The 144,179-nt window shown below is 36.7% G+C and overlaps 6 protein-coding genes across 6 annotated transcripts in view; 5 read left to right on the forward strand and 1 right to left on the reverse strand.

Annotated features, from left to right (window-relative positions):
- Positions 1-5,613, reverse strand: part of LOC140226764 (RWD domain-containing protein 4-like) — a 12,918-nt gene extending 7,305 nt beyond the window's left edge. Inside the window, exons 1-4 of the mRNA XM_072307193.1 lie at positions 5,501-5,613; positions 3,449-3,529; positions 1,596-1,705; positions 870-915 (exon numbers count right to left, since the gene is read on the reverse strand). Of these exons, the coding sequence (XP_072163294.1) occupies positions 870-915; positions 1,596-1,705; positions 3,449-3,529; positions 5,501-5,524 (261 nt within the window). The 5' untranslated portion in view covers positions 5,525-5,613. The remainder of the gene's footprint in view (positions 1-869; positions 916-1,595; positions 1,706-3,448; positions 3,530-5,500) is intronic.
- Positions 5,614-21,184: 15,571 nt separating this feature from the next.
- LOC140227303 (uncharacterized) lies at positions 21,185-30,510 on the forward strand. The gene is made up of 5 exons (XM_072307725.1): positions 21,185-21,275; positions 22,646-22,861; positions 24,985-25,127; positions 25,567-26,249; positions 30,438-30,510. The coding sequence occupies exons 1-5, from the start codon at positions 21,185-21,187 to the stop codon at positions 30,508-30,510; spliced, it is 1,206 nt and encodes a 401-aa protein (XP_072163826.1).
- Positions 30,511-38,122: 7,612 nt separating this feature from the next.
- LOC140227304 (E-selectin-like) lies at positions 38,123-89,889 on the forward strand. The gene is made up of 7 exons (XM_072307726.1): positions 38,123-38,189; positions 38,783-39,067; positions 59,832-60,041; positions 61,101-61,310; positions 87,478-87,693; positions 88,136-88,342; positions 89,882-89,889. The coding sequence occupies exons 1-7, from the start codon at positions 38,123-38,125 to the stop codon at positions 89,887-89,889; spliced, it is 1,203 nt and encodes a 400-aa protein (XP_072163827.1).
- Positions 89,890-90,486: 597 nt separating this feature from the next.
- Positions 90,487-95,356, forward strand: LOC140226765 (uncharacterized). The gene is made up of 2 exons (XM_072307194.1): positions 90,487-90,536; positions 94,183-95,356. Exons 1-2 carry the CDS (start codon positions 90,487-90,489, stop codon positions 95,354-95,356), a joined length of 1,224 nt encoding a protein of 407 aa, XP_072163295.1.
- A 22,453-nt stretch (positions 95,357-117,809) lies between these two features.
- On the forward strand, positions 117,810-122,299 carry LOC140227312 (zona pellucida sperm-binding protein 3 receptor-like). The gene is made up of 5 exons (XM_072307730.1): positions 117,810-117,813; positions 118,124-118,408; positions 120,197-120,406; positions 121,384-121,610; positions 122,066-122,299. The coding sequence occupies exons 1-5, from the start codon at positions 117,810-117,812 to the stop codon at positions 122,297-122,299; spliced, it is 960 nt and encodes a 319-aa protein (XP_072163831.1).
- A 3,708-nt stretch (positions 122,300-126,007) lies between these two features.
- LOC140228031 (uncharacterized) lies at positions 126,008-130,536 on the forward strand. The gene is made up of 3 exons (XM_072308431.1): positions 126,008-126,057; positions 129,307-130,256; positions 130,313-130,536. The coding sequence occupies exons 1-3, from the start codon at positions 126,008-126,010 to the stop codon at positions 130,534-130,536; spliced, it is 1,224 nt and encodes a 407-aa protein (XP_072164532.1).
- Positions 130,537-144,179: the final 13,643 nt, after the last annotated feature.

Here is a 144,179-nt window from a genome sequence, read left to right on the forward strand (position 1 = left end):
GATAATTGGGCGGGGACCTCTGATAAACGGGACAATTTTTCTTCAAGCGATCTTTGATTTTGTTGATATTTTACACAAAAAATCTACCAAAATACCACAACAATATTTTAAAGATTCCCTATCAGTTGTCGTTTACATCGAACTTACAAAGCAAGCTTCGGACTGGTGTGTTTTGACCTCCGTCCATGCAGTACACATACATGCATAGCCACGAAAGCGCCGTGTATAAGTATCCATGCCATTGCGAAACACATGCTTTCGCGAACATTCTTCTCCCCTACATAAGAAAAGACATGTGCTCGCTTGCAATTCCTACTCAGAGAGTTGACAGAAGAAGAACCCGGTTGTGATTACTCTACAGTACCATTGCGAGAATGCAGGGAGAGCTACAGGGTCGCGCTGAGGGGTAGCGTGGTTGTGTATTCATGTACATGTACAGTACGTCAGTATGCATGTGTGTGTGTGTGTGTGTGTGTGCACTACATGTACATGTACATGTCATATGCCGTTAGTGTATGGTGAGTGCTCATCGCGAAATCGGGCACCCCGCTTAAAGGGGCTGTGTTTGCTACTCCCAACCTGTCCCGATTATGTGATGAATACTGTATTTACCTAAATATCTGGAAGGACCATAAAATCACTGTTGGCAACTGATGATTTACCAGGTTACCTGTGCTTTGTTTTGTTGTTTTTTTGTGTGTAATGTGTTGCATACCAGACTGAATAAACATGCAGAGCCTAAATCAATATAGGACATAGACATGCAGACTCTGTCTGTTCAGAATGCAACATTAACGTGCAATCCATCAAAGATACACCTTCATCAGAACAGACTACAGAAGAAACAGAAAAGTGAGAATAATACCTACCTCCTTTCCTATCCTTGATACTATGTTGTCTTTAATGTGCTGTGATCTGCAAAACAATGGAAACGTAAGAAAATAGTGACATCCACAAAATGTACCTTCTCGTGGAAATGTCCACCTACTTTCAAATGATATTTAGCATCTTGAGCTTTCATTTCTCGTGGCACAAACACATAAGAGAGTCAACGGGTAGTGTGACGAGTCATGCCATGCCGATGTCTTCAGCTTTCAAAGTCGTGGATTAAAATAAGCAAAACATTGACTCACTTTGATGCATTGTAAATAACAATGCTTGCAAGATCATAGAGAATGTCCATACAGTCAACCCATTCCATGTAGCCACTATCAATGAGTTGTGCCGAATGACGCTAGGGCATTGCTTATTCATCAGTGAGTGTGGCAAATTTCATCTCTTTTGGTGTTGAATAGTAAGACTCAGAAGGGAAAGTCAAAGAAATTAGTAGATTCATTGTTGTTGCTAAGGAGTGTGTCTGTGTTGGGTGCACTTTCAATTCACCAATAGAATAGACAGTAAATACCATGACCTCTACTCATCTTCGAGCTATATTAACTGCTAAAGAGATAGGATGTGCTGCTAACAATGCAGATGGAACATTTTACACTCAATCCCAAGTAGCTACTGTACAAGCAAGTGACTTAAATGTAGAGGAGTCTCATCCTACTACATGATCCACATGGTAATCAGGGGTTTCAAGCTGCAAGACTTACATGTGGTTGTTGAAGAAGGCATCCAAGCTGATCTTGGGACAAGAGGAAGGGTAGTCTTCACCCCAGGAGATCTCCAGGAGGAAGGACTTATTGTCACCAGCATCTCCTATCTGCAAAATACAGACATAATGCAAGTACATGACATGGATGCTTGCATACTAACTTGCCCATCTCTTCTCTTCACATGCTGCTTTGAATGTAGAAGTAGGAAAAACGTTTAATTCAATTCACTGATTTGATCTTTTTTAACCCATTGATGACAAGTACCAAGTTGGTATACTTGGGTAAGGGTCTATGGGAAATATGTGTTGTAGCAAAATCAGCCCGTCCTCAACAATGTGAGTCCCTTGACATTCTCATGAACATTTAAAAATGGTGCCTCCTATTTTGATTTGTCGGCTACAATGTATGGCATCTGTCACTCATATGTATCACAATTACATGAAACCTTTAGAGCAAGAAAAAAATGGAAATAATAAAACTATTTCAATATAGAGTGAGCTATACACTATGACACTGCATTGTCCATATGGTGGAGAAAAAAAAGTACAGAAAGCTTCTCATAGTCAACAGGCCAAACAATGAAAACACATGTCTCTTGCTTTTGAAGTGAAAATAAAAAGGGAAAAATAGTTATAAACCTTGGAAAGACTTGCTTTTGCAACAGTGGTTACAAGTTTGTCATCAAATAAGAACATACAATCATTGTAGTTAAGTTTCAACAAGATGGCTAAGCCCTACCCAAAAAACTAACCCCTAAACCGAAAAACAATAACCCTAGTCCTACATGTAGGACTTGAGAAGTCATTTACCACTGAGCTTGAGGCACTTCGATGTCACTTAAAAAAGTAAGTCAACATTACTCCATACACACAAGAAACCTCAGCTCTTCTGATTTGTAAGCATTTATGTACTAACAGTTCTGTACCAGTTCCATCCACATGGTCATATATATGGAGATTGCAGAACTACCAAGTCTCGCGCATTCTGCGTGAGACTCAAGCATTTAGGGGCCATCTCACGATGTCATGCATGGCACCCATTTTCCTCAAGCATCGGGCGGAGTCTGCAACTTGGGCCTATAATAATGAGCAGAGCTCAGAGGATTAAAGTGATAGTAGCAAGTGAAGGTATATTTCCCTTTTGTCTTTCAAAATAAATAAAAAATAGTCACTTACAATTGTAAGTATGCACCTGATCGCACCATTAAGAGCTAAAAATTGAAAACTCCCTACCGTTGGAGGGGAAACCCCTCCCACACCCTCACCTGCGTGCACATTTGCGCGCCAAGATGCCGAGTCGGGAAAATGTCACTCATAAAATTTTTTTTGGAACTCCTGAGATTGTTCTTTTGCCGTTGAAGTGCCTATTTTGTGGAAGAGGTTGCCACAGACTTAGGGCTGAGACAGACACTAAGCAATTTGTAAAATCCTTGCAAACCTTATCTTTTTTTTTTTTTTATGTGGATACATGTATTCATGGGAAGTTCTGTAAAGTAAATAGAGAGTCGTCTACGTTATTCTGCACTCTTGTAAAAGTGGAAAGTTTTGTGCTTGTTTCTGGTTGCATGAAATGTTTTGCACAATAGAAATTGAATATTAATTGTTTGTGCTTGTCATAATTATTTAAATGTACTGTCACTATGTAATGTCTTAATTTTGCAGAATTAAAAACATGTGAAATTCATCTTACAGGAAAATATAATCCATTTTTATAGTGCATCAATGCAAATCATTATCATTACGATAAAACTCAGTTAATGTCACTTTATTAAGAGGACTATTTTAGTCACAAATATGATCTTTGTGTGTGTGTGAGAGATGGGGGGGGGGGGGGGATTGCCCCAAACTTACTTTGTATTGATAGGTTCTCTCATCAAGTGCCTTGAAACAATCATCACCATCATAGATTGACAGAAGCACTTCTCTCTCTTCCTGTAAATGAAAAAATGCAAGAAAAAGAAACAAATAAGAAAATAGGCATGTAAGTTACTGCATCGGATAGAAAAGTGACAGATGGCTTTTAGCATCAGCATAATGGGGCAGCAAGTCTCAAGAGAGGGTACATTCACCTAAAACTTCTGGGATAAGTTAGGGGGTCTAAAGAAGTGGGCAACATGACCTTTTGTCTACAGACACTACTCTTTGTTTATATACACGACTAAGAACTCCCCTAAAAGCATCAAAACAAACCTTGGTCTTAAAGTGAAAAGATGCTGGTAATTCTACCATTTAATAGGACTCTTTCTTCTACTTTATGTGCTAGATACAGTATCTATACCTAGAGCACAAAGAGTACAGGTACTAGGGTAATGTTAAATGTGGCAAAATTAGTAGCTACTTACACTGTATGTAAAAGATCTTGGAGTAAATTATGACAAGAAGTTAGATTTTACTCATCATGTGGAGACAATCTGTACTGCAGCAAATTAAGATTGGAATCATCAACCGTACTTTTAATGAGAAAGGGTTTATTCAACTGTACAAGTCTATTGTAAGACCGACTGTAGAATATTATTCTTCAGTGTGGCATCCACATTGGAAGAAGAATGTTGTAAAAGAAGAGAATGTACAGCGTCGAGCTAATAAACTGATACGTCCACTCAGTTAGACCTCTGAGTTATGAAGCAAGACTTAAACACTAGAAATTGCCTTCACTGGCATACAGACGGCATACATGTAGAGCCGATATGATACAGATTTTTAAGATAGTTAATGGGATCGATGATATGAAGTCTTCAGAGTTTTTTGAGATCTCATCTGGAGGAAGGACGCGTGGTCATAAATTCAAGATACTGAAGAAACATGTAAAGTCTAAAGTGAGACAGTGCTCTTTCTCTCAACTATAGTCAAAGAGTTATTAGTGAGGGGAATAAGTTGCCACCCACCATTTGCAGTTGACAGCCCATCTGTAAACAGCTTCAAGTCTAATTTAGACTAGAGAGGTTCTGGAGTCATGTCAAGAACAAATACAGCCCCGATGGGATTTTTCTTTGTCCATGTAATATAATTTCTGCACAGCGCCCAACAAAAAGTTATTAATGTCATCTAATGACGACACCGAGGGGCAAATGAGTTGTGTTTAACTTTATGCCCACATCCAAGGTATGTTATCCAAGGTACAGACAGGTATGTTATTCATGGTTATTAGCACGGGGGGGGGGGGGGGGGGGGGGAGGGGAGCTACAATTACCTACAAAGCACTCTGCGAGGTACCATGGTTTTAGTATTAGGGCCTACACGTATTAACTTTAATTAGATCTAACGTTAAGGGTCTATACTGGTCGGTGTAACATTTTTTGTTAGATAAAATTTACATGGTTTTCCTATCTCATACAATCGTCTGTGTAGATTATACACGATATCCTATTATATTTGTAAGCTCTGGAATGTACACTGTACTACAAAATTTGAACGAAGTTCAAGCTGCCACAAAACACTGCACTGGGGACATTTGCTGCCCATGGGCCATACATGTGCGTACAGTTTACTTGTAAAACCAAGGACACAAACGCCATTCACGCAACGCTGTGGTAACGGTAAACACAATATGTGGGACTAAGCGCAAAAAAAAAAAAAACGACACGGAAAACATTTCATTCGCATTAATTTGTCAACAGGTACTAAAATATATATCTATATACCTATATCTATATATCTATATATATATATATATATATATATATGTTGATAAGGTAGTCCACGTGTTGGCAAGATAAAAAGATAAGTAACAAAGCTGCAACAAAGTTCATGCTGTATTCACCAACGGTTTATTTATTAATAAATAAACCGTTGGTGAATACAGCATGAACTTTGTTGCAGCTTTGTTACTTATCTATATATATATATATATATATATATATATATATATATATATATATATATATATATATACATGTTTCATACCTCTTGCTCCTCTGTTGTAGTCATTTTGTATCTCGTAGACTGGGGCCCAAAAAGCTCTTCTGAATATCAAGTTATAGACCGAAAGGTCTTCCTCATGAGTTGATTTGGACCGCTTGAGTGCACAACAGCTGAGTTACCCCAAAAGATCGTACATACACGTCCACGGAATAAGAGATGAGATGATCATGAGAATGATCAACTCTCCCGATTTTACACGGCCGCTGGAGAAACGCAAGTGACTGCCGCCCTCTAGCGCTCAGCGGGGATAATCGAACCTGGGTCACAAGCACAGTTGTGAATGAAATCGATCTACAGTGTACTACTTACAGTCGTGGTCAGAAGACGTCGCTGGCAGGGTTGTGTCAACTTGGGAATTTTTAAAATTGTTATAGGCCTTTTCAGCGCTCTTACTTTCAAATCATTGCTTTTTTATGTAAATGAAAGTATACATTTAAGGAGTGAAAACTAGTAAAAAAAAATCCACTGCTGTATTTTCTCTAAAAATATGAGGGTATTTTTCTCCTTTTAATAGAAAATGGCAAGAATTTTTGTCAACTTCACATGTTCGCAGAAATGTTAGATTTAGTAGAACATTCTATAACCTTGCTTGAAAATCATGTTACAATTCTTGTAAGGCTTATCATATTTTGAATAAAAGGTTTAGAACATATTTTTACGGTTACCTTTTGTAGGTTAAAACTTCAAGTTTAATTTCATAAGTTGACACAATACACGTTCACATATATTTTTTTTTGTGCCATTTTCGTTAAAAACATTTATGTTAAGGAACAAAATAAACAGACCTTTAGCAGCTAATAACATCACAGCTTATCATCATGACTATAACTTACGTTTCTATGACATTTCTCAAGATATAGTTTCTACAATATACTCAGTGATTTATTCAGTTCCATCAAAAGTTCTCTAGAGAGCTTTCACAACTTTCCCGGAACATTCAGTCTACACATGCACAACAGGGACTATCATTCAACACTGCATTTACAGAACAGAGATGGCTCAGATATAGACTGGACTTCTGTCATGGATTTTCATAATATATTGAAGCAACCATAATAAAATTGACAATTAATAATATTAATTCAGAGTTATACATTACGTTCTTTATTCAACTTATTATACCCGACAATTAGAGTGAATTATTAAGTTGACTACTAAGAATCGGGGGGAGGGGGGGGGGGGACGATTGGAGCAGTCGCCGATGGGGGCAGTCGCCCTCCTCCCCCCCCCCCCCCCCCCCCACTAAGATTTGGACCGGGGATTTGGAAGGCCGGGGGGGGGGGGTGGGAGGGGAAATAAAAAATGACGTGTATACCTTTTATTAAGATCATTTTTTTTTCAATATTTCATTCAAAGTGTGCATCAGATCGTTAGATTCAATTCTAAAATAGCAAAAATCTTCCCCGCGTGGGAGGGGAGTATCTCCTTCCCACACCCTCCCCCGCCACACTTCGGTCCTTTCCCTGGCACATTCAGATTGACAGACTCAATAATTCAAGATTCAAGATTCAACTTTATTTTCACTTCCATCAAATAAACAAAGAAATTATATACATGGCATATGTACAGGATATTTGTAATACTTGCAGAACATAATTTGACAAGGTACATAAATATGAAAATGAGAAGTAGTTGCGATTACATCTTTGTTAATATATACATAAAGCGTATAATACAAGTCAACTAAGGATGAGGATGGAAGTGGAGGATCCCACTAAGAAGCAGAGCTTGTACGATATGGGACCCTCAGAAAATACACAAAACAGCAATATAAAACAAAATAAACGAACCGATGTCATCTGTCATCAAGATGATTGGGAATGGAAAAAGAAAGAGAAGGAAAAAAAAAGGGAGAAAAAAGAGAAAAAAAGGGAGAAAAAGGGGAAAAAATTACAGCACGTGCCATCGTGGACGCAATCAATCTAGATTCCATAATGTAAAATAAGTGATGAAATACAAGCTGGATTGAATGTAATGCAAACCATTTTTTATACGTAATTATGTTGGTAAGAATGCAGGAGAAAGAGAGAATAAACACATCGTTATAATTATTTAGAACACAGACAGGGACTTAATTAGAAGGAGGACTTATGTAAAAAAAGAATGATGACTTGACTGAGATGATAAAAGGAAACTAACTCGGTTGGATATTATAAAATTTCAATAAAAATGATTTTAATTTATTCTTGAAGGAATTCAGAGATTGAGCTGTTGTAATATTGTTAGGAAGTGAATTCCAATACTTTGGCCCATCGTAGATGAATGTGTTTTGAGCCAACAAAGTTCTCAGAAATGGCAAATGGAAATCATTTGATCGCCGTGTTGGATAATTATGAACGGATTGATTTCTTTGAAACATTGTTTCAAATATATTTGGGAGATTATTTTTATTATAATTATACATAGATTGTCCTAGATTAAACAAATACAAATCATTAATTTTCAATATTTCATGCTCATAAAATAATGGGTCAGTATGGGACAAAAATGCAGTGTGACATATAACACGGAGTGATTTCTTTTGCAATAAAAGTAATTTATCTAAAAATGTTTTATATGTATTTCCCCACGCGAGAATACCGTAATTTAAATATGGCAATATTAAGGATGAATATAATACAAGCAGGGACGACAAAGGAAAACAAAACTTAAGCTTATTAATTATAGCAATATTACGTGAAATAATTCTACATATACTGTCAATATGAAATTTCCAGGAAAGCTTATTGTTAACTGTAATTCCAAGAAATTTTATATGGGAAACATTTTCGAGTGTAGTACCATCTAAAACAATATCAACAGGTAATGCCTCAGTAGAATTACTAAAGAGCATATATTTTGTTTTTTTTGGAGATTAAGAGATAGCTTATTTGCTTTTATCCACTGGGCAACATTTTCGAATTCTGAATTTATTGTATTAACAAGGGTAAGAAGATTATTGTGTGAAAAAAAAATAGATTTGAGTCATCTGCAAAGAGAATAAAAGAAAGAACATCTGATGATCTACAAAAATCATTTATGTAAACATTAAACAACAGTCAACCTAATAAACTTCCCTGTGGCACCCCACATTTAATATTTAGTATTTGTGAATTACAACCATTTAAAGAGACATATTGTATCCTGTTCATGAGGTAGCTCCTGAACCACTCCAAGGCCTTCCAGCGCACTCCATAATGATGTAATTTGTTAAGTAAACTGTCATGATTGATGGTGTCGAAGGCCTTGGAGAAGTCCAGGAACAAACCTATCAGGTGAGAAGATTTATCGATAGTATGTGCCACTTTTTGTATAAAACTCAATAATGCACGTGTAGTGCTATGTTTCTCTCTACATCCAAACTGAAAATTCGAAAATATATTATTGAATTTAAAAAAATTAATAGTTCTTTTATAAATAATTTTTTCAAGAATTTTTGACAATGCACTTAACAAAGAAATTGGTCGGTAATTATTTACGTCTAATTTGTCACCTTTTTTAAACAAAGGGATGACTTTTGCTGTTTTCATACTTCGGCGAAGGTGCCATTAAAAAGGGAGGTATTATGACCTAAAGGATCCGCATTTGACGATATTACCCCCTTTAAAAGAAAATTGCTGATGTCATCGTGTCCAGCACTTTTTTTTGGAACTAAAATCAGAGACAATATTAATTATCTCCTGAGTGTATGTTGGATTAAAAAAATATTGAACTAGAATTTGGTGGACCCAAAAATTCGGAAAAAATGTTTTGCGGAGGGAGGAATATTACTTGTCAGGCTTTCCCCAATGGAAGAAAAATGGTTGTTCAAAATATCACAAATTTGTTGAGAATCTTCAAAAATTTCGCTATCAAATCTAATTTTTGTAATATTTGACTTAACATTTGATATATTCATGGCTTGCTTTAAAACTTTCCATGTATTTTGCATATCATGCCTGTAAAATTGTAACTGATTAGTGTAATATTTTTTCTTTTCTATACGTATAATTTTCGTCAAAGTATTTTTGTAACTAGTGTATTTCAACTTTGATTGCTCAGTACGTTTCATTTTAAATCTGTAATATAAATTATTCTTTCTAATTATTGAACGCAGGAGCGATTTTGAAATCCATGGGAGTTTGGGTATTTTTTCTTATAGTAAGCTGATTTTTCTCTACGTTTTGGAATACAAGTGTCATATTGGTAAACTCATCACGAACTACATAATCATAATTTTGTGAAACATATATGGCAACACCTCCACCTACCCTATTTTGTCTGTTATTAATCACTAAATCGTACCCGTCGAGAGCGAATGGAAGACTGGAGTCATGAGAGAGCCAGGTTTCGGTTAAACCTACCGCCGATATATTATGCATAATGGGACTATTTAAAAATAATCTCAATTCTTCAAAGTGCTTATTAATACTCCTGATATTAAAATGTAAAAGAGAAAAAATAGTACTATCATATTCCTTGACAACATTGTTAAATTGGGTTTGAGTAAGATATTCAGAAGACGGACTTTGCAATTGGTTCTCTGTGTCAAAATCATAATCTAATTCTTGCGGCGATGAATTAAAACTGTCGGAAACATAATTATCAAAAAAAGTGTCATTTAGATTGATATTGGATTCGTTTTGTTCAAAAGAAGGTCCTGCCAGATCAAAAAAGTCATCATCATTAATTGAATTGAATGCCGTGTCTAGGTGAGCGTGTTGTCCGTTGCTTGAGTCCACGAGGGCACCTGTAGAGGGCAGTAGAGAACAATTTGACTGTGGAGATTGTTGCAATATTTCAGTTACACGTTATATCGTTGTCTCTTGACATAACGATATCTACAAAAGAAAATAGGGTCGTCCTATACATAACATTAATACGATCTTAGTTGGCACAAACATAAAGAGAACAGTTTGTCATAAGCATGTATACAAATATATACCATGTATACAAAATAAGTTATAATAAAACTCCGGTAATTATTCTTTATCCATTCGATAGAAGGAACATATATGATACAGTATGACAGAAGAGAAGACATCTCAAGTCTCATATGGACCGCCAACCGCCAGTATATAGGGCAAATACTAGGTTTCATTCAATGTTTCATTCAAGTTTGCATCAGATCCATGACTTCAAATCTATAAGAATGTACAAGTTCCCTAATCCTCTCGGTCGCTGTCGGTTCTATCCATTGATTTAGGCTCTGTGAGCACTTTGGGAATTGCCAATTATTGACCAAATGATTCCACAAAAATGCACACATTCTATGTCAATCGTAAACTGCAAACGTTCCGTTAGGGAGGGGGATACCCCTTAATTCCCACACCGTCCCCCTTCCCCTCACAACTTCCACGTATCATTAATTTTCGTAGGCCTACACGGTGATGTCGCATACTCGGAACGAGAAACCACAATTTAGTCATTCAATTATCTCAGATAGAAAAAAAAATCCAACATTTCAACAAAAGTGTACACCAGATCGCTAAATTTCAGGTCTAAAAATGCAAAATCTTCCTTGCGTGGGAGGCTCCCCTCCTACATCCTCGCACAGATACTAGTATTTCAACTCCAAGTTCCCCTCCTCCAATTGTGAAATTGGATAGACGCCCCTGCCCCTTCCATTCCCTTCGCCCTCTCGGTCACTCCGCTCTCTCACAGATTTTTAATGTTTTGGTGCACCCCATCGATTAAACTAAACGATGCCCCTGGGGATGATTGCTTTAATTGACTTAAATAAAAAAAAAAGAAACACTGTATAGGTATAAGGAAATATCTGCTACATTATTACATGTACAAAGAAATGAATATCCATTATTATCATTTTATTGGTTTCATTTTTTGCATTATGCAGGGCGAGGCTATGTTTTTAAAAGTGAGGGTGTCAAAATCGTCTTTCAAAACGAAAACAAAAGAAAAGCAAACAGCAACAAAAAGGTCTTTATATATTTCATGCAAAAAATGTCGGGGATGCAAGCATTCAATCCCTCTGCATGTCTTCTGCAAAAAAAAAAAAAAAAAAAAGGGGGGGGGGGCAGCCCCCCAACTGTTGCCCCACCAAGCTCCCCCGGGCCACCCCCCAACTGTTACGTAAGTCAGTTTATGAGCTTGTAATCGTGATTATTTATGTGATGGTGACTATCATCAATCATCCCCCACTCCTCGGTACGGATTTACGCCGGTGCATACAGTAGACAGTTATGGCAACATTTTGAACATAGAGATTTTTCCAAATATGCAATTAATCTCCCTCGTGTATAGGAGGGGCGATAGTGCTTATCCCCTCACTTCTCTGATTGACAATTTTAGATATTCCAGCAAAAGTGTGCACCGATCGTTGAATTTCAGTTCTAGAAATGAAAAAGTTTCCTCGAATATGGAAGACGTATCTTGCCACCTTCCCATTGCTTGATCCATGGCAATTTCCGAACTTTTCACAAAAAGTGTGCCCCAGATCGCTTTATTTCAATTCTAAAAACGCAAAAAACTCCGTCGGATGTCAGAGGGAGCACCCCTTCCGACACCTTCCCCCATAGACCTTGTACATACACAGTGGTGATGCACACGCGGAATAAGAGCCAAATTTCGTGATTTAGCTTTTGACACTTCCCTGAAAAATAAAATCCTTATTTACTTGCATCACTTATTTATTTTTTTTTTTTCGGGAAAAAAACGTTTTAAGTTGACCCATAATCCACCAAAGGTTTTGCACCAGATCGCTGAATTTCAGGTCTGAAAATGCAAAATCAACCTCCTGTTGGAGGAGATAGACCCCTCTCCTACACCCTCGTTTTCATGCTTTTTGTGTTTGCTTAAGTTCATGATATTCATTGTATTACAAGATATGTATTTAAATGATTTTTTTTTTTCAAATACTGATTTTTTTTTTTTTTTTGGGGGGGGGGGGGCAAATTGTTCAACAACAATCTACTAAGTATATATCACTATATCAAAATACTGCTTTCTTACTTAGACCAGTGGGACCGTTTTAAGTTGATAAAACACGCAAAAATGCATCAATTCCACCGTTTACAATATCAAATTACAAAAGTTCTCACTGTGGGGAGTTGGGGGGGGGGATACCCTCCTCCTCTCTCCAAGATCAAACGTTAATCCTGGCTACGGCGGTGCTACTAGGCTACTATGGTTACTGTATAATAAGAATATAGGAACCTACATACAACCCAACTTGGAAATCGAAATACTGATAAACTTTTTAATGGTTTGGTGTAGCTATTGGTGCAGATTAATGCACTGCACCAATTCTTAGATTTACTCATGATTCTCTAGATCTACAGAAAATTCCTTCTTTCTTATCTTTATAGCCTGTCTTCGTCTCACACAAACATATCGCAAAAGTGCATGCTCAGGCACACATGGCATGGAAACTTCACCCGCTGAGTTTTATCCCCGCTGAACGCTAGTTGGCGCACTCCTGCCAGCGTTTCACTTTTCGACCGAGAGTTGGCCATCTTATGGAGTGTAGGGCCTACGATCTTTGGTTGCCCCAAGAATCGGGGTCGGATCACACTGTACTTCTCGTACGTCGTGCTTTATTGAGTCGTCATCAGAGGCGAGGCCGTAGGCCGCGAAGTTTTTTTAAGCAGTAGCAGAGAGCGCCTCGTGTATGAGGCGCTCTCATCTTTGCTCTTTCTTTGCGAATGAGTCAAATGTGCAAAAATTTCACACATACACCTGTGGATAGGTAATAAATATGGCGTGCTGAGAATTAAAGGGCTCCGTTTGGTAGCAGTGTGACCATGCGATGAAAACTGGGATTGTGCTGGATGGAGGCGGCATAAAATAATTGCCATAAAATTATGTTACATCGTAGGCCCTAGGCCCTATCGAATGATTGTGGTGCCTCATCGTGCCCAATCGTGGGCGTTCGACACAATCTTCAAGATATTCAGTGGCATAAAACAAGAAATAACATAGCAAGTAAAGACTGACGGGATACCGGTACACTAATTGAATGCATTATGACACAGGTCCATTCCGATATATCACGAGACAAGATTTTCTGTAATGAATATTAGGTCCAGAATACTTCAGCCACATTTTTTTTTTTTTTTTTTTAGATGTTGCTTTTCCGATGGATTCACATTGCCATCTGCAAACGACAGCAACAACAACAACGATCACAACAACAATGTCATAAAAAACCAACAAAAACAAAACAACAACAAAGAAATAGTGCTGAGTCTGACAATCCCTTGAGATGCGACAGACCTAATTGAGTGTGCATGCACTTTTGTTTCTTTGTTTATTTGCTTGTTCGTTCAGTTCATTTTCTTTTTTCGTTTGATGACATTTCGCAGAGCAAATAGGCCTAGACATGTAGATCTACAAACACCAAGAAACTTGCACCCAGGGGCGGATCCAGGAATTCCATAAAAGGGAGGCGTTAAGTTTACAAAATCAAAGGTGGGGCGCTTTTTATTCCTTTTGTTTTAACAAAAATAAAGAGGGGGCACACGCCTTCTCTTGATCCGGCACTGCACCCTACATTTGACCTCCGCACTTTGGCCTATCCTGTAGAGATCTATACGAGTAAATAAAAGTACAAAAGTACGGTAGGGCCTAATTCAGACAAAACGGCTCAGTTTCCAGAGGGGTAATCACATCTTCGTGGCGGAGGCATTATTCTCTTTTAAGTTCATTATTTCTTTCCGCTTGAAAATTATAGCGGTGTTATCACGGTATTATCACGGACCTTCCGGTGCAAACACGGAGGATGCCGTTCTTTACACGATGAACGGCTATGTGAACACGGTCCATTTCAAACCGCCAAGACCGCCACGAAAAATTAAACATGTTTAATTTTTCTGGCGGTTCCCCGCGGTTCTCGGGGTTCATGGCGGATGAGTGACGGATGACCAGGATTTGTGTACGGTGTAAACACGGTCTTTGGCGGAGCACGGCGAATTGCTGAACCGCCATGAACCGTCATTTAAACCGGCGATGTGTGATCGCACCTTATGCGGGTTTCATCTCCCCGGAGTAAACCACTCGTACCACTCGTTTGATATATAACTCTGGTTTCAGTTACGTGCTCTTAAGTGAGATTGTTTGACATCTGCATGGAGGCTTGAACGTTGATAGTGAAACCATTTTGACAGCTAGATTCTCTTTAATGAGCCCATTGAATACCTTTTATAACAAGATCTTTGTTTTTTTATTTGTTCATTTTTTTTTTTCCATCTGAGAGATGGCTGGATAGCCCATATTCAGCTACGTTAAGCTGGTCTTCCATGGGGTCCAGTTGGATGTGAGGTGGGACCACTTCACCGGGTTAAACACCCTGCTCTTTGCGATGAATAAATGAAGCGGGATCTTTTACGTGCATGAGTTGTTACTCTCTCATACACGGGACCTCCATTTTATGTCCTATCCGAGGGACAGAGTGTTTTGCCTTTTGCTAGAGGGGACGGTATGCTTACACACAATTAAACATTGCTCAGTCCAGACTCGGGTTCGAACCCGGGCCGCGTGATCGTGAGGCAGACGCGCTACCGACTGAGCCAACTCACCGCCCTAATTTTCTCCGAAACATTGTTAATCCTTGAAAAACCAAAAATTGACATGGTGAACGATTGTTATCGTCTCTGTTGTCATAAGTGAAACCCCAAATCCATTGGTGTCAAACAGAACCCCCGAAAATTTTCATGAAATTAATAATCTCAATATTTTCTCATGCAATGTTGTACTTTGATCACGGAACTGAGATATCGGTCACATCACACATGCACCCCCTGAAGAGGCGGAGATGTCATCGAACATAAAATATCATAGAAACAGTGACACGACATTTGCTCCTGCGACAATTATTATGCTCCTGTCCTATTTTCTCCGAGGACTGTAGGCCTACACAGGGTTAGGGTTAAGGTTGTGATAGGGTTTGAGGTAAAGTTTGGTGTGAGAATTAACGTTAGGGATGGGGTTACTCGAATGAGTAGACTCTATGTTTGGCTCAGTGTACATTTACTTTCATATGCCATGGAACCCATAGAAACACGCTTTTCTTTTTAGCATAATAGGGCTACCTTCTTTTACATTAAATTAAGCTACAGTAGATAGTGTTGCTAGACCCGTTTGGCACATTGTGATCCCTGTGATCCCATGTTCAGCTTTATTCAGTACACATATTTATAAGCAAATCTTTACAAAATGCATGACTTCCTATTCAGCGCTCAATAAAAATGGAGCTTTCACTGTTTCTGTTGTACATTTATTTTTGTCAAAGCCAACGGAAACATGACTGCCAAAGTTTGTTTGTTTGCTTTTATTTCTGCATTCAATCAGATGCAATTTGAATGCAAACTTCAAAAAGTACAAAGACAAAGAATAACAAGTGCAGTGGAATAAATCGATAACAGTACATAAATAGATTCACATAGGTGATTGCATTGAGCAATGTAGATACACAGAAACATGAAATAAAATATACAGTATTTTTCAGTAAACAACAGAGACAATTGAATGCAGGAGACCACCATCATAAGCGATTAAGCTTGAAATGGATGGAGGCCTCAAAGTGACGGCATTCCGTGCGCACTCATCACGCGCAGGGCAGGGAGCGGCCGAGGTCATGTGACGTGACTGCAGTCTGATCTGAGGGCGTGTAAGCTCTAATGAGTGATCTGTTGGACGAGTTGTGACGAGTTTCGCCATGATATCCTTTACTAATGACATCCTTTACTAATGACTTTTCATAGGGCTAAGAGTTTTTGCTGGAAGACATACGCTGTTTTTTCTCGTCTCTACTGGACACGGATATTATAGTCCGAGTGGTGGTAAGGACACTGCGTCATGGGCGTCTTTTTAGACAAATGGATATTTGTGATACTCGCGATGTCTTTCCCTCCGCCAAATTTATCAGGCTTGACCAGTAAGTATTCCAAAGTTCTGAACACCTTACAGACAAACTTATCAATTGGTTTCCTGTTAACTTCTAATCAATTATTCTACCTAACTCGTTGGCGTGTCAAGTGTAATCTGTCCATTCTAAAAAGGGTGTCATACAAGGGCTTTACCCTGATTTGAAAAAAAAAAAGACACCAAACTACCAGTATAATATGCTTAAGAAGATGTACACATGCCTATAGGTCTATATTACACCTTGTTAACTGATGTCTGACCTGGAGCTCCCTTCAAGGAGTGGAATTGTTTTATACACCTAACAAAATATGTAACAGTCTCCTATATAGCTAGTGCGTCAGTTAAAACTTGAAAGCGATTCGTTAGTGCATATTATTATTTTCATATGAAATGATAGATCATAACATATTGTTTATATGCTTTTTCGCCGCTAATATTCAGGTCACAATCTCAACTGTTCGGTGGATGCCATTACCATGGAGATGCAAGCAGACAACGACTTTCGTGTAGTAGCCGACAGGTGGGAAATACGAGCGCCAGATGACCAGAGAATTGTGGTATGGCTGCAGTCTGTGAACAATCCGTACGTGGAAGTCATCGTACATGATGATGTAGCAACCACGAAAAGCCAGGCTGTACTTTCAAATTACACAAGTTACCCACCGATCTTCTCACTTGGCAATATGCTGAGACTTCGACTATATACATCCGATCCGGAAATATATATATCCAGTAAAAGTCAACATCACCGCGTCCTGCTTAAGAGGTAATTGAGCAAATCACAAAATAATAAATATCTCCATTACATTTTAACAGCAAGATTCATTACGGCCTATTACTGTCCGGTATGCATGGTATGATTCGAGCATAATTGGCCCTACCCAAATCAATAGGGAATAATTTGTTCAGACCGGTCTATGATTTAGTCAGAAACGTGCCAAAACAAACTTACACTTTTCCAGCATTTTCAGGTCAAGAATGTAAAGATTTCAAATAAAATGTACATTTTGAGATATGACTTTTCTTCAATTTTGTCTCCCTCTATAAATGAAATTTGTAAGATCGCAACTGCTGATCTTTAAATTAACAAACATGTAGGAAAAAAGAAACTACGAGACTCGAGTTAAGTATAAATTGTATAGCCTGGGGACATAATGATTAGGAAAACACAACAATATCCAGTTCAATATTCCCTTTTGTTTCTTCACGAGCAAAGGTCTCAACTCTTATTTCCTGTATTTAGTGTCTTTGATCGTTATTGAGGTGTCTTTTGTGGTGAAATGTAAACGGAAATACTTGTGAATATAATATTACTTCAGCAACCACAAGTGTCATTCATCACGTTCATAGAAGATATAACAAAGGTTACGAAACCAATGACCTCGCAAAAGTGTTGCAAAGGTTGATTCACGACCCGCTGTAGTAGATTTAGTATAAGTAGTGGTAGATTGTTGACTTCATTGAAAGATTAGATCGAAGATGAGATACGATTAAAACAATGCGTAATGTTAAAGCTAATGATAATCAATTGCAGGTTTAAAATAAAAAAAAAAAGTTGATGAGCTTTCATAAAAGCTGCTATCGAATATTAGACAGGTGAAAGAACCTAGGTAGATTTTAAGGTTTTCATTCTTGTGACTAAGTATTATGTATATCCTATAGTAAAGACTGACTGTATCGTTAATTCGAAATATTCATGCGGTGTGGTATACACAATCAAGATGAGCCGGTCGTTAAACTCATCGGAGAACGTTCCCCACTCGAAGGCATCGTGGCGTTGAGATCATCTACGAACAGCTTTGTTTGCAGTGATGGCTTTACTGATGAGGTTGCTGATTCGATCTGTGGAGAGCTTGGTTTCCCGACATTTCAAGCTATTTCTAGCATTAGTTTGCCGTTCCATTTCAAAGAAACAAATTGGATCAAGGCTGAAAGCTGTTCGGAAGGTAAGTAAATCCTTTTTCGTATTACTTGCTTGAGTTACTCTACGGTACGATCTGCCAAAGTTCCTGATCTAGATTCATGGAGATGTATCGGAGGATGTAATAGTGAACCATCTTATGTAATACGTAGTTTGATTTTAGTCTCATTTTCAAGTTGATATGGAAATGAATCGAGTGGACATCATGGTAAAAATACAGCCAAGACAACAGTATTAGGTATTTGCAATTCCAAAGAGACTTTATTTGGCGCTGTAAATTGTCTATTGCCTGCAACCATGACTGTTTTGAAGTGAAAATATCCAGCTTTAGTCATGTTGGTTCCAGTGTTTGTGATATCTGATAAATCGGTAACCTTACATTATAACTCTTTGGATAGCAGCTTGTTATTCATATCAAACACAACTTTGAAATACTGAACACAAACAATGAAGAATGCGTCTTCTGCATGTTGTCTAATAGGTGAACAGAGAAAAAATTGCAGATAATGATGGTCATTCACAGTAATTATTATGATTGATTTTATGCCATAAACGCTGCTCAGTGGACTGTTGTGTTTCCCTAATTCATGTAATTAACACATATCTACAATCCAGGGCATATATATTTTTTTTTCTTGAAAACCAAAGCTAGTTATCCCAAACGTTGCAGCATCGATAAATCCTTAATGGAAACTATAGCCTACTATTGATTATCAAACCTTATTATTAAAAATATATGCTCCGTAATATAAATGAATTTATGTGGCAACGCGCCGATGTCGACACAGATCTCGTTTTCCGCTCAAGCTTGCGTATTAAAGCTGATCAATTTTGTTGTTTTAATAAGAAGAAGCTCCAAAAACGAATCCAATGGCCATTCGCGATCTGCATATTATTAAAGTATTTGTTTGCTTTCAGTTAATCTTATGTCAGTTGGTGGCTTTCTTTTGTAAGGAATCAAGACAGAATCACTTCAAGTTTGACAAATTCCTTACCTTCCAATAGCAAACCCTCGACTGCGTGATGATGCAAAAGGGCGGAACTATCAAAGCCAATATACATATTTGTAAGAACATTATTATACAACAAACTACATTAAGTGTTTCAAATTCAGGAAATTACTCACATTCAGCTTTCAACACCATAAAACATCTACTGATCAATGGTTATTAAAAGACATTGACATCGTGCATTAAAAAAAATGTATGCTGAATGTCAGACACTAACTAAGACATAATAAATATAATTTGTTCTCATAGGACCACCCCATACTGGAAGAGGAGGCTTCTTGCCCCCCCCCCCCCCCCCAAAAAAAAATAAAATAAGAAAATGACACAATATGTATAATATCCCTTCCTTTAGTCATGATTATTCAATGACAGTAACACCATCACAGGCATTTGAAAACTCAGTTCAAAGTAGGAAGCATATCTTGCCTAATCTTGACTAATGTATAAAAATCATTCATTTCGAATTCGAAGATTCGGATAACAGCCTGCAAGCACGCTAACAATCGGTTGAAAATAAAGCAAAACCAGCGACCACAATTAAACATGAAATGAAATCACAAATAATACCACCAAAAAAAAAAAAAAACCCACAAAAGTACTCGGAGCGACCTACGATCTTTGCGATAAATTTCCTGAGAAAGTTGCACACACACATACACACACACACGCACACACATAAGTTTCATTCAGTAAAGACTACCACCACTATTATTGAATTATGTTATATACAATTCTCTTACACTGACTAGATTAAATTAATACGTACGTCTTGAAACTCTTTGGCGCCGGAAGATGAAGTCGACTCTTGTCGACTGGTATTGTCTTTAATTGTGTCTAAGTGACAATGTTTTGACAAAGAAACCATCTTACTTTCTGGTATACAGAGACATCAATCACCATCCCTGGAAGTGTTTCAAGATGTCTGATATAGTTTGGGGATCTCATAAATCTAAACCTCAAGTTTCTATTTCACAGTAGGCATACCAATCTTCTAGGTGCGATCATGTCACATTAACCATGTTAACACATACGTTGTCATGTTTCTTCTTGCCTTTAAGAAATATCGAGATACTGTGAATTTATCGGCAGATATGTATGTTTGTTAATATAAGATATTAATGAAAAGTGTTTTTTTTTTTCATTTCGTTGCACAGATTCGCAAAATATGATATACTGCTCATGGACTATTGCCGAATGTCTTTCTAGAAAAGCTGTGCAGCTAAGATGCCGAGGTATGTATCTCCAGTTTAAAGATTATCATTGATCTTGCATGTGGTAACCCATACGTTAGCAGAAAGATACATTATCCTCAGTAATGCATGCTTGTATACGAGATATTATGCATGAAATCTTTGTTGTGTAATAAAGCAATTAGCAGTATCTGTAATATATTACATAACAAATATTGTTTTTTCCTTGTTAAAAAACGGCAGACTTATACACGCCATTTATGGATCTCGCAGGTGCGGAATCGAGGGGTTCCAAATATGTACGGAACCAGCACTATTGTTTTCATTTTTTTCCTCTGTGTTTTGTTGCTTCAACTCTCCGTACACATTATCAGACTATTGAATTAACACAGTAACATGTAATAGTATACAAACTATTGATTTGGTGGTCATTGCCAGTGGCAAGGGGAAATGTAATTTCACTTTATCAAGATGTTTGCTTTTGATTCTGTATTATCTCCTCACAGAACCAGGGTATCTCGGATGCTACACGAGGCGGGCAAGCTCGTCGGATATTAATTCACTCATGCAGAGTTTCACCAGACATGACGTGCAGTCAAATTTACAGTGTGTCTCCATTTGTGAAGATGGCAAAGAAGACGCTGATGTGGCTGTCATACACCAAGGCGCATGCGTGTGCGTCCCATCAGAGACATTTGCTGCCATGTCATCTTCTGAAACTACCCTTCACGAGTGGCCATGTCCAAGCATGGCGGAACTGATGTTCCGAACTGGTGTATATTATGCATTTAATGGTGACTATATGTTTATTTATCTATATTTAAACGTGACAGTGACACACAGGTCGTTTTCAATAATATATTGACAATTGACCCGTAAGAGGTTACATGTAAATAAAATAAAATTAGTGTGATATCATTCCATTTGCTTACGGGCCAGGGGTCAAGGGCCAAAAATAGCCCCTTCTCCCCTCCCCCATTTCCAGACTTTAAACGATTGGAAAATCATGGGTTTTATTGCTGTGCTTTTTTTGAGTATATTGTTTTTTTTCTTTTTTTTTTAAAGGGGGGGGGGGGGGTGGCAGCCCCCAGAATCATTTAAACAGATGGTAGAAGTTTCATGAAAAAACTAGTTGAGTGATGTTGATACAACTAATATCTTTTCTGCCGTACCCCGAAACAGTACGAAGTACAGTTGTATTACGATCTTTCACAAAAGAATTATTTCATACAAAGTGTGCAAATTTTTCATTTTGATTTCATGTCAAAATATGAAATCCCCTTTTCAATGAAAGTCATTGTGTAAGACTATTATAACACAACCATCATGCGTGCAGAGGATACAATTTAGATTTCAAGTAATATTTTGCTTGTAAGTCAAATGGAAACTTGTTGATCAATCACTATTCTTATTTCTCTATAATGATGCCACTGTAAATATCACCGCTCCGTGAAAACTTTAAGTCCCATCACTTTCTTATTGTAGGTCCATTCTGGTGAAATTTCTGTCACTCTGTTAGAGTTGGTTTAATTTATTCATTTAGCATGCTGATTTTGTGACGACCGTCTGATCAATGTCACTTTGCGCTGAAATTATAGATGTACAATTACTATATTTGAGCTTTATTTCAGAATGACATAGCAGACTTACCTGTATCAAAGTAAAATATGGACATCAAATCTATCAAGAACAATTACGCTACTTGTATTCATCAAACCACCGATTACTTTCATTCTTTTGTTTTCGTAAACAATGAAGGGAATTGATATCGAGCTAAAATGTCTTGCTTGGATAATATAGTATGAAACATACATATCGGCTTCTTCTACATGTATCTTGTATTGGTGAAAATTATCTTTATGACATTTACTAAGCCTAAACTGCGTGCTATTTTTTTAAGGTAAGGGCGATATTGATAGATTCTCTGATAAATAATTTCTCAACTTAATAATATACTGTAAATATATTCGCAAATAAATGGGGTGCTATTGCATGATATCAACAGACCACAAACCTTTCTGCAATATATCATGGGCAAAATGATAGAGATCTATGTGACTTAGATGTGGTTTGAGCCTGGGAAAATTAAACTGATTTTGTGCGTTAGTTACTGCAGCTTAACAATCATAAAAATGACGCTTTTATTCTATGTTGATATTTCTAGTTACCTATGGCTTCTGCGACCACCTCGATGTCCCAAACGGAAAATGGGATGCCGACACCACGTGGTTTGGATCCGTGGTAACTCTCACTTGTGAGCAAGGATACGTCGTCAACGGCAGTGCAACTCTCCAGTGTGTGGGACTACCAGGGCGGTCGACGTACTTCCCGGCTTGGAACGCTTCAGTCCCGTCTTGCCTGGCAGTCAAAGCAACACATGGTTTGTTTTAACTATACATCTTACAGTATGTATTTGCATTACTGAAGCAATTAAGTATTTCTCCATTGAGTAAAGTGTGCAGAAATGTGAAGCGATTCTTCTAATCTCAGGAGATGTACTTAAATTTATTTTGATTTTATTTGTAATTCTTGACAACGCGCTAAGAAAAAGAGATGTTATATGAACAAAATACGACCTACATCCATGGTTTACGATAGTATGTGAATGAAAACAAGCATTGCAATTATTGTGGCAAGCTTGAAAAATATAAGAATTACAATGGTATATAATAAACAGTTGTCACGAAGGATATGGAATGGAGAGGAGTGGTTGTGGAGATGCAGTATAATACCAAGAAAAATGACCATACATTAGATTTAGATTAAGAACAATGAGTTATAGTACAATAAGCATGAAGTGATCGTGAGGGCGAATATTCTTTTTTTTTTTACGTAAAATTGGGCAACAGAAAAACTGAAAATATTATTGATTGCCTTGAATATGCGAGGTATAAAAGCGTCGTGTCTCTTGAGATATCCTGTACTACAATGCTTTCGAAAGGTTTTGAGCCACTCCAAAACCATTATGTTGCAGTTGAATATCTTTTGCTTTGTTTCGACATCTAATATATTCAGCTTTACTTCATTTAACTTCATGCGTCCCTCTAGGGTACGCAGCATTACTCTCTACATTGGCAACAGAGACGGAATAGATCAAGTGACAGATAGGACAGACATGCCTGGCAAAATGTTTTTTTTTTTTTTTTTTTTTTTTTTGAAATGGAACGTATTTCATATACAGGGAGGTTAAGTCTAGAACTCTGCTCATTAATAAAGTAAGAGGGACTTATAGAGATGTTGATCGATGGGATGTAGTATGATTAATCACTCATCCCCTGGATGTTTCAAAGTCAATTTAACTCCACCTTTGATGGGGTAGTACAATGTATGAGGGAAATGCATCCCTGATAAAGTTTAATTAATTGACGTTTGATGGGGGTAGTACAATGCATGAGGGAAATGAATCCCTGATAAAGTTTAATTAATTGACGTTGATAATTAAACGGTGCCCTTCGAACTTGATCAGCATGACATGCCAAGTTTCTGTTTCATTTGCAGGGAAGCTTATGTACATGATGAAATGATGGAGAAACACAATACAGATTGCTTATTACCTTTCACTGATATTCAGAATGACTTTCAAATGATTAGTTATGGTTGTTAATGAGCAATAGATAGGTACCATCTTATGTGATCAATTTCCTCAACAGGTCATTATACCGCCATCCGCCATATTGACTTTCAGGATAAATGATTGTGTGTGTCCTAGTGGGAATATCATGTTTCAGCTTCATTCAAACAAAAATTAGTTCTTTCAGTTTCTCCTGACATAAGGTTGCGTCGTCAGTAGGTAGAAACATGCTTTCCTTACCTGTAGCAGACAAAATATTCGACAACTGTTTGCACTGTGACTCCCGGAGTTTAAAGGCATAATTTACCATTTGCAGATGAAAAAAAAAAAAAAAACACACACACACACCCAACAGTAGTACTTCAAAATAGTTTTAAAATGTGATTTAGAGAAAGAAACAACTAATGTAAAAATTTGAATCAGTATAATCAATATTAGATATTGTTAAATATACAAAATGTGAACAATTCTTACAATAAAAATGTTTCCAGACTAAACCGTCTACAGTTTGAGAAAAGCAGTGATATTTCCTTATGTTTTAGACTTTATTGCAAAATCTTTATATAAAAGGATGTTTTGTAATGCAACGGCCCACACATATGCATAAAATGTGATATCTTGAAATTTTTAAAAAATCACTGCTCCCAAACGTAAACAGGACCTTTAAACTAGCAATTTTTTAAAGGTTAATGATAATTATGGGATTGTGTTGTGTGGGAGCACTGTGGCATGGGGATAAGATTCTTGACTTTCAGTCAGCGGATCTGAGTTTGAATCCCACTTTGTGTCTGTACTTCCTAGGACAAGTTTTTTATTATTATTATTATTATTTTTAAAGGAGTCTGCTTGTTGGACGATATGGACTGAAATACTCATACTCGTGACGATTGTCAACAGTGAATCGCTAATTCATTTCTCTATTTATATTGCAGAAGACAAAGAATCCACGACAAAAGCGTTAGGAATCCGAGAAACGGCCATTATTGTCTCACTGGTTACGGGGTTCCTTCTTCTCACGATGTTGAGTATTGGATTTCTTCGAATGTACATGAACAAACGTTCCAACGATACAAGAGTAATTACAGTCTCTCCATTTGTCTACTACCTCGTATTTTCTTGTTGAATCTGAATCGACATCTTTCAGGTCTCATTAACATGAACTCGTGAATATAGTAAAAGAATCGCCGAATACAGCTTGCAAATTCAGAACTATGCGGACAACACTTGTTCCTTTCGTAGAAATGAAATGAATACTTCAACCAACCTATGACATGATTTATAAGTATTTCTAGCTAAACGTTAAAAAATCGGAAATAAGTCCTAATTTGTAAAGCTGGTTGACAAATGCTATAAGTTGGATTAATGTGGTCACTATTAACAAACATACAGGAGATGTTCCTTAATTTAAATGTTTCTTACTTTCACGTGTGTTCGGAGACGCAGTCGACATTTTAGGAACCAAGATGAAGTGTCTAAGTTATTTTTGTTTTTATGTTCCTTATCCATGCTTACAGGACCACACCCCTGACGCGGAACTGAGTACCGGTAACAAGGGAATTACTCAAAGTTCAGCAGGCAATAGTTCGCCACGTCTCAAGGACATGAAAATACATGATAGTGAAAACGAAGCCACTCTGACGAAAAAGCTCTACATTGACATGTCAGGTCCCAATCAGGAGAAGAAGGAGGATACCACCGCTGCTAACTCCACAGATACCAGTGGCGAGGGCAGCTACCAGAGTCCCGATGTCGGAGGGCGCAGAGTTACGGCAAGTCAACTTCTGGGATCTCATAATAAGACCAAGGCCGGTGACAGTGTGAAAACGCCATCCTGTCATAACACGACCAGCGCAGGTCTCTCCAGTCATTCCAAAGCTGAACAGTACTCTCCTAGATCTAAACATCTGCAGTCATCAAATCAACAAGAAATTGTTTCCACTTCTGACCAATTCATGCCTGTTCCATCGGAACCGCAGCGTCTCTCCAAGTGCAAGAATATCAGTAACGTCCAAAAACGTGTCCCTCTTCCAAAGTCTCCGAACGATCCATCTTATTCTTCATCCATCTACTCCAGCAAACCACGAGAATCGCCCGAGGTGAATGAACAGGGCTATCTGGTTCTTGCTACAAATGCAGGCGAAATTACTCCCAATCAATCAGCGACCATCCAGGAAGCGCAGCCTAGCCCCGAATACACGTACATTGATGGAAATGAAAAGCGTTCCGCTCCTGCGACGAGCCACAATGAACCATCATATTCTACATCAATTTACCCTAGCAATTCAAAAGAAAAACAAACAGTGAATTACTGTATGATTCTCGAAGCAAAAACTGCTAAAAATCCTCGATGACCAGTTTGTCAACTTGCCCGTCACCGAAATTTTACCTGAAACAGACCTTAAAACTGATCTCAAGTCAACGCCGTACGAGACTATTCCTCGTATTTAAACAGAGAACTCGATGCTTGTAGTCTTGAAGAAGTCTTCACATTTGATACGAGGTTACAAAATGAGTGATCAACCGTTGCAGAGTTTGTGGTCATTTTACCCTTTTATGTATCTTTTCCACTTTACACTGCTCATAACTTGGCCTACAGTCAGCAACTGTTATCACAGTTAACCATAACAGATATATATATATATATATATATGTATAGATATATAAAGTTGGAAAGTACAGGTATAATAGGACATACTATGTTTTCAAAAAAAAGTTTAATGACCAGATAACTGCGTTCCTAACGATAATAAGCTCTTGAGCAATTGAGAATATAATTCAATGACATCAACCATTTCTGCCTAGTGGTTTAAACCATGAATGGGCGACCCTTCGGGATAATGAAGAAGAACTAAGAAATCTCGTGAGAATGAAAACATGAAACACAGGTTAACCCTTGGGAAACAGTACAATACTACCATGAATACAGGTATTATAATTTCATGTACTATAAAATACAGTAATCCTGATAGGTCCCTACTTTATGCCCCTTTCTTGAATGTTTTCACTATATATTGCACTTATTCCATTATGACTTAGTCGTTCTACACGTATAGATTTAGGGGAGATTCACAAAATGCGTTAAAAAAGGCATTTGACCTGTTTGAACGCAAGTGATGTTGTTTTCTTTTGCAATTTTCACTGCAGTTATTTCCGTCAATGAAATGAAAAACATAATCCAAGGTTATAAATCTATCAATTTAACTGTAAACAATTTGAAAGGACAAATCATTGAGTATAATACAAATTATATGTTCGAATGATAATGTATAGCAAATAAAGAACAACGTACTCTTTGCAATCGTAACAAAAACATAGTCATATGGCGATGGAAAAGAGGGATCCAATGAAAAGCAAAACTTGTAGGACGTGGATCACTCTAGAAAAACCACAAACAACGCCAATTTACTAATAATTTTCTTATAACGTTTTTGTGCTTGATCATTGTGATGATAATGATATAAACGCATTTCGTTACAAACAGTGCTTGTTTTTAAAGTGAAAACAAAACAAAACAAAACAAAATCAAAATAATTATAACAATGCTGCAGCACGCACACTCTTTATTGGGCTGTATGTACAATTAAAGTTTGGTAACCAAAACAATATCTACAAAGACACACAGGTAGTCAGAAAAACAACAAAAACAAAATGCATGAACGAACAAAATATGCAATATGCAATGATTGCACAACGAAGAACGAAGAGGAAGGAAAAGCAGAGAAGGAAGGAGGAGAGGTCTGTAGACACGTCACTCCATCAATAAGGAAAGGTAAAAATATGGAGGATATTAACATAAACTATGTAACCCTCTGATATGATTATGTGTAAAACATTTTTTTTTTCATTCCATTTTTAGCTTAAAACTGTCTATTCTCAAAATTTACGAATGTATATTTCCATTGTTTACGAATAAACAAATTGAATTGACGCATAAAAAAAAAAAACGCAATTCAGCTGGAGTTCATTCATAATTAAGAATACATGTACATGTACTATAATGAATCAGTGTGAATCTTAAGTTCCATTTTAACAGAGCCTTTCAGACCAGAGTTACCGCGATAACCTCCGGGCAATATTTTTTCCCTGCCTTTTTAAACGATTCCCGCAAGATATTGCTCTGGGGTTGTAACTTTTGCCAAATTCTTCCCAAGCTAGCTACTATAGTAACATTAAACGGACATTACCCGGACATGACCCCGACCATTCTGTTAAAACGCTCTCGCGGTAACATTCATTTGACACAGTGTACACTCAACACGCATGTGCAATTGACCAAAGAGAATGACGCGAGGAATTTTGTTCTCCGGACGTTGTCCTGACGTTGTCGGGGGGGGGGGGGGGCGGGTAAAGTCTATCAAAGGGATACTACAGTTTGGGTTGAGATGGGGCTATAGGTTTCTAATGTTTTCCTTGATGATTTTCTGAGGTAATGAGAAACTTCTTATGAAATTTGAAAGAGCATATAATTCTAAGAGGAATTCTAAGTTTATTTGATGAAAATTGTTTTTGAATTGGCTTAGATATTCAAAACAAAACAATTCTAATAAAAGGTGGGAGATCGTTTTGTTCTAGGCCCCCACTATGTTTTAGGATATCTCAGCCTTTTCAAAACCGATTTTCTTCTAATGAACTTTGAATTTTGCTTAGATTTATGCTCTTTATCATTTCATAAAGTTATTTTTATCTAAGTGTCTTTCACAAAAGTGTAAGGCTGAATCCTCACCTCAACCAATACTATACATCACTATAAAACAGGGCCTTAGACGGAACAGGAGGAAAATAAAGACTCGTGAAATATAGCGCTCGTTAGAGGGCGTATTCAATATTGCGGTCAAAATCTGAATAAGTTTCCTCCTTTTTGAGCACTGAACTCCGTCCGTTGAATTTGATTTTCTTCGGATGCACTTTGTGTCAACCTTCATATAGCACGCGTTCTTGATAACCGCAAGTAAACGAAGTAAACGAGATCATATTGATCGACTAGAGATGAAAAGGAAAGAAAAACACAATTATTCAAAATCACGTGAAGAGCTGCCAACAACCGCGCACATCATGAGTTATACAGTATACATATTTATATTATTATATATTCTATATGATATGATATATATATATATATATATATATATATATATGGTGTGTGTGTGTGTGTGTGTGTGTGTGTGAATGTACTTCTGTCATAGCAAATTGAGACTAATAACAGTAGGGAATATGAGATCATTAATAGAGTATTAAAATCAATGTTCTTTCATACAACACTCCCATTTAGAAGTGAGCGAAAGGGACCAGGGACCTTGACCTTTTTTTTTTTCCATGGTCATGATTTCCACAATATTAGCACAGAAGCTACATATTTAAAAAGATATTTGCTTTGTTCCTGGGATCTCTTTAAACAATGTGCTAGAATGAGATGAAAATAAGACTTCAATTTCGATTCAATTTCAATTTCAATTTCATTTTATTTCATAGTTCTCGTATATCAATATTACATAAAAAAATACAGCACAATATTATATATTTCTATTAAAGTGTACATTACAATTATTTGCATATATAACATAGTTAATCTCAATAATGAAATTAGATCATTCAAACGTAATATTAACTAAGTTACTTTCCATAGAAATTTCATTCTTTAGATATCAACCCCTACGTCATGTAGTTCCCGGTGCTTTAAATGTTCAAACCGACGGTGCGTCTTATCAAATGAAATAAAAATTATTGTTGTGACGATATAAAACAAGGCAAACGTCAAGCAGTGTCTCTCCTGTAATAATTTGTGATTAAAGTATTTTCAATGTAAGCTCATCGACTTTTTGACCTTTGACCTTATCCGACTTAACCAATATTCACACTTGACTGACATCTTTAGGCAATTGACCTGTGGTGTGAGTTTTGTGGTCATAGCTCAAAGCTGTGGAAAGTTACTGAAAGCACACAATTTTATTACGTTGCTTAAATCAAGGAAAAGTCATTTACATTTTAACATTTGACCTCGTCATAATTCACCAATATTCAAACCCGACCAGCATTTTGTATGAGGTGATGTAGGCCTACCTGTGGTGTGAATATAATGATCATAGGTCATAGCTCTAGAAATTAATTTTATCAAGAATATAATACAATGCTATGTGTACAGTGCTTGTCTATGACAATGAAAACAGTAACTTACACCAAATTTGAAGGCTTACATTTGGATACATACCCAATCTCCGTTACAAGTTACATACATACATACATACGTACATAATTAATAATGAAATTACATACATAACGTGGGAGGTTCCAACCAACGCAACCTGCCTAAATAAAATTACCTACATTAAAATAAGTTTATTAGGTCAACTAGAAACGGTATTGGATTTTTTTCCATTGCATCTGCTAGCTTGTTCTACACCTTATACCAGCAGCGAATGGGATGGATCTACTCAAGGAACCAGCAGGAGGATTTTGTCTAGGTGTTGGCATCCATTTTCGACAGTATACATGGTATGGGTAGTTCATTGAACAAGAACGCAGGCTGGGTGATGGCGCTGCCACATGGTATTAAGGCCGTGTCACACCTTTCCGGGCAAGCCTTGCGTGCGACTTATGAAGAATGAGCCGCACATGACAGTACCTAGCACGTATCTCACCCGTACTCACCCGGCGGTGCGCACGCAAATCTTAATTCCCGAAACCATGTTTAGGCCCTGTCACACCTTTCCGGGCAAGCTATGCAGGCTTGTTGCGTGTACGGATTTTCCAGCATACCGGAAATTTCTGAGGGCGAACAAGGATTTGGGCGAGTCAGTGCATGTGTCTTACTTGCTTGACGCGTTCTACTTAAATTCTACTTGCCGGTATACTGTGTGACCTTTGTACCAGTCGCGTGAGGGCTGACAACCCAGTGAAGGAATTCCTCTGAAGGAATGGCAGAAGTCCCACGGAATGTCATTATCCTGGCTGCATACGGGGACTGCGAAGTACCTGCGTGGGAGTTGCCTGCGAAGTGCTGCCGCTAAGGGCCTCCTAATGGCATTCTGCGTGGACCTCTCCGGGCATCGCCGCGACTCAACCGGAAAAAGTTTTGGTCATGCTCAAAACTTGGCTGCGGTTAAATCGGACTTGCGTGAGCACCTCCGGGCAACTACAGGCGAGGTACGCGCTAGGTACTGTCAGGTGCGGACCAACTGCGGAGAGCTCCCTGTAGCAAATTTGTTTTCCCGCAAGTCAAGCCGCAAAACTTCCCCAGATACGGTATGACAAGGCCTTGAGCATGCTCAAAACTTGTTCCGAGTGAGTTGTGGGGGTTCGCTCGCAGAGGTACACGCAGAACACCAGTAGGAGACCCTTTTCGGCAGCACCTCGCAGGCATCTCCAACGTAGGTACTTCTCAGTACCCATAAGTCGCTAGTAACAGAAAACGGATAGGTTTCAAAGCTCTCACGCAGGTCACACGGAATGCACGCAAGTAGAAACTAAAGTAGCACGCGTCTAGTAGGTAAGAAACAAGTGCGAAAATTGCAAACATTCTTGTTCGCCCACGGAAAATCTACGTGCTGGAAACTACCTCCTCGCCACAAGCCCGCGTAGCTTGCCCGGAAAGGTGTGACACGGCCTTTACCTCTCATCTCTCGACCTTTGGGCACTTTGTAGTTTCAAAATGTACCTGGATCTAACAAATTCTGGTGTTATGGATACTTAGTTGAGATTGGCAAGTCTGTAATTTGAGAGTATATGAGACAATACTGAAGATTGTAGATGTCGCACGACTTTCGACGTCAGGTCTTCGTCATCTTTTTTTGTCTGTTTATACGAAATGGAATAGAGGTTTTGAGGCTTTGGGGTAAAAATATTAGCATTATCCCACTATATATATATATATATATATATATATATATATATATATATATATTACATATGTATAATATTCACAAGTGTCGCATACACACACGTGCACAAAATATATGTCATGGGTATCTACGTGTCAGTCAATGTGAGATTCGTTAAGCAACGTAAGACTAATAATTGGGATAACAAAGCCATAAATTATCATGTCATGTGACACGTGCTCCCAGTGTCTTCTTTTCCAATGAGCAATCTTCCCGTGCGCGGCAGGGACTGTCTATTTTTACAAGGTGTATACGCTTTACGTGATGACGTTGAATTGTTATATTCAATGTGACAACTATTCTGCCATTTCATCCTTTAACTAATAAAAAGCTCCCAAGAACGGATTTAGGAAAATTACTCTTTTTCTCTCAGGAGTATGTCAAAATGAAGTCACGGGCAAATCCGAGGATGTACAGATGTCATCGAGCTGTGTTTAATTATTGTAGTTGTAGGCGATATGCGAGATGATGTGGAACCTTAGACCTTATAGAACTTCCTCATTATTGTTCAATGTGAATAGTACTTGACAAGTCCTTACATTTCTCGTTTATACTAAACAATGAGTTAAGTTTCTCTTTCATTTCGTCTGTCATGTCTGTGGCAGGAAGAAGGAAGAGCAGCGCTGATTGGCCACGTGACGACTTTCCGTGTGCGTCACGCGCAGGCCAAGGAGTGGCCCACATCATGTGACGGTATGAATTTTAACGAGGAAGTCATTGGCGTTTCACCTGATTATATTGTATACTGTATATTTTGATAAGTTGTTTTATCAATAAGAACATGCTTAGGAATCGTTGTTGAGGAGATAATTTAGCTTATTCTTCGCAAGTTGATGGCCTGAACAAAGTCTGACTCAGGATATGAAGAACACAAAGAATGAAGTCATGGCTGTCCGTCTTTACAAGTGCACATTTGTGATAATCTTCATCTCTCTTCCTCTGTCAATTTTGTCGCGTTTGATAAGTAAGTACTCTCGCAGCCTTTCCAGGTCGACTGTAGCAATTGATTTCTTCTTGCACCTAAAGGATTTTTAACATTTGTTTAAAAAGTGATTAACTATGATAAATTTCTTCGCCAAATTTGAAATCATGATGGCAGTTAGCTGTGTACAGGATAATTTACTTGCTTGTCAAACGCTATCAAATACCAACATCTTTCTTAAAGCTCGGTACGGATGAACACCTTAAAATGATAAGATGATTAAAATGATATGGTATTTCATTTCTTGATGGATCTTTTTCTCATTTCTGTTAACAATTTTCACCTCTGATTTCAGATCAAACTCTCAACTGCAAGATTGATGGTCTCATAATGGAAATCCAGGCAAACGACGACTTTCGTGTAGTCGCCGACAGGTGGGAAATACGAGCACCGATTGGCGAGAGGATGGTCTTATGGCTGCAGTCTACCAACAATCATTACGTGGAAGTAACCATAGAGGATGATATATCAACCACCAACAAAGAAATTGTACTTTCGAATTACACCAGATCTCCACCTGTCTTCTCACTCAGTCATCAGTTGACAATTCGACTATATACATCCAGTCCAGAAATATATATACCCAGTAAGAGTCAACATCATCGCCTCATGTTTAAAAGGTAAAAGTTATTTTCATAGGATATCTATGAAAAAAAGTGAACCTGCGTGCTTTCTTTAGGGTGTGAAATTACTAATGATAATAGAGACACTCTTATAAAGAGCTCGTTCTACCTATACAGATATTCATGGTGCTGTGGAACAGATTATTACAACAGAGTATCATAGAGGATATAAGAACAATAAGCAAATAAACAATAAACGTAAATATATACATGTAGACAATTGTCAGTCAAAATTAGAAAGATAGGTCTGAGGGTTCTTATGAAAATTCGACTTTAATGAAATTAATTGAAAATAATAATCTATGATGTTCTAGCAATATTTCGTAATATTAAGAAAATTCGAATGAACTGGCAAAAATCGTACTCCCATATGACAGAAAGTAAATGGGGATAGTCTCAATGAACTTATTTGTGTACTATACTCTTTTGATTTCAAACTGCTTATAATCATCAAGATATAAGGATGCATATAAGAGAAAGCAAGGGAGGGAGGGCGAGAGATTCATTGCAAAATCCCCCATTAATCATTTTTATGAACTTATTGGAGATATTTGAGATTCATTGATGATGACTGCATAAAAAGCAACAACCTTGAAATGTCGTTTTTCTTCCCTTGCATTCAAACTCTCCCTGTACGTAAGCAATATACCTATAAGATATACATGTATATAACATATACACAATTGTCATGTAAGTCCAATGTTATATATCTATTTCTAATTCTAATGTCATATACATGAAAATCTAATGTTAATTACGTCTATTCTATGTACAAATGTATTGCCCCCATAGTAATTTTGATAGAATAATTTCCTTCACATTAAAATTTGCCCTGAGCCAAAATTGCCCTTAAGAAATTGAAAATTAAAGTATAGCGCAATATCAAAAGTGTCAGGTATAAAATCTAACAATGTTTATGTAAATTTAATCGTGAAAAATGGTTCACCTGAATAAACATACTTTTGGTGCACCTACAATGAAGAATAACGATGTGAGGTCATGTCTGATCTATGTATAGTATTGATTTTGAGAAAAGTGAAGCCTTATACTTCTCTTCTGGGCAGTACATTATAGAAGAGAAATTATAGGTTTTTCTGTCCATTTTCGCACTTTTAAGATTCAATTTCAAAGATTTTTCATTCAAGTGTGTCCCGAGAAACTCACAGAATGCAAATCCTTAACTTCAATTTAGTCAATCGTTATTGTAATTCGTTTTTCGTCAACCATTTTCAAAGACATCGCATTCAAAATCGTCGATTGTCATTGAAATTCGTCCTCGCCGCTTATCGACTGGAGAATGTAAGAATCAAATTCGTCTTCGTTCGAACAATTTCATGAATTTTTCAAACAAATTCGTCGGATATCATTGGTCTTTTAGTGTGAGGGTGTACTAATTCAATGCCTGCATTACCTCACTTTCTCCCGGTACATGTACTGGGATCGGTAGACATTGTTCCCAAAAAAGTTTGCTTGACAGTATACACACACACATACACAGGAGATTGAAGGATAAACGGCCATCAGAGAACATTAAAAACAGTAAAAACAATCTTTAATCATGACGTTACAACTTTTGGACTTGAGCTCATTTTCTTCCTGATTTGATGTTATTGCATGAAGCATGCAGCATGCAATAATTATCAAAAATGATATACATTAAAATTGGCTTAAACTCTGCACACATGTAAGATTGTCTGGAAATCGTGGATCACTGTTTTCGTTTGTTTGACAGTACATATGTTTGTCTCCGTGTGTTCTGCGAGAAGGGTGTGTTTGTGTGTGTGTGTGTGTGCGGGGAAACGGTATCGTATGTTATTCCTAAATGTGGAAAAAGTGAACGGTTGCAGAAAAAATTAAACAACCAAGAAATCACAACAGAAAAGACATGCGACGAATTTGAATGAAAATTTGACGAACATGATTGCTAAAAGACGAAATTACTTTTGCTGTTACGTGTGCAGCGAGTGTGACGGATGATTTTGAATTGTCTATGACGAAAATGTGTGACAAAATTAATGACTAAACTGAATAGACTTTGTTCGAAAATGATCGACAAAAGACGAATTGAAATTAGGATTGGCATATTCCAGATCTCTCGGGAAGAAATAGAACCACAAACCTACTTAATTGAATTCAAAAAGTTTGAAAATGAACGTGAAAACCTATATCATATTGATGCATTTGTCTCTTGCATTCAATTTTGGGGGTCCGGTCAGTATGCACATCAATTATTGTAAATATTTAATACAAGAGATATGAAGAAGAGAACTTCATGATTTTAAATCTTTACAGTGGTTGCATCTGTCCCTAACTCACATTTTAGAACTATTTTAAAGCCCTAATGATGGGTTTTTGTTTCGTATGCAAATTGTATATTATGCCTTTAATGCTGTGAATCACAATCATCATCATCATCATCATCATCATCATCATCATCATCATCATCATCAGTAGGTTTTGATGGGTGCACTGGGCCTACAGTAGTGCCACAGCCACACCTGTATTTCCTTTTTACATTGTAGGAAATTGTTACTCGTGGGCTCAGAATTTAGCAGTTACTATAGATGCAGTGCGATACCGAGAATAAAAGTCAGCAAAATGCATATCTAAGTAAAACTAATTTGTCGTTATTTCAATAAAGATGAATCGACCGTGAAACTCATTGGGCAAACTTCTCCTCTGGAGGGCTTTGTAGCTGTACAATCAGCTACAGAAAGCTTTGTTTGCAGTGATGGATTCACTGAGGAGGTAGCTGATTCCATCTGTGAGGAGCTTGGCTTTCCAACATTCCAGATGATCTCTAGCCTGACGTTGCCTCATTACTTTAAAGCAACAGAATGGGTGAAGGCCAAAAGTTGTCCTAAACGTAAGTATTTAAGGAAATATGCAATATATTCCAAGAAAAGTAATATTACTCTTGTAAAATCCAGTCCTCTCAGAACGATCCCTTTTTCGATGTGAATAAAGCAACAGCGATTTAGATGACTGCACATTTGTTTATCATTACTACCATAATATATTTAAATACATGTAGTTCGACTATATCACAGTGCTTACAAAAGATAATGTACAAAAAACAAAAACATATCAATCAATCATAACTGGCAAAAATGTATTTGCAATATTATATGAAAAGTTGGTACTGAACTTGTACATTTCATGAAAAAAAAAAACTTTAAGTACGATCAGTGCATTACAATAAATTAGTTCACTCGGGCGGTGATGAAGGATGTATGATATAAAACTAATTTGTGTGCTCTACATAAAAAAAAATAATTTGCAGGAAGAAGAACAACAATTTTTACAGTAGACGTCAACATGATCAATATTGATCAGTTCGTGACACAAAATATCCTTATTTTTTTCTTGTTTTTAAGTTTAAATTGTGAATTCCCTTCAAATATAATATCAATATAACTATACACATTTGCAATTGTCAGGTCACACCATGTTTTTGGTTCTTCTTTCATTTTAAATCGGAAAGAATCATAAAGCATCATTCAAGTAGGCATACATGAGTGTACACAATTCTTCACCTGCTAGCAAAAATGAACACAGGGAACATGTATCAACTATTGATGGAATGCCAGACCCTTCCGTGTATTCGCTGTGTTATACGAGATTCACTAATTAAGACGCATGGCTTATTCATTTATTTATTCATCTTTGTTCGTGAAAGAAAGATTCCGTATTTGGACTCTTCATGCTGGTATATCGAAATCAAGGATCAGTGTATGCTTACTTCGGTATACTTATTACAACGTCATTACGATGTTTGTTTATTTGCTTGTTTTTTTTTTTTTCAAATAGGTTTTTACATTTAGCATAGTCATGATTCTTCTTCCTATTTTTGTTGAAAAGAAACCATCTGATATCCTGTGAATGTATAATCTTCTTCACCTAAAGGGGACATCAAGTCCAAATATAAATTAGTCTGATAAGAAAAAGTAAAATATCACTTGTTCAACGGTATAAATTTGATCGAAATGAAAAATAAGAAAGTTATGATATTTTGAAGTTTCGCTATCATTTTTTTTTTTGGGGGGGGGGAGAGCAGTTCTTGAACAGTCAATATGAATATACAAATAACAAAGTGAGCATGTCATTCCCTCACAACTTTTGAAATTTTGAACATTTTGAAATTTAGAGTTTTTCAATCAAACGCAATTATGCCCGAGGCTCAAATCCTCGTATATCTAACTGATCACTATTCTGAAGTTATTCAACCAGGAATAATGTCATGTTTCAGACCTCAATGACAGAAATATTGAATCTTTGTCATTTTCTTTTTTTTTGTACGCGATCGATGAAAAATTGTGAGGGAATGACATGGTTAGCTCACTCATTTGCACATTCATATCAACTGTACAAGAAATGTTATGCAGAAATTAGCAAAACTTCAAAATGTCATAATTTCCTTATTTTTCATCCGATTTCAGTCAAATATTTACTGTTGAACTCGTAAGATTTTACTCTTTTTTATCAAACTAACTTATATTTGGACTGGATTTCCTCTTTAACAAAACTAAAAACAACGCAAACTTTGGTGGGAGATTATTTTTTATTTTGATTTACAGATTCGCTGCAAATCATGAAGAACTGCTCGTGGACAAGCGCTGAATGTCCTTTTGAGACAGCCGTCAAGGTGAAATGCAGAGGTTAGAAATACCATTTAAAGGATTAACGATCTTCCTTTTATTATTTTGAAGATGGCTTAAAAGTCATTTCAATTTAGAATAAGTGAGGTCTGAATTTGACCCCCCCTAAAAAACAAAACAAAACACGCACATGCAAACTTTGAACAATGTTAACGTGTTCCAATAGTTGCCATGAATTAATGTGTATCTTTTAAGTAGGCCTACACCCATCACACTCACGCATGCACACAAACATACACTCATGATGTGATAATTTGCAATATGACAAGCATACTGATAGTCAACATCACTGTGCTTGCTAAGAATTCATGGATACCATTAATATTGAAAATCCTGCAAGACGAATAAATGACCAATGATTTTAAATTGTAGGGCCCAATGAATGTCCAAACTGGTTTATGAAAATGCCAATCTTAAAGGGACATTCTCGACGATAGTGATGTAACTCCACGGATAGATATAGCCGTTTGTAAAGATCCATGGAATGTAGTGTAGGCCTAATCTTTGAACAGATAAATGAATACTTCGAATAAAAGTCTTATCATAATCATTATCAGCAGTTTCTCGTGTTTTTTTTTTATTGCTTTCCGCAGAACCGGGATATCTAGGATGCTATACGAGCGAGTTGAGCTCGTCGGATAGTCCACTATTTCAGAATTTCACCAGACATGGTGTCGAGTCCAATGCAGAGTGCGCCTCCACGTGTCAAGAACAAAGACAAGTCGCTGATGTAGCTGTTATACACCAAGGCGCATGCGTGTGTGTCCCATCAGACACGTTTGCTGCCATGTCCTCTTCCGACACCTATCTTCACGGGTGGTCATGTCCAAGTATAGCAGAGCTGAAATTCAGACCTACTGTTTATTATGCATTCAGTGGTAAGTTTTCTACCTCAGAAGATTTTGAAAGGTTTTTAAGAGAAGCTTATGAGATGAAAGACAACGTCGATACAGAGATAGCACTAAAAACAAAAAAACTAAAAAAAAAAAATGGTAGACATTGGCTGTCTTACAGGTTCTATCGTTGCACATAACATAAAGATTATGGTTTCAATAGCACTTTCATTGTCGTTTTTTTTTTCTCCTTGTCTGTCTTTATCGGTTGTTGTTTGTATACAAGAAAAGGGACATCCTTGAATGTGATCATTCTTATGCAATCGCATGCAATTAGCCTACGTATCAACTGATTATAAAGATTAGATTTTCGACAGATTTTCAATATAAATAATATCAATTATATTTTCTTGTAATCAAAACACCTGAACTGATGTATCTAGTGATAAACTTTATTTTACATGTACCTTTTCTGCAACTTTATAACGCCTGCTTTTTATTCATATTTCAAATATAAGTTGATGCATTTTCTATGTCTGTCTGACGGTCCCTCACCTTTACCTGCTACTGTATAACAACCATGTCGGCTTCAAACAATAGATGCATAAAACTAAGGCAGGAAAAATTTGTGTCAACTTTTGATTTGGGAATGTCAAAAGGTTTCTCGGAGGACGATCGCAATAATAAACTGAAGCGGTGTCAAATCAAATACGTTTCATCCGACACTTTTATTTGAGCATATCGTCAGTGCAATGTGGGATGTTTTGCTCCCTGCTCGTAGTACAATCTCGCCTAAAGTGTTCTTTCTGCAAAAAAAAAAAAAAAAGAAGAAAACTAATCGCTTCAGAATATCCTATAATCTACCGATTAAATCCTTAAGCACTTGTATTTTTACCATTCAGATTCCCCAAATGAATAAAATCCCTACATTCTAGATGATGCAATAATTCTTCCATGTGGGTAACAGCTGGATAGCCGGATCTCGCCGGTTGGCTGATGCCTTATCCTGGCAATCTTTTGCGGCGCCGTTTACAGGTGTGGCAGCACAGCAAGGCCGGATACACAAGGTCGGGAGTCGTGGGTAGCTGTCCGGTTCGCGAGTGTCCGCCTGTCACAACAGCTGGGCGGGTGATAACCACAGTTCGAGTGGTGATAACTGGTTGACTGGACAGTATCCGTCAATGGATACGTCTCGGATACTGAGTGCATGGATAACGGAGCTACTCGGTCTTTTTTCCCCCTTTTAGAATGTCACGGGGATGGCACCAAGCGACGGAGCAGAATTATTTCAAAGGTTGTCAGGCTGTGGTCTTCGCGTTTTCACCCGTCCTTGGCAACATCTCTCCAGCACGACTCAAATGCAACTGCTCACTCTCTCCTATCTCAATGCTCAACCACACCCTAACCGCACATTCCTACATAACATTCAAATGAAATTCAAATCATTTTCTCCAAAATATTTGTCTATTATAAACTCCCTTTATTTACAATCAAACGAAACCCATACACTCACACCAATGTCAGATTCATTTTGACAGGGAGCAATAGAAAATTACTGCCATGATATCGCTTGTGATTCACGAAACAACTTGGCAATACTTTCTTGAATTAGTGTGATAAAATAAATCGCTTTTTTATATTTCAATTACACGACAAGATTCTATGGTGAAACCGTATGCATGCATGAAGCAGTCTCTTTGTGACAACGAAGTTCCTTTAAATGATTACTTTTACTTGTAGTTTCCTATGGCTTTTGCAACAAACTTTCTACTGTCCCTAACGGGAAATGGGATTCCAACATCACGTGGTTTGGTTCGACGGTATCTCTGACCTGTAAGGAAGGTTATGTCGTCCATGGCAGCGCTACACTGCAGTGTGTTGGGCAACCTGGACGGTCGAATTACCTTCCGACATGGAGTTCGTCGATACCATCTTGTCAAGCGGTGAACAGTAAGATCTCTGTTTGTAATCATCCATTCTTCAAACTGTTCACATATTATGTGAACAGAGACGACACTCGGAAACAGTTTAGTGGGGGGGGGGGGGACACAATGTCATCTATAGGAGAAGTCTGCGTCATGATGAGGCAATAGGGCGGATACAATTCCACTCGTTTTGGCTCTTAATAACATTTACTGGCTAATTTTGATTTCTGATCTTTCCTTTTCTCTCTTTCTGTCATTGCATAAATAAATGAATGAATAAATAAATAAATAAAACAATACATAAATACATGAATAGATAAATAAATAAATACATACATTATACATATATAAACGATAATAAATAAATCGCTTCTACTTTCCTCTTCGGCATTCACCTGGTCTATTTTTCCATATTCTTATAGCTTAAACGAGATTGTTTTTTCAAAAGTTTATTTCATATTTTTCTCCGATTGCTTAGTGGTCCTATTATTGAATTACTCTATGTAGATATTTCACTTAATAACATTTACTGGCTAATTTTGATTTCTGATCTTTCCTTTTCTCTCTTTCTGTCATTGCATAAATAAATAAATAAACAAATAAAAAATAAATAAATAAATGAATAAGAATACATAAATACATGAATAAATAAACAAATAAATAAAAAAATTAATAATAGATAAATAAATAAATACATACATTATACATATTATACATATATAAACGATAATAAATAAATCGTTTCTACTTTCCTCTTCGGCATTCACCTGGGTCCTGTTGCATAAAACTTTTTTAGCAACCTTAGAAAATTCAGGTTGGGATTTGCCCAACCTGAATTTTTTAAGGTTGCTAATCTAAGAATGTAAAATCCGTTGCATAAAAACTCTGGTTGGGAGCTTCCAACCGGAATTTTGTGATTTCAACCGGAAAAAAAATCCGGTTGGAGCTTTATGCAACGGGCCCCTGGTCTATTTTTACATATTCTTAGCTTGAACGAGATTGTTTTTTCAAAAGTTTATTTCATATTTTTCTCCGATTGCTTAGTGGTCCTATTGTTGAATTACTCTATGTAGATATTTCACTGCTACTAAATTTATGAACATACGATTTAATCTGGCGCCTATATATGCCTATAGCATCTAAGTTATATATTATGAATTTGTGTTATCATTGAAATGAAGAAATTCGAATATCAGTAACTACTTTTCTTAATTTCTCACCTAACAAATAATATAATTTCGCTCCAGCAGTTTCATACACCTCACAGATTTTTCTTTTTCTTTCTTTCTCTTTCTTTCGTGCACCCGCTCTCTCTCCATATATGTATGTATATAAACATAATTATATAAAGATAAATTATATTTGAAGAGAGAGAGAGAGAGAGAGACTGAGAGAGAAAGAAAAACAAGAGAAAGAGAGGTATATATTATGACAAAAACAGAGAAATTGAATATCTTGGCCTTTTGGTGTATTTTGTGAAAATGTGTTCATTGTTTTTAAAATAACTGACATACTCTCTCTCAACTCTCTTGTGCTTCACTTCCTGTACGTGGTCAGCAGGAGAGATATTATGTGATCATCCTGGTATCGTACCTAACGGAGAATGGAACTCGACCATGACGTCACTGGGATCTTCTTTAACTCTCACCTGCGATGATAGTTACGTCATCAATGGCAGTGCCACATTGCAATGTGTGACATCTAGTGACAGGAATCGACCTATCTGGAATACATCAGTCCCAACTTGCCAAACAGTCAAGACCAACACCCAGGGTACATACAGTGTACCTTGTCTTTTATTATTAGTAACGTGATGGCACTGGATGGTGTAGACCTACAATCCACAATATTGATCTTGTGAAGAATATGCTATTGGCATCTCGAAATCTAATTAGCATATTTGGTATCAATATTTCCATGTAAAATATAATGAATTTCTTATGTATTTTTTTCTTAATGTTTCTATATCAAATATCTATCAAAGTCGCATTGCACTTTTGGGTAATGGTTTTTAAGTCTACATCTGCATTTGTAATTTCTGTTCAAGTCTTCATTATTTTCAAAAAAGATATCATATTTCTAATCTTCCGCTCTAATCAAGTTTGTACTACTTGCTTAGAACACTAACTACAGCGATAGATAATTTATTATTTCAATTTCAGTAAAATGCTGCATTCAAAGAATATGATAGTATTTGACTTTGTTAAGGTAGCACACCAGACCAGGGAATTAATCTATTAAAACAAGTGTTGAAAAATGGGATGAAAATCATGTCATACATTGTTTATATATGTATATGAAATACCTTTATTAACAATATGTCCACTTTCAACAAACAGGCGAAAGAAAGCTGACTCCATTGCCAAAATCAACTTCTTTGTCCTTTGCAGGTGAGAAACATGTTAAGTGATAAAGTAATTCACTGGGCTTCTTACCCGCTTAGAGTGGATACGCCTAAATGTGTATGTGTGTGTAAGTGCAATAATTGCTATCTGCTCGTTATATTAAAACAGTTGTACTGCATTCAAATTCAAGGAAGGAATAGACAAAAGAAAATCTAAGCGATGCTACAAGGTTGAGAAAAGAATGTCTCAAGCGTAACATGCTTCACATCTTGTGTATGCTTCTGCAGTGTGCCTAGAATGTGCCGACGCCATATAATCATAGTATGTAGTCGCTTGAATAGATCATGCCGATGACTTTCCTCCGCCATCCATTTTACAAACATCAAACTTCCTTGTTTCCGTTGTGCAGAGACACGCAAGTAAAGTCCTGTTTAGAACCAATTTCAACGTCAGGTGCACGTACTTGCTTGAACTTAAAGATTATATTCTAGTTTCACTTCCTTGACTACCACAGACTGGTATTATTCTGCTCTAGAACTTCTTTGTAAAGGATGACGTATGGATCACGTATGATATGAAAATGTTTATCAATGATACAGAAGAGGGCGGATCCATGACGAAAGAAGTGTCAATGAAAATAACAGCTATTGTGGGCTCGATAGTGGTTGGATCTCTTTTTCTGGCGATGCTAGTTACTGGTGTTCGTCGAAAGCTTATTAACAAACGAAGTAACAATATCAGGGTAAGAAATCTCTTCATCCATTTTGTCTTTGACATTTTGAAAATTGAAATCGGTACCCCATGACCGTAATAAAAATATCCATATTCCTTAACAGAAAGTAGGTCTTCCGAATGTAGTACTCTGAAATTGCTGTTCTTACTTTACATTGTTATATGTGTCGTAGAAGTCAAAAACCTGGTTTTTATACAAATAATTCTATGGGAAATGCCATTTTAGTCATGCTAACCAACCAATAATTTCCTCTTTGATTGACTCAAGCACGTACTTGTAAAATTGCCACCAAAGTTAGTTCGTTGTTTTTTCCCCCAGAAGATGACGGTGCTACTGTCCTAATCATGAGACATAAGAAAGGCATATGAATATGCCTTGTCTGCAACTCATGTATATTGTTATTATGAGTATCTATATTTATCTGTAAAGACACTGTCAAGTATAAGTGACAAACAAACAAACAAATAAACAAATAAATAAACAAACAAACATAGAAGAAAAGGAAGAAATAAAAGTGTGCCGAACTTCTTTATTCATCTGTACAGGGCCAAACCCCTGAAGTGGAAATGAGCGGGATGCGAGATGCTGCAAGTTCAGCAGACTGTAATTTGTTGCCTCTCCAAGATATCAACAAGCAAGACAGCCAAAACGTTGCCGATGCCAAGAACGAGCCGTACATGGACATGTCAGGTAGTCAGAGGAAGAACGATGAGGAGGACAGTTTGTGTGGTCAGTTTACAGATATCGATGCTGATGAAAAATACATTGATAGAGAGGGTTACCTGCTTCCAAATATCAACCTACCTGGAATAACCAGTTGCCAACTTCAGGCAAACCGTGATACGACAATGGCTAGCGACGTTGGCAATGTCTCGGCCTGTGGAGAAATAGCCAGCACAAAGCAGTCTATTTCCAGAGCTGAAGATGTCTCCGCTTTCAGAAAGTTCCATTCGTCAATTTATGAAGAAATTCCCTCAAACTCAGACCAATTCATGACCATCCATGTAACAAAGTCTGGATCGGAGCATACATATATCGATGGTAATAATGACCAGTTCTCCAGTACGATTGGCCTCAACGACCGATCTTATTATTCTTCATCAATCTACTCTAGTAAATCAAGAGGGAAGCCCGAGGAGGATGCACATGGCTACCTCGTTCTCGAAGCAGGTGCCAGTGAAGTCAGTAAGCGGTGTGTTAGTAAAGACATGTTGCCACACACCCAAACATCTCCTTCTCCAGGAGCAGAATTCCATACTACACAGAGTTCCCAAGAGTTATTGAATTCTACAATATACGAGAGCATCCCTGAAGCACTGAATTTGATTATTGAATGATTCTGTTCTTCCACGATTCACTAACTCGATTCCTTTTTAAAATTCTTGGAAAATTTGTATTAGGTATGAGTCACTTTCATTGATATTGTTCGTTCTACAGGTGAATTGCATTGTTAATATCATCACCGTAATAGTTACAGTGATAAATGAAAAGAAAAAGGTAGAAAAACTAGAAAACAAACAAATAACGGGATAAAACCTAGGCAACCGGTGCACAATTATTGTTTTATTAAATTCTCACGACCGGGTATACATCACTTCCTTTTAGCTGGAGAAATAACAAACAGCTCGTCTGCACAGTATACATGTAGATCGATACATACATGTGCGCAGCTGGAGTGGGAATCGGTGTGACTGCTGTGCACGCACAAGCATATAACGTGACAGTCCTCCCATAAACCTGCATCGAAGCTATGGAATATTCGTGAGGGACGTAGAAATGAAAGGAAAAAACAAATAAACAAACCACTTGCAAACAGACAGTTGACAACCCCCCCAACAACAACAACAACAACAACAAATAAGCCAAAATCGGCCTACCACTAGAATGTAAATAAATGAATAAGTAAACATACCGTTTTGACAACTAAATCAGACCAACTTTATTCAGTTCAATTCAATTCTAACATCATTGTCCCCTTTTTTTCAAGAGTAACATAAAAACAAATTATTAAAATGTTGCTTGCATTTGAATAATACGCAGGAATTAGAAATATGCTAATGTTGATGATCAATCAAGCATGTTTACTTTATTGTAGAAAGTACCTCTATAATCCAGGGTTGAGGAAAAGGAATAGAGACATGTCATCTTGAATCTTCATTTTCCAGGACCACAAAGGACGAGGGGAATGTCTATAGACAATGCTGTTATTAACAAGAAATGGTATTGACAACAGTGAAGTAACAGTGAAGATTTTTATCGTGTTAAAGATAATTTGAAAGGAATTGCTAATGGTGACTTATTTGAATAGTGAGGTCATTCTGGACTTAAGGTCTTAATGTCTAATTGTCTTCAGGGCAAAGTCTGATGTTGTTAGTGATAAATGAAAAGAATGACATTGTCCAAGAATAGAAATTTGTCGTTTCTTCTAAACTTCATCGGGGAGATCATCTGGAGACAATATTTATAAAAAAATATATATGCCCACGTTACACAAAATAAACCAGGTATTTTCAATACGTGTTTGTAAATGAGCCACGGAAACCTTCTAGTGAACTATTCTTAAAGGGATCATATAGTTTCGGTTAAGACTTATTTTCAGGTTTCTAACATTTTTCTTTGTGTGTGTGAGATATTGAAAAACCCATTTGAAATAAGAAAAAGCATGTAATTCCAAGAGGGATTCAATGTTTATTTGATGCAAATTAGTTTTGAAATTGCTTAGATATCCAAAAAAAGAGAGCAATCCTAATAAAAGGTGGGTCCCACCTTTTATTAGGATCGCTTTGTTTTACTTTGTTTTTGGATGTCTCAGCAATTCCAAAACCGATTTTCATGAAATCAACTTTGAATTCGTCCTAAAATGGTGTGCTCTGTACAACATAAATGGTTTCTTGGTATCTCGCAGAAAGTTAAAAGCCCAATCCTCATCTCCACCAATACTATACTATCCCTTTAAAGCATGACGTGTCTGGACATGTTGGATAGGAAGACTCTTATTGTGAAAAGTTTATTTACGCGCTATCACTCATACAAAGCGATGACGCGTCTATATATATCTCCCATACCAGTGGTTATATTGCGTCTGAACGAAGAAATCTGAAAATTTTGATTATTAGCAACTCTCTTTTCCCTCTCAAAGTCAACGCCATTGACACAGAGATTAGGTTCTCGAGAATAATCTTATCTGTTGTTATCTTGTGAATATTTCTGGATGAGAATAATATTATCAAGGACCATTTATTCAAGGTCTTCAATCATACGGGACAATTAATTGTGTGTTTACACATTATCCCTCCAATTTGTATCAAAACGACTGATCGACGAAATCAATAAATTTTGTTTATTAACACCCAAATTCGCTCTATCATCGTTCTTAAGTCAGACATTGAATTCTCGAGAACAATCATGAGAGGGAAATGATTCATCCTTTTCAAATTGATTGTGTATTATACAATGCACTCCCTTCAAATGTTCAGAATTGCAAATTACTTCATACTTTCAAAATATTTGATTTGATTTGATTTAATAAGATTTATTGGTTCCTGTATTATCATTGCACATGAACATCTAGATACATACATTATTCGCGCCATACATAAGTATTATTATATATCAACATAAGTTGTCAACAATTTTTTTTCATTACCTTTACATAATGTACAGCAAAATGTATCAGCAATACAACAATGAATAATACAGTGGGGCTACAGCAAAAGTGTGGCTTGATTTGCGTGCAGCCCCCATACATAATATGCATTGGAAAGAAAATAGGAGGGAGGGATGACTTAACTAGAGATAGGATAGTAGAAAGGTGGAAGGGAAAGGAGAGGTCTGTCTGCTTTCACTAAAGGTTTACACAAATTAAGTTCACCTGGATCACTGATCAGCAAGGCAGGACAAAATATTTTCTCACTGAGGTACAGGTGAACAGTTAATACAGTTCACGGTCGGTTACATGATTACGTAAAAGCTTAAATGGGGCTATATTTCTACGAAAGAATTTCGTGTATAATACACTAACAATGACAATGAAATTACTGCTATCCAGAGAGCACCATTGTTTTTACAGCTTTCTTAAAGAGTACATAGACTTTAAACTTCGAATTTCAGAAGGAAAACAGTTCCAAACATCGGGCCCGGTGTGTCTGATAGATGTCAGAGCCATCACCGTTTTAGGATTATATAAGTGAAATTTATCAGATTGTCTTGGGGGATAATAATGTATGTAAAAATATATTGCAAAGCTTTAGAATGAATTCTGAGTTGACTGACTCTGACTGTCTGTGTGCATTTAATGAATGCAAGTTTGTTTCTTATCTTTCTTTCTTTCTTTTTTTTTTTGCATTATTTCACCTTTGTTGAGTGTATTCCGATGTCGGGGTTTCTTCCCGCATTGATTATGATATCAATATTCTGACTGTGTATCTGCATGATGCTTTATTCACTCTCTACTTGTATTTGACTTGATTTGTGTTTCATATTATGATTATAATATAATATAATGTATGATATGATATATATATATATATATATATATATATATATATATACATATATAACAATATATATATATATATATACATATATATCATAATATATATGTATATATATATATTATGATATATATTAAAATAATATATAATATATATATATTATGATATATATATATATATATATATATATATATATATACATATATAATAAACAAACACACACACACACACACATACAGGTACATTCACACGCTCGACATAGCCCTTAATGTTGATGAAAATTTGCTTGCCGTATAATATAATAAAGAAGTCATAGCTGCACATCATAACACTAGTATTATCATATGGCTTATATTAAAAGAAAACCGTTTAGGCCATTGTTCCAAGAACAATTTTTCCCCCGATTTCACCAGATGTGATCCTTACGCTTTTCTCTCTTTAAAGCAATCTCTTTGTCAACATATTTCTTTAACGTCTTCATCAGGTAAACATTCATACGATAAGGTTCTATTTTAGACCTCTATTTCCTACCAAAGTAAAAATAGGACATTATTCTTGTTAGGCTCGACAATACATTTTATGTACGGATACGGGGTCCAGCGGCACGGTGTAAAATCAGACAACAAAGAGTTCAGCGGAAGAAATGATGTTAGCTTGTAATGAAAACTTTTGATACAATATGTCGGAATATGAAGTTATAGCTAAACACAGGTGTTAAATACAATATCGCCAGAGGATAGCAATCGAACTGAGAACAAGTTGTGGACAAGTCCCCCTGTGCTACATTCACAGGACTTTATACATGTTGATTTTCTTCTGACGTTCTTTGTTTCATCGTCAAACTTCATAATTATTATTTCTGTTTCAGTCAATATGGAGTGCTCATACTGAGGGTTTATCTTTATGATGATAAATTACCAAAGGTAAATAATTTATATTTATTCCATCTTGGACAATTTGTGCTTAAATACAACAATAAAAACCCGCACAATTATTTGATTTTGTTTTTTGTTGCAGTTTTAGTTTTATTCTGCCACTCGACTTTCCAGATAATATCCTTTTCCACTATCAATAAAAATTCTGTGTTGCTCAAAATACATTTGTTTTCACTGGCCCCATATTCTTGAATAGTCTTGACAACACTCTCAAAGATACTCTCACTCTTCCTTCACAATTAATATCCGACAAAAAAGAAATCACTATTGTCTTCCTAAAAAAGAGAACACTTATATTATCTAAAAATGTCGACAGTCCGAGTTTTATAAATTGGCAAATCTTCATTAAGCCTCAAACTTTTATCCATGCGTCGGTGATCTGAAAAAAAAAAACACACACAAAAAAAAACTAATTGTATAGACCACTTGTTTTTTGTTTCCTTTAGTTTTGTTGTGCCTAATTTTGGTTTGTTTTTCCAAAATGTTGCGTCCTTGTTATAGTCTTTTTTTTCTGTCCGTTTTGTCTGACGTCACCATGTCAAAATTTTCATACACACGTCATGGAGTTCATCAAAATTTACTAGCTAAGCTTATCTAGTGGATTTCTCTTTTTTTTTTGAGCATACAGTTATAGAATATTTTTTAGTTCCTTACTTCTCATGCATCTATCGAAATATTATGAAATATAAATACAAAAACGACTATGACTGTATCAGGTATTGAAATTTGTTTGATTCGAATTATTATCATGTTAAGCGTTATGTATACTACTTCTATTAATTAATATGAAAAATTATTTGATTTGAATTGAATCGAAATTAATTTTAACAGTTACATGATACAAGCTGGAACACAGGCAATGCAAAATCGTGTGCAGAATAGTCAACGACCTTACATCAATTAAGTGATCGGAATGAAGCTCAATATTTCCACAAACATAGAAATACACATTTGTGTAGGATATATATGTATATATACACGTATATATACACACACACATATATATATACATATATATACATATACATATATATGAATATATATAAATATATATATATATATATATATATATATATATATATATATATATAATATATATAGTGCGAGAGATTTGTCCTCAAAAACATACTCGGTGCATCATTGTGGGTAGCAGATAGTGAAAGAAATTAGACTTTAGGCGAACGTTGCTCTCGATCTTGTTCTCTTGTTCTCCCTTTTAATGAATCGAGCTTTCGGCCTGTCATCAGGCCTTCATCAGGATCTACCAGTAGAACAATAATAGATTTATCTAAGTGGCTTAACGTGCCATGATGTATAATGCAATGTCATATAATGCCGATCTACTGAAGTATTACCTTTATATCATTGTTCTGTTGGTAGATCCTGATGAAGGCCTGATGACAGGCCGAAAGCTCGACTAGTAAAAAGGGAGAAGTATTTCGAGAGCACGTTCGCCTCAAATGTTTAATTTCTTTCACTATATATTAATCAGATCAATGTTCTTTCTGCAATTTCCTTTTCCATCTGACCCAAGAGAGACCTATCCTTAAAACATTGTTTTCTGGCAGCCTCCTAACCACCCCCCTTTTACATCACTAAACATACAAAGCATAACTTGTGAATCACGAAGTATATCCAGTGGCCTCCATCTTTCGTTCCTTTCCTTTCTGTTTCCTCAATAGCGAGCTTCTCTATGAGGAAATTTGATTCCAAGGAGTCATTTGTGCTTATTGTTACACAATTTTTGCTTTCTTTGAACAGTTTCACATCAGACAAAAGAACTAAAGAAATGAGACAATCAGCTTCTCTGTGAGATAATGGGATTCTAATCAGTGTAAAAGTAAGATTTTCATATAAAACACATACAATATCTTTTTTTTATCACAATCATCTCAAATTCAGACAAAAAATAAATAGAATGGCATCTCCATACGTATACGTTGTCAGTAACTGGAGCTAATGCTGTAACATTAGCTACTTTGTCTGAGGGACTGATGCTATTTCTTACAACTTTCCAAGTAGTTTGTACAAAATAGTGATTGATAACGTACACTCAAACTCTACCGAACTCTTTAGAGGATTTTAATTGCTAAGTCAAATGGTTTCATTTACATGAGTCGTCTCAACATAATCATATTGGGAGATTAGAGCAACCCTTATTGGCCAAAACATCAAGTTACAGTATGTGACACTTATGGCGCGGTGGCTTTGTTTCAATCTCTGTTACACTTCCCTGGTGAAGATCTAGTTAATGTATATTAGCCATTGAGCGATAGAGGCGAGTAGTTATCAAAAGCTTTTATTTCTAGAGCTTCCTATCATTGTTTTATTTGAATGGTCCTTGAAGACAGACCATCTATTTATGGTCAATTAGAATATTGGCATTGAGTTTCTCTTTCATTTCTTACGTGACAGGCAAAAGAAAGAGCAGCGCTGATTGGCAAAGTGGCGATGTTCCTTGAGCACAGCGCGCAGGACAGGGAGTGGCACACATCACGTGACATTCCGACTTGAAGAAGACATTTATTTTGAGAAGTTATGCCATTTGTCTAGTACTGGGAATAGACTTAGAAATCCTTCTTGAAAGAGAAATGTGCGTAGCTTATTCTTCGCGAGTTGATGGCCTGGACAAAGTCTGATTCGGGATACGAAGAACACAAACAACGAAGTCATGGCTGTCCGTCTTTACAAGTGGATATTTGTGATAATCTTTATCTCTCTTCCTCTGCCAAATATATCTCTCTTGATAAGTAAGTATTCAGATATAGTTTCGTATTCCTTTTTAGACTTCTGCTGCAGATATCCTCTTTTACCTGGGGGAACATTGTTAAATCAGAGATTGAAATTAATTAATTCCTCACTTGACTTGAATTCCATATAATAGAAAGCTCTGTAGAAAGCTGTGGACTTGCTTGTCGAAGCAGGGATATAATGTACATCTTTAAGCACTACGGGTGACGTTGCGTTGTTTTTATGGCAGCTCAGCTGCCTGTGTCGTGGTGCTGAAGTTAACAGTGACTCCATGGTCTTTATTACATGATGGATCTTATTCTCTGGCTTTTCGCCTCTGATTTCAGGTCAAACCCTCGACTGCACGGGGGATTGGCTCACAATGGAAATCCAGGCAAACGACGACTTTCATGTAGTCGCCGATAGGTGGGAAATACGAGCACCGATTGGTGAGAGAATGGTCCTATGGCTGCAATCTACCAACAATCATTACGTGGAAGTAACCATACAGGATGATATATCAACCACCAAAAAAGAAATTGTACTTTCGAATTACACCAGATCTCCACCCGTCTTTTCACTCTGTCATCAGTTGACAATTCGACTATATACATCCAGTCCAGAAATATATATACCCAGTGAAGGTCAACATCAACGCTTCATGTTTAAAAGGTAACAGCTATTTTTGCTTGCTCGGGACACAAGCAATATGAATCTATCATTTGAATTAACCTGCCTTTTTTATTTAATAAACGGTCATATAAGCATTAAACTTTACATTATAAATAATACTCTGTATCATCTAAAGGACCTGTTGAAATATAACCGGTTATAGATGTAAATGCTACTATAGTAAAGAGGACAAAATTACTCAAACTACTTCCAAACCAATAAGAAAAACAATCAACTTACAACATAGGTACTTTGTATTAGACGTACAGGGACTATTACACAGAATGAGTTACATGTTCTTTTGTATCACTCTATCCTTTAACTTTAATCTGCTTGAATTTATCCTGAAATGGAAATAGGCCTATATCTAATCCTTATAAATATGTTATCATAATATTTCATACATATTCAAAGATATGTTAATGAATACAGCATATTGTCCTCATATTTTGATAAAGAATATCCTTCTCAAAAATATTTGCTATGACAAACAACTTTTTCTTGGCATACGAAAATGGAACTTTGCGCCAGAAAATAAGTGTCAGGTGTAAAAGCTAGCAATATTCATGTAAATTGTGGGAAAGTGTCCAAGTAGGCCTACATACTTCCCTAAAGCACAACTGCAATGACATTTTGAGTCTATGTCTGATATAATATACGTCATATCATAAGGAGATTATACCGTTTAGATTTTGAGAAAAAAAGGTTAATAGGTATACTTCCCTTTTTGATAGCACATTGTGAACCTAACGGGAAACTACTACGTTGACCGCTGAATTTTAGATTTGTTTGCAATATTCTATTTTCATAGCTTTTTTATTCATCCATCAACTGTAACTACAATAATATAAGCACATGGTCAAAGAGAACAGTGATCATCAATCGTTGGCAAATACATTGTAAAAGTAGACGAATGGAAAACACAAAGGTCTTAAGGCGCGACAAGATATGTCACTGGATCTTTTTTCTAAAGAAAGTTAAAAGGATTACTTATTTAGTCTAAGGATTGAATAGAGATTATTGGATATTGTGACAATCAGAAGGGGATATTTTCTATACAAAGTAATTTCGTACTCAAAGAAGTCAGGAGAACAATAAATATTGTCATACCGTTACAGTTTTGTTTCTGCACTTGTCATTGGATGATCTGGTTTGAATTTCATTGATGTAATGTGCTATAGATTTTGAAATAACGTCCTAGTAACACCTCAAGTTTTTCTTTTACATTATTGGGAATCGTTACTCGTGGGCTCAGATAAAATCCTCGTCAAACACTACACTCGACGGAATACAGAATATTATTCAGCACATGCATTTCTAAGTAGAACTAATTTGTTGTTATTTCAATAAAGATGAATCGACCTTGAAACTCATTGGACAACCTTCTCCTCTGGAGGGCTTTGTAGCTGTGCAATCAGCTACAGATAGCTTTGTTTGCAGTGATGGATTCACTGAGGAGGTAGCTGAGTCAATCTGTGAGGAGCTTGGCTTCCCAACATTCCAGATGATCTCTAGCCTGACGTTGCCTCATTACTTTAAAGCAACAAAATGGGTGAAGGCCAGAAATTGCCCTACACGTAAGTGTTTGTTCGTCTGTCTGTTTGTTTGCTTTTTTTTCTTACTCTGTGTTTGATTTTAATGATGTCATAATGTAGTATTTAGTAGGGAAGCAGTGCACAGTGTAGGTCACCCTGGCCAATGTATTGTATACGTGGGACTGAACATCACAGTATAGGCCCTATTTGCAATTTGTGAGACAGTTTTGTGTTTGCGTAATGTAGCTGTACTCGGGTGTTCGAGAAGAAAGTTCCCTCATTCCTGTATTTGTATAATTCGAATTCAAAGGGGAAACTTGGATGCACGTCATGGGTCCGACATGAGTCATAAAGTCCATGATTCATACAAGCCATGAGTCATACAACCCATGAGTTATACAACCCACGAGTCATACAGCCCATGAGTTCGGCACTGAGGCCCACAACACCGACACATTAAACAGTGTGCTGTGATGTCGAACTTGTGTGTTTTTTTTTACCTATAGTGACGAACTTACGGGCTATCTTTGCCTAGTGCCGAACTCATGGGCTGTCTGCCTCGTGGGCTGTATAACTCGTGGACCTGTTTTCATTGTCGAACTCGTGGGTTGTATGACTAGGATGTCGGTCTCGAGAGATGACCCATGAAACTGAACCACAGTCTTGATGAGCCTTCCCGATTGCTTAGATATAGATTGATATAATTAATTGATTGATTGATTGATTGAACAATTTTAATTCTGAATTTCTTTTTCATACGTAAATGTAGTGTTATTAAATAAATGTCATAAAAAGTCAATTGAACGAAATAATTGAGTATGATATTATTTGAATCTAACAGTTGAAACAGATATTATAATCACTTCAAATATACGATATTATTCTATGAAAATGCAAAATGAAAAGCAGCAGTCGTTATTTTATTCAAACATACAATCTCATGTACTTGTCGTTCAAAAGACAAATTAAACAACTCTAAATATAACAGAAATACAATATGCAGCATACTAATATACAAAAATTGGGAGGAGAAATTGAATTTGTTGAAACTCGTTCATTGAAAGACAGGAGAGAGAGAGAGAGAGAGAGAGAGGGGGTATTGTCTTTTAACAAGTAATCACTGATGGTAGGCCAGTTTGTGGGAGAAGGGGCTGTGACTTAAAGGCTTAATTTAGCATTTGCAGATGAAACAAAACACAACATTTAGGTGCTTCAAAATAGTTCTTAAATTTGAATTAGGGATAGAAACAACCAATGTAAAAATTTGAATGTGTATAATCGATGTTAAGTATTTTTAAATACACAAAATGCGAACAATAGTTACAATAAGAATGTTTCCAGACTAAACCGTCTACAGTTATGGTTTATTGAGAAAAATACTGATATCTCCTTATATTTTATTCTTTACTGCAAAAATTTAATATGGTAGGATGTTTCGTGATACAACTGACCTACACATAATATGCGTTAAATGTGATATCTTGAACATTTTTTAAATCACTGCTTCCGAAGGTAATCTGGACCTTTAAACACAGCTTTACCGGACCTCCAGCTCAGTATCGTTATGTACTAAGGATATCATGTGCTCTATCCAACTAGAGCATTATTTACTTAGAGCATTTTCCATGTCGGGACATATATCGATTTTTTTTTATATGTATAGTTCACACGCCCGTACACGCCGGTGCTGAAGATTCATTGAAAGAATCTCTTACGCTTGTTTGCCATGATTTTTTACATAGGTGTTTTGATATATATACAAAGAAAAAAATGTATTGAACATTTGTTCGGAAATCAAGAAACTCCGTATCTATCAGAACGATAAGTAAGATCACTTTCTTGATGAACACGGAAATGCTGGAAACAAAACGGCATCAACAGCAACGTACTTGAGCTCAGAAATGCCCGACTTGATAATGAATATGATAAATGCAGTTATGCATCTATTCCGTCCTCCGGCTGTGGTTAAGGACGTATCAAGTGAAACGCATTTGTGTGGTCTACATTCCGGATATGCCTTCATAATTTTTTTTTTTCTTCTGAAGATTTACTTCATAAATAAGACATAATCTGCAGAAGTGAGAAAGATTGCCATAATATAGTAAGATGAAGAGATCCAAATGAGATAGAAAAATCTATCTAGGTATTAATCCTTAAGTAAGGTGATGTCTGAGGTTACATCGCGAAATCTCTTCAAACAAAACACTGGTCTAAAGATATATCCCTTGTCAATTGTCAATCACACCAGGTTTTTGCTGGCTTGTTACATCGGAAATAAAATCATATAAATATAGATTACTGTTACAATGATGTACGTTAGTTTCTATGCATTGATATCGATTTTAGCAAGGACATGCTTCTTCTTTCTTTATGATTTTGAGAAAAGAAGCCTTTTAAAATACTTCTAACTTTAATTCTGCTTCACAAAACAAATACATAGGTTTCCGAAGCATGTTGAACTGGACAAGAGCCGAATGCCTTTCTGAGAAAGCTGTTAAACTGAAATGCAGAGGTGAGAAATACCGGTGTCAATGATTATGGGACTTTCTTTGGCTTTTTTTGCTTTGAAGAAAGATGTCTCACAATGTATGCAGCCTGAATGTGAAAAAAAAAAACACGCCTAACAAATGTACGTGTCTTTATCATGGTATGCTGGTATTGGCATACTAGTGATGATATTACAATGCTGGTTAAGAATTCATGGACAACATTTAATGTGGAAAACACCGCAAGACCAATGAAAGACAATAATGCTTTCATATTATGCAGCAACAAGTCGAGAGTAACAAAGAGATTGACGAAAATGTCACGCCTTGCAATCCTTGCACTCTTTCATCTCCATTCCACTGAAAAAACCCCATAAAATCATAAAAGAATATGTTGTACTAGGCTCTGCAATGATCATGGTGATTTGTAAGACCAAGTCTTGGGTTCGAATCCTTTCTCAGGCGTTCAACCTTGACCTACAGCGGTAGGTGTGAAAATAGGTACTTGACAGTGCTTGGGTAATATTCTGGCAGATCCTGAAGAATTATGTTATCGCGGAAGAGGTAAAGTTGGTGAACAAGGCAATATCATTCTGGTGATTATCATAAAATTGTAAAATTTATCAGGAGTTACTCGTTGGATATTTTATTGCTTCCTGCAGAACCTGGATATCTAGGATGCTATAGACCGAGAGAGCCGAGCTCGTCGTGGCCGATAGTTCATTATTTCAGAATTTCATCAGACATGACATTGAGTCCAATGTAGAGTGCGCCTCCACGTGTCGAGAACAAAGACAAGTGGCTGATGTAGCTGTTATACACCAAGGCGCATGCGTATGCGTTCCTTCAGACACGTTTGCTGCCATGTCCACTACTCATCACGAATGGCCATGTCCAAGCATGGCGGAACTGAAATTCAACCCTTCTTTATATTATGCATTCAATGGTAAGTAATTCATCTTGGAAGATTTTGAAATTCTATCCAAGCAAGGCTATGATACTCGAGACAAAATTACCATACTCGCCGGAATAGGATTTTAAACCATGAGGCTAGAACAATCTGTCTTTACACAACATCAAAAGATATTCACTTAAATTAATGGGTTAGTCTAAGTATTTAGCAGAGGCATGGACTTCCATTTGAATAAACCCGTGGTACCCATTAGGGATCTCAGAGATTTCAGCGTTGTATAGAACATAAAGAATTATTGTTTCAATTGTTGTATAGAGCATAAAGAATTATTATTTCAATTCATGTCATGCCATTGTCTTTATCAGCAGTTGTCCTTTGTCTACACGAAAATGAAGACCCCAGAACGAGATCGATTTATCCAATCGCTTGCAAGTAGTTTACTTCCTGGTGCAATATTTTCAAATGGTGCACGACAAAAATCTGAATTGCTTCAAACAATGCGAACAATATGAACCCATTCCATTAGGCCAATTGTTTTAATGTATTAAACAAAACGATTTTCGCAATTCAACCTTACGATGTATAATGTTGTTAAACCCTTTTTTATGTGTGACCAAACGAGAATTTATTTCACGTACCTGATCCAAAAGACAAAAGAGCATAATGTGACTCTGCATCACAAAACCAACTAAAAGTCGCCAGACATGGATTTTTAGTTAAGGGCAGATTATGAAAGAACAGACCCTAAGCTTTAAAATGATGTATAGTTCAATTGAAATGGACTCTCTAAACATATCTAAATATTGGAAAGAAAGCGCACACTCTGAAAAAAATGTGAACTGAGAAATTAGGCTCTGAACTACAGGGTCTATCCGTCTATTCAAGCGCTTAATCTTTACCAAATCGTGCTAGCTGTGCGATGAATGGGACAAAAGAAATAGGATGTAAACCACTGGAGCAACAGCAATGAAGGGATTATCAGATTACATTGAAATTGAGCGTGCTCTATCAGCACATTTTGTACATGATTAAAACCTACTTTCAAAGCAGTAGCATTATTCTTTCAAAAGTTATCAGACTTGAAAGTGGAGATTGTGCAAAGGGTTGGTTATCCAGAAATCAAGAAAGGGGCCTCTAAGACATACCTGATCTCACTGCTCCACAAAAAAGCATCTTAGAAAAAATTGCTGAAAATACTCTTTCCCATTCATTTTATGATCCTAAACTTAAGAATAATGTAGAAGGAGGGTAGCTCTTTCAGGAAATATGAAAAAGCTTAATAGTGACTTGGTTGACCCGTTTCACCGTTCTTGCGTCCTCACGTAAAATCAAGGGGTGCGACTTTTTGTCGTTTTGTGATGCACGGTCACATATTTTTCGGACTTCAAAGAAACTTTGTGGTTCTGTTTGATTCGTCAAGTTGACGGGTTGGTGCTCATGAGAGTATTTATGATTATGAATATGTAAATTTCTTTATTCGGAAAAAGAATAGCATATCAACTGATACGTAAAAGTTAAATCATTTTACTTAATTCATCCAAAGATAATTATAATCGATATAGGAATCCACGAAGAGTTCGTGTCGTTCGTCACATTTCTTCGAATGCAATTCCACTTACTATATATCAGGATTACTGGCAATTAATGCATTTTACGTTTATTTTGTCTTCTAATTTTATAACGTTGATGTTTCCAGTTTCAGTGATCTGGTATTACCTCATCATGGTGTTTACAATCACATTGGCTTCACATGATATTGAAATGAACTTGTGTCACCTTCTAACATGGAAGTAATCTGAACTAAATGATGATATAATCATATTGCTGTCATTCACAGATGATAGGTGTAATACAGTATACATTTGTATTTAGAATGTACAATGAGAGATAAATCACCACTGCTAATATTGAATATTTAGGTTTCATATGCTGTGCTCTTGGGATACTCGGCAGAAGCAAGTTAAAACCATTAATGCATGAAGCAGCTTATTTGTGACAACGAAGTTCCTTTAAACATTTTAAATGCTTATCATTATTTGTAGTGTCCCATGGCTTTTGCAAGGAGCTTGACATTGTTCCAAACGGAAAATGGGATTTTAACATCACGTGGTTTGGCGCCATGGTAACACTTACCTGTGACCAAGATTACACCATCAATGGTAGTGCAAATCTCCAATGTGTGGGACTACCTGGACGGTCGACTTACTTCCCGGTTTGGAACTCGTCGGTACCATCTTTCCGAGAAGTCAACAGTAAGATCTCTGATTGTTTTCTTCATAATAAATCACTTTCCTTATCCTGAACTCTTCTGCCCCTCTAATATGTAGTTACTATGCCGTTTCTGCATTCATGTAGTCATTGAGTAAACTGGATTTCCAAGCTGGTTTCAACCTTAAAGGATTAGTTCACTTGCTGGCTCAAAGTGCAGAGATGTCGTAGAGTTAACCCTTATTCAAATCAGTGCTGATGTAGTCGAAGACCAATTCTATTAAAGTAATGTATAGTATGCACAAAAAGCGGTCAATAGGTTGCGGACATACTAAATCTAACGACATCGTAGAGACATGTACGACGAATCAATACCTAGGAAAACTATTTATCTGTTTATTTATTCATTGAAAAAACCCACCTGGATAGTAATTCTTCAGCGTTTGTTGGTTGGAGTGTAGTCACGAGCATTTTTCATGGGCAATTCGCGGTATCGCGTGATAATCTCGTTTTCTTATCACTTTCGGGTCTGCTCCGAGATGCCGAAAAAGCAAAGGGGTGAAATATGACTATGGGATCTGGTCTGGCAGGTGGTCGCCATTGGTCATGCAAGGACTCTCAACTACACGTTTCCATCTAGAGGGGTGGGTCGAGGTGTAGTGTGGTCGCTATGAGCAGGTGGTCGTTGAAGACAGTTGGAGAACTTTTGACTGTTTATGATATGTTGCTGCTCGGAGCTTGTATATGAGTATAAAGAGACCAGGGTAAAGTGACAGATAAAAATTTCTGCCCCTTGGACTTTGTTTCTGTTCCTTTCCTTTCATTTTTTTTAATTTTCAGCAAAGAATATAAGTGAACATAACATATCAAAATTAATTTACGAATTAAAGTTGTTTATACCATTTGCTTTAGCGATGATAACGGACAAAAATTAGTAATGATGCACGGGAGCACAAACCTGGAAGGACGTAATGTAAACTTTACATTTTTAAGCACTAGGCTTTATGATTATGAAAAGGTTTGTTCATATACTTCTAAACTAACTCCACATCTTTCCTTTCCTCTCTTTCCTTCTGCTTTTGCTTCATACATAGAAGATCAAGTGGTATTATGTGATCATCCTGGTAACGTGTCTAACGGAGAATGGAACTCCGTCATTACGTCACTGAGATCTTCTTTAACTCTCACCTGCGATGATAGTTACGTCATCAATGGCAGTGCCACATTGCAATGTGTGACATCTAGAGACACCAATCTGCCTGTCTGGAATACATCAGTCCCAACTTGCCAAACAGTCAAGACCAACGCTCAGGGTACATGCCTTGTCTTTTATTATTAGTAACATGATGGTGTAGACCTACACTCCACAATATTGATCTTGTGAAGAATATGCCATTGGCATCTCGAAATCTAATTACCATATTTGATATCAATATTTCCATGTAAAATATGATGAATTTCTTAGTAAAGTATGATGAATTTCTTATGTATTTTTTCTTAATGTTTCTATAACAAATATCTATCAAAGTCGCATTGCACTTTTAGGAAGTGGTTTTTAAGTCTACTTCTAAATTTGTGATTTCTGTTGAAGGCTTCATTATTTTCAATAAAGATATCATATTTGTAATCTTCCGCTCTTATCAAGTTTGTACTACTTGCTTAGAACACAAAATACAGCGATAGATAATTCATTATTTCAATTTCAGTAACATGCTGCATTCAAAGAATATGATAGTATTTGACTTTGTTAAGGTAGCACACCAGACCAGGGAATTAATCTATTAGAACACGTGTGGAAAAGTGGGATGAAAATCATATCATACATTGTTTATATATGTATATGAAATACCTTTATCAACAATATGTCCGCTTTCAACAAACAGGCGAAAGAAAGCTGACTCCATTGCCAAAAACAACTTCTTTGTCCTTTGCAGGTGAGAAACATGTTAAGTAATAAAGTAATTCACTGGGCTTCTTACCCGCTTAGAGTGGATACGCCTAAATGTGTATGTGTGGAAGTGCAGTTATTGATATCTGCTCGTTATATTAAAACAGTTGTACTGCATTCAAATTCAAGGAAGGAATAGACAAAAGAAAAACTAAGCGATGCTACAAGGTTGAGAAAAGAATGTCTCAAGCGTAACATGCTTCACATCTTGTGTACGTTTCTGCAGTGTGCCTAGAATGTGCCGACGCTATATAATTATAGTATGTAGTCTCTTGAATAGATCATGCCGATGACTTTCCTCCGCCATTCATCTTAAAAACAGCAAACTTCCTTGTTTCCGTTGTACAGAGACACGCAAGTAAAGTCCTGTTCAGAACCAATTGAACGTCTGGTGCACGCACTTGCTTGTACTTAAAGTTTATATTCTAGTTTCACTTCCTTGACTACCACAGACTTGTGCTATTCTGCTCTAGAGCTCTAGAACAGAAGAGGGCGGGTCCATGACGAAAAAAGTGTCAATGAAAATAACAGCTATTGCAGGCTCGATGGTGGTTGGATCTCTATTTCTGGCGATGCTAGCTACTGGTGTTCGTCGAAAGCTTGTTAACAAACGAAGTAACAATATCAGGGTAGGGAATCTCTTCATCCATTCTTTCTTTGAAATTTTGAAAATTGAAATCGGTACCCCTTGACCGTAATAAAACTACCCATATTCCTCAACAGAAAGTTCGTCTTTTGGAACGCATCTTCCGAATGTAGTACTCTGAAATTGCTGTCCTTACTTATACATTGTTATATGTGTCGTGGAAGTAAAAAACTTGGTTTTTAAACAAATATTCCATGGGAGATTCCCTTTTAATCATTCTAACCATCCAATAATTTCCTCTTAAATTGACTCAAGTACGTACTTGTAAATTTGCCACCAAGGTGAGTTGTCCCCCCCCCCCCCGAAGATGAGGGGGCTATTAACTGTCATTGTCATGAGACTTAAGAAAGGCATATGAATATGGCTTGCCTACAACTCATGTGTATCTATGTTGATCTGTAAAGACACAGTCAAGTGTAAGTAACACACACACACACACACACAAACAAACAAGCAAAGAAGAAGAAGAAGAAACTAAAGTGTGCCGAACTTCTTTATTCATCTGTACAGGGCCAAACCCCTGAAGCGGAAATGAGCAGGATGAGAGATGCTGCAAGCTCAGCAGACTGTAGTTCGTTGCCTCTCCAAGATATCAATAAGCAAGACGGCCAAGACGTTGCCGGTGCCAAGAATGAGCCGTACATGGACATGTCAGGCAGTCAGAAGAAGAACAATGAGGAGGAAAGTCAGTGTGGTCAGTTTGCAGATATCGATGCTGATAAAAAATACATTGATAGAGAGGGTTACCTGCTTCCAAATGTAAACCTACATGGAATGACCAGATGCCAACTTCAGGCAAGCCGTGATACGACAATGGCTAGCGACGTTAGCAATGTCTCGGCCTGTGGAGAAATAGCCAGCCCGAAGCAGTCTATTTCCGGAGCTGAAGAAGAATCCGCTCTCAAAAATTTCCATTCATCAATTTATGAAGAAATTCCCCCAAACTCAGACCAACTCAAGACCATCCAAGTAACACAGTCTGGCTCAGAGTACACATATATCGAGGGAAATGAAGACCGCTTCTCTAGTATGACTGACCTGAATGATCGATCATATTATTCTTCATCAATTTACTCAAGCAAATCAAGAGGAAAGCCCGAGGAGGATGCACATGGCTACCTCGTTCTCGAAGCAGGTGCCGGAGAAGTCAGTGAGCAGTGTGTTAACAAAGACAAGTTGCCATACACCCAAACATCTCATTCTCCCGGAACAGATATCCATATTACACAGAGTTCCCAAGATCACCTGAGTTGTACAATATACGAGAGCATCAATGGAAGCACAGAGTTTGATTATTGAATCATTCTGTTTTTCCACGATTCACATACTCGATTTCTTTTTAACATTCTTGGAAAATTTGTATTAGGTATCAGTCACTTCCAGGTTTGTTTATTTCACCAAAGCAAAGAAGATATTAAAAACAAACACAACATCAACATTAGAATACAATCACAAACATATCAGTTAAACAGTATAAAAAGAAAAAGAAATGATATGGTAGGCTGCAGCCAGAAAGGAAATGTCCCTTATTTTCTGGTGACCTAAAAATATTCATTACATTTCTGTAACCAATGTGTTCGAAGAGAGTAAAACATAAGAACAGGAGAAGACAAAGACAAAACAATCAAAACATAAAATGGCAAATAACTTTTTTTTGATATTGTTCGTTCTACAGGTGAATTGCATTGTTAATATCATCTCGGTAATAGTTACAGTCATAAATGAAAACAAAAATAGAAAAACTAAACAACAAAGTAATAATGGGTTAACCCTAAAAAGGCCGGGGAGGGGTTGAATCAACCCCCCCTCAACATTTTTCGTGACAACTCCGCCACGCGAAATTTTCTGACCGCGCTGTTCCCTGACTTTCTACTTTCAAGTCTCGCGCATCTTTTGACACCATTTTTGCGAAAATCGTGCATACCGTTACGATGCTGCACGACCTTTTATACATGCCTGTCAGACCGAAAATGGCTCAAAAACGTGATTTTGTGTACAAAGTCTATGCAAATGGAGTTTTCTCTCCTTATTCATAAAGATATGATTATTTTCACTTTCATAGGCTGAAATTGATTAATTTTAGCACAATTATGCTTAAAATAGGTTCTGTCATAAATTTTGCCCCAAAAAATGATGAAACAAAAGGTTGAAAAAACAAAGAAATACATAAGAAATTCATAAAACAACAAAATATATAGGAAATTGATTTTGATACCAGATTTTTTTTTTCAAGTACATTGTTAGGAATGCTACAAAGAATGTTATCACTAAAAATTAGGATTCTAGGAGCTTTAATTTCTGACTTAGAGCAAAAAGTATAATTTTATGCATACATTATCATAATTAATCATTATGACGAAAATTTCTATTTCTTTCAGTATAGTTTGGTAGATTGCGCTACAAGTAATGTATGTGCTAATTTTCATGGCGATTGCGCGAGCGACGGCCGAGATCTCAAGGGGGGGGGGGGGGGGTTGAATCAACCCCTCCCCGGCCACAGAACACCCACAAAAGCCTTGCCTGGTTAGGGTTAAACCTTGGCAACCGGTGCACGTTTATTGTTCAATGAAATTCTCATGATCGGATGTACGTCACTTCCGGTATAGCTGGAGTTAAAACAAACAGCTCGTCTGCACAGTATACATGTAGAACGATACATACAGTCATGTGCGCAGTTGGAGTGAAAATAGGTGTGACTGCTGTGCATGCACAAGCATATAATGTGACAGTTCTCCCTGAGCATAAACCTGCACCAAAGCTATGAAATGTTCGTGAGGGACGTAGAAATAGAAGGAACAAACAAATAAACAAACCACTTGCAAACAGACAGCAGATGAAAATAAAAAAGAGCCCAAAATAAGCCAGAATAGGTCTACCACTACATTATTGTCGACAACATGAAAATTTTCGTTTTATATTATAGTCTTATGATAATATAACATACAACATGAAAATATTAAATTGGTGTGTGCGCTGTATACCCTTATTACAACCAATAACACAGGAATGTTCAGTTTGACGTGATTATATTCTTATGAAATGCACTCAATAATATGACATTAATTATGTATATTGTTATTGTATTCTGTTGTATAACTACGGATTCATTGATGATATAGTCATTATAGACTTACGTTAGTCAGATTTATATTGTTACGAGAACAGCCATACGAGTGAGTCATTTTGGTATCTTTTCACAGCCCTGATAAAGGTCTTAACAAGACCGAAAGCTCGGCAATAAACACATACGTTGATCACTAGCTACGTCCACGAATGCTCTTATCTTCTCACACTATTATATATATAAAAGGCCATAGTGAACATTACTGCAACGTCTGGGAGATATTCCTCCGTCACACATATACCTAAACATAATGCAGCACCCACAACGTACGAGGCCAAGCCCGCTTCACCTTATATATATATATATATATATATTGTAGATGCTCCACGTATTGGCAGTACTAGAAATAGCAATAATAATGTCACAACAGAGGAATGCATTAAATGCCAATCTTGATTGTAATGAAAAATCCGAATTTTCGGAGGTCCTCCCCCTTCGTCAGGGATGACAGTGCGAAGGAATTTTCACAGTGATATTAACACTGTGAAAATTCATTCGCACTGTCATCCCTGACGAAGGGGAGGACCCCCGAAAATTCGGATTTTCAATTAAATGAATCAAGATTGGCATTTAATGCATTCCTCTGTTGTGACATTATATATATATATATATATATACATTGTATATATATATATATATATATATATATATATATATATATATATACATACATATAGGCGTACCTGTGCTTTGGCGTCTTGTCCGCTACCAGCGGTTTGACGCTGTAGCGATCTTCAGGCAGACAGACTTTCAAGTTCAAAGTCAGCGTGAAACCGCCGGTAGCAGACAAGACAAGACGCCAAAGCACATGGTACGCATAACCACACCAGCGACCCCAACACGTACCGTGTTACTACAGCGCCTCGCGCCGGGGGTTAAGGTACGCCTAATATGATCTGCCTTACAGAATCGAGCACTTTTCATCAATCCTCAACAAACTATATATTCCCGACGGATTTAAACCCAACGGATATATATGTGTATATTTCTCTGTGTGTGTCTGTAATAATATTGAGCTTGATTCTGATCATTTCATTGGATAAAGTTGTTAACTATTCTGCACGTAATTTTTCATTGCCTGCGTTCCAGCTTATATCATGTCATTGACAAAATTACATTAAATTAAATTGATTTCAAATCATTTTTATTTTCCGTATAATACTGTAAAGTTATATACATAACGCTTTAAATGATGATAATTCAAATCACACAAATTTCAGTACATGATCAAATGATGGTACAGTCATAATAATTTTGACTTTATATTTCGATAGATGAACAAGTAAGCAACTAAAAATGTTCTTTAACTCTTTTTTTAACATGAAAAAGAGAAATCCACAAAGCAAAGCTTGTAAATTTGTGAATTTCCTTAAGATATTTCAAGGACTGCATGTATGATAATCTTGACATCGTGAAGTCAGACGAAACTGACAGAGAGAAAAGACTATAACAAGGAAGGAACAGGATGGAAAAAACGAAAACAAAATAGGCATAAAAAGTAAAGGAAACAAGAAACAAGTGGTCTATACAATTTTTTTTTTTTCGAAAGATCGTCACAGCATGGGTAAAAGTTTGAGGCTTGATGAAGATTTGCCAAATTTATAAAACCCGAAATTTTGACATTTTTTGGTGATAAAAGTGTTCTTTTTTAGGAATACAAAAATGATTTTTTTTCAGATTTTATTTCTTTGGAAGTCATAGTATCTTTGAGAGTCTTGTCAAGACTGTTCAAGAATATGGGGCCAGTGAAAACAAATGTATTTATTGATAGTAGTAAAGGATAGTCTCTGGAACGTCGAGTGGGAGAATGAAAACAAAACTGCAACAAAAAAAAAATCAAATATTTGTGGGGATTGTTTTGTATTTAAGCATAAATTGTCCCAGCTGGAATGAACATAAATCATTTACCTTTAAATAAATCCTTAATATGAGCACTCTATGTTGACTGAAACAGAAATGATAGAAAGTTTGATAATCAAACAAAGAATGTTAGAAGAAAATTTAAATGTATGAAGTCCTGTGAATGTGGCACAGGGAGAATTGTCCACAACTTGTCCTCAGTTCAATTGCTATCCTCTAGCGATATTGTATTTGACACTTGTGTTCAGCTATTACTTCATATTCCGAGTATTTGTATCAAAAACTTTCATTACAAACAGAGATCGTTTCTTCCGCGGCACTCTTTGTTGTCTGATTTTACATCGTGTCGCTGCTGCACCCCGTATCCATACACAATATGTATTATAGAGCCTAAGAAGTAATGTCCTATTTTTACCTTGATATTAAGTATGAAATGGAGGTCCAAAATCGAATTTCATCGTGTGAATGTTTACCGTGATGGTAGAAGCAGTTGCAATTTGAGTCTATAAAACATTACATGTGCATTTTACTTCTTGTGTGCGTGTGTTTGTGTGTATGGGCATGTGTGTTTGTACGAACGTGTGTTCATAAGAAGATAAAGGGATGTCGGTATAAAGCAAAGAGATTGCTTTAAAGAGAAAAGTGTAAGGATGACATTTGATGAAATCGCCCAAAAAAAAAAAAAAAAAAAAAAAAGAGACAAAAGATACGTTCTTCTTGTATGTGTATGGAACGATGGCCTAAACGTTTTTTTTTTTTAAATGTAACAAACTATACACGTATAATGATTGACATTATGATGTGCAGCTATGTTTTCTTTAATGATATTATATGGAAAATTGGTGAATTGAAGTGAAGGCGTTTCATCGAAATTAAGGGCTGTACTGAGCGTTTGAGTGTGTGTGTGTGTGTGTGTGTGTGTTTGCTTGTTTGTGCGTATCAGTGTGTTGGTGTTTTGTGGGTGATTTGTTCATCGGCTTGCAAAAAAATCTCTTCGTGTTGTTTTTCTGACATTTATTCATTTGTTTCTTCTCTTTATAAATATCCTGCAAGGTTCAATTCAATTCAATTCATTTCAATTCAAATTTTATTTCATTTTTCGAAAAGAACATAAACATTTCACTTTCTTTGGTAACAAACAATTAGGTTGCAAAAACAAAGTAAATTAAGAAAAATATAATTGTGGAACCTTGGAGTTTCAAATATGTTGTCATGAAAATTGACTGAAGTGATATAGACAGTTAAATATATTGCCAGCGAAACTTGCACAGAGACGTGGCTGTGATATTGCAGCACCCCTTTAATAAAGCTTCCGGGCTTATTGCCCTTTGTGGATTCTGAAGAAAGGCAATAAGCCCGAAAGCTTACTAAAGGGGTGCTACCCAACACGTCTCTGTGCAAGTTTATATATATATATATATGTATATATATATATATATATATATATATATATATATATATATATACCAAATCAGTATTCGCATCAACTATAGGTAAACTGCAAATCGCGTATTGTGTATTCTTCACGTTACTTTGCCGATTACTCAGGCACCAATAAATGAAGATATTTTACACGCTGTCAGTTTCTCCTAAACATGTTATATGTTGAGCAAAAATACAATGTACAAGTAAATAATTTCACCTCATATTGTGTTCGTAATATGGAAATGTAATATTTAGCTATTGCCGTACGATACTCAAATATCGCAGTAATCACTGATGTCAGAGGGGAGAGTTCCTGACGGGAATCTCTGTCTTGAAGCCCCAATGAGAGTTCATTATACGGACAGAATGCTTGGACATATAATACCTGTTGAAATCTAGCAATCTACCATTCATTCCTACCTCTCAATAGATATAATTAACCACTGGTATATATATATATATATATATATATATATATATATATATATATATATATATATATATATATGTATAATAAACTGAAAGAAATAAGACTGAGGCGGACGTTGCTCTCGATCTTGTTCTCCCTTTTAATCAGTCGAGCTTTCGGCCAGTCATCAGGCCTTACTCAGGATCTATATACCAACAAAACAGTTATTATCTAAATAACCTGATGTGTCATAATAAATGTAGTGCAATATCATATAATGCCAATCTAGCAATCTACCATTCATTCCTACCTCTCAATAGATATAATTAACCACTGGTATATATATATATATATATATATATATATATATATATATATATATATATATATGTATATACTGAAAGAAATAAGACTGAGGCGGACGTTGCTCTCGATCTTGTTCTCCCTTTTAATCAGTCGAGCTTTCGGCCAGTCATCAGGCCTTACTCAGGATCTATATACCAACAAAACAGTTATTATCTAAATAACCTGATGTGTCATAATAAATGTAGTGCAATATCATATAATGCCAATCTTCTGAAATATTACCTCTATATACACAAATCAATCATTCAATTCAATACAAAAATCCAATCTAACATCGTCTCATCATCAAAAATACATCATTAATGAAAAAAAATATATGAATGAATTCTTGCATCAATGTGCTGATATATATAACCATATTTTCTCATAATTCTAAGCATAATAATTACAAACAAAATAACATTTTAGATGTAAACATATACAATGTATATATTATGTTCATATTTGCATTGCACTCAATAAACATAATGATATCATGAAAGTTTGTTGATATCTATATTGCATGATGACACGATACATGATTACTGTTGAGCGTCATGAATTAATTTGATTGGATATGAATGATAATATATACAATAGTGTATGATGTATTTGGGAATATGACTTTGCGATGTTTTGATATGATTACGTTTGAGTGTATATGCAAAATAATAGGTGTTATGATTGAATGTTAATTATTGTATTTTTTGACAGAAAGTACGCACACGATGCTGTGATGCAGGACATCACGTTAAATTATACATGTACACGTTTTACATTGAATTGAATGATTGATTTGTGTATATAAAGGTAATATTTCAGAAGTTTGTCATTATATGATATTGCATTACATATTATGACACATCAGGTTATTTAGATAATACCTGTTTTGTTGGTAGATCCTAAGGAAGGCCTGGTGACTGGCCGAAAGCTCGACTGATTAAAAGGGAGAACAAGATCGAGCGCAACGTTCGCCTCAGTCTAATTTCTTTCACTATATGCTACCCATAATGAGGCACCGCGTAGGTTTGGGAAGGGAACTCTCTCTCGCACTATGTATGTATATAAATATATAGTGCGAGAGATGTCTCCTTCCCAAATGGTCTAATGTACCATGATATATAATGCGATGCCAATCTTCTGAAGTATTACCTTCATATTATTGTTCTGTTGGTAGATCCTGATGAAGGCCTGATGACAGGCCGAAAGCTCGATTGATTAAAAGGGGGAACATCGAGAGCAACGTCCGCTTCAAGTCTAATTCTTTCACTATAAGATTATATTAATCAGATCAATGTTCTTCTTGCACTTCCTTATCCATCTGACCCAAGAGAAACCTATCCTTAAAACATTGTTTTCTGGCAGCCTCTGTTACTTGCCCCTCCTAAGCCTCCGTTTTCTATGTCACTAAACACACAAAGCATAACAGGTGTATATCCAATGGCCTCAATCTTTTGTTCCTTTCCTTTCTGTTTCCTCAATAGCGAGCTTCTCTATGAGGAAATTTGATTCCAAGGGGTCATTTGTGCTTATTGTTACACAATTTTTGCTTTCTTTGAACAGTTTCGCATCAGACAAAAGAACTAAAGAAATGAGACAATCAGCTTCTCTGTGAGGTAATGGGATTCTAATCAGTGTAAAAGTAAGATTTTTATATAAAACACATACAATATTTTTTTTTTATAACAACCATCTCAAATTCAGACAAAAAATAAATAGAATAGCATCTCCATACGTATACGTTGTCAGTAACTGGAGCTAATGCTGTAACATTAGCTACTTTGTCTGAGGGACTGATGCTATTTCTTACAACTTTCCAAGTAGTTTGTACAAAATAGTGATTGATAACCTACACTCAAACTCTACCGAGCTCTTCAGAGGAGTTTAATTGCTAAGTCATTACAGCTCTAAAATGGTTTCTTTTACATGAGTCGTCTTAACATAATTATACTGGGAGATTAGAGCAACCATAATTGGCCAAAACACGAAGTTATGTGACACTTATTGACCGGTGGTTTTGTTTCAATCTCTCATACACTTCCCTGGTGAAGATCTAGTCAATGTATTATAGCCATTGAGCGATATAGGCGAGTAGTCATCAAAAGCTTTTATTTGTAGAACTTCCTTTATCATTGTTTGATTTGAATGGTCCTTGGAGACAGACCATCTATTTATGGTCAATTAGAACATTGGCATTGAGTTTCTCTTTCATTTCTTACGTGGCAGGCAAAAGAAAGAGCAGCGCTGATTGGCCGAGTGACGCTGTTCCTTGAGCACAGCGCGCAGGGCAGGGAGTGGCCCACGTCATGTGACATTCAAGACATTAATTTTATCCTTTACGTGGTTACGCAAAATTTATTTCTAGAAGTTATGCCATTTGTCTTGTGCTGGGAATAGACTTGGAAATCCTTCTTGAAGGGAAAATGTTCGTAGCTTATTCTTCGCTAGTTGATGGCTTTAACAAAGTCTGATTCGGGGTACGAAGAACACAAACAACGAAGTCATGGCTGTCCGTCTTTACAAGTGGATATTTGTGATAATCTTTATCTCTCTTCCTCTGCCAAATATATCTCTCTTAATAAGTAAGTATTGAGATATAGTTTCGTATTCCTTTTTAGACTTTTGCTGCAGATATCCTCTTGTACCTGGGGGAACATTGTTAAATCAGAGATTGAAATTAATTAATTCCTCACTTGACTTGAATTCTATATAATAGAAAGCTCTGTAGAAAGCTGTGGACTTGCTTGTCGAAGCAGGGATATAATGTACATCTTTAAGCACTACGGGTGACGTTGCGTTATTTTTATGGCAGCTCACCTGCCTGTGTCGTGGTGCTGAAGTTAACAGTGACTCCATGTTCTTCATTTCATGATGGATCTTATTCTCTGGCTTTTCGCCTCTGATTTCAGGTCAAACTCTCGACTGCGCGGTGGATTTGTTCACAATGGAAATCCAGGCAGACGACGACTTTCGTGTAGTCGCCGACAGGTGGGAAATACGAGCACCGATTGGCGAGAGAATGGTCCTATGGCTGCAGTCTACCAACAATCATTACGTGGAAGTAACCATACAGGATGATGTATCAACCACCAAAAAAGAAATTGTACTTTCGAATTACACCAGATCTCCACCCGTCTTTTCACTCAGTCATCAGTTGACACTTCGACTATATACATCCAGTCCAGAAATATATATACCCAGTGAAGGTCAACATCAACGCTTCATGTTTAAAAGGTAACAGCTATTTTTGTTTGCTCGGGACACAATCAATATGAATATGTAATTTGAATGACCCTGCCTCTTTTATGTAATAGAGGGTCATATAATCATTAAACTCAACATCATAAATGATCCTCTGTATCTTTTAAAGGACCTGTTGATATATAGCCTGTCATAGATTTAAATGCTACTAAAGTAACTATATGTAACTATTACAAAGAATGAGTTATGTGTTCTTTTAGATTACACTATTCTTTAATTTCAATCTGCTTGAATTCATCCAGAAATGGAAATAAGCCTATCTAATATTTATAAATATGTTATCATAATACTTCATTACATATTCAAAGATATGTTAATAAATGCAGTATATTGTCCTCATATTCTGAGAAAGAATATCCCTTTCAAAAATATTTGCTATGACAAGCAATTTTATTCGTGGCACAGATCATAAGGAAATTATACCGTATGGATTTTGAGAAAAAAAATAAGGCTAATAGGTACATGTGTATACCCTACTTCCCTTTTTGATAACACATTGTGAGCCTAATGGGAAACTACTACGTTGACTGCTGAATTATATATATATTTTTTTTCCAGGTTTGTTTGCCATGTTCTTTCTGTTGTTGAGTGTTTTTACTGACCAATCAACTGTAACTAGAATAAAATAAGCACATCGCCAAATAGAACAGTGATCATCAATCATTGGCAAATAAAAGTAGTACGATTGAAAAATATAAAGGTCTAAAGAAGCGACAAGATATGTCACTGGATCTATTTTCCAATCAAAGTTAAAAGGATTACTTATTTAGTCTAAGGATTAAATAGAGATAATTGGATATTGTGACAATCAGAAGGGGATAGTTCCTATCCAAATAATGTCGTACTCAAAGAAGTCAGGAGAACAATAAAACTTTTGTTTTGTTTCTGCACTGGTCAATGGATGATCTGGTTTGAATATTCTTATGGTTTACTGATGTAATGTGCTATAAATTTTGAAATAAAGCCCTAGTAACACCTCAAGTTTTTCTTTTACATTATTGGGAATCGTTACTCGTGGGCTCAGATAAAATCCCCGTCGAACACTTCACTCGACGCAATACCGAGAATATTATTCAGCACATTCATTTCCAAGAAGAACTAATTTGTCGTTATTTCAATAAAGATGAATCGACCTTGAAACTCATTGGACATCCTTCTCCTCTGGAGGGCTTTGTAGCTGTGCTATCAGCTACAGATAGCTTTGTTTGCAGTGATGGATTCACTGAGCAGGTAGCTGATTCCATCTGTGAGGAGCTTGGTTTCCCATCATTCCAGATTATCTCTAGTGTAATGTTGCCTTTTCACTTACACGCAACAAAATGGGTGAAGGCCAGAAATTGCCCTACACGTAAGTTTTTATTCGTCTGTCTGTTTGTTTGGTTTTTTTCTTACTCTGTGTTTGATTTTAATGATGTCATAATGTAGCATTTAGTAGGGAAGCAGTGCACAGTGTAGATCACCCATGCCAATGTATTGTATACGTGGGACTGAACATCACAGTATAGGCCCTATTTGCAATTCGTGAGACAGTTCGGTGTTTGCGTAATGTAGTTGTACTCGTGTGTTCGAGAAGAAAGTTCCCTCATTCCTGTATTTGTATAATTCCAATTCAAAGGGGAAACTTGGATGCACGTCATGGGTCCGACATGAGTCATAAAGTCCATGATTCATACAACCCACAAGTCGTACAGCCCATGAGTTCGACACTAAGACCCACAACACCGACACATTAAAGCGTGTGCTGTGGTGTCGAACTCGTGTGTTGTTTTTACCTATAGTGACGAACTTACAGGCTATCTTTGCCTAGTGTCGAACTCATGGGCTGTCTGCCTCGTGGGCTGTATAACTCATGGACATGTTTTCATTGTCGAACTCGTGGGTTGTATGACTAGGATGTCGGTCTCGAGAGATGAACCATGAAACTGAACCACAGTCTTGATGAGCCTTCCCGGTTGCTTAGTTGTAGATTGATATAATCAATTAATTGATTGATTGATTGATTAATTTTGATTCTGAATTTCTTTAAACAAGATAAATGTAGTGTTATCAAATGAATGTCATACAAAGTCAATTGAACGAACTAATTGAGTATGATATTATTTGAATCTAACAGTTGAAACAGATATTGTAATCACCTCAAATATACGATATTATTCTATGAAAATGCAAAATGAAAAGCAGCAGTCGTTATTTTATTCAAACATAGAATCCCATGTACAATATAAATACAATATGATACATACTAACATACAAGAATTGGGAGGAGAAATGGAATTTGTTGAAACTCGTTCATTGAAAGACAGGAGAGAGAGGGAGAGGTGTATTGTCTTTCAACAAGTAATCACTGATGGTAGGCCAGTTTGTGGGAGAAGGGGCTGTGACTTAAAGGGTTAATTTAGCATTTGGAGATGAAACAAAACACAGCATTTGGGTGCTTCAAAATAGTTCTTAAATTTGAATTAGGGATAGAAACAACCAATGTAAAATTTTGAATCTGTATAATCGATGTTAAGTATTGTTAGATACACAAAATGCGAACAATAGTTATAATAAGAATGTTTCCAGACTAAACCGTCTACAGTTATGGTTTATTGAGAAAAATACTGATATCTCTTTATATTTTATTCTTTACTGCGAAAATTTAATATGGTAGGATGTTTCGTGACACAACTGACCTACACATTATGCATTGAATGTGGTATCTTGGACATTTTTTAAATCACTGCTTCCGAAGGTAATCTGGACCTTTAAACACAGCTTTACCGAGCCTCCAGCACAGTATCGTTATGTATTAAGGATATCATGTGCTCTTTCCAACATATAAGATTTAATACTGAGAGCATTTTAAATGTCGGGACATATATCGATTTTTTTTTATATGTATGTATATGTACTTGTGAAAGTTTTGATTCCCTGCTCACACGCCCGTACACGCCGGTGCTGAAGATTCATTGAAAGAATCTCTTACGCTTGTTTGCCATGATTTTTTACATAGGTGTTTTGATATATATACAAAGAAAAAATGTATTGAACATTTGTTTAGAAATTAACAAACTCCGTATCTATCAGAACGATAAGTAAGATCATTTTCTTGATGAACACGGAAATACTGGAAACAAAACGGCACCAACAGCAACCTACTTGAGCTCAGAAATGCGCGACTTGATTATGAATATGATCAATGTAGTTGTGCATCTATTCCGTCCTCCGGCTATGGTTAAGGACGTATCAAGTGAAACACATTTGTGTGGTCTACATGCCGGATATGCCTTCATACTTTTTTTTCTTCTGAAGATTTACTTCATAAATAAGACATAATCTGCAGAAGGGAGAAAGATTGCCATAATATAATAAGATGAGGAGATCCAAATGAGATAGAAAAATCTATCTAGGTATTAATCCTTAAGTAAGGAGATGTCTGAGGTTACATCGCGAAATCTCTTCAAACAAAACACTGGCCTAAAGATATATCCCTTTTCAATTTTCAATCACACCAAGTTTTTGCTGGTTTGTTACATCGGAATTAAAATCATATAATTATAAATTACTGTTACAATGATGTACGTTAGTTTATATGCATTGATATCGATTTTAGCAAGGACATGCTTCTTCTTTATGATTTTGAGAAAAGAAGCCTTTTAAAATACTGCTAATTTTAATTCTGCTTCACAAAACAACATACATAGGTTTGCGAAGCATGTTGAACTGCTCCTGGACAAGAGCTGAATGCCCATCTGAGAAAGCTGTGAAGCTGAAATGCAGAGGTGAGAAATACTGGTGTCAATGATAATGGGACTTTGTTTGCTTTTTTGCTTTGAAGAAGATGTTTGTTTGTTTGTTTGTTTGGTTTATTTCTGCATTTTCTTTCTCCGAATACAATTGCAAATGAAAACAAAATGATACAGATACATACACATCAATACAAAGAAAAATCATTTGCGTAACATCATTCAGTCTGAAGTGGCATAATTATGAATCAAAATAACATATTAAGGCATACTGTATCTATTAACAAAGGAGAAATCAATACAGGGGACCGTCATCATAAGCAGAGCTTGACGTGGATGAGGCCCTATCTGAATATGTGATACCAATGTAATACAACACCAATTATATATGTACTCATAAAACTTTTAATCTTAATACACAAAACACATTTTGCTACAGAAAACAAAAAAACAGAAAAGAAAAATAGTGACTTGGCGCTTTAAAACAAGAAAAAAAAAACAGCACGCAGCACCATTGACTGCTGCATGGTATAGTAGACAATAAAAGTGTAGGTGTGTGCGAGTGACAGTGCGTCGTGTGTGCAGGTGACAGTGCAAGAGAGAATAAATGCTGTAGCATGCCTATTTTTGGGGTAAGGTATACGCTTTAATGAATGTATGCAATATCATTATCAAAGAAAGGAACGGGAGGGAATGAAAAAAAAAAACAACACTTTGCATGGATCAGGGCTTATTGAGACTTCAGAAAAAAAGAAGAAAAAGTACATTGATCAAAGACTACTAACTGGAAACATAATAAATACTTTTTTAAATGAGCTTTAAAGAAAAACAGTGAAGTACACTGCTTTAATTGATCAGGTAGGTTATTCCAGACATCGGGACCGTAATGTCAAATTGATTTCTGAGCTAAAACAGTTTTTGGGTTAACAAGGTGAAAATCTGTCGAACGGCGAGTTGGATATGTGTGTATATTCGAATTTAAGTGAAAAATATTATGAAATAAAGAGGGAAGTTGATTTGTTGCATACTTGTACACAAATATACCTGTTTGTAAAATGTGGATGTCCTGAAGCTTCAAAGTATGCAAACGATGAAATAAAGGATCTGTATGAGATAAATATGTGGAATTAGTAATAATACGAATAGCACGCTTTTGGAGTAAATACAATGAATTCAGTTTAGTAATACTACAATTTCCCCATACAATATTTGAATACAATATATGAGGCAAAATTAAAGAATTATATAAAATAATCAGGGATCGTTCTGATAAGAGATCTTTCAACTTCCAGAGTACACCAATATTTCTTGATAGGGTCCTTTGTAAACAGGATATATGTTCGTTCCATGTCAAATGAGAATCGATTGTAATGCCTAAAAATCTAATAACCTGTTTCTCGCAAAGAGAAAACCCATCAATTGATATGTTGACATTATGATCCTGTGAGTAGGTTTTTCTAAAATGAACACAATTTGTCTTATTAACATTTAAAGATAACTTGTTTGATTTAAACCAATTCAATATATTCAATAATTCAGTGTTCAAACGATTAACAAGTGTCCCTATATCATAATCTGATGTAATAATGGATGTATCATCAGCAAAACGTATAAAATTCAAAGATGGAAAAGAACCTATAATATAATTTATATAAATGTTAAACAACAGAGGCCCTAAAATGGAGCCTTGAGGTACCCCACATTTAATATCAAGTTTGTGTGATTCATAAGACTGAAAACTAACATACTGTTGACGGTTTTGCAAATAATTTATAAACCAGAGCAAAGCTTGACCTCGTATTCCATACGTATTAAGTTTATGTATCAATACTTCATGGTCGATGGTGTCGAATGCTTTCGACAAATCCATGTATATACCTATAACATGCTTTTTATCAGCAAAAGCTTCAATCATTTTATCACACATGTGAGCGATTGCATAGTCAGTATAGAATATTCACTTCTAAATCCAAATTGATTGGGTATCAATAAATCATTGGTTTGTAAAAACTGATATAACCTTTTATACACAATATTTTCAAGAACTTTGGATATACTTGGTAATAATGAAATTGGTCTATAATTACTCATTAATTTAAAGTCATCTTTTTTATGAATGGGAATAACTTTTGCAAGTTTGAATGAGTTCGGAAAAATGCCTGTTGAAAGAGACATATTAAATACGTGAGTTAGGGGGCTTACAATGTAAAAAATTATTTGTTTCAAATGAACACTAAGACCATCATGCCCACTCGATTTAGTTGTTTTCAGATTCTGAACAACATTGATTATTTCATGATCATTGGTAGGCGTGAGAAATAATGAATTTTCACAAGGATTGGGTAAATAATCAGTAAAATGTGTATTACATGAATTCATATTAAATGCTAAACTAGGACCAATATTTATAAAATAATCATTAAATGAATTGGCAATTGTGGTGAAATCAGTAATTTCCTCATTGTCAATGATGATAGAGTTGGTAGTTTCTTTTACCGTCTTTCCCATAAGAGCATTGACAGTTTTCCACAATGAAAAAAAGATTATCCTTATTTTTTTCTATATTAGTTGAATAATACAATTTTCGGGACAATCTTATTACTGATGTTAATTGATTTCTATATTTCCGGTATTTCATAAATGAGTTATTACTTTGATTCTTTATTGCTTGCTTATATAACTTATTACGGGTTGATATAGACCGCATAATATCTTTGGTAATCCAGGGTTGTCTATTTTTCTTTAAAGGTTTCCGTTTAACCAAAGGAATATTTTTCTGATAATAATACAATAATCTGCTGATAAATTTTTCATAAGCAGTATCAGCATTGCTTTCATCAAATACATCGCCCCATTCTTCCTGCGCTAAATCATATATCAAAGAATTTATATTACTTTCTGTTTCCTTATAATACATTTGAGATTTTTTTATTTTCAAAATATTGTTTTGTTTGCAAAGAACTATTGTTGATGGTAAAAACAGGTAAATGATCGGATATATCATAATAAAATATACCATTTGTGAATTCTGTGTTTATTACATTTGAAAATATGTTATCAATAAGAGTTTTTGATGTACTAGAAATTCTTGTTGGGTTGTTGATATGTGGTTGAAATGAGAAAGTTGCCAATAACTTAGCAACTGCATTGTATGATTATCAGAATTATTTAAAGGATCAATATTAAAATCTCCCATTATGAAAGTGTCTTTCTTTTCCTGAGAAATAATACTCAGAATTTGATCAAAACTTTCTAAAAAACAATCAATGTTATTTCTTGGGGACCTATATATATTACCTATTATTATATTTTTTGCTTTACTGTTCACAATTTCAACAAAAATATCTTCCGTACCCTCGATGTGTAAGTCATGCCTGACTTTTATATCAATGTTATTTCTGATGTAGAAAGCAACCCCACCTCCCTTGCCTAAGTAACAATCAGAACGATACATTCGATAATGTTCTAAATTAAACATTGGTGATGAATTTGTATTAAGCCAAGTTTCTGATATGCCAATTATACTAAATTGAAAATTTTGTAAAGAGGAAAGAAATGATTCTATGGAATCAAAATTCTTATTTATTTAAAACTTCTGGCATTGATGTGAAGAAGACTAAACAAATCCAAAAATGATTGAAATTTATTTTGTTTTATGAGTGCATTAAACTCGGCAGTTGTGTAATAACTACTTTCGGAGTCATTCAAGCTTTGATCATCAAAGATCATACCATGAGGGATCATTGTCGGTGTGGGGGTATGAGTAGAAATTGAAGGGTTGTGGGAAGAGGTTTGAGTGCAAGTGCAGGTGTCTGTGTGTGCATGTGCGCTGAGCGTGCGTGCGTGTGCATTCATCTTGAGTGTATGTGATAAAGAGTGCAGCGTCTAAATTATTTACTTGAAACTAGAGTCACCGTATACAGAACTAGAAAAATATACAATGTCTGGAATATGCGGGAAGAATTAATGGGTAAAAAAAAAAAAACCTACAACAGTATTTGGCAGTCTGCCAGGGGTACCAAAATGGGTAATTATATACAGCAAATATTATCTAAATAATTACTTTTTATATATTTACGAGAAAAAAACAAACAAAGTGATTGCGAAGAGAATCACGATACATACGAGTCTCATTGAACCCAGAGTGATTGAGCAAGAAGATGACAGGAGCAGTGACATTGGTGTATTGACTAAAAAAAATCAAGCTGGTATAACAATCTCAGCTCTGGAGAGGTACAAAAAAATGGAATTTAGCAGCAAATAGCCTTGTGTGAAGTACTGAAATTATTGTGAGCTATTACGAAACCAAAGGAGCTAACAGTATACAACTTAATACGATTAATGAACTTAGAGAAACTTGGTGGGCTTAAAGTCATTGGACAAGGGTCGTCGTACTGGACTAAATTTCCCGTGCATATTTTTTATTATCTTTCAAAAAAAAAATTATCAAATTTATGGCAGTTAAACCAAATCGGTGTTTGCAGCACCAGGGATAAAATAAATGCACTGACATATTCATGCAGAAACATGCTGTCTTTAAACACTGTGAAAGTGCTAGTTGTTTCATTACCCTCTTTTAATAGAGGGTCACACACACACACAAAAAAAAGAAATGGAACAGAACCTGGCTGCACATACAGTTGTATATTCGTATATAATGTGGAATGACGATCGAGTTGTCGCCTCAGGATTGGAATATTGCTATGTGGCATTGAACAACGTACTGAGTTGAATTCTCCAGGAAAACCTGGAAGACCAAGAGTCATTAACCGTAGGCTAGAAAATGATATAACACCTGACATGTTCGCATTACTTTGTGGTTCATCATTTGGCTAAATGGATGTTTGTGAATAGGTCTACCAGGATGGAATAGAATAGTAAGACACTCTCGTTCAAATGTCTTGACAATCTGAGCCTGGATAAACTTAATTGTAATGGAATTATAATGATTGATACGAAATAGGGACAGCCACAATGGGCAGTGCATACTGTGAAAATCCGAGTTGTCTCAATACTTTGTCATTTAGAGGGGCTCACGAGAACAATGAAACCATGCCGCATGCACTGGCGGGCGGTTTTGTGCAAAATGGGAATGACAAAAGAGTTCTTGTCTGATGAATTGAAATAATAGAAGTACATGACTTAGTTAGTTGAATGCAAACCTGGTCGAGCCAGTCATTGACTGTGGGCCAATAATAGAAGTACACACAGTATCTTGTGGGTCAGTGAAAAAAATCTCTCAGATTAAATTCAGTTTATCTAAATAGATGTTTACCAAATACCATAGATGGAACAGAACACTGAACATTCTAACTGATGCATACTGTATCCAAGTCTTAAACATCTTGTCTTCACACGTTGTAAATGTCCCACAATGTATACAGCCTGAATGTGAAAAAAAAAAAAAACGCCTAACAAATGTACGTGTCTTTATTATAGTATGCTGGTATTGGCATACTGGCGTCCTGGTGATAATATTACAATGCTGGTTAAGAATTCATGGAAAACATTTAATGTGGAAAACACCGCAAGACCAATGAAAGACAACAATGCTTTCATACTATACAGCAACAAGTCGAGAGTAACAAAGAGTTTGACGAAAATGTCACGCCTTGCAATCCTTTGCACTCTTTCATCTCCATTCCACTGAAAAAAACACACACCATAAAATCATAAAAGTATATGTTGTACTAGGCTCTGCAATGATCATGGTGATTTGTAAGACCAAGTCTTGGGTTCGAATCCTGTCTCACGCGTTCAATCTTGACCTACAGCGGTAGGTGTGAAAATAGGTACGTGGCAGTGCTTGGGTAATACATGGCAGATCCTGAAGAACTATGTTATCGCGGAAGACGTAACCTTGTTGAACAAGGCATTATTATTGAGGTGATTATCATGCAAATGTAAAATTTATAAGGGATTTATCGTGGGATATTCTATTGCTTCCTGCAGGACCTGGATATCTAGGATGCTACACGAGAGAGCCGAGCTCGTCGGATAGTCCACTATTTCAGAATTTCATCAGACATGACGTTGAATCTAATGCAGAGTGCGCCTCCACGTGTCGAGAACAAAGACAGGTCGCTGATGTAGCTGTTATACACCAAGGCGCATGCGTGTGCGTCCCATCAGAGACATTTGCTGTCATGTCCTCTTCTGAAACTAATCTTCACGTTTGGTCTTGTCCAAGCATGGCGGAACTGAAATTCAAACCTTCTGTGTATTATGCATTCAATGGTAAGTAATTTACCTAAGAAGATTTTAAAATTGTATCCAAGCAAGGCTATGATACTAGAGACGAAATTACCACACTCGCCGGAATAGCATTTTAGACCACGAGGCTAAGACAATCTGTCTTTACACATCATCAAAAGATATTCACTTTCAATACATTAATGGGTTAGTCCAAGTATTTAGCAAAGGCATGGACTTCCATTTGAATAACCCGCGTTACCAATTAGGGGTCTCAGAGGTTTCAGCGTTGTATAGAACATAAAGAATTGTTGTTTCAATTGTTGTATAGAACATAAAGAATTATTGTTTCAATTCGTGTCATGCCATTGTCTTCATCAGCAGTTGTCCTTTGTCTACACGAAAATGAAGACCCCAGCACGTGATCGATTTATCCAATCGCTTGCAAGTAGTTTACTTCCTGGTGCAATATTTTCAAATGGTGCACGACAAAAATCTGAATTGTTTCAAACAGTGCAAACAGACAGACAATATGACCCCATTCCATAATTCCAATGGCTTTTGATATGATTATTATTAAAAAAAAATCGCAATTTAACCTTAAGATGAATAATTTTCATAATCACTTTTCATGTTTGTTTGTTTGTTTGTTTGTTTGAATTAATTTTCTTCCAACACAATCTCATACATAATCAAGATCTTTTCAGTAATATCACATAGAATATCAGTAAGCAGATTACAATGTACATAATTCAAAGAAGGAAAATTGATGTGTAAATCAATTCCATTAACAAAATATAACTCGTATTACCAAATTTCCAAATAATTACCTGAGAAATTATGCAGAAGAAGGACTGCCACTATAAGCAAAAGCTTGAACACGCGGCAGCTCAGGGACCTATGTACATAATACACATATATTGTTTGCGGAATGGGGATATACTACAAAATATAATACACTGTAAATGCATTATGTTTTATATTCTAGTGCATAGATACGAATAAAAATAAAGTGAAGTATGATGATGATGATGACGATGATGACGATGATGACAGGGCAATGATGAGGAAAAAATGTGATAATGAAGATGAAAGTGATGGTGGTGATGCCGAAGGTAATGGGAATGAAATTAAATGATAGACACAGAAACATTGCGTATATTTGTTGTAGTTTTAAATCCAATTTACAGGAAAAGAAATGTGATGAAACAAAACAAAATCTATATTCAGATGCTATGTTTATAGATTGTAATCTGACAGTAACGTAGTTTTCAATCTAGCCTTAAAACAATTAATAATTTGGGATTTACTAAATATAAATTTTGCGAATTACGAGTGGGATACGAATGGGCAGTATAATTCAGTTTAAAGGAATCATGAAAAGTGTTTGGAAGTAAGTTGTTCAAATACTTAAACATAAAAAGCAAAGAGTGAAAGGTATTTATATCAAATATATTCAGTGTTTTTAACTGATAAAAAAGTGGATTGGTGTGGGCTAAGTATTGTGAGCCAGTACAGATGCGAATGGCTTTCTTTTGTAATAAATAAATAGAGTTAAGTTTAATTTTGCACTTGTAGCCCACACTAAATTACAATACGTAATATACGATAGGATTCAAGAATTGTAAAGCATAAAAAGAGTAAGTTCAGGAAGATAACTTCCCATCTTTGAAAGAATACCTATATTTCTAGAAATACAGGTTGTAACATGACGTATATGATCATTCCAGGTTAAGTTTTCATCAATGAAAATGCCTAAAAACTTGAACTTTTACGTTCAAGAAGTACATTATTAATCCTTATATTATTTGCAAAATCATCTGTGTGAGTTTTCATATGCTTAAAATAAATATAATTAGTTTTATCAATATTAAGTGATCATTTATTATTCTTAAACCAGCATGATACATTTGGTAACTCTGCATTAAGCGTGGATACTAACGTTTCTATATTATCGTGGGAATAAAAGATATTGGTGTCATCGGCATATAATATAAATGATAATATAGACGACGAATTAACGATATCATTGATATATAACAAAAATAGAAGGGGACCTAATATTGAGCCCTGGGGCACACCACATTTTATCTGTAAAGATTTTGACGACATGTCATCACGTACAACATATTGCGGTCTACATGATAAATAATCCCTAAACCACGAGAGTGCAACACCGCGAACACCATAAAACTGTGACTTTTTAAATAAGATATCATGTTGTAACGTATCAAACGCCTTAGATAAATCCATAAAAACTCCAATAACATGTTTTCTATTTGCCATTGCGTTTGTAATTTGATCATACAACTGGACCAAAGCCGAATCTGTAGAATAATTCTTTCGGAAACCATATTGATGTAAATTCAAAACTGTATGATTATGCAAAAATCTATAAAACCTATCATATATAATTTGTAATCAAATTGTGTGTAACCAAACAAGAAATTATTCCAGGTCCCTGATGCAACAGACAGTTTAAGAGCATATTTTGCGGACATTAAGGAAACGTTGTGGTTCTGTTTAATTCGTCATGTTGACAGGTTTATGCACATGAAAGTCTTCATGATGTAAATTTATTTGTAAAAAGAATAGCGTATCAACTGAAACGTAAAAGTGAAATTGCTTTACTTCATTTATCTAAAGATTTTCGATATAGGAATTCACGAAGAATTGTGTCTTTAATGATATATTTTCGAATGCATTTTCGCTCAATGATAATAATACATCAGTATTATTGGAATTTTATGAATTTCACGTTTAACTTGCTTTTAATGTTGAAACTTTATTGTGTTCAGTTTTTAATAATCAGATATTCACTCACCAAGCTGTATTCAGAGACAATATGGTGTATACATTCGTACTGGAAATGTACAATTAAAGATAAATCACAACTGCTAACATTGAATATTTCGGTATGCTGTGCTCTTGGGAGACTCGGCCAAAGCAAGTTGTAACCATTAATGCATGGAGCAGTTTATTGTAATGTGACAACGCAGTTCCTATAAATTTTATAAACACTCATCTTTATTTCTAGTATCTCATGGCTTTTGCAAGGAGCTTGACTTTGTCCCAAACGGAAAATGGGATTCCAACATCACATGGTTTGGCGCTATGGTAACCCTCACGTGTGACCAAGATTATGCCATCAATGGTAGCGCCACACTCCAATGTGTGAGACTACCTGGACGGTCGACTTACTTCCCGGTTTGGAACTCGTCGGTCCCATACTGCCAAGCAGTTGACAGTAAGATCTCTCTTTTTTTTTAAAACTTTCATACTGACTCAATTTCCTTCTCCTGAATTCTTCTGCCCCTCTAATACGTATATATCCATGCAGTCATTGAGTAAACTGAAATTTCAAGCTGGTTTCAACCATAAAGGATTAGTTCACTTGCCGGCTCAAAGGGCAAAGATGCGGTAGAGTTAACTCATATAAGCTCAATGCTGCTGTCGTTGTAAGCCAATTCTATAAGAAAGTAATGTACAATATGCACACACACACACACACACACACACACAAACACAAGATATTTAGAAAGCAGCCAATAGGTCGAGATATTATAATGAATATAGCGACTTCATAGAGACGTTTACAATAAATCAATACCGAAAATGCCCTTTTTTTTCATCCCCCCCCCCAAAAACCTGGATAATGACTTTTTAACGTTTGTTTGGTTGGAGTGTAGTCATAAGCATGGGTTTTCATAGGGATATATATATATATATATATATATATATATAATATAAATGAATACATATATATATAAATGAATATATATATACTATATATATATTATATATACGTATATATTCATATATATATATATATATAAATAAGTATATACATATATATATATATCATATATATTCACCTATGTATTACATTCATCAGAGATCTCGTCTCTCATCCTTTCGGGTCTACTCCGAGATGACTAAAAAGCGAGATGTTATGATCTCGTCTTCTCGAGTCCGAGAAAGCGAAAGGGTGAAATATGACTATGGGATCAGTCGCTGGTCTGGCAGGTGGTCGCCATTAGTCACGCTAGGACTCTCAACTACACGTTTCCATCTCGAGGGGTGGGGTGGGGAGACTAATGTGGTCGCTATGAGCAGGTGGTCGTTGAGGACAGTTGAGAAAGTTTGACAGTTTATGACTTGTTGCTGCACCTAGCTTGTAGATGAGTATAAAGAGACTAGGGTGAATAAAATTTTGTGACAGATAAAAATTTCTACCTCTTGGCTTTGTTTCTTTTCCTTTTCTTTCATTTTTTGTCAATTTTCAGCAAAGAATATAAGTGAACATAACATGTCAAAATTAATCTATGAATTAAAGTTGTTTATACCATTTGCTTTACCGATGATAATGGACGAAAATTAGTAATGATGTACAGGAGCACAAACCTTAAAGACGTAATGTAAAATTTACATTTTGAAGCACTAGGCTTTATAATTATGAAAAGGTTTGTTCATGTTTTTCTAAACTAACTCCACATCTTTCCTTTCCTCTCTTTCCTTCTGCTTTTGCTTCATACATAGAAGATCAAGTGGTATTATGTGATCATCCTGGTAACGTGTCTAACGGAGAATGGAACTCCGTCATTACGTCACTGAGATCTTCTTTAACTCTCACCTGCGATGATAGTTACGTCATCAATGGCAGTGCCACATTGCAGTGTGTGACATCTAGAGACAACAATCTACCTGTCTGGAATACATCAGTCCCGTCTTGCCAGATAATCAAGACTAACATCGAGGGTACCTGTCCCGTCTTTTCAAAGTATTTTGGTGTTACATATGTACAAGTCACATTAACCTTGTTAGGAATAGGCTTTAAAAATAATTCGGAAGCACTGCCGAAAATTTTCGAATACAGGTCTCTAAAGAGGGGTCTCGATTGCCATTGGACAGTTGGATGAGCTTGGTGTTGGTCACCAGAACCACAACTAAGTTTGTAGCACTGTTATCAAGTTCTGCTCAGTAAAACTCTTAATTTATGGAAACATGTACCAACAACTGCCAAAAAAAAATGCACATCGAAAAAACGAAAGATTTAAGCAGGCTACTATTCCATTTCAGTGTTTAGATATTCTCTTTTTAAGATTGGACAGTCAATCTTAACAGTATAAAGCGTAACACTTTTTCGTTTTTGCAAACCTGACAATCTCCATCACTCCTGCGATTATTTTCTCCTTTATAGATAAAGAGCAGGAATGTCGTTACCCCGGTAACGTAACGCACGGAAAATGGGATTCAACCACTTCGCGGCTTAACTCCACAGTAACCCTGGAGTGTGACAGAGGTTACGTCCTCAATGGTAGTGCTACGTTGCTGTGTGTACCGCTATCTGTTGACGGATATCAACCAGTTTGGAATGCATCAATCCCTTCATGCCATGCAGTCGAAAGTATACGGTCAAACCAACCTTCACGGCCAACTGTCTATAGCGGCCACCTGTCGTCTATGGCCACTGAAAAATCCCCTCCCCTGCGAAAAAAAAAAACGTCATATCAAATACCCTCCGCATAGCTGTCAAGTGGCCAACGGCCACGAACTTCATATCCTATTGTAGAATTTCAAGTGTCGCGGCCACAGGCCTTGTGCAAGGCGAACAGGTCAGTGATAACCACTTCTGAAATCACCCACCATTTAGCCAGAGTAATGCCGTCGTCCAGTGCTTGCCTGCTGCATGCAAGCTAGTGTGGAAGAACGCAATCAGCTGCATTGTTCAATGTTTGAAACACATGTATACTTACACTGACTGGAGACTTGTAGGCCTAGTCCCAGGGCCGGCGCACTGTTTTCAAAAGTGTGGGGGCCCACTTCCGGGTTTCATGAGCTAACAAGCAAAAAAAAAAAAAAAAGGTCCTCAGCTCATTCTCTCCCCTCCCATTGTAGTGCTTCTTACGTACTTCCGGGTTGAAAAAAGTGTGGGGGCCTAAAGTGATGACACCTTATGTATTCCTTTGTATGGTGCACAAAAAGTGTGGGGGCCCGAGCCCCCACGGCCCCCACGGCTGCGCCGCCCCCGAGTCCTACATGGATTTTTACATGTGCGCTTGCACAGCGTAAGCATGCGGTACACATTATCATGGCAGCTATACCTGTCTAAAAACGGCCATTCCTTTTCTCCTCCTCGGGTGGCCGCTATAGACAGATTTGATTGTAATTGATCGATATAACACTGACGCTTAGATATTGCATCAGAGAAACAAAATGTGTACAATATCACTCAGATGTGGACTAGTGTCTTAGTAGCGTCTGTCGTTGTGAATCGTTTGAGCCATTATGTTTGGTAAGAAATGTTTTCGGGTTGTTGATATTCAGTTGTTATTTCAATTACGTCACCACCAACAAAGCAATGAAATGTTTTTAGTACGCAACCATTCTACCTGCGAATCATGGTCTCCATAAAGAATTGACAATAAGAAAAAGTGCCTGGTCTAGAACCTGACACCTAAAGATGTTAGTGACCAATGATCTATTTCCCAGTTCGTCTAACACCACCACGGCTAAACCCACATTTGGTCTCCTATCAATTTTGTCTAATGCCCGCTTGGTCCAATCCTCACTTGGTATAATGCCTGGTTTGGCTAATTATCGTTTCGTGTAATGACCAGATAGTATAATTGCAATTCATCTAAACAACTAACTGCAAACAATAAGTACTTAAGAACTTGTCCTAGCGATTAAAATTTAAGGACCCTATCAATAGGACCAGTGAACAGCCAGGTGTTGAATACAGAGATTACATGGCCATACGCATTTTTCTCTTCAAGAGTGCTAGATTATGTTCAATGTTGGGGGCTACACGCAGGGAGTGGAGCGAGGGAATAGTGTGCGAGGGGGCGGGCCGGGGTTTCCCCCTCCGACACGAGGGAGGTTTTGCGGTTTATGATTTTAATGTAACGTTCTGGTGCACACTTTCGGTCTTTACGGTGTGAAGGTGGATAGCGCTCATTTGCAAAAATTTACAAAATAAACGACAGTGAATGATAATGCCATACGTATCCTCATACTAATATGATAAACAGAAATATATTGAACAAATATAAGAAAAGAGAACTAAACTATTTAATTGTTGTTTGATTTGTTCTTTTAATAATCAAATTACTTGAAATATCTGAGTCGGAAGAAAAAAAACACCAAAGGGAGTTTTAAAATGGGGGGGGGGGGGGGGGAGGAGGCAGCTGTCCCCACCACCTCCACGCTGCGTATAGCCATGACAGGTAGAATGTATCGTTTAATGTTCAAAATAATCAACATTATCATAGACGTGTAATCATTTCTGCCCACAGGGAGATAGATGGATAGATAGATAGATAGAGGAAAAAACAAAGATTGCTAAAAAAAAAATAAATAACAGAGACATGTGCTGCTTTATTTCGTGGAAGAGCTATCACAGTGTGTGGAAGTGAAACTACAATATTTTTGTGTGGTTATTAACTCTGCCGTTTATTCACCAATTCCACTTTACGCACAGTCACTACTCCTGCGCCAAAGGGTAAATTTCTGCTGATTTCACTGGCAGTGTCATTTGTGGCTTTTATCATGCTGCTTCTCCTCGTCATCACGGCCTGGTACCTGCATCGGAGAAAGAAGTAAGTTTAAAATCAGGTTATATTATGGAGTCCCTACGAGCATTTTACAGACGGGGAAAATGCCGTCAAAGCCAGTTCATGAGATGAGGCTGGTATTATAAGATCATAAGTGGAACCAATACTCTAAACGGTAACGAAGATTCAAGATTCAAATTAATTTTCATTTCCATTAATAAAACAGAGAAATTATACACAATGTATAAGCAGAACATGTTTGTAATAGTTGAAAAAAAAAAACCCAACGTGATTTGATAAAGTACATTGTTAGAATGAATAACAAATGAAGAAAACACAATTGTATTTTTAGAACATATGCATAATATGCATTATTATAGTACAAGTTGATTAAGAATGGGAATGGAAAGAGATAAGCTAGATCACAACGTTTTTCTGCCCAGCACTTTCGTTTCAACCATTTTCAGCTCTGGATATTCTGTGTATCAGATATGGCAGAGAACCTTAACAAGTGCTTAAGGACAGAGATACACTACATTTGAGGTCGAGTGATTGAGATTTAAATGGAACTAAAACAACTCTGTTATTTACCTATACATGGTGAAACCATGACACGGCACACTGGCCAATAAAAGACAAAATATTCTGTTGAGATTATATTCAAATACGAAATAAATAAGACACGGGTTTGTTTATATGCTTATTAGAAGAATGTCTATTCAGCACTTTACGCAAAAAAGAACAATAACAAAGGAAAGATACACAGACACACGCATTATTTTCTGGTCCATTGCATAGTCAACAATGCTCTACAATTAATAACACATTAGACAGATTTATTGATCCTTGAACCAAATTTGCACCATAGTGTACATTTTGTTAACCACATGAAGGCATAGGAACCTAAACTCATGTAAGTATGTAATGTATATACCTTGCTTTGCCATCAACCTAAAGAAAAAAGACACACATACACAGTTACAGTTTGGGGTAAGTACGCACTAGGCCTACTAGGAAAATCACTTTGTCATGTTTAGTTTGATTTCGGAAATTAAACTGAAAGTGAGAGAAGTGGCAGATGAATTTTTATGTTTCATGTTTTTGGAAATTGGGATTTACGAAAGTCAAAACCAATACAAAGACATCAATTTTGAGAGTTTGATTTCTCCATAAAATTCCTAGTGATCGAGTATGAAATGATGTAATATATATATATATACATATTTGTCACGCTAGTCATTTGCTTATACAGTTGAAATGTTATACTTCTTGAAGATATTGTGATTTACGGATTAGAAGGATATTACACTTTAGGAAATATGAATAGATTGAAAGTTTTGCGGATTATTTCACTTTTATCTATCAGTTTCTATGCACTTGATGAGTTCAGCCTACAGAAACTGGGTTTTGCTTTTAATGTTCATTTTTTACGCCTCCGCCACGAAGTGGTGCCGGAGGCATTATGTTGTCGGGTTGTCCGTCCGTCCTTCCGTCCGTCCTTCCGTCCGTCTGTCCTTTCGACCGTCCGTCCTTCCGTCCGTCCGTAATGAATTTTGTGGACAGCGTAACAAAAAAGCCTTTTGAGTTATCCTAATGAAACTTGGCATGTATGTGTATTAGGGGGTGAAGTTGTGCCTATCAACTTTTGGGGGCACATGCTCAAGGTCAAAGGTCAAAAGGTCAAAGTAAAATGCTTAAAATTTCACTATTTCCCCCATATCTATGCAATACCTGAAGATTTTTTCTTGACACTTAGTGTATACATGTATTACCCACTTTAAATTCTCTGGTGAAAGTTTGGGGTCATGAGGTCAAAGGTCCAAAGGTCAAGTAAAAATGTTAAAATTTCACTTTTTTCTCCGTATCTTGGAAATCGTTCAAGGTATCTTCATGGAACATAGTATATATGCATGTATTGACTAGCAGTGGTTATCTAGGGAATTTGGGGTTCATGGGGTCAAAGGTCAGGGGTCAAAGGTCAAGGGCAATACTTCAAAATTTTACTATTTCTCTTATATTTATGCAATGCCAGCAGGATTATTTGTTTTTTTTAACTTGGTGTATGCGTGTATAACCCAATAGAGATTCTCTGTTTTGTTTTTTTTTTGGCCAAGAAGGTCAAAGGTCAAAAGGTCAAAGATGAAATGAAAGTGCTGAACTTACTTCTTTCTCCATATCTCGGAAGTGGCTCAAGTTATCTTGAAACTTAGTACATACACTCAGCAAAAAAAAAAAAGAAGGTAAACACTTTTTCAGGTTTATATTTCTCATAGAATATTTGGCTAAAAGTTAATGTATTATATATCATATTGAAGGTTATGTAATTGGCTATCAGCCTAGTAGGTCAATAAAATGGGAAACTTTACGCATGAGTGAACACCTTTGTTTTTCTCTTCGAAGGCACAAAAGCAAAAATTGCAAAATTGAACGAGTTGTCATTCATGCGCAAGTGCTTCTCCATATAACAATAAGAACAAAGACAAATTTAACACAATTAGACACATGAATTTAGTTGCAAAAATGAACCTTTGATCTCTATAATATCTTTGAATCCCAAATATCAATAAAGAAAATAATAAAGGAGAAAAATGAAGAATCTTGGGTCAAGCAAAAATTCAAATGAAATAAGAGACGAAGAAATATTAATAAAAATGGTATAAATTTCAATTTGTTTTCAAATGATAGGAGAATTGTAAATGATATTTGGTTTAAAATTCATCTCATGAATCTTTGGCTTACTTACTAAAAAGAGTAAAATAAAGAAATTCTGTTTATTTATTCATCTTTATGCCATTACTCCCCATGTCGTTTGAAATTTTAGCTTACAAGAAAATCTAATTTTCCTCCTTTAGTTTCCCATTTTGTTTCTGTTTGAGGTTATAAAGAAATAAAGAGAACAAAAACTTGCTTATGCTTTTCATTTATGTCTCTCATTGTTTGAAAATGGCTTTTTGTTGTCATTGTCATCTTGAAGGGCATTACCAAGTGAAAGACAACTTGTCAAATTTTGCAATTTTTACTTTTGTGTCTTGGCGGGTAAAAATGAATGTGTTCACTCATGCGTAAAATTTCATTTTGTATGAACATACTAACTTGATAGCCAATGAAATTACCTTTAATATGGTATATAATGCATTGATTTTCATCGAAATCTCCTAGAAATATGATCTCGAAAAAGTATTTACTTTCTTTTTTTGCTGAGTGTATTTACATGTATGCCTGTTCTGCCTGACAGTGATTCTCTTATGAATATTAGGATCAAAGGCCAGATGAAAATGGTAACAATTTTCTGTTCAATACAGAAATTGCACTTTTTCTCCATACCTTGAAAATTACTCAATGCATAAACTTATGAAAGGGTCAAAGTCAATTTAAAGTTCTTAAATCCCCAAATACATGCTCTCCTATTCATCCAATTAAACATAGGTCAAGGAAGGTGAATATTCAACACATTTGTGACAAACATATAATTTTAATATTTTGCCAATTTTGTAACAATGTAATCACACAATGTCCACATGTACTATAGACCTACAATGTATTAGGAGAATCATGCATTATGGCGGAGGCATACCAGTCGCCATAGCGACATTTCTAGTTGTGTATATGTTATAGAATTCAGTTTAAAATGTTTTTTAAACATAAATATTTAGAGCTCATAAGCAAAGGTGTTTCGTCTTACTTACTTCAGATACAAACCTTCATCACATCGAAATCAGAGAGATGGTGACATGAATAACGATAACGTTCAACCTCCAGTCCCTGGTACTCCCTCTGCCAATTTGGATTACCCAATGCGTACTTGGGTCAGCAGCACAGTAAGAACTGACCCTCCGATTCCTGCTGTCCTCGAAGAACCTGCAAGTGATCCACACCAATCGTTACATGTCTACCAGGATGCGGAAGAGGTACGAAGATGTGGTGCAAAGATCCCACTAATGTCAGAGCACCCATATCCGGTGGACAGTGGTGGGCATTGCGGCGCGTATCGTCCGCCGGTAACATTAGATCCAGAGCCAGGGAGAGGAGTGGAGGAATATAAATACCACAACGTGGTCCCCAGTGGTTTTGGCAGGGGTACTGTGGCCAAACAGGTTCGTTTGTTTGACCCGACTGTCTACAATACTCTTGATAGTGCACGGGATCCTGTCGTTGGCCATAGTGCCATGATATCGCAGAAGATTAAATGGGCTGAGAATACTAGCTGTACTTGGGATGCTGACATCGAAGGTGAAGAAACGTCTTTGAAATTCCACCCACAACGAGGACCTGTGGGAACCCTTGACTGGAACACTATTGACGGCGAAAGTGATTATGACATCACCGGTGCCGCAAGCGTAGTATACGACGGACGGAAATTGCCTATGGTCACAACGGCCTACCCAATTCCTGACAATAATACGGCAGAGGAAGAATCGTTGAGAAAGCCCACTATGTCCCCTCTCCGCACTAATCACCAACCTCTGGGGAACCTCGGGGAACTCTTTTACTACCAGCTGGACTCAAGTGAGGCTGCTGACATCACCATTAGCCAAGCACCACGATCTCCGTCAGCATTCGACTCGGATGACTACAGCCTGTTGAATCCTCGCCCAGGCTTTTTACTCTGCTATCCAGGGCTTGAATCTCATGCGAGAGGAGATCATAAATACAACGACAAAGATACGGCAGTAAATTCAAATCTCATAGAGAGTAGCTCCGAGGCATTGTATGCTAAAGTAGATAAGCAGAACAAAAGGCGTTTAAATGAAAAGGAATTAGTTGTCTCTCACCAGGGCACCACAAACGTCACAAATGGCGCCACCGCAAATTGGCCTGTCGAGCAACTCTATGCAACGATAGATAAAAGGGGACGAAAGTGTTAAAATGGGCTTGTAATGAAAGGCATTTCAAGAAATGGAGCATAATGATAAGTTAAACCTTCTGGGATAGGTATTTTTACCATTTTTTTTTCGAATTGTTTAGGTACAGTGATTATAGTTGATCAGCAGAATCACAGAGCAGGGAGGTGTGATCTCCCTGGGCAGAGTTGACCTTGATTTCAGCACAGAGGCATCTTGTGGCGTTTTAGGGCAATTTGAATACCAATCACTACAAGAATACAAACAAAAACACAAGAGGCACTATCAGGGACAACACGCCTTATGGCTTTGTACAGCGGAAAAAAACGATCAGCTGTGGAAAAAACAAGGTTTTGGGGCATTTTATTTTCGCATACGCTTTGTACGCAGTATTTCATTTAATGGACTTGACACAGTTATGATCGCATTTTAATGACCTAAATACTTCATGACTACACGCAGTGGCCGTACACAAAAAAACACTCAAAAAATCAACTAAAAAAAAAAAAAACAGATGCAAACACAGGAATATACAATTACAACTGCATCTGTCCACTTTTTCTTTTGCATTGGCATATGGACACGAACTTTCCCCAAAATATATTTTTTCTTGTGTGTGTGTGTGTGTGTGTGTGTGTGGCTTGGATTTTCTCTCAAAGAGTCGTGTTGTTTCACTGTAAAGTTGGTTGTGGTGAAAGATATTTTCTATATTTATCTTTCCAATTTAGCATTTTCCTCACATACTCCAAACAATAATCCCAGTGAGAACTGTTTAACTTCACATCCATAGATACTATGAATCTAATGCACAATTTTTCTTCAAGATATTGCTCATTTTTTCACTCTCTATTAATCTGAACAACGCCAACTTTGAGAAAATGTAGACAGTCGAATTATTTAATCAGTGGCGTTAAGACAGAGCATGTTGCAGGTCTTGGTGATTATCTATTTTGAAATACGGATATGAATTATTATCAGTGCTTTGATAATTTTGTAGCTGTGAATCAGATAGGAGACTGATAATGAGCGTGATGTTGTACATATTATACTTCAGTCAAAATACATCTTCTTTCATTCACATCCCCTCACAAACACACTCACACACATGCATATACACACGCACACAATCATAACCTTCAAAACGTTTATACATTAATCAATCATTTAGACACAAACTACATTCACTTATATCTTTTAAAACTGTTGTAACTCAATTGAAGACACACCTGCATACAGGCATATCATACGCTACACGATTTTGACTCGGTACATTTCAATATTTTTTATTTCCTCCGATGTCGTGTATCTCTGAGATTGGTGTTGATATCATCTTTATTGTTTTTTTTTTAATCTCTTGTAGGTCTACGAATCTATGTCATGTACTGTAGGTTATAACTGTGTTCTGTGTATATATGTGTATGTATATCACTTTGTATATTCTGATATGTTCTGTGTATGCCTGCAATTCGTATCCGGGCAATTACCCCCCCCCCCCCCCGGCTAAATACTGGTTAGTGGTAAGGTTAGAGTAAAGATTAGGGTTAAGGTTAGGTTTAGGGTTATAAATTTGGGTTAGGGTTAGGATTAGGTTAAGGATTAGGATCAGGATTAAGGCCAGGGGAAGCCAGGGTCCGGGTTAATTGCCCGGGGGTAATTGCCCTAGACCCCTGCAAACAAATTGCCATAAATTGGCAATCTGTCGATGCACGTCTGTGGACGAAACCTGGAGATGCTAGCTGCATCTGTTGATGCTAATCAACATTCATGGACACATTATAGGCCTATAGTATAAATCAAGCATGACAAGCATTGGACATAAAACACAGTGATATGTTATAATTAAGAGTGCTATAACAAGCAATGCAATCATATTGTTTCAGCGCATGAAAATAAACATATCATTCCCATTTTGTGTATTTCCATTCACACGAAACTAGGGTACTTGCGCATCAATACATTATTTTTACTGATGAGGTTATGCAGGCAATAGATGTCTTCATAGAATGATTAATAAATAATGTTCCATTTATGTGTACAGCAAAGCCAGCGTAGGATGTCAATATTACGAACAACTGACATAATGACTCACAGCCGCTATACAAGCGCTTCTGGACACAATAGCGGGAAAAAAGAAAACAAAGAGGAAAGAAAATCAAAAATCATAACTGAAGAAATTAAATCAGCAATCAATAAAAGGAAATCTTAAGCAAAATACAACAATATCGGATCTTGCACTCATCGGTTCTACAAGAATCGGCACCAGAAGGTTGCATACTTTTTGCCATTTAGCGCTGAACAACTGAGAGTATGAAGGACTGTTTATGATATGCAGATTATGATGAATGAAGTAGCTGAGGATCAGTAATGTATACAGTTCTGCCTCAGTCCCATACATTGACATTACTGCTGGTTACTGGCATGGCACTACCAAACGGTGTGTACAAATTGAATAATTTCATCCATTCTGTTTGTATGCGTTCTATTCTGTTCTATTTTGTTTGTATCGATGTCATGTTCCGGCACAGGCGCCAACGAATAGAATTCTATTGATATGGTAATACCAAATCTACTACTAGTAACAGATATAAAGCTCGATAATACAATTAAGGGTGTATAAAAAGACATGTTCTCAATGATTGACAAAATATATTGGTAACTAGACTTCCTGTCTTCTTTATGCCTCTCTGGATCTAGGTGCATTTGTGATGAGCGTGTGTGAATGTGTGTGACACTAGGTTTAGGAACAAGTTTTGCTCCCTCTCGTTCTATCTCTCTCTCTCTCTCTCAACTGATGTACGCACCAGTTAGTCTTATTTATTTGTTTTGGCGCGGGTTTTGGTTGACTATCTTGTCATGGTCACATTTGAAATTATCTTTTTTTTTTTTGCCAAAGAATAAGGATTTTAATTACAATCACATGTTACCTCTCAGATGTCGTGACCTTTTCCTCCGCTGTTTTGATTTGTAGTGCTTAAGATTTTGCTGAATAAATGGAATGAAATAAATGAAGTAATGTGTGAATAAATGAATGAATGAATGGATGCTAATTCAAAGACAACTTTTTATACATAATGTAAGTGAATTGCCAGACTCTAAGCTTTAAAATGATGTATCACTCAAATCAAATGGACTCTTCTAACCTATCTAAATATTGGAAAGAAAGCACACACTCTGGAGAAGTGTGAACTGAGAAAAGAGGCTCTGAAGTACAGTGTCTATTCAAACGCTTGATCTTTACCAAGCCGTGCTCGCTGTGCGATGAATGGGACAAAAAACTGATGTAAACCACTGGAGCAACAACAATAAAGGAATTATCAGATTAAACTGAAATTAAGCATGCCCTATCAACACATTCTGTCCATAATTAATGCCAACTTTCAAAGCAGCAGCATCATCCTTTTAAAAGTTATTAGAGTTGAAAGTGAAGAAAGTGTACAAGGTTTTCAAGAAATGAAAAGGGGACACCTAATCACACTATTCTGTCAAAAAATGCTTAAAAACACACTTTCCTGCCCGTTTTATGATCCCAAATTTTAGCATGATATAGAAGAAGACTTGCTCTTTCAGAAAATATGAAAAAGTCAAGATCGGCTAGGTTGACCCACTTCACCTATTTTTAGTCCTCACACAAAATCAGTGTGTGCGACTTTTTGTTCGTTTTGTGATGCACGATCACTGAGAGAGAGAGGGAGAGAGAGAGAGAGAGAGAGAGAGAGCAAACAATGGAAGGACAGTTTGAAACCGAACTCTCTCTTTACATCGTGGGCTTTGTGGAGCTCCTAGACCTCTGAGACCCTTGGAAGCAAAGATGGCTTGATCGTACAGAAATCTTAACCCTGTGTGTCTGGAATAAGTATCCTCTCTTTCTCTCTCTCTCTCTCTATGCCTGTGTGTGTGTGTGTGTGTGTGTGTGTGTGTGTGTATGTGTGTGTGGTGACATCCATCTTTCGTTGTATTTAAAGAATTTAAAGCTTCCAAAATGTAACCGTCTGATATCCACTCTTTATGGAATATTTAGGATTCTTTTAAATTAAATTCAACGATCTGGAGCTAACGTTTGGAAGAATATCTTCAAATCGGACGGAGGTGGGTATCTCCTTTCCACACGAGAAAGCTTTTTACACTTTTCGTAATTGAAATTCAGTGATCTGATACATCATTATAAGAAATATTTGAAAAATTATCAACGAAAAAGAAAGGTGCACTGAATCTATGGAGGGTGTAGTATATAAATTTTTAGAATTGAAATTCAACTATCTGGTGCACAATTTGATTGTAACAAATAGATAATCAATTTTCTGTCAACAATTAGATAGGCCTTACACTGGAATAATGAGAATGGCTAAGTTTAGGAATCAGTTACCTGCTGCATCACATTTAAATCTGTGGCGGTAGATATATTGCTCACCGGCAATGACAAAATAAACGATAGTGAGTGGGGGTTGTGACAAATACATCTATAATGCCATGCTTATTCCCGCCACACGATAGTCGTTAAGCACGATTTCTCATTAACTTTACTATTAAACTGACTGGAAAATGTTATTCCATTCTAAAGGAAAAGAGGGATTTTGATTTTGTTTGTTTGTTAGGGGGATAATGTTGTCCATGAATGTGACCAAGTCTATTTTAAAGCATTTACCTTAGTTATAATTGAAATAACCTTTGACACTATATCTGTAACTAGCTGACTCAGTTAAATTCAAACATGATTAATAGACTGAATGTATTGGGAATACGGGTACTAATAAATGGCGACAGCTAGCATCACGATTCTAAATATCAATTTTCTGACAACATTGATTGACAATAATATTCAATATTTCAACAGAAGTGTGTAACAGATCGTTTGATTTCCATTCTAAAAATGCAATTTATCTCCCTCGTGTTAAAGGAGACGTACACACTCTGCCGCACGCTCATCCCGGTTGCTGGCTGTGCATAGAATTAGATTTTTAAATGATTTAATCACTATGAAATGAGAAACCATGCATAACTTGAACAATTTAAATGACTGCATTTTCTTTTGCCTTGTAACTTACACAATTAGATGACTGCATCTTTCGCATTGGAACTTAAATGATTAACCAGCTTTCAGTTATATTCTTTGATTGAGCATTTTCCAAATTCCTCCCAAAGTGTGCATCAAATCTTTGAAATTAAATTCTAACGAAACACAATGTTTGAAAGGCTGCAGGAAAGGAGATAATCTCCTCCCACATCCTCCTCTGCTTGAATTGTTTCACGTAGTTCACGTAGTAGGCAGTCAATGAAAACGAATTCAAGTTCCTTGTCCAATTTGAGGGGGGAGGGGAGGGGATGAATATTCAGCCCCGTCTCACCCCCCCCCCCCTGTGTGTCTCTTTACTGCTTTCACGCTGTCCTCATTCTGTAACAGGTTTGTCTTTCAATATACAGCTTACGAATTGGGAAGTGAATGACTGTGCTGTTGGTCCAACTTGTCTACGTCCTGGCAACCAAAAACGTGCATAAACAAATGTTACATAAAATTAATCAAGAAAATGTCAGCCAATTATGAATTTAGGAAATAATTCTTTACTAAATATTGTCAAGTGTATATTGCAGTGATTGATGTTGGACGTAATGTCATTCTCCTTAGATAGAATGGGTACATTAAGGTTTGTTTATGCCAACATAATGCATTTGAGCATTAATTATTCACGTGCTTCTCGAAAGGTCTAAGCAAGCCTTCTGAAGTTCATGATATCACCATCACAAAATACATTGAGAAACTCGACAGAACGAAGAGGTCGTGATCAAATCGTATATCTGGTTATAGCCGATATCTTGGAAAAAACAAAGCACATTGCACGAACGTATGCTATGTATTTGTTGGACTATAAGACCCTGGATCACAAAACCACATAAAAGTTCCAGACATGGATTTTTAAAAGAGCAGACTCTGTTAAAATGACGAATACATGTAATTCAATACTGTACGATAGCAGGGGCGGATCCTGGGGGCGCCTTTGCAAAATTAAAGGAGGGGCGCACGCACCCTCATGTTTTTTTCTTTTTATTTCTTTTGTTTTAACCAAAAATACAGAGGGGCCGGTGCGCCCCCATCACTGCAATAGTGCAAAAGTACAAAGTCCCTCTGTACAAACCCACTCTGGAAAAGTTTTTACTGAGAAGAGATTCTTTGAGTTTGAGTGTCTATTCAAGTGTTAAATCTCATCCAGCGTTGCTCTCTGCCATGAATAAAACAACGGATACTACAGCAACCGCCATTAAGACCAGGCGTCCACTAGGGCGCGGACAAGACCCGGACAAGACCCGGAATGCAAATTTGGTATTCCGCACTCCTTCGGCAACCTGTCCGCACGTTCCTGAACGTGTCCGCTCACTGTCCTAAACATGTCCGGGCGTTTCCGCACCTTCGGGAGAGAGAAAAATTTCCGCGTCCAAATTTTGATCGAGACCAAAATTTGGACGCGGAAATGAACTTCCTGACACCTTCGGCGACTTGTCCTGACGATGTCCTGAGGATGTCCCGCTTGTCCGGAACCCTTCCGCTCCTTCTGCACACGCTCCGGAAAGAATCCCGCGGTGTGGGGTGGCTTCCCGAATGAAAGCGGAAGACACCAGGAATGTTTTAGGACAGCGCGGAGCCGATTCGGATCTATATATGCAAGTGTCCGGAACCGATGCGGAAATTTTGTGATCCAGACACGAAAATGTCGACACTTTCCGCGAGCGTCATGCTAATGAAACGCAAAATGAGCAAGAAGGGAGGCGAGGCCCCCATGCAAATATCCCCATCACAGGCACACCTTTCGTCTAGTGATGAAGAACAGGTAAATCTAAGGAATTTGCGGTCCCAGAAGGCAAAGAAGAAGGTAGTAGAGACTGTGCCAAAAGCAACCAGAAAGAAGTGAAATCAGCACCCTAACTTCCTAGTAAGTTTGTTTTGATTTGATCTTTTCAGAAATTATTTTTCATCTGAGTGACTTTCCTGGTTCCTATTACTTACTATAGTACATTCTCCTTTATGTTGTTTTCGTATTTTATTTGCAAACAAACTAGGTTGTCCCATGTGACAGCCCAGCTGAAAAATCACAAAAGTAGGTGGAAGTACACTCAGAAAAAAAGCATAGAATTTTTGGCTAAATGTTAATGTATTATAAATATGAACAAGTTGTTATTCATACGTAAATGCTTTCTAATGATACAACATATTAGAACAAAAGACAAATTCATCACACTACAAAGCATGAATTCAATTGCAAAGATATACCTGTGGTCTCATTACAATGTAATATCTTTGAAGCCCAAAATAACAATGAAAGGTAAAGATGATGGAGGAAAATGAAGAATTTTCTGTCACTTCAAAACTCAAGTGAAATGAGAGAAAAAGCAATAAATCATAAACTCGAAAAAGTGTTAAATTTTTGTCTTTCTTTTGCTTTGTTTTTTGCTGAGCGTATATATTTAAGTACACATTAAGCATCACAAATCATTTCAGAAATATTCTTTACATGAATGATTTTCGTAGTTGTTATTACCTAATATTTTTTCTTCTTTTTGTTTTAGTTGCAAACAAACTCGATGGTCCAATTTGACAGCCCAGCTGAACCCCCCCCCAAAAAAAGTAAAATAAAGTAGCTTACAAATATTTCCCCATTTTTACACTTCATTGGCAATAGGCTAGTAAGCTCTAAGCATGAAAAAAAAAAAAATCTCGGACTTGAAAGTGTTCAAAAGTGATCAAAATAAGAAAGGGTTAGAGATGCACAAGGGTAAAAATCAGAGAAAGAAAAACAAATTTAATGCTTAGGATCATTTTGGCATGCTCTACAGAAGTATCAGACAAAACATGTATATACTTCACGATGGATAAAGCACATGTCTAAAAAAAGGGAATAAAGAACATATATATATATATATATATATATATATATATAGTAACATAAGTAACAGTTAGTATCATAAGTAACAAAACTGCAACAAAGTTCATGCTGTATTCACCAACGGTTTAATTCTTGTGAAGAAATAAATCGTTGGTGAATACAGCATGAGCTTTGTTGCAGTTTTGTTACTTAATGTTTTTATCTTGCCCACACGTGGACTACCTTATCAACATGATTATATATACATATATATACATATGTATATGCATTTACATTTTTATGCATATTATATATATATATATATATATATATATATATATATATATGGTTCAAAAAGTTTGCAAATATCATCCATGTGACTGTAGGCAGAGAAAAAATTGTTCTCCCAGATGAGACAAATCAGAAATAAAAAAATGAATCGTCAGCCCACATGCAGACAATCCTATTCTTCGACTTTTGGTGGTCACATTTATCAAATGATATTGACCAATATCAGCCGCTACAGCGGAAGCAAAACAAGGAGCATCAATGACGGCTAGCAGTCAAATGAGGAAAAGTTAAAGTCAGCGCCAAATTTATACCTTTCCATTTTCCTGGTATTGTCCGCAGTTTGTCCGCATGCCTAACTTTTGTTGTCCGGAAGGCATCCTGATTGTCCGCGTTCATTCCTGGTGTAATCCTAGATGTTTCCGCGCTGCCCGGCTACGATTAGCATATTCCGAGGTATTTCGCGCTCTTCCGGAGTGATTCCTAGGAATGTCCGCAGTCAGTCCGCGGACAGTCCGCGGACAGTCCTAGGAATGTCCCAGGACAAGCCGATTCACAAAGTTATTCCGCGTTTGTCGCGGACAGGATGCCGAAATAACAAAATTTGCTTCCGCAACCCTTCCGGGGCTTGTCCGCGCCCAAGTGGACGTCCGCCCTAAGAGACTACTAAACTAAACTGAAAGTTTGCCCACTGCTTGAATGCATTCCATTCATGAGTGATACTAACTGGTCAACGCAAAAGTACCATCCTTTCAAAAGCTATTGGAACTGAAAGTGAAGAGTGTTTAAAGGGTTTTTCGTGGTCCGAATTTGAGAAGGCCTAAACAAAATGAATAGTGTTTAGAAACAATAAACCACCAAAAAGACAGTTTCATTTTTGCTCATGATTCTAACTTTCAGAAATATATAAAAGATATGTGCACTTTCATAACATACGAAAAAAGTCAAAATTGACTAGGTGGAAGCTTTGAACCAATTTTGAGACCAACTGAAATCAAGTCGCACGACTTTATGTTGGTGTTTATAATACGCACGGTCGATATAATAACATTGTAGCATTTGGATGTGTTGGTCTTGGGTATATCCGTTGGGTACATCTGTTGGGTATAGTTTGTTGAGGATTGAAGAAAAGTGTTCGATGAAGAAGAATAAGTCTCAAACACGCCATATGTAGATCGAACAAGAGGTTTTTATTCACCTACTTGTTGGATCTACAGATGACGTATTTAAAGGGGATGGCTAGTAACTGATCAGTGGGAATGCTGAAGGATGCTGAAGGATGACTGTTCCAATCCAATGTGCAGTTTAATGTTTCCAGGTTAGCATGCCTGGTCAGTGACGGGGGCATTAATCTGCACATTACTTGATTATGAGACCGTTCTGAAGCAAATAATTTTCACACAACAGTAGATATATATTGTACTCTTAAATGAATCCCACGAGGATTGGAACAATCATCCCTCAGCATTCCCACTGATTCCCACTGATCGGTTACTAGCCTTCCCCTTTAAGACTCATTCTTCTTATAATTATAACATTCGCAGTCTAACATGTATGTATATATATATATATATATATATACATATATATATACATATATTTTCGATTATATATGTATATATATATATATAAACATATACATATATATATGTATATATATATATATATATATGTGTGTGTGTGTGTGTGTGTGTGTTTGTAATGATTTACCAATAACTCGCTTTGCACAAAAGGTAAAGCTGTCCGGCCTCTATCAGCATAATTATGGTTGTACAGTTGTCTCTTGGTCAAAATGTATTTCAAGTCTGATTTGACTGACAAGCATACAGTCCCTAAAGCAGTTGGAATATCACTTCACACAAAAAAGGGGTGCATATCAAGTTGAAATAAAGTATAACGTTATCTCTTTATTACATACTGATATCATTAGACCCATCTGATCAAACCATGTCGTGAAGAAGATGACATGCTCGCACAGTAACCTCTTAATTCTGTGTATCTCGTCTTGAGTAACTGGTGTGACGTGCGTGCATGTGCGTTGGGTTGGAGAGCCCGTCATATCCATGCTGTACTGCAATGATAAATGTTAATGTTCTATAGAGATATTTCAGGGCCCTTTATTGTTCCTTATTTATATTAATGACATTATCAATTCATCTAGCTTGTTTACTTATTCGCTTTTTGCAGATGACACTTGCTTACTTGCCCACCACAACTATTTGTTACCCTTAATAAACTCTGTAAATGATGAAATTGGTAATATATTTGAATGGTTTTGTTGTAATAAACTATTATTGAATACTAGCAAATCTCAATATGTTGTATTTAGATTAAGAGGGAAAAGAATCCGAAATGACATTGTTCCACTGGTTATAGGCGGTAACCAGATTGATCGAAGCCAAAATGTACGATTCCCAGGCGTTATAGTCGATGAATATTTATCGGGGAAAGACCACGTCAGTTACGTCTGTACTAAAGTTTCTCGTAGTGTTGGTATCATATCCAAGTTACGTCTCTATTTACCAAAAGAAACCTTAATTACTCTGTATAATGCCATAGTTATGCCTCATTTAATGTACTGTAATGTAGCTTGGGGAAATACTTATAAGACTCATATAGATAAGTTGATTGTTCTTCAGAAAAAAAACTGTAAGGTATATTACAAATTCAAACTATAGAAGTCCAAGTTTGCCATTGTTTATTCAACTTCATATTTTGCCATTTGAAAAATTAGTTATCTTGAGTTGCTTGATTTTTATGTTTAAGACACAAGGTGATCCGAAATCTTTCATGAAGGATGCGTTTGTGTTAAATTCTACCGTTTATGCTTATAATACGCGTAAAATCTCATTCATCAACCCTTTGCAAGAACTCAAACTGCCCAAAATTCATTTGTATATGTTTGTATTAGAGAATGGAATAATTTGCCATTGAGAATTAGGTCAGCCTCAACACTATCCAACTTTAAACGTACATGTCGCATCTATCTTGAGGGAAATTTGTAAAACAAGAATTGATCAGGGAAGCTGAATTCAAAAGTATAGTAAAATAGAAAGTATCTTTCTGCAATTTCATGTGAATTATATGTATGTGCATGAGCGTTTTTGTGACACGTGTTTGTGTGATTGAATGTGTGTGTGTGCGCGTGTGTGTGTGTGTGTGCTTGTGTTGCATCTGCCCTATGTAAATATGTTACTATTATACTTCTTGTTAATATGTTTAAAACTTTAGTATGTTTTGCTTTGTTTTATATGTTTATCCGGGACCCCTTTTTTACAAGCTCTGCTTCTTTTGGGGTCCCAAACCATTCATTATTCTTAATGCTGTATCCTTTTGTAAAATGTCAAATGTTTAATGAATTGGTTAAATAAACTTGAAACTTGAGAGCTACGTTCAGTGATCTATATGTGTTAAGATGATGATAGACTGCACACAAAAAAGAGACAAGAACATCGATGCTCAGGAGGGACCATGACGTTGTATTAGCCAAAATGCCAACTTTGTGCGACGTACAATAACTGAATAAACTTCTCACATCCCTCTCTTCTTCTCTCTTGGGAACACACATTTTTTATTTTTCACTGCAGGTGGAAAAAAGGACAACGACTGCGGCTGAGAGGAAGGGCCACTTAAAGAAGACCTCCGGATGATTTTCAGATTTTTACATTTGAACAACTGTAAATTAATTCTACTGAGGACAGAGTTTCAGAATTTGTCATAATTGGGATGAAAAATAAGACTATTTTCAAAATTTAGAACCAATTGCAATGAACAAGGATGATGACATCAGTCTAATTAAATTCAATTCAATCATAGCAGAGTCGCCATAAGAATGCATGACTTGGGGCTCAAGGAAGCAGAACAAAAGAAGAAGCCATGCATAGATTATGCACAGGTGAACTCGCAAGCAAGCGGTATTGTAATGAAATTACACTGCGTACATTTCTGAAGTATGTGAACCTCCTATGTCATCATCCTTGTTCAGTGTAATTTTTTAATGATTTTTCAAAGTATTGTTTCTCTGCTCAAGAAAAACAATAAATTCCATACATCTATTCATGGAGTTGTCGATTTATGTACTACATGATGTGATTTTTTTTTTGTGTGTGTGTATTATGTGGATAGGTCCCTGGGTTGCCATGTGCTCAAGCTTTTGCTTATAGTTGCAGTCCTTCTTCCGCATAATTTTTCAGGTAATCATTTGAAAATTTGGTAATACGAGTTATATTTTGTTAATGAAATTAATTTACACATCGATTTTCCTTCTTTGAATCATGTACTTGTAATCTACTTACTGATACTCCATGTGATATTACTGAAACAAAAAAATCTTGATTTATGTATGAAATTGTGTTGGAAGAAAAATAAGTCAAACAAACAAAATCAAACAAATTAAGAAAATTATTCATTTATTTATTTATTTATTCAGTCTTTTTTCAACAGGGTAGCCCCATCAGTAGGCAAGTACTGTTCTTACTGGGGCCCTGCACAAACAAACATTACAGTTGAAGATTGTTGACGTGAAAGTGTGCCGCGTGCGTGCCGCATAAACTTGATTAGAATTGTGAAATTTGTGCATAAGACTCTCAAAATCATCATTAGAATGTGAGCGGTTCCGGATCGGCTATGTAATGTGGACCTCCCAGGACAGAATTGTGAGTTTCTCGTATAATTTTGAATGACTTTTGACTACGAAAGATCTAACCCAATTAGGCACCTGCAACCTTGAAAGCGCTATACGGTGATCATCCAGATTCCGGTCGGACAGCAACGGGCTGGCATATAGCTCTCAATCCGATCGTGAAATCTTGAACCTTCGTGCCTCTCAGCCCATGACGGATTAACAAGGTTGGTTAACCCTTACCCCCGTCTATTGTTTGCTGCACCCCTCTGGCCGAATTTACTAAATGGAAGGGCAAGATCGTGGCACCTCTGAAAAGAAAGTGGCGCGAAATGTGGGCACAAGACAAACGCGGCAATCACAAGCGGCATGTGAAATATCCTGTCCATGCCTGAGCATAGCGGATCTCATCGGCAACAAGGAGTTTTTAGAAGCAATAAAGAAAACAGTGAAAAAGGCAATCAGAGAAGAACTTCAAGAACTTAAACAAGAGGTCAACAGGGTATCTAGACAAGCAGAGGTAAACGAATCAAAGATTGTTGCACTCGAGGTCGAGAATGGAAACAAAGATAAACAAATCGCAAATCTTTTGAAACGTCTCGAAAGTCAAGAAGAAGCAATGAATAGACTTCAAAATAAAACCAAGGAGGCTGAGCAATACTCAAGGAGAAACTGTGTGAGAGTTTTTGGGATACCAGAAATCAAAGGTGAAAATACGGATGCGATCGTGATCCAAGTCGCCAAAGACAAGTTCGGCATCGACCTTCGTATCGACGATATCGACCGCAGCCACCGCGTCGGAGCGATCCAGAGGACAGAAGCAACGAGTGGAGTGTCTCAGTCTACTTCAGTCTCGGTGGAGGGAAGACCAAGACAAGTCTCCTCACAGTCGACTTCATCAACACCGACATCGTGGGCCGCTGTCGCTACGGAAGCTAAACGGAAAAACGCGCGTCACCGTCCTATCATTGTGAAATTTTCGACGTACCGAGCTCGACAATCCGTCATGGCAGTGAGGCGCCGACTAAAAAACTCCGGTATATCCATTGCGGAAGACCTAACATCATCAAACTACGAGATACTCAAGGAAGCGAGATTGTCATCAAAAGTATCAGCAGCGTGGTCGCAAGATGGACGCATCTTCGTAGCACTACCAGCAACAAACGGGAAGTCCATCAGAAAACTCATCAGTACTGTGGACGAAGCACGTAAACTGAGGTGATAACGTAACAGTATTATAAATGAAATCTAATTATAACCCCTGGGAGGTCTGCCATCTCTGTAAACTTTTGATATTCAAATTTGACTTTTCACTCTTCGTAGAAATTTTCCAAACTGTGCGTTTGTATAGCGGTTTTTTTTTTCTCGTCTGATTTACTTTGTTGTTGTTGTTTTTATTGATTGGTAATTGTCAGAACTGTCTCAATCCCTATATGTTAACTTACCCATGTAATTGTTGTGAAAAATCTGTCAAATCAAACCAAAAGGCTCTTCTCTGTACTGTTTGTAAAAACTGGATTCATATCGCATGTGCCGGTGTCTCTGACACGCTGTATAACGATCCTTCGCAACATTTTGTAGAATGGCGCTGTCCAAAATGTATTTTTACCTTGCTTCCTTTTAACAGTGTTGAGAATAATGAACTTGAATACAACGGCTCAGATGACAAGCATGTGCAAGTTTCAAGAAAAAGTAATGCCATCAATAACACCCACCTGCATAAATTTGATCAATTGTCTAAAAAAGGATTTAAATTCACCCATTTGAATATTACAAGTTTATTGAAAAACATTGATGAAGTCCGGTTATTCTTAAGTGAGAATGATGTAGATGTATTTGCCTTAAATGAAACCCGATTGGATGATACTGTTGCCGAAAATGAAGTATCTGTTCCCATGTATAATATTGTGCGCAAAGACAGAGACCGAAAGGGAGGAGGTGTAGCTATCTATGTTAAAGATTGTATTGATTTTGACATCATTGAACATGATACATTATCTCGCTTAGAAGCTGTATGTATTAAGATGTGTCCCAAGAAAGTAAAGCCAATATATTTCATTAATTGGTACAGACCACCAAATTCCAAATTAGAAGTAATGAGTTTATATGAAAACTTGCTTCAGTTTGTTGATAGTTTTCATGCTGATATTATAATCGTTGGTGACGTCAACTGTGATCTTATGAGTAGAAAACATAACTCTGTACGTGTTAGATATGAAAATATAAATGATATGTATACAATGGAGCAAATTAATACGTGTGAGCCCACAAGAAATACCCATAAGTCAGCAACTTTGATTGATCATATGGTGACCAATAACCCTTTGCATGTAAATTCATTTGGTGTAATACATATAGGTATGAGTGATCACTCAATGAGTTATGTGGTGTGGAAAGGGAAATCCTCTAAATCTGAACCTCGTTTTATTCAATATAGAAATATGAATAAGATTGATATGGATGATTTTAAACAAGATTTAAGGGATCAACCAAGGCAAAGTGTTAAGGACTGTTCAAACTTAGATGATGCTGTTTGTAAGTGGGAAGAACTGTTAATGCAAGTAGTAAATAAACATATACCTATGAAGAAAAAACGAGTTAGGAATCAAGTATGCCCCTGGATGAACTCAAACATACATAAACTCATGAAAGAGCGGGATAAACTAAAGAAAAGGGCTTGGAAAAAGAAAGACCCTAATTTGATGGATCAATATAAGCAACTGAGGAATAAGGTTACAGCAGAAGTAAGAAAATTAAAGAAAAATTATTTTGTTAATAAATTAACCAGTAATGATAATAAACCAGATCAGGTGTGGAAAACATTAAACAAATTATTATCAAAAAAGAAATCTTTTAATTTAAATTTAGATAAGGATAATGAACAGATAGCAAATATGTTTAATTCATTCTTCTCTAAAGTAGGTCAGAATTTGTCTGAATTAATACCTAGGTGTGATATTGATAGCCCAAATCTAGTCTCAACAGGGGATTTGTCAAATGAAAATAAGTTTGAGTTGGCCCCCGTTTCTGAAAATGAAGTATTAACAGAACTTTGGAAACTAAAAAATAAGAAATCCACTGGTATTGACGGAATTTCATCTGCCATTCTAAAAATGTCAGCTGGAGTAATCGCACCTACTTTAACATATGTAATAAATAGGTCAATTGTTGAAAAAAATGTTCCATCCCGATGGAAATTAGCCAAAATCATTCCTTTGTTTAAGAAAGGGGATAAAAGTAGCCCAGATAATTACAGGCCAATATCTTTATTGCCAGTAGTATCTAAACTGTTAGAACGTGTTGTGCACAAGCAATTGTTTAGTTATATTCGAGTTAATAGTTTATTAGCAATGGAACAGTCTGGATTCAGACTATTACACTCCACACTTACAGCCCTCGTAAACGTTACAGATGAATGGCTTCATGCCATGGATAAGCAATGTTACACGGGAGTAGTATTTGTCGACCTGAGAAAAGCGTTTGACACTGTTGACCATGTAATGTTATTAGACAAATTAAAGCGCATAGGAATGAGTGACTCCAGTATAATATGGTTTAGGGAATATTTACAAAATCGACGAATTGTAACTCAAGTAGGAAACACATTATCACGCGAACAATGCATTTCATATGGCGTACCGCAAGGATCAATACTGGGACCTTTACTGTTTGCCCTCTATATAAATGACATGGTTAAAACTGTTGAAAATTGTAAAATCCACCTATATGCTGATGACACTGTTTTGTATTTTTCAAGTAAAAATCCTTATACTGTTCAACAGAAATTGCAACAGGAATTGAATACGATCTCTGATTGGATGTGTAAAAACAGACTGAGTTTAAACTGTGATAAAACAGTATGTATGTTTATTGGCAATAGAAAGTCACTGAACAAATGTAATAAATTAAATTTGAATGTAAATGGGAAAAAATTGGAACAGGTAAATCATGTGAAATACTTAGGGGTATCAGTAGATTCGGAATTAAATTGGAATACACAAGTTGAAAGAGTTTGTAAAAATGTGAGTAAAATGGTGAGTTTCTTGGGCAGACTTAGGCATATAATCAATGAACAAAGTATGAATTTAATATACAAGTCTTTCATTTTACCACAGTTTGATTATGCCGACATTGTTTGGGATTCTGGAAAGCGTAATCATGTAAATATGATTCTAAAACTTCAGAATAGAGCTGGAAGAATAATTTTGAACATAAATCCATATTCTCACACGTCTACCCATCAAGTGCACCAAACTCTCCAATGGGATTATCTTGTCTCTCGACGTAAACAGCATCTACTGCAATTAGTTTACAAGGCATTACATAATATGACACCGTCTTATTTGACCGATAAATTTGAACCCAAAGAAAATTCGTATGCATTGCGGTCTAATTTCAATTTACACCTTAATATTCCAAGAACAAATTATTGTAAGAGAATGGTTTCATACAGAGGTAGTAGGGAGTTCAATTCACTCCCTTTGTCAATAAAAAAGGCAACCAGTATAGATATTTTCAAGCGATCACTGCAAGAGCACATCTCTTCTTATGTTTGATATAACTCAGTACATGACAGATTACTAATACATAAATTGATGGGAAATGAATATTTATCAATTTCTTTCTTTTTCCTTTTCTTTTTTTTCTTGTGTTTTTTTTCTTTCTTCTCATTGCATATAATTTGATTTGCTGTTTAATTGAAGAAACTGTATTACTTTAATCTATACTGGACCCTCCTGTAAAACAGCGGGACCATAATGGTCCTCTTCGCTGAGCGAGGCTATCCAGCCGTATTACTTATGAGTTTTTTGTATCACATGATTTGTAATGTTGATTTTTATATTTACGGAAATAAATTACCATACCATACCATACAGTTGACAAGACAGAGACATATACATCAAATACAACACACTGTATGTGGACAGGTACAATTCTTCCACTGAGTCCCCTACATACAGTCACACAATAACTATACACTGACAATTACACGCTTACTAGTCAAACAAGCAATAATAACATGGTGATGGGCCTACGTAACTATCATAACCAAACAATTAACCATAAATTTCATCACTGAGAGTGATAAATACCTCCACCCTAAGCAGGAAGAAATGAACCCAACCAGCAACCATCTTATTATATTCTTACTAATAACGAACTTATGAACATGCTACTCAACATAGAATAAGAATACGAATACACTGCCCACTGACATTCACATATACAGCTGTATATCGTATCTCTTGTCTAATGCCCAAAATCTGAGAAAAATAAATATATCGGTAATTTCTGTGTTTGTCAGTGAAAACGCTGTTGCAATGGTAACACAATGTATAACATGAAAAAAAATCTACACAACTATAATATCATAGAGCATATCATATCCCAAATTTCAAATCAAATACTAAAAAACTAAAAAAAAAAGCAGTATTATTCTATAATTTTCATTCAAATGATGTTGTTAACATGGCAACGCACTTTTCAACTACATAACATAACACAAATTTATACATCTAAATCATATAATAATCACATATGCCAAATTTAAAACCAGTCCCTTTAAAACCGGCTATAATTTGAGTTTGTCACCAGCATGCACCAGGACTTATCTGCCATAACCGTGTGACAGCCGACAGATGCCCAGCCTAAAAATAATTGTTAAGTATTTAATTCATTAGAAATTAGTTTGATGCAAAATAATGACATGACACAGATGAAAGCGCAAATATTCATATGTATATGAATGACGCGCCTCAAAAGCAGGAACAACAGCAACTGACAACTAATGTGTGGGAATCCTCAGCGATTATGTAATGCCACGCTTTATCTCGAGCTTCCGAGATAACGGCCTCTCCCAGAAAGTCGATCATGACGCTTTTAGACAACCTTGGTGTACAGTAACTAATAGTGATATTTTCTTTCAAATACTATAACTATATTACCAGCAGGGGAGGATCTAGGAATTCTGTAAAAAAAAAAAAAAAAGGGGGGGGGGGGCGTGACTATTATTTTTTATGCCACTTCCGAGTTTCATATCATTTTTGTTCTTTTTATTTCGTTTGTTTTAAACGATAAATAAAGGGGGGGGGGGCGTGCGCCTCTTGCGTCCCCCTCTGGATCCGCCATTGACCAGTGTATTCCCTGAACCTCTTGAAATCCAGACATCCAGAAATCCGTGACGTTTGTTATGGGAGATACACAATGAATGGTCATGATTCATATTACACCAAGAAAACTGAAGACATATAAGAATTATCAATAACGAAATACATTAAAAAGACAATCAGAACAATATAACCTTCCAGCCAATGTGGAATCGTAGTCATACTCAGATATTCGTAAGACCTATTAAAATGGCATGACATAGCATTGTCATATTTCATTATGAACTAATGGAATAAACGCTCATTTGACGTCACATTGAAACAGTATTCTTAAGGACTTGATAGTGTGCACTTTTTTATGTATAATTTCTTTCAAATTATAGAATGCGATACAACTACAGAAATCATTACTACAGAGTTATTTCTTCCAATGGACGATAGGGCCCACTTTTCATCATTTGATTAACCTGGACAATCATGAGTTTCGCTAGAAATATGAAATCAACTGAATACGTCATCTAAAGGACTTCTAATAACATATTGATTATTTGAATGAAAATTGATGTATTTTAAACTTTGGATATCTGGATTTATTTTGTCAATAACATCAAGTTGCTCTAAAAAATTCAAACTTGTATATAATTATTATTTTAAACTTTGGATATCGGGGTTTCTTTTGGCAATAACATCAAGTAATCTTTAAAATTTTATCAGTCCTAAATCACCAAAGTTTTGGATAAAATAGACATATCTTTTATTCCACAAACACAAAAGAAGTACAGAAGCGATCTGAACACTTTATATGGTCGTGTGAAGCCCAGTTCTAAAACTCTCTCGCTTTGTCCGCTGTCAAAGTACAATGCGCATTTAAAGATAATGAAAAGTTTTGGTACCTCAAAAGTTTCCTTGAATTTCCTTGTCTTAGTTTGTGTTTCAGGTTAAACTACCTTTCATATAACTAACACTGTGAGACTTACTCGCCCCTAAGTGCTCTCATGTCTTAGTAATCATGCAATTAACTGCGACCAGCAGCCCCATACGCATAGCGACCAGCAGTCCCATACGCATAGCGTAATCGGGCTTCGCATTGTAGCATTCAGGATCATGACAGATTTAGTATCGCAGGGTAAATGTCAACTTAAAATCCCAAAAATTCTCCAATTTGAAGACTTACCAATTAAGTTGAAGTATTGAAAACAGGCTTCGGGCAACGTTTGGTTCTGCCAATAGTCCCTTTCTGTTAGAATTGATGACTGAATGTGACTCGGTCGACAGGACCTTGGGAGAGCTACATACACTGAATACTACAGCCAGTGCATGCGAACACATCACATGCGCACAAATTTCAAATCCGTCAACGGATAAGATGTTTGTGTGCGCATGCGCTGGCCGTAGTATTCAGTGTATGTAGCTCTCCCAAGGTCCTCTCGACCGAGTCACATTCAGTCATCAATTCGAACAGAAAGGGACTATTGGCAGAACCAAACGTTGTTCGAAGCCTGTTTTCAGTACTTCAACTTAATTGGCAAGTCTTCAAATCGAAGAAATTTTTGGATTTTAAGTTGACATTAATCCGCGATACTAATTCTGTCATGATCCTGAATGCTACAATGCGAAGCCCCATTACGCTATGCGTATGGGGCTGCTGGTCGCAGTTAGCTATGCGTAAAATGGGCTGCACGCTGCTGGTCGCAGTCAGTGGTTTCGTACAATAATTATCGACGCGGTACCGCGACGGCTCTGGTACGAAACCATTATTGCATGATTACTAAGACATGAGAGCACTTTGGGGTGAGTAATTCTCACAGACAACGTACTTTAAAGGGATTGTACAGTTTCGGTTGAGACCTAACTTCAGATTTCTAACATTTTTTGGTAAGATAATGAAAACCTCTTATGAAATATGAAAGAGCATGTAATTTTATGAGGAATTCAACGTTTATTTGATGAAAATTGGTTTTGAAATAGCTGAGATATCCAAAAAGAGCGATTCTAGTAAAGTGTGGGACCCACACTTTCACACAATCGCTTTGTTTTGCCTTGTTTTTGGATGTTTCCGTCATTCCAAACCCGATTTCTATCAAGTAAACTTTGAATTCCTCTTAAAATGGTATGCTCTGTACTATTTCATAAGTGTTTTCTTGGTATATTGCAAAAAGTTAAAAGCCCAATTTTCACCTCCACCAATACTGTACTATCCCTAACCTGAAACACAAACCAAGACAAGGAAATTCAGGGAAACTTTTGAGGTACCAAAACTTTTTATTATCTTTAAGTAATCTTGAACAATGAGTGCAATTTTGCTTTCATATTCTGGAAGCCGAAGGTAGTTTTATCAAGTCACGTGACACGAGACAAACGGAAACGTTATACTCTCACCATCAGGGAAAGGGAGCAGCCAACAGTGTCTGCTTTGTCTTTGTAATAGACGTACACGCCTTACTTGGCTAAGTCAAATTCATTTTGACATGTTGCGCCGTTTGTTCTTATATGTCGCTATTAACAATCTTGAATACTAATTTCAGTTGGGGAAATACCTCGTCAGCTGATGCTCTTACCGAAGTGTGAACTGGAATAAAAAAAAAACTTGAAGAAGAAGCCATGGCTTTCCGATTGACCAGGTGGACGCCTGTGATAGTATTGCTATCTTTAGCCCTGTCAAATTCATCAGAACTATCCAGTGAGTATATCCCTATGTCTCACACTCTTCTACTAGTTTTTAAAACTAAAATGTATAATACAATTTCATCGGATTTAACTAATGGTAATCTCCAAGTTTAATACCATTTTGCCAAGATTGAAAAAAGGAGAAGAAGAAAAAATGAAATGATCAGTATGTCGTGATCTTGAAAAGGTTGTACTTATGCTTGTCAAACCGTACAAACCTTACCGGTAGGAAAGCTGTATCTGTATTCGGCATTATTACGTTGTGTCAGTCACATTCTACCTGGAATACTATTGATGCTCATGTGTGAAAATATGTTGATCAAATTCTTTTTAATCAGTTGATGAATCTGTTTTCACCCATCGATTGCAGGTCACCATCTCGACTGTTCGAAGAAAGCTCCTCTCTCCATGAATCTAAGAGTAGATTACGAGTTTCAACTTCTGGTCAAAAGTTGGGAGTTCGTCGCATCACACGATCAGAGGATAGTAATATGGCTGCAGTCTGTACAAAATGCGAACGTAAGTGCAGAGGATGAAATATCGACAACAAAAAGCGTGGTTGAGCTTCGGAATCGCGACATATCTCCGCCAATCTTCTCACTCAGTCACAAACTTACGCTATGGCTACACACTACTAATGATCTCGCCCTATACAGAGGACATTATCCAATAAGCGTCAGTGTCAATGCTTCATGTTTAACAGGTAGCTAGTATTCCTCGAACGACATAATGTAAGAATCATAATAATCATCCCTACTAAATCTCACAGCATGAAATTGGGCGTAGCATGACTTTCAATTCTTAAGTATTGCAATACTTTGGAACGCTCGTAAACACACACTGCTACGATTGTCTTTTATCACGTTGTGAATATAATACTTGGCCGATAAAACATTTCAACATACAAAAGTGTAGCTCTTTTCTTAGTCAAGATTACTGCCACGATGGGTAAGTAAAGGTTATTAATAGTTTCGAACTCCAATTTCGTCTTGCCTTATTGTAAGTTTTCTTTTGAAGAGAGCTGGTATAATTCAAAAACATTAAAAATTTTCATAAACATAAAACACTGTTTCGCATTTTAGTGGTGACTGTAGGTGTGTATTTGACAGTGCTTGGGTAATAACAATGACAGATCCTGAAGAACTATGTTATCGCTGAAGAGGTAACCTTGGTGAAAAGACAATATTTTTGTGGTGATTATCATTAAATTATCAAATTTACCAGGAGTTTATTGTGAGGTCTTTATTGTTTCTCGCAGGACCTGGATATCTAGGATGTTACACGAGAGATCCGAGCTCGTCGGATAGTCCACTATTTCAGAATTTCATCAGACATGACGTTGGGTCCAATGTAGAGTGCGCCTCGACGTGTCGAGAACAAAGACAAGTCGCTGATGTAGCTGTTATACACCAAGGCGTATGCGTGTGCGTTCCGTCAGACACGTTTGCTGCCATGTCCTCTTCTGAAACTACTCACCACGAATGGCAATGTCCAAGCATGGCGGAACTGAAATTCAAACCTTCTGTGTATTATGCATTTAATGGTAAATAATTTACCTAAGAAGAATTTGAAATTCTATGAAGCAAGGCTATGAGAAGCGAGACAAAGTCACGATAGTCCCCGGAATAGCATTTAAAACCATTATGAGGCTAGACCAGCACGCTTCAGCAAAAGGAATATTCATTTACATTGTACATAAAAGGTATTGTTTACCATTGGAGCAGAGATTCAAAATATGTTCGAGTTATCACACTTGTTATAAATATGCGTAGGTCAGTTGTATTACAAAACATCCTACCATATAAACATTTCGCAATAATACCTAAAATATATAAGGATATATTATTATTTTTTTTTTGATTAACATTACTGTAGACGGTTTATTATAGAAACGATTTTATTACAAGTATTGTTCACATTTGTATATCCAACCATACTGAACATCGATAATACTATTTACAATAATTTTAGATTGTTGTTTCTACCCTTAACTACATTTTAGAATTATTTTGACCGAATGAAGCTGGGTTTCTGTTTCATCTGCAAATGGTAAATCACGTCTTTAATGGGTTAGTCCAAGTATTTTACAAACGAATGGACTTCGGTTTGAATAACCCGGGGCAGCCATTTGAGGTTTCAGAGGTTTCAGCGTTGTGTAGAACATGAAGAGTTATTGTTTCAGTTGCACTTTCAGTGCGTCATGCCATTGTCTTCATCAGCAGTTGTCCTTTGTCCACACGAAAATGAAGATCTTAGAACGAGATCGATTTATCCAATCGCTTGCAGGTATTTTACTTCCTGGTGCAATATTTTCAAATGGTGCACGACAAAAATCTGAATTGCTTCAAACAATGCTACAGACAAGCAATATGACCCCATTCCATAAGGCCAATGACTTTTTGGCTTTTGATATATTAAACAAAAGGAATTTCGCAATTTAACCTTAAGATGTATAATATGCGGAATCATTTTTTTCATTTGTAACCAAACTATTAATTTATAGAATGAGAACGCTTTTATGCAATCACTTGCTGGTATTTTACATGCTGGTGCAATGCATGTATTTTCAAAAGGTACTTGACATAAACCTGAATTGCATCAAACAATGCCAACAAACAATGTGACCCTATTCCATAAGGCCAACAGTTTAAACAAAAGGATGTTTGCAATTCAACTTTAAGATGTAAAATATTTTGAATCCCTTTTTATGTGTATCCAAACGAGACAATATTTCACATCCCTGATCCAACAGGCAAAAGAGCATAATCATTTTTCGAACTTCAAGGAAAGTTTGTTGTTCTGTTTGATTTGTCAAGTTGACGGGTTGGTGTACATGAAAGTATTTATGATGTACATTTCTTTATTTGGAAAAAATAGCGTATAAACTGAAACGTAAAAGTGAAATTGTTTTACTTAATTCATCTACAGATTATCGATATAGGAATTCACGAAGAATTTGTGCCTGTCGTGATATATTTTTGAATGCAATTTCGCGTGCTGATAATACACGTTTGTATCAGGATTATTAACATTTCTTTTTTATATTCTACGTTTAACTTGCTTTCAATCTTACGACTTTGGTGTTTTCAGTTTTTGATAATCTGATATTCCCTCATCAAGCTGTCATTCAGAGAGAGTATGGTGTATTAATTCGTACTTGAAATGAATAATGAAAGATAAATCACAACTGCTAGCATTAAACATTTCGGTTTCGTATGCTGTGCTCTTGGGATAAGAGGCCAAAGCAAGTAGAAACCATTTATGCATGAAGCAGCTTATTTGTGACAACGAAGTTCCTATAAACTTTATAAACGCTCATCTTTATTTCCAGTATCCCATGGCTTGTACAAGGAGCTTGACTTTGTCCCAAACGGAAAGTGGGATTCTAACATCACGTGGTTTGGTTCCATGGTAACTCTTACCTGCGACCAAGGTTACGCCATCAATGGTAGCGCTATTCTCCAATGTGTGACACTACCTTGCCGGTCGACTTACTTCCCGGTTTGGAAACTGTCGGTCCCATATTGTAAAGCGGTCGACAGTAAGATCTGTTTTTTTTTTTTCTGTATACTGAATCAGTTTCCTTTTCCTGAAGTCTTTTGTCCCTCTTTTAATACGTAGTTTCTTTATTCATGTAGTCTTTGAGTGAACTGGATTTTCAAGCTTGTTTCAGCCATAGAGGATTAGTTCACTTGCCGGCTCAAATGGCAAATATGTGGCAGGCCCTATATAGAGTCAATTCTTATTGAGATCAGTGCTGATGTCGTTGAAGGCATAATGCACAATATGTGGAAAAAAAAGATATATAGAAAGCAGTCAATACATTGGGACACAATGAATCTAATGACATCATACAGATATGTACGATGAAACAATACCGAGGAATATTTTTTTTTCTTTTTTAACATGGACAGTTATTATTCAGCGTTTGTTTAGTTGGAGTATAGGTCACGAAAAGCGAAAATGAGAAATATGACTATAAGGATATTGTCTAGAAGGTGGCGCCATGCAAGGATTCACAACTATACGTTTCTATCTAGATGGATGGGTTGGAGGGACTTATGTGGTCGCTATGAGAAGGTGGTCGTTGAAGACAGTTGGAGAAATTTCGACAGTTTATTAGAATATGACTTGCTGTGCGGAGCTTGTAAATGAATATGAAGAGACTAGGCTAAATAGAATTTCCGGAGATATAGAAATTTCTGCCCGTTGGACTTGATTTCATTTTATTTCAATTCATTTATGTTTATTTTCAAACGAAGAATATGTGTACGTACCATATCATGCAAAAATTTATGAGTTAAAGTATTTTTTTATACGATTTGCCTTCCCAATGATTATGGGCGAAAATTCGTTATGATGCACAGGAGCATAAACCTTGAAGTACGTGATGTAAACTTTATCATTTAATAAGCACTATGTGTTGTAATTGTGAAAAGGTTTGTTCATGTATTTCTAAACTAACTTCACATCTTTCCTCTCCTCTCTTTCCTTCTGCTTTTGGTTCATACATAGAAGATCAAGTGGTATTTTGTGATCATCCTGGTCACGTGTCTAACGGAGAATGGAACTCAACCATGACGTCACTGGGATCTTCAGTAACTCTCACTTGCGATGATAGTTACGTCATCAATGGCAGTGCCACATTACGATGTGTGAGATCTCCTGACAGCAACCTACCTGTCTGGAATGCATCAGTCCCAACTTGCCAGACAGTCAAGATCAATACCGAGGGTAATTGTCCTGTCTATCAAATGTATTTTGGTGGTGCATATGTATAAATCATACAAACCTTGTTAGGAATAGGCTTTAAAAATAATTTGGAAGTACTGCCGAAAATTTTCGAACACAAGTCACTTCAGAGGGGTCTCGATTGTCATTGGATTAGCTTGGTCACCTGAATTACAACTAAGCTTGTGACAATGTTTTCAATTCTTTAAAAGTTAGGTTCTGAACAGTTCTGTAAAACTCTTAATTCATGGAAACATGTACCAATAACTCCAAAAATGTGCCCATCGATGAAAACGTAAAATGTATTTAAAGTACAAACCCATATTCCCTTTCAGTGTTTAGATATCTTCCTTTTAGGATTGGACAATCAATCTTAACAGTATAGCGTAACACTTTTCTTTTCTGTTGCAAACTTGACAATCTCCTTTACTCCTGTAATTATTTTCTCCTTTATCTAGAAGAGGAGCAGGAATGCCGTTACGCCGGTAACGTAACGCACGGAAAATGGGATTCAACCGCTACGCGGCTTAACTCCACAGTAACCCTGGAGTGTGACAGAGGTTACGTCCTGAATGATAGTGCTACGTTGCTGTGTGTACCGCCATCTGTTGACGGTTCTCAACCAGTTTGGAATGCATCAATCCCTTCATGCCATGCAGTCGAAAGTATAGTCAAACCAACCTTCACGGCCAACTGTCTATAGGGGCCACCTGTCGTCTATGGCCACTGAAAAATCCCCCTCCCCTGCGATAAAAACGTGATATTAAATACCCTCCGCATAGCTGTCAAGTGGCACACGGCCACGAACTTCATATCCTACTGTAGAATTTCAAGTGTCGCGGCCACAGGCCTTGTGCAAGGCGAACAGGTCAGTGATAACCACTTCTGCAATCACCCACCATTTAGGGTGGGATTTCACGGAGCACGCGAACGATTTGCGAAGGACGCGAATGACAAAATCCGACATTCGGAAAAGTTTTTCTCCGAATGTTTTTCGACAATGAAGCCGAAATCTACTCTTGCGCAATTTGTGCGAAGTTTCCACGACGTATGTGCGAATGTCGTGTGTATCATTGCTAAAGTACAGCGTGTTACGTACACGAAGAACACGCGACGGAAATGCGAACTACGAAACGTTTTCAAATTGTACCCAAGGAGAAGTGGAAGCTGTCTTGAATTGTTTTTTTTTTTCTTTCCTGTATTTGTCCTTTCTTTTTCTCTCATTTCTCTATAGTGTGCTTGCCTACATGTTTTTCCCTAGGACTTATTTCCACTAGTAAAGCATTTTTTTTTCTTTTTGCAGTTCCTCACACATAATCTCTATAGTTCAAATGAAATTTTACATAATTTAGATTAATTTTAAGTGTATTCTGCGAATTTTTTTGTATATCAAACATTTCTTTCTCTTTGCTAGTCTTTAATTTCTTTTGTTACTATTGTTGTTAATAATTGTTTGATGTTTAGATGTATGGTACGATTTTAATTTGTAGAAAACGTATAGGTCACACATCCCCCAAACGTGCGCTAAACGTTCGCGAGAATGTCTCAAAAAATACGCGAACAGTTTGCGATTACGTCGTAAAATGATCGGAAAAACTTCGCAGATTTCGCGTAACATACGCGAGACATTCTCCAAAGTTTCGGAGTCTGTTTGTGGTTTAACGATCATTTTGCGAACATCGCGCGTGTCTTGCGAAGATCTTGCGCATATGACGAGACTTGAAAGACACTTTCGAGAACAATTCACGAGCAAATCACGACCAAGTGTGCGGAAAAGGTTCGCAAAAAATTTCAAACTTTTTTGAAATTCTCGCCGAAGTAGAAACGACATTTGCGAACAATTGACGACGCTTCCGAACCCTCACGTCCGTTTGGCGATCCTTTGCAGACTAAAATACGAATGCTGGATTTTGCCATCCGCGTCCTTCGCAAATCGTTCGCGTGCTCCGTGAAATCCCTTAGGGAAATGTCGTTTTTACTTCGGCGAGAATTTCAAAAAAGTTTGAAATTTTCTGTGAACCTTTTCCGCACACTTGGTCGTGATTTGCTCGTGAATTGTTCTCGAAAGTGTCTTTAAAGCCTCGTCAAATGCGCAAGACCTTCGCAAGACACGCGCGATGTTCGCAAAATGTTCGTGAAACCCCAAACAGACTCCGAAACTTTGGAGAATGTCTCGCGTATGTTTCGCGTATGTTACGCGAAATCTGCGAAGTTTTTCCGATCATTTACGACGTAATCGCAAACTGTTCGCGTACCTTTTGAGACATCCTCGCGAACGTTTAGCGCACGTTTGGGGATGTATGACCTATACGTTTTCTACAAATAACAAGCGTAGCATACACCTAAACATCAAACAATTATTAACAAATATAGTAACAAAAGAAATTAAAGACTAGCAAAGAGAAAGAAATGTTTGATATACAAAAAAAAAAGAAATCGCAGAATACAGTTAAAATTAATCTAAAGTATGTAAAATTTCATTTGAAGTACAGAGATTATGTGTTGGAGGAACTGCAAAAAAAAAAAAAATCATAATAATTATGCTTTACTAGTGGAGATACGTCCTAGGAAACAATGTAGGCGGGCACACAATAGAAAAATGAGAGAAAAAGAAAGGAGAAATAGAGGAAAGAAAAAAAAATTCAACTCAAGACAGCTTCCACCTCTCCTTGGGTACATTTTCTCCCATGATTACTGAAAATTTTTCGTTGTTCGCATTTCCGTCGCGTGTTCTTCGTGTACGTAACATGCTGTATTTAAGCAATGATACACACGACATTCGCACATACGTCGTGGAAACCTCGCACAAATTGCGCAAGAATAGTTTTCGGCTTCATTGTCGGAAAACATTCGGAGAAAAACTTTTCCGAATGCTGGATTTTGTCATTCGCGTCTTTCGCAAATCGTTCGCGTGCTCCGTGAAATCCCACCCTTAAGCAGAGTAATGCCGTCGTCCAGTGCTTGCCTGCTGCATGCAAGCTAGTGTGGAAGAACGCAATCAGCTGCATTGTTCAATGTTTGAAACACATGTATACTTACAGTGAGACTTGTAGGCCTAGTCCTATACATGGATTTTTACATGTGCGCTTGCACAGCCTAAGTATGCGGTACACATTATCACGGCAGCTATACCTGTCTAAAAACGGCCATTCCTTTTCTCCTCCTCGGGTGGCCGCTACAGACAGATTTGATTGTAATTGATCGATATAACACTGACGCTTAGATATTGCATCAGAGAATAAAAAATGTGTACAATATTACTTAGATGTGGATTAGTGTCTTAGTAGCGTCTGTCGTTGTGAATCGTTTGCGCCATTATGTTTGGTAAGAAATGTTTTCGGGTTGTTGATATTCAGTTGTTATTTCAATTACGTCACCACCAACAAAGCAATGAAATGTTTTTAGTACGCAACCATGTTACCTGCGAATCATGGTCTCCATAAAGAATTGACAATAAGAAAAAGTGCCTGGCCTAGAACCTGACACCTAAAGATGTTAGTGACCAATGATCTTTGTAAAACTAACTGCAAACAATAAGTACTTAAGAACTTATCCTAGCGATTAGAATTTAAGGACTCTATCCATAGGACCAGTGAATAGCCAACTGTTGAATACAGAGGTTACATGACCATACGCATTTTTCTCTTCAAGAGTGCTAGATTATGTTCAATGTTGGGGGCTACACGCAGGGAGTGGAGCAAGGGAATAGTGTGCGAGGGGGCGGGGGTTTCCCCCTTCAACACGAGGGAGGTTTTGCGGTTTATGATTTTAATGTAACGTTCTGGTGCACACTTTCGGTCTTTACGGTGTGACGGTGGATAGCGCTCATTTGCAAAAAATTACAAAATAAACGCCAGTGAACGATAATGCCACACGAATATAACGAACAAATATAAGAAAAGAGAACTAAATTCTTTAATTGTTGTCTGATTTTTTCTTTTAATAACCAAATTACTTGAAATATCCGAGTCGGAAAAAAACCCAAAGGGAGTTTTAAAATGGGGGGGGGGGGGGGGGGGGGGGGGGGGGGGGGGGGGGGGGGGGAGGCAGCTGCCCCTACCACCTCCCCCACTCTGCGTATGGCCATGACAGGTAGAATGTATCGTTTAATGTTCAAAATAATCAACATTATCATAGACGTGTCATCAGTTCTGTCCACAGAGAGATAGATGGATAAATAGATAGATAGAGGAAAAAACAAAGATTGCCTAAAAAATAAATAACAGAGACATGTGCTGCTTTATTTCATGGAAGAGCTATCACAGTATGTGGAAGTGAAACTACGTTATTTTTGTGTGGTTATTAACTCTGCCGTTTATTCACCAATTCCACTTTACGCACAGTCACTACTCCTGCGCCAAAGGGCAAATTTCTGCTGATTTCACTGGCAGTGTCATTTGTGGCTTTTATCATGCTGCTTCTCCTCTTCATCACGGCCTGGTACCTGCATCGGAGAAAGAAGTAAGTTTCAAGAAAGTCAGGGTATATCATGGAGTCCATACGAGCATTTTACAGACGGGGAAAATGCCGTCAAAGCCAGTTAATGAGATGAATGCTGGTATTATAAGATCATAAGTGGAACCAATACTCTAAACGGTAACGAAGATTCAAGATTCAAATTCGTTTTTCATTTCCATTAATTAAACAGAGAAACTATACACAATGTATAAGCAGAACATATTTGTAATAGTTGAAAAAAAAAAAACCCAACGTGATTTGATAAAGTACATGTTAGAATGAGTAACAAATGAAGAAAACACAACTGTATTTTTAGAATATATGCATGATATGCATTATCATAGTACAAGTTGATTGAGGATGGGAATGGAAAGGGATAAGCTATATCACAACGTTTTTCTGCCCAGCACTTTCGTTTCAACTATTTTCAGCTCTGGATATTCTGTGTATCAGGTGTGGCAGAGAACCGTAACAAGTGCTTAAGGACAGAGATACAGTACATTTGAGGTCGAGTGATTGAGATTTAAATGGAACTAAAACAACCCTGTTATTTACCTATACATGGTGAAACCATGAAACGGCACACTGGTCAATAAAAGACAAAATATTCTGTTGAGATTATATGTGACCCTGCACCTCAAAACAAACAAAAAGTCGCCAGACATGACTTTTTAGTAAAGACTATGTTCTAAAAGAGCAGACTTTAAGCTTTAGAATGATGTATAACTCAAATCAAATGGACTCTCCTAACCTATCTAAATATTGGAAAGAAAGCACAAACAAAGTGTGAACTGAGAAAAGAGGCTCTGAAGTACAGTGTCTATTCAAGCGCTTAATCTTTACCAAACCGTGCTGGCTGTGCGATGAATGGGACAAAAAACAGGAAGTAAACCACCAGAGTAACAACAATGAAGGGATTATTAGATTAAACTGAAATTAAAGATGCCTCATTAACACATTCTGTCCATAATCAATGCTAACTTTCAAAGCAGTAGCACTATTCTTTCAAAAGTTATTTGACTTGAAAGTGAAGAGTGTGGACAAGGTTTTTCAGAAATGAAAAAAGGATTCTAAAGACACACATAATCACACTATTCAAACAAAAATGTTCGAGATAAACTGCTAAAAAACACACTTTCCTGTGTAATATTATACCAAATTTTAGCATAATGTAAAAGAAGACCCGCTCTTTCAGAAAATATGAAAAAGTCAAGTTCGGCTAGGTTGACCCATTTCACTTATTTTCAGTCCTCACGCAAAATCAGTGCTTGCGACTTTATGTTCGTTTTGAGGTGCACTGTCACATATTCAAATACGAAATAAACATTAAGTAAGAGACGGATTTGTTTATATGTTTATTAGAAGAATGTCTATTCAGCACTTTACACAAACAATAAAAAAGGAGAGATAAACAGACACACGCATTATTTTCTGGTCCATTGCATAGTCAACAATGCTGTACAATGAATAACACATTAGACAGATTTATTGATCCTTGAACCAAATTCGCATCATAATGTATATTTTTCTTAACCACATGAAGGCATAGGAACCCAAAGGCCTACTAGGAAAATCACTTTGTCATGTTTAGTTTGATTTCAGAAATTAAACTGAAAGTGAGAGAAGTGGCTGATGAATTTTTATTTTTCATCGAATCTCGGCATTGGAAATTGAGATTTACGAAAGTCAAAACCAATACAAAGACATCAATTTTCAGAGTTTGATTTCTCCATAAAATTCCTAGTGATCGAGTATGAAATGATGTAATACATAATTATATACATATTTGTCACGCTAGTCATTTGCTTATACAGTTGAAATGTTACACTTCTTGAAGATATTGTGATTTACGGATTAGAAGGATAATACACTTCAGAAAATATAAATAGATTACATTACTTTTATCTATCAGTTTCTATGCACTTGATGAAATCAGCCTACAGAAACTGGGTTTTGCCTTTAATGTTCATTTTTTTGCCTCCGCCACGAAGTGGTGCCGGAGGGATTATGTCCGTCCTTCCGTCCGTCTGTCCTTCCGACCGTCCGTCCTTCCGTCCGTCCGTAATGAATTTTGTGGACAGCGTACCTAAAAAACCTTTGGGGTATCCTAATGAAACTTTGCAGGTATGTGTATTAGAGGGTGAAGTTGTGCCTATCAACTTTTGGGTGCACATGATCAAAGTCAAAGGTCAAAAGGTCAAGGTCAAATGCTTACAATTTACCTATTTCCCCCATATCTATGCAATGCCTGAAGATTTTTTCTTGACACTTAGTGTATACATGTATTACACACTTAAAATTCTCTGGTAAAAGTTTGGGGTCATGAGGTCAAAGGTCCAAAGGTCAAGTAAAAATGTTACAATTTCACTTTTTTCTCCGTATCTTGGAAATCGTTCAAGGTATCTTCATGGAACATAGTATTATATATGCATGTATTGACTAGCAGTGGTTATCTACGGAATTTGGGGTTCATGTATATATGCATGTGTTGACTAGCAGTGGTTATCTACGGAATTTGGGGTTCATGGGGTCAAAGGTCAGGGGTCAAAGGTCAAGGGCAATACTTCAAAATTTTACTATTTCCTTATATTTCTGCAATACCAGCAGGATTATTTTTTTTTTAACTTGGTGTATGCGTGTATAACCCAATAGAGATTCTCTGTTTTTTTTGTCAAGTTCAAAGGTCAAAAGGTCAAAGATCAAGTGAAAGTGCTGAACTTACTTCTTTCTCCATATCTCGGAAGTGGCTCAAGTTATCTTGAAACTTAGTACATATTTACATGTATGTATGTTCTGCCTGACAGTGATTCTCTTATGAATATTAGGATCAAAGGCCAGATGAAAATGGTAACAATTTAGTGTTCAATACAGAAATTGCACTTTTTCTCCATACCTTGAAAATTACTAAATGCATAAACTTGAAATGGTCAAAGTCAATTTAAAGTTCTTAAATCCCTAAATACATGCTCTCCTATTCATCCAATTAAACATAGGTCAAGGAAGGTAAATATTCAACACATTTGTCACAAACATGTAATTCTAATATTTTGCCAATTTTGTAAAAATGTAATCACACATTTTCCTCATGTACTATAGACCTATTAGGAAAATCATGCATTATGGCGGAGGCATACCAGTCACATAGCGACATTTCTAGTTGTGTATATGTTATAGAATTCAGTTTAAAATGTTTTTTTTAAACCGAAATATCTAGAGCTCATAAGCAAAGGTGTTTCGTTTTACTTACTTCAGATACAAACCTTCATCACATCGAAATCAGAGAGATGGTGACATGAATAACGATAACGTTCAACCTCCAGTCCCTGGTACTCCCTCTGCCAATTTGGATTACCCAATGCATACTTGGGTCAACAGCACAGAGAGAACTGTCCCTCCGATTCCTGCTGTCCTCGAAGAACCTGCAAGTGATCCACATCAATCGTTACATGTCTACCAGGATGCTGAAGAGGTACGCAGATGTGGTGCAAAGATTCCACTAATGTCAGAGCACCCCTATCCGGTGGACAGTGGTGGGCATTGCGGCGCATATCGTCCACCGGGAACATTAGATCCAGAACCACGGAGAGGAGTCTATGACTATAAATACCACAGCGTGGTTCCCAGTGGTTTTGGCAGGGGTCCTGTGGCCAAACAGGTTCGTTTGTTTGACCCGACTGTCTACAATACTCTTGATAGTGCACGGGATCCTGTCGTTGGCCATAGTACCATGATATCGCAGAAGATTAAATGGGCGGAGAATACTAGCTGTACTTGGGATGCTGACATCGAAGGCGAAGAAACGTCTCTGAAATTCCACCCACAACGAGGACCTGTGGGAACCATTGACTGGAACACTACTGACGGCGGAAGTGATTATGACATCACCGGTACCGCAAGCGTAGCATACGACGGACGAAAATTGCCTATGGTCACACCGGCCTACCCAATTCCTGACAAAAATATGGCAGAGGAAGAATCGTTGAGAAACCCCACTATGTCCCCTCTCCGCACTAATCACCAACCTCTGGTCAACCTCGGGGAACTCTCTTACTACCAGTTGGACTCAAGTGAGGCTGCTGACATCATCATTAGCCAAGCACCACGATCTCCGTCAGCATTCGACTCGGATGACTACAGCCTGTTGAATCCTCGCCCAGGCCTTTTACTCTGCTATCCAGGGCTTGAATCTCATGCGAGAGGAGGTCATACATACAGCGACAAAGATACGGCAGTAAATTCAAATCTCATGCGAGAGGAGGTCATACATACAGCGACAAAGATACGGCAGTAAATTCAAATCTCATAGAGAGTAGCTCTGAGGAATTGTATGCTAAAGTAGATAAGCAGATCAAAAGGCGTTCAAATGAAAAGGAATCAGTTGTCTCTCACCAGGGCACCACAAACGTCACAAACGGCGCCGCCACAAATTGGCCTGTCGAGCAACTCTACGCAAAGATAGATAAAAGAGGAAGAACGTGTTAAAAGGGGCTTGTAATGAAAGGCATTTCAAGAAATGGAGCATATAAGTTAAATCTTCTGGGATAGGTATTTTAGCATTTTTTATTTTTATTTATTCATTTATTTATTTATTTATTTATTTTTTTATTTATCTATTCATTTATTTATTTTTTACAAATTGTTTAAGTACAGTGATTATAGTTGATCAGGAGAATGACAGAGCAGGGAGGTGTGATCTCCCTGGGCAGAGTTCACCTTGCTTTCAGCACAAAGGCATCTTGTGGCGTTTTTAGGGCAATTTGAATACAATCACTACAAGAATACAAACAAAAACACAAGATGCACTATCAGGGATAGCTCGCCTTATGGCTTTGCACAGCGGAAAAACGATCAGCTGTGGAAAAAACAAGGTTTTGGGGCATTTTATTTTCGCATACGCTTTGTGCGCAGTATTTCATTTAATGGACTTGACACAGTTATAATCCCATTTTAATGACCTAAATACTTCATGACTACACGCAGTGGCCGTACAGAAAAAAAAAACTCAACTAAAAAGAAAAAGAAAAAAAAAACAGATGCAAACACAGGAATATACAATTACAACTGCATCTGTCCAAATTTTCTTTTGCATTGGCATATGGACACGAACTTTCCCCAATATATATTTTTTCTTTTGTGTGTGTGTGTGTGTGTGTGTATGTGTGTGTGATTTGGATTTTCTCTCAAAGAGTCGTGTTGTTTCATTGTAAATTTGGTTGTGGTGAAAGATATTTTCTGTATTTATCTTTCCAATTTAACATTTTCCTCACATACTCCAAACAATAATCCCAGTAAGAACTGTTTAATTTCACAGCCATAGATACTATGAATCTAATGCACAATTTTCTTAAAGATATTGTTCGTTTTTTCACTCTCTATTAATCTGAACAATGCCAGCTTTGAGAAAATGTAGACAGCCGAATTGTTTAATCAGTGGCGTAAAGAAAGAGCATGTTGCAGGTCTTGGTGATTATCTATTTTGAAATACGGATATGAATTATTATCAGTGCTTTGATAATTTTGTAGTTGTGAATCACATAGGAGACTGATAATGAGCGTGATGTTGTATATATACTTCAGTCAAAATACATCTTCTTTCATTCACATCCCCTCACAGACACACCCACACACATGCATAACACACACACACACACACACACTCATAACCTTCAATACGTTTATACATCAATCTCTACTAGACACAACACTACACTCACTAATATCTTTTAAAACTGTTGTAACTCACTTAAGTGAACACACACCTGCATATAGGCATATCATACGCTGCACGATTTTGACTCGGTACATTTCAATATTTTTTATTTCCTCCGATGTCGTGTATCTCTGAAATTTGTATTGATATCATATTGTTTTTTTAATCTCCTGTAGGTCTACGAATCTATGTGATGTACTGTAGGTTATAACTGTGTTCTGTGTAATAATTATGTGTGTATGTATATCACTTTGTTTATTCTAATATGTTCTGTGTATGCATGCAAACCGTATCAGGGCAATTACCCCCCCCCCCCCCCCCCCACGGCTAAATAATGGTTAGTGGTAAGGTTAGAGTAAAGATTAGGGTTAGGGTCAGGGTAGGAATTTGGGTTAGGGTTAGAATTAGGTTAAGGAAAAGGATTAGGATTAAGGCCAGCTGAAGGGTCCGGGTTAATTGCCCAGGGGGTAATTGCCCTAGACCCCTGCAAACAAATTTCCATAAATTGGCAATCTGTCGATGCATGTCTGTGGACGAAACCTGGAGATGCTAGATGCATGTGTTGATACTAATCAACATTCATGGACACATTATAGGCCTATAATATGAATCAAGCATGGCAAACATTGGACATAAAACACAGTGATATGTTATAACAAGCAATGCAATCATATTGTTTCAGCGCATGAAAATAATCATATCATTCCCACTTTGTGTATTTCCATTCACACGAAACTAGGGTACTTGCGCATCAATACATTATTTTTACTGATGAGGTTATGCAGGCAATAGATGTCTTCATAGAATGATTAACAAATAATTTTCCATTTATTTGTACAGCAAAGCCAGCGTAGGATGTCAAAACGAACAACTGACATATGACTCACAGCCGCTATACAAGCGCTTCTGGACATAATAGCGGGAAAAAAAGAAAACAAAGAGGAAAGAAAATCAAAAATCAGAACTGAAGAAAATAAATCAGCAATCAATAAAAGGAAATCTTAAGCAAAATGCAACAATATCGGATCTTGAAGTCATTGGTTCTACAAGAATCATTATTGTAGGGTGGAAAACTTGCTAAAACAGCTCTGGAGTAGGTTACTGTCGGCACCAGAAGGTTGCATACTTTTTGCCATCTATAGCGCTGCACAACTGAGAGTATGAAAGAATGTTTGCGATATGCAGATTATGCTGAATGGAGTAGCTGAGGATCAGCAATGTATAGTTCTGGCTCAGTCCCATACATTGATATTACTGCTGGTTACTGGTATGGCACTACGAAGCGGTGTGTACAAGTTGAATAATCTCGTCCATTCTGTTTTCATGCGTTCTGTTCTGTTCTATTTTATTTGTATCAATGTCATGTTCCGGCAAGGGCGCCAAGGAATAGAATTTTATCGATATGGTAATAGCAAATCTACTATCACGTATAAAGCTCCATAATTACAGTTAAGGGTGTATGAAAAGACATGGTATCGATGACTGACAAAATATAATTGTCACTTGTCTCCCTGTCTTCTTTTTGCTCTTCATTCATCTCGTTCTAAGTGCGTATGTGATGTGCGTGTGTGAATGTGTGTTAAACTAAGTTTAAGAACAAGTTTTGTCCCCCCTCTCTGTCTCTATCTCAACTGATGTACGCACCAGTTAGTCTTATCTATTTGTTGTGGCGTGGGTTTTGGTTGACTGTGCTGTCATGGTCACAGATGTCACTTCTCAGATGTCCTAGCCTTTTCTTCTGCTATTTTGTAGTACTTTAGATTTTGCTGAACAAATGAAATGAAATGGATGAAATAATGTGTGAATGCCTAAATGAATGAATGTTACTTCAAAGAAAACTTTTATACATAATGCAATTGAATTGCCGGTTCGAATGGGCCAGTTTCAAATGACAACAAAGATAGTGTGAACACACACACACACACACACACACACACAAAATAGAAGATTAGAGAAAAAGAGAGAGAGGGAGACACACACAAAGCAAACAATGGAAGGAAAGTTTGAAACCAAACTCTCTCTTTCCATCGTGTGCTTTGTTGAGCTTCTAGACCTCTGAGACCCTTGGAAGCAAACATGGCATTATCGTACAGAAATCTTAACCCTGTGTATCTGGAATAACTGAGTATTCTCTCTCTATATATACCTGTGTGTGTGTGTGTGTGTGATATCCACCTCCGTTGTTGTATTTAAAGAATTGAAATGTAACGGTCTGATGTCCAATTTTTGTAGAATATTTAGGAATTTTTGAATTAAATTCAACGATCTGGAGCTTTTGGAAGAATATCTGCAAATCGAACGGGGGATGGCTATCTCCTTTCCACACAAGAAAGCTTTTTACACTTTTCGTAACTAAAATTCAGTGATCTGATATACTATTATACGAAATATTTGAAAAATTATCAACGAAAAAAAAAGTGCAGTGAATCTCTGGAGGGCGTATTATATTTCCAGAAATGAAATTAAACTTTCTGGTGCACAATTTGGTTGAAACAAATACATTGTAGATAATCATTTTGCTGTCAGCAATTAGATAGGCCTTATACTGGAATTGTGAGAATGGCTAGGTTATGGAATCAGATACTTGTTTTATCACTTTTAACTTTGTGGCGATGGATATATCTCTCACCGGCAATGGCAATATATGATTGAAGTGAGATGGGGTTGTGACATATACAACTATAGTGCCATGCTTATTCCCGTCGTATGATAAGGACAAGAAAAAATATTATTATTATTATTTACTTGTTAAACACGATTTCTCATTAACTTTACTATTGAACTTGAAATGTTATTCCATTCTAAAGGAAAAGAGGGATTTTGATTGTGTTTGTTTAATTGATGTTTTTTTTTTGTCCATGATTGTGACCTAGCCTATTTTAAAGCATTTATCTTAAATGTAATTGAAATAACATTTCACACCATATCTGTAAGTAACAGACTTGAATTTAAACATGATTGATAGACTCAATGTATTGAGAATACAAGTATTAATAAGGGGCGACAGCTAGCGTCACAATTCTGAATATCTACTTTCTTACTAAATTGGTTGACAATGATATTCAAGATTTCAACAGAAGTGTGTACCAGATCGTTTGATTTCCATTCTAAAAATGTATATAAAGATGTATATCTCGGTCTTGTTGAAGGAGACATGTACATACTCTGCCGCACGCTCATCCCCGTTGCTGGCTGTGCTTAGATATTAGATTTTCAAATAATTTCATCACTATAAAGTGAGAAATCATGCATAACTTGTACAATTTAAATGACTGCATTTTCTTTTGTTTGTAACTTACACAATTAGATGACTGCATCTTTCGCATTGCAACTCAAATGATTAACCAAATTATCAGACTATTTTCTTTAATTGAAAATTTTCCAAACGTGACCGTGCATCACAAAACGAACAAAAATTCGCACACACTGATTTTGCGTGAGGACTGAAAATAAGTGAAATGGGTCAACCTAGCCGATCATGACTTTTTCATATTTTCTGAAAGAGCAAGTCCTCTATTACATTATGCTAACATTTGGTATCATAAAACGGACGGGAAAGTGTGTTTTTAGCAGTTTATCTCGAACATTTTTGGTAGAATAGTGTGATTAGGTGTGTCTTTAGAGTCCCATTTTCATTTCTGAAAAATCTTTTACACACTCTTCACTTTCAACTCTAATAACTTTTGAAAGAATAGTGCTACTGCTTTGAAAGTTGGCATTAATTATGGACAGAATATATTAATGAGGCATACTTAATTTCAGTTTAATCTGATAATCCTTTCATTGTTGTTACTCGGGTGGTTTACTTCCTGTTTTTTGTCCCATTCATCGCACAGCCAGCACGATTTGGTAAAGATTTAGCGCTTGAATAGACACTGTACTTCAGAGCCTCTTTTCTCGGTTCACACTTTTCCTGAGTTTGTTCTTTTTTTCCAATGTTTAGATAGGTTAGAAGAGTCCATTTGATTTGAATTATACATCATTTTAAAGCTAAAAGTCTGCTCTTTCATAACATGGTCTTAACTAAAAATTCATGTCTGGCGACTTTTTGTTTGTTTTGTGGTGCAGGGTCACAAATACTCTTCTTGAAATGTGCATCAAATCTTTGAAATTCCATTCTAAAGAAACACGATGTTTAAAAGGTTGCAGGAAAGGAGATAATCTCCTCCCATCACACCCTCCTTTGCTTGAATTGTTTCACGTAGTTCACGTAGTAGGCAGTCAATGAAAACGAATTCAAGTTCCTTGTCCAAGTTGGGGGGGGGGGGGTGAATATTTAGCCCCGTCTCATCCCCTACCCCCTCTTTAGGGCTTTTTACACTTGTAAATTTTTGCTTATCCCCGGACCAACGGTGGGGCTAAGGGGGGGGGGGGGCCTTAGCCCCACCGTTGGTACGGGACTATCCTTAGCCCACTTTCTGTTTACACTCGTTTTTGCCAAAGTGGGCTAGCCCCACCGATAGTACGGTACTATCTGGCCCTGCAAAATAGCAGGGGTTAGCACCGCAATTGCGGTGCCAAGCAAGTGAGTGTAAACAGAACGAAAAAATAATCCTGGGCTAAGCGACGGAGACGAAGTCCGACCCTCACTGACCAATCAGAAACGAGGTAATCAAGTGCTGCCGGTGCGTGCATGTACGTGTACAGTACACAGCGTAATTATGAATATTCATGTGGTTTGGAAAGTCCGGGGCTAAGAAATACGAGTGTAAAAACGTCAGTTTTCTCCTTAGCCCCGGACAAGAGATAGTACGGGACTAATTGGCGAGTGTAAAAAGCTGAAAAAATTGGTACGGGACTAACGATAGTCCTGGGTCAGAGAAAGTCCGGGGTTAAGAAACACAAGTGTAAAAAGCCCTTTTGTAGCCCCTAAAGTGTGTATCTTTTTACTGCTTTCACGCTGTCCTCACCCTGTAACAGGTTTGTCTTTCAATATACAGCTTACGACTTCGGAAGTGAATGTGCTGTTGGTCCAACTTATCTACGTCCTGGCAACCAAAAACATGATATTAAACATAAACAAATGTTACATAAAATTCATCAAGCAAATGTTAGCCAATTACGAATTTAAGATATATATTTTTTAATACGAATATTGTCAAGCGTATATTGCGGCGATTGAATGTTGGACGTGATGTCATGCTCCTTAGATAGAATGGGTACATTAAACTTTATTTATGTCAACATAATGCATTTGAATATTAATTGTTCACGTGCTTCTCGAAAGGTATAAGGTCAGTCTTCTGAAGTTCATGATAGCACCATTTCAAAATACATTGAGAAAGTCTACAGAATGAAGAAGTCGTGACCAAATCGTACATTAAAAATCTGGTTATATCCGATATCTTGTAAAAACCAAAGCGCATTGCACGAACGTATTTTATGTATTTGTTGGACTATAAGACCCTGGATAACAAAACCACATAAAAGTTCGAGACATGGATTTTGAAAAGAGCAGACTCTTTTAAAATGCCGATTAATGCAATACTTTACGAAAGCAGTTACGGATCCACGAATTCCAGAAAGGAGATGGGCCTTTGCAAAATTAAAGGAGGGGCGCACGCAACCCCATGTTTTTCTTTTTATTTCTTTTGTTTTAACCAAAAATAAAGAGGAGCCGGTGCCCCCCCCCCGATCCAACACTGCAATATTACAAAAGTACAAAATCCTCTGTATAACCCCATTCTGGAAAAGTTTTTACTGAGAAGAGATTCTTTGAAGTTTAGTGTCTATTCAATTGCTAAATCTCATTTAGCGTTGCTCTCTGCCATGAATATATCAAAGGATAGAGGATAAAAAACTCCACCGCAACCGCCACTAAGAGACTATCAAACTAAACTGAAAGTTTGCCCATTGCTTAAATGCATTCCATTCATGAGTGATACTAACTGTCAACGTTAAAGTATCATCCTTACAAGAGCTATTGGAACTGAAAGTGAAGAGTGTTTAAAGGGTTTTTTGTGCTCCGAATTTGAGAAGGCCTAAACAAAATGAAGAGTTTTTTAGAAACAATAAACTACCAAAAAGACAGTTTCATTTTTGCTCATGATTCAAGCTTTCAGAAATATATAAAAAGATATGTGCTCTTTCATGAAATATAAGCTTTGAACCAATATTGAGACCTAATGAAATCAAGTAGCACGACTTCATGTTGGTGTTTATGATATGCACGGTTGATATAATAACATTGTAGCATTTTGGTATGTGGGTGTTGGGTATATCTGTTGGGTATATCTGTTGGGTATAGTTTGTTGAGGATTGAAGAAAAGTATTCGATGCATTAAAACAGAGCATATATATATATATAGATATATATATATATATATATAGATAGATAATTATGAGAATGAGTCTCCAACACACCATACGTAGATCCAACAAGAAAGTTTTTATTCACCTACTTGTTGGATCTACAGATGGCGTATGTAAGACTTATTCTTCTGATAATCATAACGTTCGCAGTCCAACACGTATATATATATAATATATACCTATATATATATATATATATATATATATATATATATATATATATATATATATCGTATCCGGGCACTTACCCCTTGGGCAACTACCCTCCGGATAACTACCACCCGGATAATTACCCCCCCAGGTCTATTCCCCCTTAGGGCAACTACCCCCCGGACAATACCCTCCTAGGGTAATCACCCTCCAGGGCCATAACCCCCTAGGACAACTACCACCCGGTCATCTACCCTCCTAGGGCAACTACCCCCAAGGGCAATTACCCCTAGGACATCTACCCCCTGGATATCTACCCCCTGGGTAACTACCCCCTGGATGACTACCCCCCGGATAACTACCCCCCATATAACTACCACCCGGATAACTACCCCCTGGATAACTACCCCCCGGATGACTACCCCTGGATAACTACCCCCCGGAGAACTACCCCCTGGGTAACTACCCCCCGGATAACTACCCCCAGGATAACTACCCCCCGGATAACTACCCCCAGGATAACTACCACCCGGATAATTACTCCCCGGATAACTACCCCCAGGATAACTACCACCCGGATTACTACCCCCCCCCCCATAACCATACCCCGAACCCCCCCCCCCCCCGCCCCCTCGTGATATTTACCTACTGGACAACCCTCCCTCCCCGCCCCCCGAAAGTTACCACCCGTTGTAATTTTTCCATAAGTTCATAACACCATATCAGAAGATGCACCTTTCTCTTACACTGTCATCATATGTGACCCTGCACCTCAAAACAAACAAAAAGTCGCCAGATATGAATTTTTATAGTTAAGACCATATCCTGAAAGAGCAGACTTTAAGCTTTAAAATAATGTATAACTCAAATCAAATAGACTCTCCTAACCTATCTAAATATTGGAAAGAAAGCACAAACTCAGGAAAAGTGGGAACTGAGAAAAGAGGCTCTGAAGTACAGTGTCTATTCAAGTGCTTAATCTTTACCAAACCGTGCTGGCTGTGCGATGAATGGGACAAAAAACAGGAAGTGAACCACCAGATTTACAACAATGAAGGGATTATCAGATTAAACTGAAATTAAGCATGCCTCATATATATTTATAACATACTTTATTTCCATTGCAAATTAAAGCATGTGATGAATATTCCTAGGATACTACCTGCCCACAGGCAGGTAAGTACAAGGAAAGAAATACAGTGGACCCGGTCCACCACACCACAATTGACAGTTACACAAATATATGCATGTATACAAGTACATTTACACACAAGCATGATACGTGAACAGCTGTTTCAGGACGAAAAGAAAAAAAAAAGCCACTAAAATGAACTTATATATCAGCATACATTTAACCTAAGAAACACACACACACACACACACACACACACACACATACACAAAATAACTCTTATCATTCGTTCAATTATACGAATCCACCGAAATTCACTACCAATGAATTGCATTAAATCCACCCAACATAATCATAATTATTTCACATCCAATATTATAGAAAAATGGGAAAATATACATAATGATAAATACATAATGCAAAAATATAGATCCTATAAATATACATAATTAACAATACGAAGGGGGAAAAATCAAAATGGACGCAACCGACCCGCAAATAATTACTGTATATAAACATAATTATGATATACATATAATATTCCTCTCACCTCTGTGGTATAATTCATAGTGATGACGATGATGATAACAATGGTAATGATGATGGTGATTATGATGATGATGACAATATTGATGAAGATGATGATGATGATGATGATGATGATAACAATGTTGATGATGACGATGGTGACGATGATGTTGATGATGATTATGATAGTGGCGATAAGGAAGAGGATGAGTCTAAGATGCCAGCAAACCACCAATTCTTAACCTTTGCAATCTTTAGATTCATCTCATTTCAACCCTCTTAAACTTTTACCTCTGTTTTGTTGTTTCTATTTGGCAAATTTCACAGAAAAATATCATTATAAATATGTTCAATTTTACAGGAAAAAAAAAACCATGTAATTCTTTGAGCCTTCTGAAGGAGCTTGGTCATGTACTGTAAAAAAGCCTGAGAAAAAAAAAAATGTACTGCAAATTTTTAATACAAAATACAAAAAATCAAAGAAAAAATCCAGGTATGAAAAATTCCTCAAATACAATACATAAAACAAAACAACACTTAACTCATTATCTCTGACAATTTATGCCAAAAACAATTCATCAGAATTTAAGATATGTAATCTTTTCACAGTACCTATACAATACAAAATCCATTCGTTGTTCATTGCAGATATAAGACACATTTATAACAGAATAATATACTGATATGGAGCGCAGAATGTCCAATACAAATAAGGGGTACATATTATTGATAATAATTAATATCATTGACCTATAATGATCAATCTGCTATACTGTACTCGCCAAAAAGAAACATGTGAATATAAGGCATGCATAGGTCCGCACATGGGCCCGCTGGTATGTGTATGCGTTTTGTGTGTTTATAATCGTGTGTGAGTGTGAAAAATTAGTGTGTGTGGTGTATGTGCACGTGTGTGTGTGTGTGTGTGTGTGTGTGTGTGTTATATGTGGGTATGGGTGTGTGTATTCATATGGGTGTTTATGTATGTGTGTGTACATAAAACTAGTTAGATACACCAAGAATCTTCCATTGCAGGCTGGAGATATGCCGGTTTTGTCCAAGAGGGTTCGTTGCGGGCATTATAAATGGCAAACGAGGTAAGAATAGCAATTTTCGATATGGTTCTTATATGTTCCCGAATTCTTCGGGTGTCACTTACAAACTTGAACAGCTTAGTGACTTGACGTTTGTTTTCCTTGGTCACCAGTCCCCTGGATCCTACCTCGAAACAGATTAACTCACATGAGTATCCTTGTTTTCAATGTCAAGCACCAATGAGGCGTATTTTTCAGATTTTCTGTTGTGAGCGGAGTCAATGTTTGATTCAAAAGGGACGGTGAGCTCGCCAATTACTACTGATTTGCTACTTTGATTGACTAAGACTATGTCTGGTCTTTCTGAGGTGGGTGTTAGATCAGACGGAACCGTACCTCCATTGATGTCATGTCCCGGGAGGTCTGCATGACAGATAACTTTGTCGGGCTTCACTTTGCCTATGAAAGAGACCAAGTATTGCAAGATGCCATCATGTCGATAATTGTACCTACCCAGTTCCAGTGCACTTTTGCAGTAATTGAGAATGTGCAACAGGGTTTCGTGGTTTCCGCATAATGTGCAGCGGGTGTTTAACCTTTTGCCCCATCTGCTGAGGTTGTCTGCCGTTGGAAGGGCATTGATAACCGCACGAGTTATAAAGCTCAACACGCCCTTAGGGAGGTTGAATATGAGTGATCTCCATGTAAGGTCACCCTTTTCTAACTCCACCAACTTCAGAAAGTCACCCTGAAAGACCAAAGGAGCGACTTTAGATCTCCAATAATCTTTCTGCTCCTCTTTGAGTATCCCTTTGATCTTAGTCTTTGTCTTTCCAATGGTTACATCTTGTGTTTGATGTACATAACTTTCACAGACTGCAGCATTACATAATGACATTTTCTTTGACCATTCTGACTCCCATGATACTTTGTTTTCCAGAGCATTTTGAACCTCATTGTCAGCTCCCAAACGGGAGGATGCATGTGCTAGTACATGACACTCTTTGTACAACTCAGATATGGTTTTGAATTGGAGACCATCTCGGCTGTGGAGAATAGCCGGGGTAGCGCCGTGTGTTGGTATCTTCAGCCATAGTTTTAGTTGCTTAGTTACCATTCCGTCAAGGATAGATAACTGGGTGTTTGTCATATCATATACAATAAGGACATAACGCAAAGAAGGCAAAGAGTATCTGGTCAGCACGGCTACTTTGTATTCATTTCGGACATGACTTTCATCAACATTGTTCAAGATATGTGACAGTTTCTCTTTGATAAACATGAAAGCGTCTTCATCCAAAATGTTAACAATGAGCCCACATTCTGTCCATAATTAATGCCAATTTTCAAAGCAGTATAGCACTATCCTTTCAAAAGTTATTAGAGTTGAAAGTGAAGAGTGTGGACAAGGTTTTTCAGAAATGAAAAAGGGATTCTAAAGACACGCCTAATCACACTATTCTACCAAAAATGTTCGAGATAAACTGGTAAGAAAACACACTTTCCTGCCCGTTTTATGATACCAAATTTTAGTATAATGTAAAAGAAGACCCGCTCTTTCAGAAAATATGAAAAAGTCAAGTTCGGCTATATAGGTTGACCCATTTCACTTATTTTCAGTCCTCACGCAAAATCAGTGTGTGCGACTTTATGTTCGTTTTGAGGTGCACGGTCACATTTACTCTTTTGGCTTGTCATTTTCTACCGTTATAACACATTAGACGATAAACATAAGAAAAGGAGAGTTGATTTCACTGCAATTCATATTCCGTTAACATTAGCGAGGGACCCTTCGATATAAAGCCATAATTTCTGATAGGATCCGGGCACGGTTTTATGAAAGTTATCAGTCCTAACAAGCTGTCAGTTCCACACAATTACCAATCGTTGGAGGTCGATCAAAGCAGGTCCATGGTAACAAGTCAGTGACTCGAGCTTATCTATCAAGCAGAACCCATGGTTTTATTGAAATTATTAGAGACTAACAAGATGTCATAACTGGCAACTTATCAAACGGTGCCCTAATCTGTCATAAGAGTAAAATTACAGCTTGTTTTACATACAAGTAGAATTGTGCTAGTTTTCAAATAAAATGTTCTCGACACTTTAAGAGGAAATCCAGTTCAAATATAAGTTAGTCTCATCAGAAAGAGTAAAATATTACGAGTTTAACGGTATTTCCTTTTTTTATTTATTTTTTTACAAAACACCCTAGTTGTTAACGAAGTCTTTTGTTCTGCACCCTCTTTTTGAATAGATCTATAGAGAGTTGTAGTTGACAGAATCCTTTTTACATTATAGGGCTGCTCTGTTTTGTCCCGACCATTTCAAGAGTATTTTTTTTTTCACAAAAACTTGAATCCTTCTTGGAATAACATGCTCGTTAGTATTTCGTAAGGGGTTTCTAATTATCTCACCCAAAAGATGTTTAAAACCTGAAGTTAGGTCTCGACCAAAACCAGATGATATGAATTTTTTTTTTTCAATTCAAATAGCAAACGTTGTTCGAAAATAACAATGAGAGACGTACTTTTCTGGGGGAGAGTTATTGTAACAGGGGTGATTGTTTGGAGCCTAATTTTGATAAGGAGTAATTGTCAAGGGAGGTAATGCTCTGCGGTGATCATACCAAGGAGGTGACAATCTCTTCCCACATCCTTGATATACTAGTTGTTAATGCCCAATAATGCAGTAGGGCAATTCTGAAATGAGCGTTAACGGTATAACACTAAAATAGCTACAAAATCGATGAAACAATACAAAGAAAGCAAATTAAGACACAGACGAAGTACACAAATAATGATACAGTGCACTACCGTTACAACGAACACGGTTATAACGAAATTTCGTTATAACGAAGCAAAACTTCTGGTCCCCAAATTATCGCCATTAAAGTCTATGTACAAAATTCGCTTATAACGAAGACGGTTATAACAAAATTTTCGTTATCACGAAGTCTTTTCTGAGCGCCACTGACAAAGAAAAACAAAAGAAATGTGCTCCGTTATAACGAAATGCGGATCGCATTCGAAAATGCATAGCGCCGGAACAAGCATTTTTAAAGCGTCTCTGCATGAGCGAACGCATCATTGAATGTTCACTCCCGTGTATCACGCAGAGTTTCCGAGGGGAACTTGCGTTATTGTAATACAATAATCTGAATTCAGATAAGGTTTGTTTCATTGTTCCGAAGTCCTTTAATACAAAACACACAGATTCTGATACAACTAAATAATGTCCGTTAGTTCGGAAATGAAAG

This window comes from Diadema setosum, chromosome 4 (genome assembly GCF_964275005.1).
Source record: "Diadema setosum chromosome 4, eeDiaSeto1, whole genome shotgun sequence".
NCBI lineage: Eukaryota > Metazoa > Echinodermata > Echinoidea > Diadematoida > Diadematidae > Diadema > Diadema setosum.

Excerpts from the sequence above, each read along its gene's own strand:
- LOC140227304 (XM_072307726.1), top strand. The coding sequence starts at position 38,123 with ATGAAGAACTGCTCGTGGACAAGCGCTGAATGTCCTTTTGAGACAGCC. Across the intron at positions 38,190-38,782 it reads CGTCAAGGTGAAATGCAGAG|AACCGGGATATCTAGGATGC; the intron begins GTTAGAAATACC and ends TGCTTTCCGCAG. Across the intron at positions 60,042-61,100 it reads ATCTTTCCGAGAAGTCAACA|TGGTATTATGTGATCATCCT; the intron begins GTAAGATCTCTG and ends TAGAAGATCAAG.
- LOC140227312 (XM_072307730.1), top strand. Across the intron at positions 120,407-121,383 it reads ATATTGTAAAGCGGTCGACA|ATCAAGTGGTATTTTGTGAT; the intron begins GTAAGATCTGTT and ends CATACATAGAAG. Across the intron at positions 121,611-122,065 it reads ATACCGAGGGTAATTGTCCT|GAATGCCGTTACGCCGGTAA; the intron begins GTCTATCAAATG and ends GAAGAGGAGCAG.
- LOC140228031 (XM_072308431.1), top strand. The coding sequence starts at position 126,008 with ATGCTGCTTCTCCTCTTCATCACGGCCTGGTACCTGCATCGGAGAAAG. Across the intron at positions 126,058-129,306 it reads TACCTGCATCGGAGAAAGAA|ATACAAACCTTCATCACATC; the intron begins GTAAGTTTCAAG and ends TACTTACTTCAG. Across the intron at positions 130,257-130,312 it reads TGAATCTCATGCGAGAGGAG|GTCATACATACAGCGACAAA; the intron begins GTCATACATACA and ends ATGCGAGAGGAG.
- LOC140227303 (XM_072307725.1), top strand. The coding sequence starts at position 21,185 with ATGTCATCTTCTGAAACTACCCTTCACGAGTGGCCATGTCCAAGCATG. Across the intron at positions 21,276-22,645 it reads TGTATATTATGCATTTAATG|TTACCTATGGCTTCTGCGAC; the intron begins GTGACTATATGT and ends TGATATTTCTAG. Across the intron at positions 25,128-25,566 it reads AACGTTCCAACGATACAAGA|GACCACACCCCTGACGCGGA; the intron begins GTAATTACAGTC and ends CCATGCTTACAG.
- LOC140226765 (XM_072307194.1), top strand. The coding sequence starts at position 90,487 with ATGCTGCTTCTCCTCGTCATCACGGCCTGGTACCTGCATCGGAGAAAG. Across the intron at positions 90,537-94,182 it reads TACCTGCATCGGAGAAAGAA|ATACAAACCTTCATCACATC; the intron begins GTAAGTTTAAAA and ends TACTTACTTCAG.